The 110,928-nt window shown below is 41.1% G+C and overlaps 4 protein-coding genes and 1 pseudogene across 4 annotated transcripts; 2 read left to right on the top strand and 3 right to left on the bottom strand.

Moving 5' to 3' along the window:
- Positions 1–18,587: 18,587 nt before the first annotated feature.
- LOC140210469 (chymotrypsin B-like) lies at positions 18,588–53,224 on the bottom strand. The gene is made up of 8 exons (XM_072279442.1): positions 53,186–53,224; positions 52,436–52,586; positions 26,297–26,400; positions 21,194–21,273; positions 21,027–21,105; positions 20,139–20,319; positions 18,829–18,962; positions 18,588–18,749 (listed from the first exon to the last, which is right to left on the bottom strand). Exons 1-8 carry the CDS (start codon positions 53,222–53,224, stop codon positions 18,588–18,590), a joined length of 930 nt encoding a protein of 309 aa, XP_072135543.1.
- Positions 52,233–93,771, top strand: LOC140210496 (agouti-related protein-like). The gene is made up of 4 exons (XM_072279488.1): positions 52,233–53,511; positions 88,761–88,922; positions 89,648–89,715; positions 92,991–93,771. The coding sequence occupies exons 1-4, from the start codon at positions 53,484–53,486 to the stop codon at positions 93,177–93,179; spliced, it is 447 nt and encodes a 148-aa protein (XP_072135589.1). The 5' UTR covers positions 52,233–53,483; the 3' UTR covers positions 93,180–93,771.
- On the bottom strand, positions 63,868–75,326 carry LOC140210345 (chymotrypsin B-like). Its single transcript, XM_072279221.1, has 7 exons — positions 75,321–75,326; positions 71,872–71,951; positions 71,473–71,554; positions 66,898–67,001; positions 65,181–65,266; positions 64,116–64,249; positions 63,868–64,029 (listed from the first exon to the last, which is right to left on the bottom strand). The coding sequence occupies exons 1-7, from the start codon at positions 75,324–75,326 to the stop codon at positions 63,868–63,870; spliced, it is 654 nt and encodes a 217-aa protein (XP_072135322.1).
- LOC140210206 (chymotrypsinogen A-like) lies at positions 75,348–85,594 on the top strand. Its single transcript, XM_072279082.1, has 5 exons — positions 75,348–75,353; positions 77,852–77,931; positions 78,248–78,329; positions 79,678–79,866; positions 85,463–85,594. Exons 1-5 carry the CDS (start codon positions 75,348–75,350, stop codon positions 85,592–85,594), a joined length of 489 nt encoding a protein of 162 aa, XP_072135183.1.
- A 524-nt stretch (positions 93,772–94,295) lies between the features above and the next one.
- On the bottom strand, positions 94,296–104,437 carry LOC140210271 (chymotrypsinogen 2-like; annotated as a pseudogene).
- Between the last annotated feature and the right edge of the window lie 6,491 nt (positions 104,438–110,928).

Genomic DNA, 110,928 nt, shown 5'->3' with positions numbered 1-110,928 from the left:
GGCAGGAGTGACCTGTACAAAAAGGACGGGTTGCACTTGAATCCCAGGGGGACCAATATCCTGGCGGAGAGGTTTGCGAAGGCTATTGGGGAAGAGTTTAAACCAGGATTGCTGGGAGGTGGGAACCAAACTGAAGAGATGGAGAAAGGGGTGGTTGGCTGATAAGTAGAGAAAGCTTGGAGACAATACGAGAGGGAGGATAGACAGGTGATAGAGAAGGGACGCGCTCAGACCAATGGTTTGAGATGTGTCTATTTTAATGCAAGGACTATTGTGAACAAAGCGGATGAGCTTAGACCGTGAATCAGTACTTGGAGCTATGATGTTGAGGCCATTACAGAGACTTGGATGGCTCAGGGGCAGGAATGGTTACTTCGAATGCCAGGCTTTAGATGTTTCAGAAAGGAAAGGGAGGGAGGCAAAAGAGGTGGGGGCATGGCACTGCTGATCAGGGATAGTGTCATGGCTGCAGAAAAGGAGGAAGTCAGGGAGGGTTTGTCTACAGAGTCTCTGTGGGTGGAAGTTAGGAACAGGAAGGGGTCAATAACCACTGGGCGTTTTTTATAGACCATCTAATAGTAACAGGGACATCGAGGAACAGATAGGGAGGCAGATTCTGGAAAGGTATAATAACAACAAGATTGTCGTGGTGGGAGATGTTAATTTCCCAGATATTGATTGGTAAGTCCCTAGAACGAGGAGTTTAGATGGGGTGGGGTTTGTTAGGTGTGTTCAGGAAGGTTTCTTGTCACAATATGTAGATAAGCCTACAAGAGGAGAGGCTGTACTTGATCTGGTATTGAGAAATGAACCTGGTCATGTCAGGTCTCTCAGTGGGAGAGCATTTTGGAGATAGTGATCACAATTCTATCTCCTTTACCATGGCATTGGAGAGGGATAAGAACAGACAAGTTAAGAAAGCGTTTAATTGGAGTAAGGGGAAATATGAGGCTGTCAGGCAGGAACTTGGGAGCATAAATTGGAAACAGATATTGTCAGGGAAATGTATGGAAGAAATGTGGCAAATATTTGCATGGAGTTCTGCATAGGTACATTCCAATGAGACAGGGAAAGGGTGGTGGGGTACAGGAACCGTATTGTACAAAGGCTGTTGTAAATCTAGTCAAGAAGAAAAGAAAAGCTTATGAAAGGTTGAAAAAGCTAGGTAATGATAGAGATGGAGAAGATTATAAGGCTAGTGGGAAGGAACTTAAGAAATAAATTAGGAGAGCCAGAAGGAACCATGAGAAGGCCTTGGCGGATGGGATTAAGAAAAACCCCAAGGTGTTCTACAAGTATGTGAAGAGCAAGAGGATAAGACCTGAGAGAATAGGATCAATCAAGTGTGACAGTGGAAAAGTGTGTATGGAACTGAAGGAGGTGCAGAGGTACTTAATGAGTGCTTCAGTATTCACTACAGAAAAGGATCTTGGCAATTGTAGGGATGACTTACAGTGGACTGAAAAGCTTGAGCATATAGATATTAAGAAAGAGGATGTGCAGGAGCTTTTGGACAGCATCAAGTTGGATGTCACCGGGACTGAACGACATGTACCCCAGGCTACTGTGGGAGGTGAGGGAGGAGATTGCTTTGCATCATCAATGGGGACGGGAGATGTTCCAGAGGATTGGAGGGTTGTGGGTGTTGTTCCCTTATTCAAGAAAGGAAGTAGAGATAGCCCAGGAAATTATAGACCAGTGAGTCTTACTTCAGTGGTCAGTAAATTGATGGAGAAGATCCCGAGAGGCAGGATTTATGAACATTTGGAGAGGCATAATATGATTAGGAATGGTCAGCATGGATTTGTGAAAGGTAGGTCGTGCCTTATGAGCCTGACTGAATTTTTTTGAGGATGTGACTAAACACATTGATGAAGTTAGAGCAGTAGATGTAGTGTATATGGATTTCAGCAAGGTATTTGACAAAGTACCCCAGAAGGAGGCATGGGATCCAAGGGGACATTGCTTTGTGCATCCAGAACTGGCTTGCCCATAGAAGGCAAAGAGTGGTTGTAGACGGGTCATATTCTGCAAGGAGGTCAGTCATCAGTGGTGTGCCTCAGGGATCTGTTCTGTGACCCCTACTCTTTGTGATTTTTATAAATGACCTGGATGAAGAAGTGGAGGGATGGGTTAATAAATTTGCTGATGACACAAAGTTGGAGGTGTTGTGGATAGTGTGGAGGGCTGTCAGAGGTTACAGTGGGACATTGATTGGATGCAAAACTGAGAAGTGGCAGACGGAGTTCAACCCAGATAAGTGTGAGGTGGTTCATTTTGGTAGGTCAAATATGTTGGCAGAATATAGTTTTAATGGTAAGACTTGGCAGTGTGGAGTACCAGAGGGATCTTGGAGTCTAAGTCCATAGGACACTCCAAACTGCTGCGCAGGTTGACTCTGTGGTTAAGAAAGCCCATGGTACATTGGCTTTCATCAATCATGGGGTTGAGTTTAGGAGCCGTTTGGTAATGTTGCAGCTATATAGGACCCTGGCCAGACCCCACTTAGAGTACTGTGCTCAGTTCTGGTCGCCTCACTATAGGAAGGATGTGGAAGCCATAGAAAGGCTGCAGAGGAGATTTAGAAGGATATTGCCTGGATTGGGGAGCACGCCCTATGAGAATAGGTTGAGTGAACTTGGCCTTTTCTCCTTGGAGTGACGGAGGATGAGAGGTGACCTGATAGAGGTGTATAAGCTGAGAGGCATTTATCATGTAGATAGTCAGAGGTTTTTTCCCCAGGGCTGAAATGGCTTGCACGAGAGGGCACAGCTTTAAGGTGCTTGGAAGTAGGTACAGAGGAGATGTCAGGGGTTAAGTTTTTTATGCAGAGAATGGTGAGTGCGTGGAATGGGCTGCCAGCGACGGTGGTGGAGATAGATACATTAGGGCCTTTTAAGAGATTCCTAGACAGGTACATGGAGCTCAGAAAAATAGAGGGCTATGGGTAACCCTAGGTAATTTCTCAGGTAAGGACATGTTCAGCACAACTTTGTGGGCCGAAGGGCCTGTATTGCGCTGTAGGTTTTCTATGTTTCTATAAGCAGGTGGAAGAACTGGTAGAGTGCGAATGTAGGCTGCAGAAGGACTAAGATAGATTAGGAGAATGGGCAAAGAGGTGGCAGATATAATACAGTGCTGGGAAGTGCATGGTCATGCACTTTGGTAGAAGGAATAAAAGCATAGACTATTTTCTAAATGGGGAGAAAATTCAATAATCAGAGGTGCAAAGGGACTTTGGAGTCCTAGTGCAGAGTTTCTTAAAGGTTAACTTGCAGATTATGTTGGTGGTGAGGAAGACAAATGTAATGATAGCATTCATTTTGAGAGGATGAGAATATAAAAACAAGGACGTAATGCTGAGGCTTTGTAAGGCACTGGTGCAGCTTCACTTGGAGTCTGTGAGCAGTTTTGACTCCCTTATCTAAGAAAGGATGTGCTGACACTGGACAGGGTTTGAAGGAGTTTGGCAAACGTGATTCTGGGAATGAAATGCTTATTATATGAGGGATGTTACATGGCTCTGCCTGTACTCACTCGAATTTCAAAGAATGGAGGGAGATATCATTGAAGCCTATCAAATGTTGAAAGTCCAAGATAGAGAGGATGTCTCCTATAGTGAGGGAGTCTAGGACCAGAGGGCACAACCTCAGAATAGAGGGACATCCATTTATAATGGAGATGAGGAATTTCTTTCGCCAGAGGGTGATGAATATGTGGAATTCATTGCAACCCGGTGGCTGTGGAGACAAGGGCATTGAATTTATTTAAGATGGCAGTTGATATGTTCTTGATTAGTTATGGTGTGAAAGGTTATGGGGAGAATGTAGGAGAATGGGATTGAGAGGAAGATGGATCAGCCACGATGAAATAGTAGAGCAGACTTGATGGGCTGAATGGCCTAATTCTGTTCTTATGTCCTTTAATTACTGTAGTCATTCAGGTAACAGTACATTTGCCCTTTTGAGTGAGTGGTGGCTCTTTTGGAAATTTATTCTTAACTAAGTTCAAGTTTATTGTCATTCAGCCATATAGATGTTTACTGCCAAACGAAACAATGTACCTCCAGACTAAGGTTCACAACACAGTACATATAACTCACGCACAACACATAAAGTAATATTACCACAAACAAATTAACAAATAATAAAATATTATACAGAAGATTGACATTTAGCATAAGGTGCATTTACAGCAAAAGTTAAAAAGTGAACAGAATAACATTACTGGCACTTCATAGGTGATGAGACCTGAGTGGTGGCAGGGAGTTCAAGAGTGACACAGTCTGGGGTAAGAAGCTGTTTCCCATCATAACAGTCCTTGTCCCAATGACACAGTACTTCCTACTTGATGGTAAGGGGTCAAAAAGATTGTGGGGCGGATTGGAAGAATCCTTGACACTAAGGACCCCAGTGCTTTATTAGAAAACATTATTTTAAAGAAATCTATTTCAAGATCTGCTGTTGCCTCTGAATTCCAACCGAACTCTTGGCGGGGGGTGGGGGGGGGTTAGTTTTTCTGCACATCGTCTCTGAAGGTTTTGCACCTTGTCTAAAACTAGAGGCTTGGGTTTAACTTATCTCTGCCAAGGGGAATGATTCTTATTATTTTTCTGTCATGATTATGAATACCTTAATTAGATTCTCCCCTTCACTTCTCCATGGAAAAATTAACCAGCCTATTCAGTCTGAAATACTCAATGCTTTTCATACTTCCTTGTTATAATATGGAGTCACAGAACCATAGAAAGATCTACTAAGCTCTGCTGAAAGTAAAATCTTAGATTAATGGAAATTAGTCTGTCAGTTTTGGACAGACTCAATAAGAAATAAATCAAGTGCAAAGGGTCTCTCTTTTGAATGTCTTGCTGAGTATATTCATGACATTTTCTTTCGCACAAAATCAACATCACAATTCGTCACAAGCTACCGATCTACCCAGTTTTGGATTTGAAGAAGCTGGGGTCCAAATACCCACTTTTGGTTTGTAAATAAACAAGTGTCAATGATCAGACTGTCAGAGATGTTGACATTTGAATCACTTCAGCACAAATCCCCAAGCTCAGAAACTATGCAGTTCCTAGAATTTTTGACAGCCTGGATTGTGGTTTCCTTTGCAGTGAAAGTCCTGAGAAATGAGCAATAAAATCACATTCATGTTGCTGCTATTTTTACCCTCCGTTGATTTTTGTTCAGATCTATTTTCCTGAACCACAATAATCTCATTAATGTAAATGTCGCACACGAAAGCCAACACCTTGCTATCTAATGGACGATACTAAAATATGTGGTGTTGTTGATCATACAGAAGGTTATGACGATGTGCAGGATGATCAGGATCAGAAGAAGGTGTCTGGCATGTTGACCTTCATCAGCCAGGGCACTGAGAATCGGAGTTGGGAAGTTACCTTGCAGTTATATGAAATATTGGTGAGGCCACATTTGTGTACAGTTTTGGTCACTCTGTGTTTGGAAAGATGTTACTAAACTGGAGAAATTTAGCAGGATTTTGCCTGGACTACAGGGCAAGGAGAAATTGTGTACACCAGGATTTTGTTCCTGGGAGCATAGGAGATTGATGGAGGTATTTAAGATCATGAGGGGTTCAGAAAGAGTGAAAACACATGGTATTTGTCCCAAAGTGGGATGGTTGAAAACAAGAGGGCATAGGTTTAAGATTGGAAATGTTAAAAGATCAGGGCAGCTTCTTCAAGCAAATGGTGGTGTGTATCTGGAGAGAGCTTCCAGATATAGTGGTTTAGGTGTGTGTAGTAATAACATTAAACCTCTTCAATCCGTGGCTTTTAAGAGGGTATGAGCCAAATGTAGGCAGATGGGTCCAGTTTGCTGGGCAACACACCTGGCATGGATGAGTGGGGTCGTAGGGCCTGTTCCCACCCTGTATGACTCCATAATTATATGATAATGAATAATGCTAATTTGCAGTCAAGGCATGAGCATTGCCTGGGCTTTTCCCATCCACACACGGAAAATATTGGTGGCTTGACCACTGTCCTGATTGACATGGAAACAGAATATACCACCACATGTTCTGCTTTAACCTGGGCCAATCCTGCACCTGGAAAAGTCATTCTGTATTAGTCTCAGCCACTCACTTTACCATTGTCTGTAGGAATAAGCTAGCTCAGCTGCAGACTAGACTGTACACACTGAAGATTTAAGATTACTTAATTGAACTAATGTTGAATAGCATATTAGATGACAGCAGAAAAAAACAATTTAATAGAAAGCTATTGGCTTTGTGAATTGGCTCCAAACACTGATCATCCTAGATTGTAGTTATAAAATCAATTATTATTATTGTTATAAAATTGGCTAGTCAGTGTATTTTGCTCCTGAAAACCCTTCTCTGGTCTATCTACATACCATTCCAGTTACGTAGATGGCTTTTGATGTTCTCACGGCAGTGTCACCATTACCCAAATAGAACAGTCCTGTAAGCAATTCAAAAAATTGACTTGAACTAATGTATAAAAATGTGAACATAATTAAGATTTTTCTTTGCTATCTTTTACTGTACCTTTGGGATTTGTTCAATTTGAGCCATTCCTGATGTGAAATCATCTGTAACTAAAGAGAGGCTCACAGAGATTATGTGGCAGGTTAGTTTAGTCAGGCTTGCTAGCTTTAACAATGTAGTGTCATGGTTTAGAATTTCCGGATTTTAATGTGGATGAGCGATTTCCTGTGAAAGTATCAACAGTTTTATTCTAAAACCCAAGAATGTGGTTCTGGTCACTGTATTATGTAAATGTCACAGGCATCAACTAAATCCCTCATGGAGTCATAGAGACATACCTTTCGGCCCACCAAGACCTGCTGACCGTGACGCATCCGTTAAGGCTCATTCTTTTCCCTGCGTTCCCATCAACACCCCTCCCCGATCCTACCAGTCACATGCAAACCAGGAACAATTTATTAGTAACCAGTTAACCTACCAAGTTGTACATTGGGGGAAACATGCACAGTCACAGGAAAAGTATGTATACTCCATGCAGACAATAGCAAAGGTCGTGATTGAACTTGTATCGCTAAAACTGTAAGGCAGCAGCTCTACTGCTGTGTAACTCTATTAATATATTCACAAAAGGACTGGAATATAACAGTTCTGTTTTAATGTCATCACATCAAGATCATTGTATTAAAATCAAATTGATATGCTGCTTTTAACTTTTCATTTTACTGATGCTATTACTTTGTATCACATCTGTCCAATGTTTAATCTGAGTTTAATCTAACTTTTCTTTGGAACACGATGAGGTCATGAAGCCAACTGTTAATGGGAGAATGCCACACTAAGAGAATGAGAGAGCTTTGAAGGGCCAAGTGATATTTTGTTATTCTTATGTTCAGCATTATGCTAAATGATCGAACTGTACAAATAAAAATGTTTACTAGAGGACTTGAGCTTTTTTTTATTTTTTTAAGATTAATCAGGGAAGGACCAGAGATTATTTCAAGGAATTCTGGGATGCTAAGATCAGGGGACAATGAGGTACCTTTCTTATGGACAAGTAAGGACAGGCTGTGATTTTTATTATTTATCTTGTTATCATACAGGAGCTTGTTTCCAAAGTCGGAGAGATGTGGCTGATCATTGCCTCAGAAATCCTAGTTCGTATACTGACCTCAATGGCTGGAGTTTCCTCTGCTTTTGACTTTCTGTTGGATGATCCCAAAGCACACGGCAGAAATTGTCACTGGCTTCTCTGATTCTAGCAGTTCTGTTGTTGTGGCCGTTCCAGAACCCCGCCATCTATATGGGTACCAGGGAACACTGTCACCTCTGAGTTCCCCTAAATGAATTGCTCCTCCTCAAATTAAGGAATAATAATGCTTGTTTGTTGTCTTGGAATTTTTAGTGTGGGTGAAGCCTTCATATGATTGTCAATTATATTATTTGGCATTTTAATAATCAGGTACTGTTGATTTAGATTTTTTCTGAAGTTATAGTTAGTATATTTAATACTGTATTAATACAGGGGGTGCAGCAGTTAGTACTCTGGGGATCCGGCTTTAGATATTGTCTTTGTGTAGTTTCTAGGTTCTGTTTGTAGCCGCGTGGGTTTCATCTCATTCTGAAGAACATACAGGTGGGTTAAAACCTCAGTCCAGAAGCAGTGCCATGACTTGCAACATGATACGCCTGCTGAGTTCCTCCAGCAATTTGTTTTTGCTACTGGTGGATCAACTGGCTACTGTAAGTTTTACCCCTGGCAAAAAGGGTCAAAGGGGAGTTGGTGGGCTTGTGAGTGTGAATAAGCTGCAAGGCGACAGGGAAATAAGGAGATGGGGAATGGAGCTGGTTGACCCTTCTGGACAGGTTATCATTTTTCCATCATACACGTGGAAGGTTGGAACACATGGTGAGCAGTATATTGTCTTCCTTTTCAAATCTTTTTATTGTATATATAGGAAAAATAACATGAGTACATTGAAGTAACAACACTTACAATGCCTCAAAAAAATCCCATCATCTTAAAGATTGAAAACAAAATTTTGTGATAACAAAAAAAAACCTACTGAGCAGGAAAGTGAGAAAAAAAGAGAGAACCCATTAGGTGTACAACCCCGGAGCCATGCGTCATACAAAAAGCTTCTAAAAATAAACATCAATCTGCCAGCAAGAAAAGAAAACATACTAAAAAAACAATTTACAATTAGATCGTGGAAATATTATATCAATTAACTCAAATGATAGTAACGAACAAATGAGCCCCATCTTTTCTCAAAATCAAATGAAGGTTCAAAGGTTCGACTTCTAATTTTCTCCAAACTAAGACGTAGCATCACTTGAGAGAACCATTGTGACAAAGTGGGAGCTGATGCATTCTTCCACTTCAACAAAATGGCCCTTCTAGCTATCAATGTAACAAATGCAATAACATGTTGGTCAGACACAAAAATACCATGAATATTTTGAGGACCTATTCCAAAGGGCACGGTTAATTTATTAGGTTGTAAATTAATTTTAAGTGCTTTAGAAATTGTTGAGAAAACTGACTTCCAGAACTGTTCCAATATAGAACAAGACCAAAACTTATGTGTCAGTGTAGCTATCTCAGTTTTACATCTATCACAATGACTATCAACATTAGGAAAGATTTTAGAAAGTCTCTGCTTTGTCAAATGATAACGATGTACAATTTTAAATTGAATCAATGAATGTCTAGCACAAATTGGAAAATGAGTTGACCAACTTCAATATCCGCATCCAATCCTCCATCATAAAAGTCAAATTAAGTTCCTTTTCCCAATCCTGTTTAATCTTAGATAAAGGACGCTTATCCCATTGTAATAATAAGTTATAAATTCTTCCAATAGAACCCTTAATCAAAGGATTCATACTCATAATAGTATCTAACAGGTCAGCCTCCAATATGTAAGGCAAATTACTTAAATATTTTTGTCAAAAATATCTAACTTGAAGGTATTGCAGAAAGTGTGAGTATCAAAGAGAATATTTATCAATTAATTGTTCAAAAGACATCAATCTATCTTCTTTAAATAAATCCAAAAAAGAATTAATACCTTTATTTTTCCAAAGTAAAAAAATTGGATCACTCAAAGAAGGCTTAAAAAAGTAATTTCGGTAAATTAAACTACAAAATTTAAATTTTTTAAGATTAAAAAAAGTTGTGGAACTGGAGCCAAATTTGTAAAGAATACTTAATCACAGGATATAGGTTTAAATTAACAACTTTACCTAATTGCATAGGTAAAGGAGCCCTCAATAACGAGGTTAAATAAAACTGTTTTACAACTTTCAGTTCCAGGTCTACCCAAATTGGCTGATCACTCTTATCAACCCAGTACAACCAAACAAGCATATATCGCAGATTAACAGCCCAATAGTACACTCTAAAATTAGGCAAGGCAAGACATCCATCCTTTTTCAATTTTTGTAAATGACATTTACTAATTCTTGGTCTTTTATTATTCCAAATAAAAGATAAAATAATAGAATCAATCCGATCAAAAGACTTCCTAGTCAAAAAAACAGGAATATTCTGAAATAAATATAAAAATTTCGGTAAAATCATCATTTTAACTATATGAATACGACCAACAAGTGAAAATGTAAGTGGACTCCATCTACTAAATAAATACTTTATAGAGTCTACTAAGGGAACAAAATTAGCTTTATAAAGATCCTTGTATTTTTTAGTAATTACAATACCTAAATATCTAAAAGAGTCTGAAACTTTAAAAGGAGTATTATCATATATAGAAACAGAATCATTTAAAGGAAACAATTCACTTTTACTAAAATTTATTTTATATCCTGAAAAACCTCCAAATTCATCAAATAATTTTAGCAAGGCAGGAACGGATTTGTCAGGGTTAGATATATAAACCATCAGCATAAAGAGAGACCTTATGCATGGTCTCATTCACAAAGATCCCATGGATATTTTTAGCCTCACGAAGAGCAATAGCAAGGGGTTCTAATATTAAATTAATCAACAAAGGACTTAATGGACAGCCTTGCCTTGTCCACCGTGAAAGCTGAAAAAAAGGAGACCTATGATTGTTAGTGACAACAGTAGCAATAGGGGCTTTATATATCATTTTAATCCAATTATTAAAATTAACAGCAAAGCCAAATTTCTCTAAAACATTGAATAAATATTTCCATTCAACTTGGTCGAACGCTTTTTCAGCATCCAAAGATACAACACATTGTGGAATTTTAGAAGAGGATGAATATATAATGTTAAGTAGTCTCCGAACATTTGAAAAGGAATAGCGACCCTTTATAAAGCCTGTTTGATCTTTACAAATAATTTTACCCAAAATACTCTCCAACCGATTGGCCATTATCTTTGACAAAATCTTAGTGTCAACATTCAGTAATGAAATAGGTCTATATGAAGCACAGTCAGTAGGATCTTTATCTTTTTTAAGAATTAAAGAAATAGAGGCCTCATAAAAAGTAGAGGATAAGTCACCTTTCACAAAAGAATCCTTAAACATTTCCAACATATACGGAGAGAGCAACTTCCCAAATTTTTTATAAAATTCTATGGGATAGCCATCAAGTCCTGGGGACTTACCAGATTGCATTGAAAAAATAGTTTTATGAATTTTGGCTTCAGTATTTTGAGCATCGAGAGTTTTTTGATCCTCAGCCGAGATTTTAGGAAAAACAATCTTTCGTAAAAAAGCATTCATTTTAGAGGAATCTAACGGACATTGAGATCTATATAGCTCAGCATAAAAGTCTTGAAAAATCTTATTAATTTCTTCATATTCCTGAGCTAAGGTACCATCTTTCCTACGAATTATCATGATTTGCCTTTTGGCTGCAGCCATTTTTAATTGAGATGCAAGCAGTTTATTATTTTTATCTCCAGACATATAAAATTGGCTCTTTAACTTATGCAAATAACCTTCAATGGGATGAGTTAATAACAGGTTATATTGTGATTGAAGTTCCACCCTTTGTTTAAATAAATCAGTATTGGGGGAAATTGCATAAATATTATCTAAACCTTTAATTTGTTTTGAAATTCTATCTAATTCTGCTTTAGTTTGTTTTTTAAGCTTAGCTGAATAAGAAATAATCTGACCGTGTGAAAATGCTTTAAATGTATCCCATATAACTAATTTAGACGTACCCCTATATCATTAAAAAGAAAAAAGTTCTTTTATCTGGGTTTCAATGAAACTGACAAAGTCAGAGTTTTGTAATAATGTCTGAGACATGCACCAAGGTGGGCGGGCAAGAATGACATCATCAAATTCAAAAGACAAACTCAGAGGCGCATGATCAGATATAGCAATAGCATCATATTCACAAGTTTTAACACTAGGCAAGAAGCGGGGATCGTCGAATATTTTTTGTAAACATGTGAGAAGAAAGAATATTCTGTATTATCCGGATGAAGATACCTCCACAAGTCAATCAACCCAAAATCAATCAAAAAGGAAATAATAAATGATGCGGATCGATTTGGAAGTCTCTGATTGGTTGAGCTCTTATCAATCATAGGATTTAAACAGCAGTTAAAATCCCCACCCATTATGAGCATATATTCATTTAAGTCAGGCAGTAAAGCAAATACCTTTTTGAAAAAAGAAGGATCATCTAAGTTAGGACCATACAAATTAACCAAGACAACTTTTCTGTTACAGATTGTTCCTTTAACAATTAAAAATCTACCATTAGAATCTGATTCAATATCCTCTTGAATAAATATATTAGGTTTAATGAAAATAGAAACATCTTTTGTTTTACTCTGAGAAGTAGAGTAGAATTGCAAACCATTCCACCATCTAAAAAATCTATTTTGATCTCCCGCCCTGATATGTGTCTCTTGTGCAAAAATTATATCAGGTTGGAATCAGTTAATAATTTTAAAAGTCTTCTTTCGTTTAATAGGATGATTCCAACCACGTACTTTCCAACTTATTATATTAATCCGTTTGAACAGCATACTATAATTTCATTCTACTTTATACATGCACAAAGCACATACCAATGCAGGATGATCAAAGATGGCGGCGATGAAGAATACAACCAAATAAAAAACACACATGCTCCGGAACCACCCAATGGGAAAAAACTAACTCTAAACCCACCATCCACACCCGGAAACCCGAAAAAGGCAAGCGATCTACGATAGAGTTTAAAGCTGCTGCCTGCTCTGTCTGTGTTTTCTTTCCCTCCCCCCAGTTAGTAAAAAGTAGAGTGACCTTGTGAAAAAAACAATAAAGTCTCAGGAAAAATAGGTATTTACATTTCATCGACTGATAAACAAGAAAGAACCAAAATAATGTTATCTCTTAGAGAGAAAAACCAGCGCCGTGTTTAAGTTTAATATTAATTCCCTAAAAAAGCTTTAAATTCAATTATAAAATGTTATAATAAAACAGAAAAAAATATATAAAAAACCTTATTAGTAGGCAAAAACTACCAATTAGCTGATTAAAAACAAGAAACAAACCAAATATTAAATTAAAGGAACAAATCACCTTATCTTCTTCCCTCATTCGTAGAATGTCCAGAGATCATTTAAACAGAGATACTTAAATTATAAATCTTTCCAAAGGAAAACCAACAATATGCAATAAAGAATAACTCTCCGTCTTCTTTAATTAGTCTCTTGATGAAATATACAAGTGACCTTCATAAATCTTCTTTCCAAAATGCGAATAATATACAAATAGCCAAACAGCCTTTCAGATGGATCATTCAACAGCAGCGTCAGTGACAGCGGCAGGCAAAGCCTGAACAAAATCCAGTGCAGCTTTTGGATCAAAAAAAGTACGAGGAGGAGAATTAGCAGGGAAAATTTTAATTCTTGTCGGGTACCTCAGATTCGGAAAAAGTTTTTTATCATATGCTTGTTTCATTACCAGGGCAAATTTTGATCTTTGTTCCATTATCTCTCTTGGATAATCTTCATAGAAGCGGAGCTCAGATTCCATAAATCTAAAAACTCTCTGTTTTCTTGCCTGTCGCATTATTTGATCTTTAATTTTAAAGTGAAGAAAGCAAACCAGAACAGATCTTGGTTTACTAGAATCCTTCAATTTTGAGATAAACGCTTTGTGTGCCCTTTCTATAGCAGGTGGCTTTGATAGAATGGTAGGAAATAAAGTGTGGAAAAGCTTACCAAAGTAAGCCATTAGATCTCCATCTTCAGCTCCTTCCTGCAGCCCAACAATTCTTATATTCCTTTGTCGAGACCTAGTTTCCAGGTCTATAATCTTATTTTGATATCTTTCCAAACGAGTTGTAGCTTCAGACAACTTTTGCTTAGTTATCTTCAATTCCTCTTCGTGTGAAGTATCTTGAGTTTCCAGGTCTTTAAGTTTTCCCAGAAATGACTTCATTTCATTACTATTCTTTTCCAGTTGGTCTTAAATTGATCCATTCTGATCCTCAATTGAATTCAGTGTCGGAACGATATCTTCAGCCCACGATGGCATTTCATCAGATCTTTCCTTTTGCACCTTTCCTTTCCCATTACCTTTATCACCAGGTTCAGGTAATTCTTCCCACTTCTTGTAGACATAGACATATTGATCCCCCTCAAGAGTCAACACGTAAAAATTTTAAATTCAAAGCTTAAACTAGGGGGAGAGAAAGAAAACTAAGAGCAGCACAAAAAATACTGCTACTCCATTTGCAGACGGGGTGGTCCTTGCCACAGCGTCACCTGTTACCGTTACCCAGGGGAGTAGGTGCTGGAGGCAGTAAGGGAGAGAACAGAGGCAGGGTGGGCATGCTTGAATTTATGGTGGGCTGGGGGCTGCCCCTGCAGGCCGTCTCTCCCTTTGGGGCTGCTCACCACTGTTCACTCCCTCGAAGACAAGCTGGATTGCCTTTGACTTCAGCTGACCCAGTGCAAAGCAAGCCGAGTCACCCTTTGTCTATGGCTCACCCAGTGCAAGCTGAGGAACTGCTGTGTGCTTGTTCTTCGAAGACAACACCCCATGCACCACACACAAAATGCTGGAGGAACTCAGCAGGCCAGGCAGCATTCATGGAAAAAGAGTACAGTCAACACTTCGGCAGGATTGCTGAGTTCCTCCAACATTTTGTGTGTGTTGCTTAGATTTCCGACATCTGCAGGTTTTCTCTTGTTTGTGATCCCATACACCATCAATCTTCAGACCATACCACTCATGGGACTTGTGCTAGTATTATTTTGAGACTGTCTGTGCTGTGTGTTGTGTGTGACTGTATGTAGTGTTACACCTTGTCCCCCACTGGTGTGTTTAGCTGGGTGCATGTGTATGGTTGAATGCCAATTAAACTTGAACTTTAACTCTAGCTCTTTGTCCTCTATCCTCTTCAGGATAAACATATCCTTCTATTATTTTCCCTTATGTACTTACCTGGCTTCCACTTAAATATACTTGATGCATCAGTCCCACTGTACTGTGCAGTAGGAATTCTACTTGGACCTGTTCTCTGCATTTTTTCCCCAAACTCCCACTATTATAAATGCTTCCTAAACTTATCCAATTCCTTCAGAAACAGCTGGTGAAATGTAATTTTGGAAATATCTGGATAATTACATGCTGCCTTGTATGAGGGGTGATTGATAATTTCGTGGCCTAAGGTAGAAGGAGTCAATTTTAGAAAACCTAGTACATTTATTTTTCCTACATTTACACACTTAGTCCAGCAGCTGTGGAGCATACGGATCCCTTCTTTGTAGAAGTCGGTGTCTTGGACCTCCAGAAAGTGGTCCACAGCAGGGGTCATTGATAAATTTGTGGCCCAAGGTAGAAGGAGATGAGTTATTAACTTCAAACTTTCTGCATAATCGCTTAAAGAGTTAAACTGCATGTGCATGTAACAAGAGCTGTATAACTCATCTCCTTCTACCTTAGGCCACAACCTTATCAATCACCCCTGCTGTGGACCACTTTCTGGAGGTCCAAGATGCCGACTTCAGTGTGTACATGTAGGAGGGGACTATGTTGAGAAATAAATATGCTAGGTTTTCTAAAATTGAGTCCTTCTACCTTAGGCCACGAGCCTATCAATCACCCCTCGTATGTTTATGGGATATTGCATAATTCTTTGAGCAGTCAGTAAATAGTCAACAAAACAAGCAGTTTTACTGATGGAGATGGAAACATTGTCCTGTCAAATATGCACCCATTAGGAGGATTCCTGAACCAGAAATGAAGGAGATTAGGTGTGCTGAAGATTTTATGTGGATACTCTTTGGAGTTTAGGAGAATGAAAGATATCCTCAATGAAACTTCCAAAAGTCCAATAAACCTTGACAAAGTAAATATTGAGAAGATATTTCCATCAACTAGGGCCAGAGATTACAATCTCAAAATGAGGGGCCAACCTTCCAAAACAGGTGAGAAAAGAATTCTTTATTCAGAGGACAAATGAATTCAGCCACTGAGTATATTCAGAACAGAGATTGATAGATTGTTGAATATTGATAAAATCAAGAACTATATCAGATAGTGTAAGGAGGTGGTGCAGCAGAATCCTGTTGAACAGCTGAGAAGGTGGAAGGGGTAAGTGCTTTATCCGTGTTTCTATTACTTAGATTCACTCAACACAAGCAGCCAGAGAATGACATAGATGATGCAAGGTGTGGAAACTTTTCATTAGGTGAAATCTTCTGCAGTCCAGACAGAGAAGAGGAAATCCCTCATCGTTCTTGAAAGTCCATGTCAGAAACTTGGTGTTGATCATTTTGTTGAAAAACTGCAAAAATAATTGAAAACAGGAAAAATGACAAAGCAGATTCAAAGTAAAGAAAGACCATAAAGTTCATCAGCACTTTGAGTGTTTTCCTTGATTTTATTGCTGTCTATTTTCTAAAGGGAATATGTCAAAAATAATGTTCTACCTGGCACGTTGACAGCGCTAGTCTAGCCGCAGGGAAACCTGCCAAGGCTAGAATCCTGGGAGGAAGTTTCACGATTTACAACCCATGGGTAATTAATGGCAACAGGGCTGATGGCTGAAAGCCCACAGCCTAAGTTTAATGCAGCATATTTCCAAGAAATAGTAATGTTAAGATACACACTCTAAAATTGAATTTATCTGTCCACAGTCTGAGCTGAGAATGACGGAGCAGGTGATGAACAAGAGGAAAGCCTTGGTTACTGATTTGGAAATAGTGGTTTACGTATTCATATAGTCCAACAGGCAGCACCATTCTTGTCTTTTCCTTTCTCTCACATTTGTACTCTGTGCTGTTTGCACAGACTTATTTTAAATTCATTTTGTTGGTGATGGTGATTGCATATTTCATTTGGCAGGCAGTGCAAACCAACGCCTCCCCAGATCTGTGCTGGGATCTCAACCTTTTACCATTTCCATCCAGACTTTTAGAAGAATAAAGTACCCTATATCTGAGTTTAGTTCAGTAAATTCACAACAATAGATAAGGAATGTTGGCAAAACTTCTTAGAAAATAATTTTCTAACACGTACCTTCAAAGATATATGTACAGAAATCTTCAAAACTAATGGACAGTGACAAGAAGTATTCCAAAAAGTGAATTGTAATTTTGTACGATGCTATTGTAGAAATTTGGAGTTGGTTACCCTTGCAAGCAGAACAAGTGCTACACCTGCCCTTACACCTCCTCCCTCACTACCCTTCAGGGCCCCAAACAGCCCTTCTAGGTGAGGCGACACTTCACCAGTGAGTCTGTTGGGTCATCTGCTGTTACCGGTGCTCCTGGTGTGGCCTCTTGTATATTGGTGGGACCCAATGTAGATTGGGAGACCGCTTTGCTGATCATCTACGCTCCGTTCACCAGAAAAAATGGCATATGCCATTGGCCACCCATTTTAACTCCTCTTCCCATTCCTATTCCTCTGCTGTCGTGATGAGGCCACACTCAGGTTCGAGGAGCAGCACCTTATATTCCGCCTGGGTAGCCTCCAACCTGATGGCATGAACATCGATTTCTTGAATTTTTGGTAATGTCCCTCTCCCTTCTCTATTCCCCATCCCCTTTTCCCTCTCTCACCTTATCTCCTTGCCTGTCCATCACTTCCCTCTGGTGCTCCTCCTCCTTTTTCTTTCTTCCATGGCCTTCTGTCCTCTCCTATTAGATTACTCCTTTTCCAGGCCTGTATCTCTTTCACCAATCAACTTCTCAGCTCTTTACTTCACCCCTCTTCCCCCCCTAACCCCGCACCCCCAATTTCACCTATCACCTTGTGTTTCTTCCTCCCCTCCCCCCCCACCTTCTAACTCTGACTTCTCATCTTTTTCTCCAGTCCTGCTGAATGGTCTCGGCCCAAAACATTGACTGTATTCTTTTCCGTTGATGCTGCCTGGCCTGCTGAGTTCCTCCAGCATTTTGTGTGTTGCTTGGATTTCTCTCGTTTGTGATTAGATCTGGAATACTGTGTTTCATTCTGGGCACTTCAAGAAGCAAAATTCACCAGAATGATTTTGGTGCTAAAAGGTTTACTTATAAACACTAGTCTTATAGTCCCTTGAGTACACAAAATTAATGGCTGGTCTGAATCAGATGTTCAGAATATTACAGGATATGATTTAACTGAAACCATTTTGTTTGCTGTTAGAGTCCAAAGCAAGATTTCACAACCTTAATTTGTGTTTTGGGTGATGACAGCCTCTTCAGCTACAGTGTAGGAGAGATCAGTCATTTTTCACCAATACACCTTTGGGACTGGATTAAATGAAGTTTGTGAAAGAGATATTACAAGAAAGAAAAACGGGTGAACTGAACGTGAGATAGAAATCAATTTGGTTTCGTTGGTACAACAGCCTTGAGGAGCTGATGGCTCACTCCCATTCTCATGTTCGTGGTCAAGTCTGCATCTGACCATGTGGAATCTCAGCACTCACTCGTGACGTTGTGAGTTCAGGAACTTTAGGGCTGGGCTTGCTGCAGGAGCCTTTTGATTTCCCTTCCACTGATGAGGTGTTACTGTGCACCTATCATGCCAGTTTATTGAAAAAATGTTTCAGTTCAACGTTATTCCGAATATTCACTGCACGACAAGAATGCAAAGAAAATGTCAGAGACCAAACCGTAAATTGCTGATCATTAATTTTTATTTGAAGTTCACGATGGGACAGATATCCTATTAGTTACTGGCGAGTGTCTGATCGATCCAGCTCCGGAGCTCGGACACTCGGGCGTAGACTCCAGGTATCTGTGGAGAGCACCGGCCACTACCCCAGGAGACAATTCCTGTCAAGTACCAGGTTCCTGCATCCTGGCAGACAAGGGGTCCACCTGAGTCGCCCTGGAAACAAAGAAACGAGATTTAATTGCTGTGCGGAGAGAAGTTGAAGGAAACTTTCCTGAAGGGGATGTTAACCTACCATGCAGGAGGAGGCACCAGCAGCACCAGCACAAATCATCGTATCATCAATCTTGTTGCCCCAAAACTGCTGACACTGAGGGTTGCTCAGGAGAGGGAGAGCGGTCTGCTGCAGGGTGCAAGGTGTAAAGAAAGCTGCATGGGGAAAGGAGGTAAAACATACTGTTAGATTTTCCTGACCCAATAAAAATATTAAAGACTTATTCTTGGGACATATGGATCTTTGCTGCAATATTGACACAAACAAAAATGCCTTGTTCTTACATAGACATCACACATCACAAATGATTGATGCACCGGAAATGACATGGCTAATGGATGGGAGGGATATGGACGGTATGGTCCAAGTGCAGGTTAGTGGGCAGAATAATAGTTTGGCATGGATTTGTTGGGCTGAAGGGCCCATTTCTGTAATGTAGTGCGCGATGACTCTAATACCCCTACTCCACTGCCCCACATCCCTCCCGACGTTTAGAACATGTCTGCAATATATTTCAGGGTAGCGTACGGTATAGGCGACCCAGGTTCGATTCCTACCAGTGCCCGAAAGGAATTTACACGTTCTCCCCGTGACTGCGTGGGTTTCCTCCGGGTGCTCCGGTTTCTTCCCACAGTTGAACAACGTACTGCTTGGTAGGTTAACTGGTCATTGTAAATTGTCCTGTGATTAGGCGAGCATTAAATTGGGGGTTGCTGGGCAGCACGGCTGGAAGGGCCCACTCCACACTGTATCTCAATAAGTAAATAAATAAATTTAACCAATTTAATTCAGTTTTTTCAAGGAAAACCTGCGGTGCCTCCTTCCTACTTTCATTCCCTTTTTACAATTCCTATAATTATGGCCTCCACTAGACAGTTCCATGATCCTACATTTTTAATAGGGTGATTGAAATGGCGTCACTTGCATTGGCCCTGTGCTCTTTTTGCCTGCCTTCCACTAGTCCCTTTCACACCCTGCACAGATGTAGGAAATCAGTTACTCCACAGCAAGACATTAAACTGAAGCACAGAGAGAGAGAACTGTTGGGAGCACTGAGCAACACAGCATTCTCTCAACTAGGTTATGCCATTTGGAAGTAGCTCTTCAATGTAAGGGGGAGTTATATATAAAATTATTCTATGCCATCATCGATACAGTTTTTGTAATTGATACTTCATAGGTTAACATGGAGGTCCAGCTCCACCAATCCAGCACACAAAATGCTGGCAGAACTCAGCGGGTCAGGCAGGAGGGGAATAAACAGTCCAAGTTTTGGGCTGGGACCCTTTCCCACAGCTGTTGGTCTCTCTGAAGCCGTGTTGCTGCCATACCGTTGTAGCGAGTCAGGCCCCATCCGGTAGTGACACACTGCTTGCCAGGACTGAATGTTTTGTATGTTGAAGCAAGGCAGACAGGAGAGACCTCGGCGCTGAATGAAACAGGGCTTGAGAGCTTGACAAGAGTGATGTCGTTTTCAATGGTATTTGGGTTCCACAAGGGGTGAGTAATAGCCTGTGAGACATGAGGTTGCAATCAGTTCTTTCTTCACACTTCTCCACCATTTCCCCATTAACTCATTCCAATTTTTGCTCCTTGATACTGTTTCTAATTCAACAGGTGCTTTGTATTATGGGCTTCAGTCAGTAACCTTCCCTAGCTGATGTTCTGTTTTGTGCTCCTTCTGGTCATGTTCTGCACAATAGCTTTGATCAGCCCCTGATGATATTCCTGCCATATGGCCTCTGTTCATGGCCCTGGGATACTTACTCGATCGTGCTCTGTGTTTTGAGCCTTTCCCCATGTTTCATCTGATGGAAATGATCAACCCTTCCCCAGTGATGGTCAATATCATGGAACTTGACCCTTTGTCTTTTGATGTTCATAGACGTGCTTGCCCTGACAAATGACTGCACGCATAACGTTCACTGCTTTGTGAGGATGTTGTAGGACCCGGTCTTTTGTTGTCGATAGTGAGCATATATTTGAGATTCTCAATAAAAAGTGGTCATGCACTTGTTTCAGCAAGAGAAACCCATGGGCTGCTAGTGTGGAGTGTGGTACTTAGCTAGAAAGTGATGCTATAATACAAGTGTATGGACAAATGATCAAACTCTGCCAGGAGCATTTTTCTACCATCCACAGTTCTTTAAAAATTTATCGGTGATCCACTTTTTAAACTCTTCTCTCAAAATCATCAATTAAAGTCAAAGCATTCTTACCTGAGCAACAGGGATAAACTGAGCTTTGGAATCTGCTGTGCACTTGTTGTATTCTCCGACAACCACAATATGCCTGGTGCTGCAGAAAGAAAATCAGATTCGGTGAGTGTTGTATCTCCTCGTGCTGTAAGTACAAACTTTGTAGGTCTCAAGGTTTTACAACGTACCTCACGGTGCAATGGGCAGCAGTAACAACCCAGTTTTCGTTAATCAGGGAACCACCACAGAAATGGAAGCCATTTTGTTGCTAATGTAGAAAGTGAAACAGTTATTAAGTCCAGAAAGCACAATGTTCAAAACATTATTGTTGAAATAGAAAATGATAATAACAATATAAAGCAGGTCAGGCAGCATTGGTGGAAAAAGAGAAAGAGAAATCCCCTCCTCAGACGGGTGAGAGAGAAAGCACATTGTTGGAGAGGGGATAGGGTTGGGATGGATAGGACAAAGGGAATATCTCTGATAGGCTGAGGCTAAAGATGGCAGGTAGATACGTTTTAAACAAGATCATCCCAATAATGGTTGATGGAAACTGATAGACATAGGTATCCTGATCAACTTAAAAGCTTTGAAATGGCAGCGGTCAGAGAGGGAGAGTGCCAGCAATAGAAAGCGAATACTGTGGAAAGCAGAGCAGTGTTACATGCCCAGCAGGTCAGCCTGTGCTAACAGAAAGGGAAGAACTGAGCCAGTGTTACAGACAGATGGTCGACAGAAGAAATGGCCCGTTCTGATAACGACAGAGAAAGTGAGATACAGTATTTGAAGTTATAGAAATGAAAATGACTTTGGAAGGCTGCAACACTGTCAGGTGCAAGATGAGGTGCTGTTCCTCATTCGAGCAGTGTCTGATCTGCTGAGTGTTTCAGCATTTTCACCATCTGCATATGTTTGATTTTCATTATTAAGGTTATATTGCATGAGAGTATTTACATCAAATACCCAGCTTTGCACCGGGGGGGGGACAGGATTATGAAGAAACAGCAAGTTTTATGGCAATATAAGATATAGGACCAGCTGAATGCCCTTTGAGTCTATCCTGTTATTCGATAAAGTCATTGCTGATCTTATAACCAAACAGCATTTTCCTGCCCATACCCTATACCTCCTGAGTCCAGATATCTATTGCTCAGCTTTGAAATCACTCAGCTGAACATGCCCAGTCCTTTGGAATAGAGAATTTCACAAGGGTTCAAACCCAATAAGTTTCTCCTCATGAAAAACTGGAGTGACAGAAATGATACACCTGCCTATTCACCTCCTCCCCCTCTTTCAATCAGAGCCCCAAACAGTCTTTCTACAATCTTCCAGGGCAGATAATTCCTAAGATTCTCTGTCACCAAAGCTTCAACTCATCGCAGATCCAGATGGTGTGCCTCTTATATCAAAACTATGGAAAGGGAGCTATCCTCACTGGGTCAGTCAAGGGACATATCTCCCTGCATCCACTTCCTGAGCTCTGCAAGAATTTTGTATGTTTCAATGAAATCCTCTAACAATCCTCAAACTCTAGAGCAGCCTTAAACTTTTTACCCTGGAGGAATCCTTGAAATAATCTTCAGGTCTCAGGGAGCCCCCGCATAAAAGTTATTATATCCACAGCTCATGGTATGTTAGCATCACCAGGAAGTGTAGATACAATAATCTAAAAAAAATTGTCAATGCTCTTTCGAGTAGAGAATGAAGTTTTAGCCAACCTTTCTTAAAAAGAACAGTTTAGCTAACCTTTCTGGGAATTAATCGCTCTCTTTTCCTTTCATAAATTTTAAAAACATTAGGAAAACATAACAAATTTCTTTTAAATAACCGGCTTAAGGCAAAATGGAATTTAATTTTTCGAAAGGTAGGCTCGGTAGATATAATTTAAATAAAGGTTGTAAATTGATTTTAATTAATGCTATTTACAACATGAAAATGTATTGACAGTGTTGAATAGTAAAGTTACTAAAAACCATAAGCCAAAGCAATATGAATAAAAATATAGCCTAAGTTATGCAAGATTTTGAAAAAACATTTCTTACTAAGTGACATGATCAGGCTCAAAGATAGGCCTAGCTTTAGAAACCTGTGCTTGTTTTTCTCTAGAGAATACTGGCCTATTCTCCTTACACTCCTCATACTAAGTTATCATATTATATTCATTGGTAATGATATTGGTTTATTATTATCACAGTGAAAAGCTTGCCCGTTCATACAGACTAAACCATTACACGGTGCATTGAAGCAGAATAAAGTACTGTATACAGAATAAAGAATAAAAGATACTGATAAAGTGAAGTGCAGGTCAGCAAAGTGCAAGATCATAATGAGGTTTGATTGTGAGGACATTCTCCATCATTAGGGACCATTATCAATCGGGAACATGTCCTTGTCAGGCAGATGGTGCAGGTGCCTGACAACCCACATGCAACAATTCAGGAAATTGTCTTTCTCTTCCCAATCAGATTTTCGAATGGTCCATTCCTTTCTTTTGCCCTATTTTGTAACTTATAGTAACTACATCTTTACTGCAGCAAAACAATGAGCGTCATGTCATTTCAAGTTTAATTCAGTGATAATAAACCTGATTTTGATTCTGCTGGCAAACCTATCATGCCTGGAAGCAGCCTAGCAAATCTACTCTAGTTCCAGTCTAGCTGCACCCAGTCATATTCCTTTTTAGCTGAGGAATGCCAAAATTTACACAATGTTCCAGTTGCATTGGCACCAATATAAGTGCAGTAAAGTCTCTTCAGTCCTTTGCTTTGATCCTCTTGTGATCCCAGCAGATGCTATTTCACCCATTAGATTCTGTTAGCAGGTTCTTTTTGCCCCACAGTTTAAAACAATAATGTCCCTAATACTACGCTCTCCAGGCAGGTTAAGCAGAATCTACTTAATTCATCCCATTCAGAATCACCTCCTCCTCCTACGGACAGAGTAGTAGGCCCATCCTATTCAAATCCCCTCACTGAAGAATTAGTTTACTCTTCCAGCAAATATGTCCTTCCATACATACATCACCAAAAAATGCATTTAAATATTCAGATGTAATCTCTCTGAAATCCCATACTATTGTGGCAAAACTCTCTTACTAATTCCCCATAAAAAGTACCATTTGCCTTCCTAGTTGCTGTTATACCTCATAGTTATCTTTTCATGTAGAACACTAAATTTCTCTGCATATCAACTTATAATTGTTTCTCATCTCTTCCCCTTTCTTCCTACCTAGCCTCATTTTGTAATTTACACTATCTGCTGCTCTCTTGTCCAGTGAATTGTCTGTTTCTTCTCACTGTCTCTTTACATACTTCTCACAGCCTATGTGTATCATTAGCAAACCTCATTTCATCCACTGTTGCTCTTTTTCTAAGGGAAAATAACTGATTCTTCTGGCATCCAGTCGGTCAAACTTATCCACCTTTTCCTGCATTTTATGCCCTGTCATATTCCAATCACTATTATAAACCTAAAATTTGTTTAGTATCTATATGTGTTGCATTTTATCAAATATCCTTAGTTATCTTTCAAAGACCAAGCACCTCAAGTCTATATCTCCCCCCAATATTACCATGTTATTTATATCCCCAAAATTTTCTTAGACTTACAAAATATGATTTTGTGTGATGCTATGTCTAATTATGTCTAATTTTCCAGGTATCCTGTCATGATGTCTTTGATGATGAACTTCAAGATTTTTCTGACAGGTTAATTGAAACACGTCTTTGTTTTTGCACTGACTTTTCTGTTGAATCGTGATGTTACCTTTGTTCCCAATGGACAAGGGCATGCTTAACCCTCAGTTCAGAGGTGTGACTTTTCAGCAAATACCTACTTTGATAAGATCACACTTATGTAAGTAATGCTAGGAATACTTTACTGTATACTTTATTGTCGCCAAACAATTGGTACTAGAACGTACAATCATCACAGCGATATTTGATTCTGTGCTTCCCACTCCCTGGATTACAAATATTAAATATTAGAAATAGATAAATTAGTAAATATTAAAAATTTAAATTATAAATCATAGATAGAAAATAGAAAAATAGGAAGTAAGGTAGTGCAAAAAAACCAAGAGGCAGGTCTGGATATTTGGAGGGTACGGCCCAGATCCAGGTCAGCTGGAAAGAAGCTGTTCCCAAATCTGGCCGTACGAGTCTTCAAGCTCCTGAGCCATCTCCTGGAGGGAAGAGGGACGAAAGGTGTGTTGGCTGGGTGGGTCGTGTCCTTGATTATCCTGGCAGCAATGCTCTGACTGCGTGCGGTGTAAAGTGAGTCCACGGACGGAAGATTGGTTTGTGTGATGTGCTGCACCGTGTTCACGATCTTCTGCAGCTTCTTCCGGTCTTGGACAGGACAACATCCATACCAGGTTGTGATGCACCCTAGAAGAATGCTTTCTATGGTGCATCTATAAAAATTAGTGAGGGTTTTAGGGGACAGGCTAAATTTATTTAGTTTTCTCAGGAGGTAAAGGCACTGGTGGGCCTTCTTGGCAGTGAACTCTGCTTGGTTGGACCCAGTCAGGTCATTTGTGATATTGACCCTGAGGAACTTAAAGCTTTAGACCTGTTCCACTTGTGCACTACCGATGTAAATTGGGTCGTGCGGTCTGCTACTCCTTCTGAAGTCAACAACCAATTCCTTCGTCTTGCTGACGTTGAAGGATAGTTATTGTCTTCGCACCATGCCACCAGGTTCTTAATTTCCTCTCTGTACTCAAACTCATCATTACCCGAGATACGGCCTACAATTGTTGTGTCATCAGCAAACTTACATTTTGAGTTTGATGGAAACTTGGCTACACAATCATGGGTGTACAGTGAGCACAGCAGGGGGCTGACTACACAGCCTTGTGGGGCACCGGTGCTCAGAGTGATTGTAGAGGAGAGCTTGTCCCCTATTTTTACAGCCTGGATCCTGTCTGTGAGGAAGTTGAAGATCCAGCTGCAGATCTGAGTGCTAAGGCCCAGGTTCTGGAGCTTAGGAATCAGTTTATTTGGAAAGATGGTATTAAAGGCGGAGCTGTAGTCAATGAAAAGGAGCCTTACGTATACGTCTTTATTCTCCAGGTGTTCTAAGGAGGAACGTAGGGCCAGAGAGATGGCATCTACCGTTGACCTGTTGCTCCAGTAGGCGAATTGCAAAGCGTCGAGGTTGACTGGTAGGCTGTGGTTGATGTGTGCCATAACCAATCTCTCGAAGCACTTCATAGCAATTGTGTCAGAGCCACAGGTCAATAGTCATTCATAGAATTACCAAGACTTGGAGCCTTTGCTTCGACCTACCTGCAAGGAGACCTGCCAAGGCCATGATCCAGGAATTGCATCTTCACCATTCACAATTCGTGCGTAGCCTGAGACTGCAGGACTGATGGCTGGGACACCACAAACTAGAATGGAAGACAACAGACAAAGGTTTAGTCTCAGTTAATTAAAATATTCAAAGCTTAAAATACTTGATGCTTATTATAATTTACTCTGTCCATAGGCTGTGCCAATGAAGGCAAGGCAAGCGAGAACCCAAAGGAAAGCCATTGCTGTTGCAGGTGTCTGGGTGTTACACTGGACCCTTTATATAGTCAAGCTTGGCTCTAGAAATCTCGTAGGTCAAAGTTTGAAATTTTCAACCAATCTGCAATTGACAAGATTACTACCAAAATAAACTAATTAATTACAATGTGCTTAACCTAATCAGTGTACATATCTTTAAATAAAGCACCTGTGGGAAATGTCATGCTGTTTCAGGCATGGAATATAGATTATTGGATAAATATCAAAAATTTCTGTAAACGATTTGACATTCAGATGGGTACATGTAACCCCTCGGCCTTGAAAAGTTTCCATGTTATTGGCTGAAAAATCAATTCAGCTGAAGAACCTGTTTATTTCCAACAAGCATTTTGAATATAAGTTGAGAAGCATGCTTTTAATATCTTGAGTGGAAATATTTTAAATAGTAAAGAAATAGCAAAGATGTTTTTTAGATGTGTAGTGGAGAAATAAGGAAAGGGAAGCATGCAAAGGTCTTTATTCTAAGAAAACTTGAAAAAGAAATGTGAGACATATTCTTGATAGACATTAAAGACCTTACTTTTATAAGATGTCTTCCATTTCTTCAGTGAACTAAAGTTTTAAAAAAGGCTAAAATCATAAGAAAAATGAGGTGCCATGTTGCTCATTGATTCTGCGCCACCATTTAATAAGGCCACAGTTTACTTTAAGGAAAGTAAACAAAATAAATTGCGAACAACAAGAACACATCGATAGTAGTGAGTTAAGTCACCAGATCAGCTCTATTTTTATTGTGGTTAAAGGGTTAAATCCTCAACTCCCACAAATAATTCCATAACTTAATTTACCTCCATTCTGAACAGCCAAGAAATTGCATTTCCAGTCACGGTCAAGCGCCCAAAATTGCACTGAAGTGTGCTGAGTCATTAACTCCTAACTTTTTGATTGAAGGATGACTCCCACCCTGAAGGAAATTGCTGCTAAGAAGATAATAGACCAGGGTTTCCAACCTAGGGTCCACAGACCCCTTGGTTAATTCCTTAGCATAAACAAGGTTGGAGGAATGGTTTGATGGCTGTTATTTGTTTGGTGAGTCTAAGTACTTTACATTTTAGGGGGCCCAAGTGCATCTTCTGAGTGTTATCTCTGTCCTGCCAGAAATCTCTTGCTGTAATGGAGTTCTGAGCAAAATGTTTGTTCAATCACTCCTTCATTCAGAGGGCCAAAGCCCACACTGGAGTCAATGGTTGAAATGATCATCAGTGATTGTCTTTGTCATCCTGATATGGGAAGTAACTCATGGCATGAACCTTGATCGTCAGAGGGTGATGTTCTGCATTGGGAACAGGTTGCCGAAGGAATTTTGCGTACCCTACTTCCCTTCCTGTAATGCACCACATTAAATAAAATACCAAAAAAAAAAAGAACACAGCCTCAGAAGAAAGTGTTGGAAGACCTGGCTTCAAAGCCCGGCAACAAGCTCGTAACCACACAGCAATGATTCCATTGTACTGTATAACGAAGAGACATGAAACACCACATCTAGTAGTTGAAGGCACTGGAGTCATCCTCAAATCCAAGAAGAGAATAATTTGAACCACTTTATTATAGAGGGAGAGTGGAATGAGCCTAAACTGTATTGTATTATGACATATGGTCCGTCTATAATGCATAACAAGCCAATATTCTTTACAGTTGTCTTGTTGTGCCTCTCTGTGGTTAGTGTTTATTTTACAACTGCCAATATAATTTTAATATACAATATATCTCATGTAATGACAATCCCAGCACAGTTCCGAAGTTTAGTAATGCACATTGTATCCTATAACCTAATGCTCGGCAGCGTCACCTTTAATTTGATCCACCTTGGTGCCCTTCGTGTAGTAAATGTATCTGGGATTTTGTCTTCACTTTGGATTCGGTTTTTTGGAAGCTGAATTATTGACACACTATCACTTTGGTCCAAATGCTTCTCAATAATTGTCTAAAGTTGTGTCTCTGCTAGTTCAAAGGATAGAATTATGTATTGAGGCTTGGTGTTCCATGGATATATAAATTCAAACTCTGATGGCTCAGTCATCCTGGATATTAAAATTTAGTCTTAGATTCAGTAGATAGCCAAGTCTTGAAATCAAACATTATTTTCGCTGATATCCGCTTGGAATTATCTCTGTACTAATTTCTAATTGATTTATTTTTCTAATTTAATTTGTTTTTTTTTTAAAAAATTGGCTTATATTATAGCAAGTCTCATCTTCCCTTATCCATGATTTCTATGTATAATATATTCAAGTCATCAGCAAGATGGTTGTATTTTGTGACTTGTTCAACCAAACAGTATTGGAGAGGCAGAATATTTCTGGTTGCTTGTTTTCAATGCTACTTATAACCATTAAACAGTCCTTCCCTATGACAGCAAACACCATTTCTCACACAAATAGAAATAAGGCCTGATACTGTAAAACTATCTGTTCCAAGTCTACTCTATTAAAGGTTACATTTCCCCTTTTGAGGGAAAGTTCTGCTCAAATTCTTTCTTTATATGCATGCAATCAGTCGAGAGCAAGTATTAAGCTAATCTTTTCTACATACGGCCATACTTAACAGTTACTGTACATTGGGTTTTATAGGATTGCTTATTGGATCATGAACCTAACTGAATTTCAAAATATATAATGAGAACTAAACTAACAGTTCTTTGCTAATGTGTGTGCTTGAAAGCCTTTTAATTCTGGTATTATGGAACAGCAGGTTATATAGATTGATATATAGGAAACAAACCAAATTACTCTGAAGGCCAATGTACCAGTATTATTCCGGCTGCTAATTTTCACATACTGATTAGTAAAACTCATGAGTGACATATGAGGTTGAAGGAAAACTCCCAAGGGAATTTTGGATAAATATTGCATCTGTATGACAAAACTTTATTGTTGACTTGCATCTCTTTAGGGGGAAGATTTGACAATGTTTAGGTGATAGTGTCTACTTGAGTTCAAGCAAAGATTGTAAATTCCTTGTTTAGAATACTTCAAAGAGTGTTACAGGGAAACACTAAGCAGTATTGCACCTGTATTGTACTGTCTCATTACTTTTATATTTGTGTGCTGTAGCACTTTTTTATTCACAGTTATTTTGTAAATAACACTATTCTTTGCAATTCTGATCAGATGCTAAATGCATTTCATTGGCTTTGTATCTGTACTGGGCACAATGACAATAAAGTTGAATCTAATCTAATCTAATCTAAACATTAGAAGCTCATCACAATTCTCCATCTTTGTGCCAGACTTTCCTGATCTAGACACTTGTTCCACCTTTGTTCTTTCACTGTTTAACAATTGGTATCCATGCATGGCAACATTCTGTCCATGTCAGTTCTGAGCTCTCTAATAATATCTATATTCTCAGGTTGTTATAAGCAAGAATTCAAGGAATGTATTGCCATTTATGTGAAAAGGTACAACTTCCTGAATGGCTAGGTTTTCGTATAAAATCATGGTCCTGAAATATATACACTCAGTGACCACTTTATTGTACACCTGCAAATATCTAATCAGCCAATCATGTGGCAGCAACCCACTGTGTAGGAACATACGGACATGGTCAAGAGGTTCAGTTGTTGTTCAGACCAAACTTAATGAAGTACCCAATGAAGCGGCCACTAAGCATATAAATGTGTGAAAGAAGTATGTGGCACAGAGTTGTCCCAACAGCTGCAGTTAGTTGATTGCCATCATTGAAGGATGATATTTTTCTCCCACTACCTTGTTACTCACTTTAGTGAGAACCAGCACAAACAAGCTTATGGACACCATTTTTGCGGACGAGTATGGGACGGTTACTCTTGAGGAGTTATTGTCATCAGGTATGAAGTTACAGAGAATCATGTCCTGAAAGGAGAGCAGCAGTGACGGCAGGCAGTAGATGTGGTGGGGATTTCCATGAACATACGTGTTACAGGAGCTCTCAGTCATTTGTACTTCGGAATGAGTTCCTGACCTGAGAGCGAATAATATCAACATGGACCCAGGAGTTGGTGCAGAATGGGGAAAACCATTCCCATGCGAGGAAAAGGAGGTGACATTGCTGCTGGCAGTGGGACTGGAGAAGAGTGCAATGTAGGTGAGATTATTAGGCCCACAAAGTATGGAATAGGTTTTTTATGAGGCTATTTTAACCAAGGACGGAGTGAATTTGAAGATTGGCTCATACAGTCGGGGAATGGAAGCTGATTGGTGAAAACATGATCAGCAGATGACAGGCAGGGGGATACAACTTCCCACACAACTTTAGATGTGCAGAACTGTTTGGTGTGTGGGACAGTTGACGAGAGAATTCAGGTGGCACTGCTTGGCACAAAGGGCTGCGGAAGAGATCTGGGTTTAAATAGGCTGCAGGTGATGAGTCGGAGACGAGTGGCAAGTGGTCCCTGTTAGCTGGGTGGAGATTGGGAGGTGCCTGACAGGACCGCCCCACTCCTACAGCCGGCACCCAACTGCCGGTAGGGATCCGGATGGGTCTGCTGGCACACCTTGATGAGCGATAGATCCAAAATGAAACTAGATGGTGTCCAAGACCTCTCGTCCGGCCATACCCTTCCCAGTTGACCAGGTACCTGCACATCTTGTTCACAATGACATGAATCCATAACCAGTGAACCGTGTACACTGGACCACCTTCCACCATCCTAGGCTCAGGTGGGTTGAGTGGTCCATGGACAATGGGCTTGAGGCTGGACACATGGAAGGTAGGTGTGACCCTGAGGGACGGTGGCAGCTGGAGATGGTAAGTGACTGGATTGATGCAATGGGTAATCTGGAAGGGACTGACGGGCTTGCAGAGAGCTCGCAGAATCGGTGCGCAGGGACAGATGTCGGGCGGAAAGCTAGGCATGGCCTCTAGGCTGGAGTAGTCTCGCAGTTGGCCTGGCAGCAGTAAGCGTGGTTGGCAACTAAGATGCCCCCTATGCCCTCTTCTGGCAGTGGTGATTCAGAGCTCTGGTGGGCAGGACCTCCACCGTTGGCTCCTCTGCAGGGAACAACTGGAGTTGGTAGCCATGAAGCACTTCAAAGAGTGACATACCTGTGGCAGAGGAGGTGTGTAAATTGTGGGACAGCTCATCTCAGAGCAGTTACTTCTTCTATGAGGAAGGTTTAGAGGTGGTGAAGCATCTCAGAAACTTCTCCACTTACCGATGGGCTCTTCCTGACTGCCCGGTGGTCTGTGGATGATAGCCAGAGGACAGCTTGCTTCAGTGTGGAGGAGGGAACAGAAGGCTTGTCAGAAATGGGGGGCATATTGTGGGCCCTGGTATGACACAAACCTGTGGGACACCACGAAGGCGAACTACATGCTGGAGAATCAGCAGAATTTTGGGGAGGGCAATGAATGGGGCCACCTTGGAGAACTGATCCACCACAGTCGTGATCTCATTGGCCACATCAGAAGGTGGCATGGCCAGGATGAAATCTATGGCAATGTGGGACCACGGGCGTGGAGGGACCGGTAGGGGCTACAGGAGCCCAGAGGGCCGCTGATTGGAGGAATTGGATTGGGCACATTGAGGGCGGGCAATGACGAACTGAATACGTGGTGAGCCACCAGAACTGGCGTCACAGAAAATCCAGCATCCATTGTGTGCCTGGATGGCTGGAGAGGGCCCACTGGAGCGCACGGCCACCGGCACATACACGTGGTTGTCAGGGGTAACGGCCGAAGCAGGCTTGTGCTGCAGGGTCTGGCGGATCTGGTCATGAAGGAATGCAGTGAGGATCTCGGAGGACGGAATGATGGGCTGAGGTTGATCTCTGTTTCAGCTGGGTTGAACTGTCATGACAGGGCATCCAGTTTAGTGTTCTTGGAGCTGTGTCAGTAGGAGATGGTGAAGTTGAATTGCTTGAAGAAGAGGGGTCAGTGAACCTCACATGGGTTGAGTTGTTGTATGGATATAAGGTTCTGATGCTCAGTTCAGATCAGGAAGGGCTTAGTGTTCCCCATCAGCCAATGTCTCTATTCCTTCAAGGCCCACTTACTGGCAAATAGGTCCCTGCCTGTTACTCCATAACAGCGCTGTGCCGAGTTGAACACGTGCGAGAAGAAGGCACAAGGTTGTGTCTTCAAATCCATTTGTCGCTGGGAGAGAATGGATGCTGCAACCACATCAGAGGTGTCTACCCATACCACAAAAGGCGGAGAAAGGGAGCGGTGGTGAGGTGTCTCTTTGAGCTCCTTGAAAGTGTGGTCTGTAGCAGCAGACCAGGTTATCCGTGAGGGAGGTGACTTGGTAAGGGAGGTGAGAGGAGCAGTGATTTGGCTGGAGTTTCTGATGAACAAAAAGTTGAAGTAGCAGTAGCTCTATAATGAACAGAGAACACATTTATTTAATCTTCTAAGTCTTGGAGGCATTTTAATGAATTTGCTGGGCCCCGTCAAATGTTTGGAAATCCTTCCAAAGATGAGATGCTCAAATTTTTTTTGAATAGCTTGAATATACATGAACTCAAAATCTCTTAGTTTGGCAATTTTTTTTCCAAAATAAAAGTTAAAATGAGAAAACAAAGCTGTGGCAATAAAGCCCAGAACTTCCTTCAAGAATGTTGTTCAGGAGTGAGAGCTACATGCTGAGATTAGGAAGGTGCTTACAAGTCATGAAATAAAAACAGAAAAATGTACACAGCCAGCCAGTGTCTGTGGGATTGGTGCTCAGTGTTTCCAGCATTTTTCTGTTTTTATCTCAGATTTTCAGCACCTGCAGTCTTTCTGGATTTTCATTCCTTGTATTTGAGTTGTGTTTAGTGTTGGAATTTACAATAAATAATAAACTATAAACAAAAGATCTGCACAGAAATCCAGAGCAAAATACACAAAATTCTGGAGGATGCTTTGGGCCAAGACCCTTCATCAGGACCGGTAATGAGTATGACGAAGGGTCTTAGCCCCAAACATCAACTGTTTATGAGTTCCTCCAGCATTTTGCGTGTGTTGCTAAGGAATACACTTGCTGCTTTTCTTCATTCTGTACATATTCTGCTTCGAGCACATTTATGTTCTTGAAATGAATGATAAACCATTTTGCTGTTCCTCTGACTCCAGTTATTCAAACTGTCCAACTTGAGTTCTTTCAAAGGTCTGCTCTCCTGATCCTCCTACCTCAAAGCACCTCTTGTTCACCTGTCACACTTTGGCTCTTTCACTTGTTTTGGTTCCTGCTACAGCTGTGCCTCAAAATTAAGTTTCCCAGCCCTAATTCGGGTCACATTGTGGCCACAGCATTCCCTTTCATTGTGAATTCCTCAAGCTCTACAGCAGAGATGTCTGCATACTCCAATTCTGGCTTTTTGCTTCACTGTTTCTTTCAAGTTCTTTCTTTGTTTTGTGGCTATCTGGAGAAGACACATTTCAGAGTTGTAGTTGGATACATGCTTTGATAATAAATGAACCTTTGAACCTTTCGTTAGCAGGCATAAATTTAGCTGCTTGTGTACAGGGGGTGGCATTCCCTCCTGGTGTCATTCACCACTTTAACCTAGGATCCAGGAGCAGGAATAGGCCGTCTGGCCCATTGAGCCTGCTCTACCGTACAGTGAGATCATGGCTGATCATGCTATGGACTCAACTCCACCTACTCGTCATTTCTCCATCACCTTTAATTCCCCTGAGATGCAAAAATCTATCTATCTGTGTCTTAAGTATATGTAATGAGGTAGTCCCGACTGCTTCCCTGCATAGAGAATTTCACAGATTCACTCCTCTCTGAGAAGTGCTTTTGCATGAATCACACAAGGTGCAACAGGTTATCAAGAAGGCAAATGTAAGGTTGTCCATCATTGCTGGAGGGATAGAATTGTAAGCCCAATTTATACTTCTGTGTCAAATGTACACCATAGGTACCATGTACCCTATGCCATAGGGTGACATGCACTGCCCCCAAAAATTAACTCACACGTCACAGCGATGCAGCCCGCAACAACTGTGATTGGCCCGCTTGGTAGCATCGCATTTCCTCCTACGCATTTCCAGTTGCTGTTCTCCGCCATGTCCGTACACCGGTGTGAAAAAATTGGTTGGAGACGATGAACCAAATTGTCAAATCTACCTGCCGACATCCGAAAATATTTGAAATGCATTTCTTCGTCCATGTCTCTCCCGAAGAAACTCAACACAGTGGCATAGAAACCCCTCTGCCAACTAGCGTTTTGGCGGTGAATTGCAGAACGACGCAGACACAACTACGCATGCTCGCTTAGGCGTAGGGCTACGCAAAAGTATAAATCAGGCCTACGGCGTAGCCCGTACGCACAAGTATAAATCAGGCTTAAGAGTAGGAAGGTTATGTTGCAACTTTTCATTTCAATCTTTCTTTTCATTTTGTGCCCCATTAAATCCTGCCTCTCTTCTCAAGCATTTGGTTACCACATTATGTCTTGTTATGTGACTTATCGTCAATACTTTCTCCCCAAATAGCTCCTGGGACATTTAAAAGTGCTCTAAGGGTCACAGTACAACTTCCCGAAGCCGCCAGATAAGACCAGAAGACCATAAGACATAGGAGCAGTATTAGGCCCTCTGGCTCATCGAGTCTGCTGCACCATTGCCTGATCCTTTGTTTCTACCTCCTCCTCAACCTGTTATGTACATGTACTTCATTTACACAATGGTCCTGACCACATACATGGACCCAGCAAGCTCACCTTTGATGTGAAGATATCATATGTTAATGACATTGAAGCAAATAATGAGATGTGTGAGAACGATGCTGAAACCACACCTGGGCAGAAGGTCACCTTACATTTTGTTAAGTGGAATATTAACCTATTTATCTATAATGAGGGGAAAAGGCTTTAAATTGTGATTTATTAAATTATTAATGTGTGAAAGGAAACCATGTTTCTCAGGGATTTTTTCTTTCCTTTACTGCAACTGAGTGTCTGCACAAGTTTACTTCTGAGTCCAGCTTCAATACTACCTCTAACAATCTAACTGCTCTGGGCTACCGAGCACTGATCACTGTGTCTCTGATACTGGTACTCCCAGCAAATAAATACAAACAAATCAAGTGTTTATAAGATTATCAAGATTGTTTTAGCCAAATTATTTTTCTGATTTGGATCTGAAGATGCTCGAAATCCAAGCAGCACACACAAATTGCTGGAGAAACTCAGCAAGCCAGGAAAGATTTACGTTCTGTTTAGTTGCGTCCCCCTCAATTCATCTCATGCTCCCACCCAGGGGAGATATTTCTCCTTACAGCAGGACTGAGCTCAAACTGAGATCTCAGAGAAAGTAAGAAGCTGTGTTGTTGGTGCTCTTTTCCAGGCCTCTGGGCATCTTACACCACACAAATGTGTCTGCTGAGGTAGTTATGCAGGCGGCCGGAAAAGTGCACTGCGGGTTAAGTTGTTTATGTGGTTGAGTGTTGGATATTTCTCGGCAGATTGGTGATTGCAGGGAGAGATGGTAAAACCATTCCTCAGTCACTTATTAAAAAATTTAAAGATGAACTTTATTCCGATTAAGATGGCGCGACCGAATGTGCGCGACAGCTTTCTGGTAGTCAAAAAGCTAAGAAATTCGACTACAAACATCACTAAAAATACCTTTTCTGATGAAAATTGTGTTAAATTTATCTCTACAAATAGTGAAGGGGCGAGCGATAGCGAGGCAGGTTTGGGGGATGAATGAAGCAGACGGAGATCCGATGACCGTACAGCTAGCCCAGGAGCAAGGTTGAATTGCTCTGGGCGCCGAGCTGATTTGAAGAGCATGAGAGGGGCTTCGGGCTGGGCGACGAAATCTGGGCCCAGAGCGAGTCCCTGGGCATCGTGGTCTAGGCCCGGGGCCTTCCATAGCAACTTGCCTGGGTCCTAGCGCCCGGTGCGGTAAGCTTTTAGACAACTTAAACTCCGGTCCAGATTGGAGGCGAGGGCCAATTTCACTCGCTCTCCACGATGTTCACTCCTCTCTCCAAGGCACCGGTGCCTGTCGCTGTTCCGTTGTTGGGTCAATTTAAACGCTGGCCCAGATAGACTGAAAAGACAAGGTGTTGGTTGGGACGAGAGCTGATTTTGCTCATTCCCTGCAATGGTCATCTCCATGGTGCTGAGGCCATGAAGACTGCCCCAGTTCCTATGCTCCTAATACACTATACACTAATATGATGAACTGATAAGGGAGGCTTTGGGCCTCGGATCTGAGGCTCAACTTTGGTTGGAATTGGGAGTATTGGGAGAAAGAAGACTGAGATTCGGAGCAGGAGTGTGGAGGAAGCCTTTTCTAAATTTTTCGGGGTTTTTTCATCGGCGTCGAGAGAGTCAGGACTGCACAGGCGTGTGATGTCGTGCAGGGAAATGAGGAAGGTTTAAAAGGAACACAATCTTATACAGTGGGCAGCGTAGTTTGCGGGCTGCAGAGTGAGCCGGGAGCAGAGTGAAGGCTTAAAGGCTTTGGCTAAACGGGCGAGGCGAAGAGGGTTTGGTTATTCATTTTTTTCCACTGTTATTTGAAGAGAGGGGGAAGTATGAGTGTGAGGGCAGCTTGTTGTTCTCAGTGCTGGACGTGAGAGGTAGTGGAGTCTCCAAGCCTCCCAGACATCCACATCTGCGCCAGGTGCGTCGAGATGCAGCTTCTAAGAGACCGCGTTAGGAAACTGGAGCTGCAGCTCGATGACCTTCGTCTGGTCAGGGGGAGTGAGGAGTTGATAGAGAGAAGTTACAGGCAGGTGGTCACACCGGAGCCACGGGAGGCAGACAAGTGGGTCAAGGTTAGGAGGGGGACTAGGAAGAATCAGGTAATAGAGAGTACCCCTGTGGCTGTGGCTGTGCCGCTTGACAATAAGTACTCCTGTCTGAGCACTGTTGGGGGGGGGGGGGACAGCATACGTGGGGGAAGCAACACTGGCCGTGCCTCCGGCACAGAGTCCAGCCCTGTAGCTCAGAAGGATAGGGAACGGAAGAGGAGGGCAATAGTGATAGGGGACTCAATAGTTGGGGGGTCAGATAGATGATTCTGAGGACAAAGTCAGGTGACCTGGATGGTAGTTTGCCTCTGTGTTGTCTATATGGACTTCAGTAAGGCCTTTGACAAGGTTCCACACGGAAGGTTAGTTAGGAAGGTTCAATCGTTAGGCATTAATATCGAAGTAGTAAAATGGATTCAGCAGTGGCTGGATGGGAGATGCCAGAGAGTAGTGGTGGATAACTGTGTGTAGCGGTGTGCCTCGGGGATCTGTACTGGGTCCAATGTTGTTTGTCATATATATTAATGATCTGGATGATGGGGTGGTAAATTGGATTAGTAAGTATGTAGATGATACTAAGATAGGTGGAGTTGTGGATGATGAGGTAGGTTTTCAAAGCTTGCAGAGAGATTTAGGGCAGTTAGAAGAGTGGGCTGAAAGATGGCAGTTGGAGTTTAATGCTGAAAAGTGTGAGGTGCTACATTTTGGTAGAACTAATCAAAATAGGACATACATGGTAAATGGTAGGGCATTGAAAAATGCTGTAGAACAGAGGGATCTAGGAATAATGGTGCGTAGTTCCCTGAAGATGGAATCTCATGTGGATAGGGTGGTGAAGAAAGCTTTTGGTTTGCTGGCCTTTATTAATCAGAGCATTGAGTATAGGAGTTGGGATGTAATGTTGAATTTTGTATAAGGCATTAGTAAGGCCAAATCTGGAGTATTGTGTACAGTTCTGGTCACCGAATTATAGGAAAGATGTCAATAAAATTGAGAGAGTACAGAGGAGGTTTACTAAAATGTTGCCTGGGTTTCATCTCCTAAGTTACAGAGAAAGGTTGAACAAGTTAGCTCTTTATTCTTTGGAGCGTAGAAGGTTGAGGGAGGACTTGATGGAGGTGTTTAAAATTATGAGGGGGATTGATAGAGTTGACGTGGTTAGACTTTTTCCATTGAAAGTGGGGAAGATTCAAACAAGAGGACATGGGTTCAGAATTAGAGGGCAAAAGTTTAGGGGTAACATGAGGGGGAACTTCTTTACTCAGCGAGTGGTAGCTGTGTGGAACGAGCTTCCAGCAGAAGTGGTTGAGGCAGGTTTGATGTTGTCATTTAAAGTTAAGTTGGATAGATATATGGACAGGAAAGGAATGGAGGGTTATGGGCTGAGTGCAGGTCGGTGAGACTAGATGAGAGCAGGAGTTCGGCACGGACTAGAAGGGCCGAGATGGCCTGTTTCCGTGCTGTAATTGTTATATGGTTATATGGTTATATGGAATGCTGTTAAGTTCAATTCTTTGCACGACTTGTATTCTGTATCTTCCTTCTCTTGCACATCGAATGTTGGTCTTTTATTTTTATTTCTTTAATTGTGTTGTTTCGGGTTTCTTGCTTTGTGGCTACCAGTGAGCAAACAAGTCTTTAAAAATAATTTATACATTCTTTGATAATAAATGTACCTGAATCTTGAGTGTTGAATATTGCTCATCAGATTGGTGCTGAGAAATGGTAGCGATGGTAAAACAATTCCTCAGTTACTTTTTTTAAGATTTAAAGATTAACGTTATTTGTTATGTACATATATTTCCGGTTTGATCGCCGGCCGCTCGACCATGGTTTTCGGTTGGGCGCCGGACGCTCAGAGAGATTCGGCGGGGGGCGGGTGCTTGGCGCTCGGCCGGGGGCCATGGTTGAGTGGTCAGTGACTTGAGCTGGATCCCCCACCTGACTTAGTCTGGTGAGGAGGGTGTGAGGACACCCAGCGGGATAAAAAAAAAAGACCTGACAAAGGGCGGATGAGCTCCTTGTGAGCCAACGGCCATCTTCCGTGGAAGAAATTAAAGCCTCACCATGTATCTACGAATCGTATGTTATGCACCTGTTAGAAGAGACATGATGAACTTGGGTGCTGCACCGTGTGCCTGGACCTGCCCAAGGCCTCCACCTAAGGAAGGGCTGAGCTCCAAGAAGCGGCCGCGGCTGGAGGCCGACATGGCCTCGGGCTCCAGTTCGGCGGGGGCGGTGGCGGGCGGCGCCAAGGTGGCCAGAGAGAGCAAACTGGAGGAGAGGCGGTACCTGGTGCTGTCGCAAGATCGAAGAAGATGGAGGTGCATAGCCGCCAACCCCAGTTTCAGGATGGCACCCACTGACTGACTGACATATATATCAAAATACACAGTGAAGTGCATCAAATTTTCAGGCTGAAACCTTTCAACTGGACTCATTTCCATAGATGCTGTCTGGCCTGCTGAGTTCCTCCAGCATTTTCCGTGTGTTGCTCGGGTTTCCAGCATCTGCAGGCTTTCTCTTGTTAGTGAAATGCATTGTTTGCATCAAATCAAATCAACAAGGATTGTGCCTGGGAGCCCTCAGATGCCAGCACAGTTCTGGTGCCAACATAGCATGCCCACAACTTACGAACCCCACCCTAAGCATATGTCTTTGTAATGTGGGAAGAAACTGGAGCAGCCAGATGAATCCTACGTGGTCACAGGGAGAATGTACAAACTTCCTGACGGACAGTGGTGGGAATTGAACCCCAAACTTATAGGCTGGTGCCATGAAATGATTTTGCTAACAGCTACACTGCTGTGTCGCCTCACTTGTACTGCAGGGCACTACCACAGTGGCTGCGTACGCACTATATTACTGAACTAGGAGACGAAGGCGGGAGGAGAGATAGCAGCGTGCCGCGCGTGTGCAGCCCTCCGGTGAGAATGATGTCGTATCCGTTAAATAGGGGCCGTGGACAATTCCAATTTGTTGGAGATGGATGTGAAAGCACAGAGGAATGTCTGGAGAAATTTCTGAAACGTAGGTTCGCTGCTGTTGTTACTGCGCAATCGAGAATCTTCCGCGGGAAGGCCTCAAAATCCCCGGCTTTGTCTGCTGTTGGCGACCGAGATTGAGGTTCGAATCGCTCGGATAGAGATGGTGCTCGGTACTCAGTGTTGGAGAGGTGATCGGAGGCTCGAAGTTTTTGGACGACGCAGAGTTGGACCGTGGTCGGGCATGGCAGGGAGAGTTTTTCTTCCTTCTCCCGTCTGTGTGAGATGTGGGACATTTAAGAGACTTTGAACCTTTTACTGTGCTCATGGACTGTTCTTCATCGGGTTATGGTATTGTTGCACTGTTGTAACTGTATGTTATAATTATGTGGTTTTGTTAGTTTTTTCAGTCTTGATCAGTCCTGTGTTTTGTGATATCACCGAAGGAAATATTGTATCAGTTCTTAATGCATGCATTACTAAATGACAAAAAAAAAGAGGACTGCGTGTCTTCATAATCTAAAAAGGGTACTTTACAGAAGCAAAGGGCAAAACAGCCTTCTGCAATATTGGCTATTGAGCTCAATAAAGTGGCAGCTCATAGAGGCGAATTCTCTGCCTGTGGAGCCTATGTCATGGGGTCCATTTTATTTACCATTATACCCATCACTTCTGAAAAATATTTCCTTCAGTAAGTAAGCATCTATTCAGTACAACAGTGGGCTAAGATTCTTGAGAGAGACTACATGGTGAAATCTTCACCATGGACCCAAGGTTCATGGATGTGAAAGTCCTTGGTGCTTACCCGCTGTTGTAGCGGAACAAGCATTTCCTTCCCTCCTGTCATAATAAATGCTCTGAAGATAAATCATGACATAGACGTCATACTTGAATTAATTATTTTGAAACTAAAGTGACAATATTTGTATGCTGGAGTTTCCATTTCTCCCAATAATGCTTTTTCTCCCCCTCCGTGCCTCCTCCTGCTTTGCTTTGCGGAGCAGAGATCTCTGTATCGCTCTAGTGTCATCCTGTGCTCTCATTCCCAACCCCAGCCATTCCATTCTGCTGATCTGTCCGAAATATCATGAACCTATGATAATACAGCCTCTTGCTATTTTTAACAGAGCATCCTCTCGATAGAGCATCCACCTCAAACCCCCGTATTTCTACCCTCAGTGGCCACTTTATTAGGTACACCTGTAAACCTGCTTGATAATACAAGTATCTAATCAGCCAATCGTGTGCAGCAATTCAGTGCATAAAAGCATGTAGACCTGGTCACGAGATTCAGTTGTATTTTCAAGCCAATCATCAGAATGGATATGAAATGTGATCTAAATGACTTTGACTGTGGAAATATTGTTGGTGAGAGACGGGGCAGTCTGAGTATCTCAGAAACTGATCTTCTGGAGTTTTTACACACAACAGTCTCTAGAGTAGTGGTCACCAACCGGTCGATCTTTGAAACTTTCCCAGTAGATCCTGAAAAAAAAGAAAAATAAATACACAAGTACATTATGCCTGATAAACCCTTTGATGCAAAAGCAAATTTTACCCCTAGAGTGCATATGTGAGTCGTTTTTAACCCACACTTAGTTGCTTTCCCTGGTTATTGTGTTTCTCTTTTCCCACTGCCCAGCATTGTGCGTCACATGTGTGCTGACATCATGTGACTATTGCCGCTGTCTGTCAAATTTCCATGGAGTGTGGGAGAGCTGAAAAAGTGCTTAAGATAAACGAACAAATGGGCAAACTGTCCAATGGCGAAAGAAAGCAACATGTGTGGGTAGAAATGACTCACTTATGCATTCATGACTTAACTAGAAAATTTCTCAGTATAGCGCAGACCTCTGCCGAGGGGGCAGTTAACTGAGGAATAACTGTTAAAATTTGTAATACAGATAACGTAACTGCAAAATGCAGTCCTCTTTGGCATAAAAATTTGATCAGCTTTAATCGGTTTAACTCTATTATGCTGCTATTTATATTACATCAGTTATGCAAAAGTTTGATCAGTTGTACTGCTTTTTCTTTCTTTCAAATTTTTTGCCTTTGATAGCGTGAATTCATGTATAGCATTTCAGATAGTGTGCTAGTAATTAGCATTAACTTTAGTTTTTACTGAAAAAGTTAGCGCCCCTCTCTCTCTTTTGATTTGCTGTTGTATTTTTTTCAGCATAGCCTGTGCTGCATCAAAGTGACCAATTAGATTAGATAAGAGTGCAGACTGTCGCAAACATCAATATACGGCACTCGCTGGTGATATCCTGCAAGGTAGCCAGCATGGTGGAGGCTCCACGAAAGAAGGCAAAAATGTACAAATTCCATCCAGAATGGGAAGAGGAATTTCTATTTACCTTGGTGAAAGACAAGTGAGTATGTATGTTTTGCTGCCGAACACAAGCACTGACTAAAAGAGGGATTCTGGAGCAGCACCACTACACCATCCACCAGGAGTTTAAAGACACCTACCCCCCAAAGAGCGCAATCCGTGCCTGGAAAGTTGAGGAGCTGAAATCAGGGTTGAAGACCCAGCAATCGTTTTTCACAAAACATGCTGCTCAAAATAAGGCTGCTATTGAAGCATCATTTCGTGTAAGTCACCTTTTGACTAAACACAAGAAGCCTTTACAGGTGGCGATTTATTCAAGGAAGCAATGGCCATTACCGCAGAGACTGTTTTTAATGAATTTAAAAACAAAAACGACATCACAACCGCAAGACGTAATATACCGCTTGGCCCTGCAACAGTGACAAGGAGGGTGGAGTCACTGTCAGAGGGCAAAGATCGACAAGTGTTAAAGGACTTGTCACTCTGTAAATATTTTTCATGACAGTTCAATGAATCCCTGGGTGTAATGCAAACAGCTCAGCTTGTATTTGTCAGAATGGCTTTCCAGGATTCTACAACAAAGGAGGACTTCCTCACTCTTTTGCAATTAAAGGAGAGAACGAGAGGTGAGGATATTTACAATGAGTTTAAAAAATATGTCCGTGAAAATGACATCCCCATTCATAAACTGGTGACAATTACTCCTGATGGGGGCCGAGCAATGCGCGGTGTGCGCGTTAGTTTTATAGCACTGTGCCGTAGGGACCCTGATTTTCCCGACTTCCTGGATTATCAGCAGGCCTTGGCTGGGAAGGTGGTGGACTTTTCCCATGTAATGACACTGGTGGCCAAACTGATAAACTTGATTCGAGCAAAAGCGCTTCAGCACCGCTTAGTCAAGGCGTTATTGGATGAGCTCGATGCTGCTTCCGGAGACATAATTCTTCATGCTGATGTTCGGTGGTTGAGTCGCGGCAAAGTGCTGCAATGATTTGTTGACTTGCTGCCTGAGATAAAGACTTTTCTGTCGACAAGAAACAAGGAGCACGAGGAGCTGTCAGATGACGCATGGCTACTGGATTTAGGGTTTCTGACAGACTTAATGGCTAAGTTAAACACACTGGACAACAAGCTCATGGGAAAAGACCGACACCTGCCCCACATGATAAGCGCAGTAAATGCGTTTAAGGCCAAGCTAGGTATTTGGATTTCAAATTTAAAGTACGGGAGGCTGACTCACTTTCCCAACTTGGAGAAAATGTTACAGGCCATCAAGGAAAAAAAATGATTTTTGCCCTGAGCAGTTGTGCAAACTGGCAATAGAGTTCGACTGACCTTTTGGGGAGTTAAACGTCATGAAAGATATTGCTGCATTTATTTCAAACCCATTTCTGCCGATCGATATAGAACAGATAGCAGCCAAACTCCAGCAAGTATTTGGTGTGCCAAGTGCTATTGGAATGGAAATAATTGATTTGCAAAATGATATCGAGCTTAAAGCAAGATCAGGGGACAGTGACTTTTGGGGGCTTGTCAGCAGGGAGAAGTTTCCTCGTCTCACCACATGTGCACTAAAAGTCAGTTCTTACTTTGGGTCAACTTATCTGTGTGAAACTGCGTTTTCTCAGATGAAAATTATTAAACCTAAGTACAGGAGCTGTCTTACCGACAGACACCTCACAGACTGTCTCAGACTGGCTGTCTGTAGTTATGAGCCAAATTTCAGGGAACTAGCAGAAAGTATTCCGCCCTAGCCATCACACTGAGTGCAACAGTCAAATTTTATTCATTTATTTTTCATGTTGAAATAAAATTAAATAATGAAACAGAATTAAAGGTGTGAAGTATTGAAATATTCTTAAAGAAAGACAGCTATGGCCTGTTCGATATGCTAGTTACAGCGTTTTCTTTTTTGAATTAATTTGAAAGTTTAACAAAAGTATTTTGTGTAATTCAAATGCAATTCGCCCAAATAAAAGGCCTCAAGTTGGAAGAACAATCTGAGCTGTTTTTTCCTCTGAACGATTTAGTAGGTAGATCTTGCCTTTCACTGAGGCTGAGGTAGGGGACCTTGGGCATAAAAAGGTTGGCGACCACTACTCTAGAGTTTACAGAAAATGATGTGAGGAACAAAAAACATCTAGTTCTGTGGATGAAAACTCCTTATTAATGAAAGAAGTCAGAAGGAATGGCCTGACAGGAAAGAGACAGTAACTCAGACAACCACACGTTCCAACAGAGGTGCGCAGGAGAGCAGCTCTGAATGCACAACATGTCAACCCTTGAAGTGGATGTGCTCCAACAACAGACCGGTTTCTGCTCCTATGGCCACTTCATTAGTCGCTCCTGTGCCTAAAGATGTGTCCACTGAGTGTATTTATGCTACCAATTCAACTATTTTGCTATAAATTCTTCGTGCATTCAGATAGAGGCTTCAATCCTGGTTTATTACTGTTTTTCACTTTGTCTCTGTTTGCTGCTGCACGATTGTTCTACGTCCTTTTCTTTCCTGGCCTGTTCATGTAGCCATACTTTGCCTAATGTTAAATACAAGAGATTCTGCAGATGCTGGAAATGCAGAGTAACAAACACAAAACGCTGCAGGAACTCAGCAGGCCAGGCAGCATCTATGAAGAGGTGTAAATAGCTGATGTTACGGACAGAAGCCCTTCATCAGGACTCTGCATGATCTTTACCTTTCTCTTTACATTTCTAAGTTGCTTTTCATTTGGACCCTCCCACCCCCATCAGCCTCAAACCTGCGATCACTACCACCCAGAAGGGGAAGGACAACAGGAGTGTGGTCATGTCATGTGCTACGGAAACTCCTCCCGAGCACACACTGCGCTGACTTGGAAATATGTCACGTGCGCTTCCTTGTTGGGCTAGAAGCCTGGAAAACTCCATAAAGCCTTCACGAGAGAGGGGATGGCAGGTTAAGAGAGTGGCTTACCACTGGCTTCTCAAGAGCATGAGAGATAGGTATTGCTCACTTCCAATAAAGGCTTCCAGGCTTGAAACAAGTAACGTTGAGTTTTTTCTAGCATTTTATTAAAAAAATTTCCTATTGGAATTTTTACTGTATGATCCAAAGTCAGCCATGACTGAATGGTGGAGCAGACTAGATGGGATGAATGGCCTAATTCTGCTCTGATTTGTTTTGGTCTGATGGTCTCATGAACTATGAAATCCATTCACTCTGCTTACACCTTTCCCTCCTGCAAACTATGCACGTGGATCTTGGTTGCAGAGGGTGAAAGAAAGGTAGAACTTCTCTTAAGTTCATTTGAGGATGAGTTGACTTGTGCCTTCATTAGATTCTTCAACATTTGGAGCCCCCCAACATCTATGTGATGATTTTGTTGGTGGATTTTAGCTTTGCCTTCAACACTATAGTTCTGGAGCTGCTCCACAGCGAGTTGTGCCCTGCAGTGTCTGTGGATTACAAACCTTCTGACAGGAAGGAGGCAGTGTGTAAGGCTTGTCCAATCCAATGTCTGTAAGCACAGGCTGTCCCCAGGGCTGTGTCCTTTCACCCCTCCTGTTCTCACTTTATTCAAGTGACTGTACCTCCACACACAAATCCATTAAAATTCTGAAGTTTGCAGATGACCCGACTGTAGTTGGTCTCATCTCTCGTAATGATATGGCCTTCTATCAAAGAGAGATAGACCAGTTTGCAGCTTGGTGTGCTTGGTGTGCTCAGACCTTAATGTACAAAGACAGAGGAAATGAAGATCGGCAGCGCTGACAACACCCTGCCTGCCCCCTTTGGAAATGAAGGGTCAGACTGTGCCTGTCAAATTCCTGGGGACTACCATTGCCAATACATTGAAGTGGGACAAGCACGTTCCACTCATCACTAGGAAAGCCCAGCAGACATTGCTATTACTACTCCAGCTTAGGACGCTTAACATCTCAGGGCGTATCCTGTTGAATGTCTACTCAACCATCATTGAGACTGCTGTGACCACCTCTATCACTGTTTGGTTTCCGGCCACGTCCTCTCTCTCCAAGTCCAGGTTACAGCAAGTGGTTCACTCAGCGGAGAAGATCATTGGCTGTTAGCTACCGACAGTGGTGGTGCCAGAGATTTTTTCTTGCTGGTGCTACAGTGGGGCTGAATTACTCAGTGATGGTGCTGACGGATGTACTGTATGGTAATATGTATTCGCAAGGCCAGACGCGTGGCGTTGAAAAGTCAGTTTCAAGCTTTATGTGCCTACTATAAATGCCTCTGTTGATTCACAAGCAACAGCAATTGACAGATCTAATATAGGAGTGAACTGTGACAGTGTCAACAGCATCGGAGACAACCCAGGCTACACAGAGCATAAACAAACAAACCAACAGGGCATCCGACCCACAGCGCACAACGTGAATCACGCACCAATCCTGCAATCAGTGTCAAATGCGTGCTTTTCAACTGAGAAACACAACACTAACAAGTCAAGTCAATTTTATTGTCATTTAGACCATAACTGCTGGTACAGTACACAGTAAAAAACAAGACAACGTTTTTCAGGACCATGGTGCTACATGAACAATACAAAAACTACACCGAACTATGTAAAAAAAAACACAAAACTTCACTAGACTACAGACCTACCCAGGACTGCATAAAGTGCACAAAACAGTGCAGGCATTACAATGAATAATAAACAAGACAATAGGCACAGTAGAGGGCAGTAGGTTGGTGTCAGTCCAGGCTCTGGGTATTGAGGAGTCTGATGACTTGGGGGAAGAAACTGATACATAGTCTGGTCGAGAGAGCCTGAGTACTTCAGTGCCTTTTGCCAGATGGCAGGAGAGAGAAGAGTTTATATGGGGGGTGCGTGGGGTCCTTCATAATGCTGTTTGCTTTACGGATGCAGCGTGTGGTGTAAATGTCTCTAATGGCGGGAAGACAGACCCCGATGATCTTCTCAGCTGACCTCACTATCCGCTGCAGGGTCTTGCGATCCGAGATGGTGCAATTTCCCAACCAGGCAGTGATGCAGCTGCTCAGGATGCTCTCAACACAACCTCTGTAGAATGTGGTGAGGATGGGGGGGGTGGGAGATGAACTTTCCTCAGCCTTCGCAGAAAGTAGAGACACTGCTGGGCCTTCTTTGCTATGGAACTGGTGTTGAGGACACCAGGTGAGATTCTCTGCCAGGTGAACACCAAGAAATTTGGTGCTCTTAGCGATCTCTATGGAGGAGTCATCAATGTTCAGCCGAGAGTGGTCGCTCCGTGTCCTTCTGAAGTCAACAGCCATCTCATTTGTTTTGTTCACGTTCCGAGACAGGTTGTTGGCTCTGCACCAGTCCGTTAGCCGCTGCACCTCCTCTCTGTATGCTGACTCATTGTTCTTGCTGATGAGACCCACCACGGTCTCAATGTCCACTGCTATTCGCATTACATAGATAGGCAAGGCCAAAAGATACACCGTTATTAAAGTCAAATAAGGCAAACAACAGATGTAAGGCTTTACCAGGAGTTGAACAAATTGTACTCTGACCATGCAATACGTCAATTAATTCGGCTACTGAATTTAAAACAAAAATCAACAGAATCTCCACTTGGAAGTCTAAGCAAAACCAGTAGGCTTAATAGCAGTAAATGTAATATTTTAGGATTTGCAGGAAACATAAGGACTATGGGGTATCCACCACAAAATAATAATAATCAGCATTAGTCTTGGCCCAAATTAAAAAAAAATCAACTGCACTCACCATTGATGTTTTCAGAGAAGCACAACCCGTCTGTTGTTGTGATTGGTGGCGAAAGCATCAATGATTTCCTGCATGTCAAGTGCTTTGGTCCTCCGGCTGTCTATGGCCAACAGAGCCAAGTTGCTGTTCCGAGCGTCGCCGCTGCTATTCCTTAGGTAGTTTTTGAGGCCTCTGGGGCAAAAGAAACTCCATTTGCATGAGGCAGATGTCACAGATAGAGTCAGTGATATGCATTAGAGCTAGAAATTCCACTGTGTCATTCACTGCCTGTCCTTGCTTTTGTATATTTCCAGCAGACGCCGAACCTGATGTAGCCCTCCAGTCACTCCATAGTATTGGACCACTGGCCAAACACAACTCAGGTCTAGGAATAGCTTGTGTTTGGGACTCAATGCTGAGACTCCAGTCAGAACACCCCCAGTCTCAATTGAGAACCGTCTGTCTATAACCAGATAGAAACAGTGCTTGCAAAGGTCATCAGAGGATGTGACAGGTGTGTGTTTAGCTTGAGGCTTCAACAACAAAATCATGTAGGCGGTGGGGTGGCTGGGCCTGTCTCCTTTCATGTGGTCTGCTCTGTATACTGGCCTTGATGCACAGGTCCCCAATTCTTGCCTGAATTTCACTCCATGATTCCTCTCCCCATTTTGTTGAGAGTGCATCGATAACAGACTAAGCCAAGTGCACAGTGGTTGAAAGCTCCAAACTGGGAGATTGTAGCTGATCTGACATGAACTTGGTGACTCGGAATAAATCCTCAAACAGAGTGAGAAGTAAAGCAAACTGCTCATCAATCAGTCTGTTTACAGCTCCGTGTTTCCCTCCGTGTATTTGGTTGACTCATAATATCCTATAGTGTAGCTAGAATGGCAGGGAGTGATTTCCTTGTAGCCCACAAAGCTGTATACTGCCATGCCCAGCGTGTATCTGACAATTTCTTCAGTGGAGGAGGAGGAGAAGATGGTGGCACGATGCAGCACTTGTGGCCTCTCCGGTGGTGAATATCTGTCAAGTAGGGGACTGTGCACAATTCTGATTTGATGGAGGCAGACGTGAGAGCAGGGAGGAACATCTGGTGAAACTTCTGAAATGCCTGTTTCGTTGCCGCCGCTACTGTGTGATCCGAAATCTCCGAAGGGGAAGGCCCCGAATCCTCAGCTTTGCTTGTTGCTCAGCGGCTGGGGTGGAGTCGAAGTGCTTGGCAGAGATGGTGCTCGGTGCTCGGTGTCGGAGGGCTGGTTGGGGGCTCGAAGTTTTCGGACGGACTCAGAGTCGGACTGTGGTCGGGTGCTCCCAGGGTGTTGCATCGGCAAGTTTGCGGTGCTGGAAGCTCATGGCAGGGAGAGTTTCTCCCTTCTACCATCTGCGTGAGATGTTGGAGCTATCGGGAATTTGAGACTTTTTTTTACCGTGCCCATGGTCAGCTCTTATCAAATTACGGTATTGTTTTGCACTGTTGTAACTATATGTTATAATTATGTTGTTTTTGTCAGTCTTGTGTTTCTGTGATATCATACTGGAGGAACGTATCATTTTTTAATGCATGCATTTCTAAATGACAATAAACGAGGATTGAGTGTCCTCACAATCTAATCTAATCTAAAAAAAACTCCTCGGGCTGTGCAGTTGATTCCAGTTCTCTCTGTTTCTTCATGAAAAGATCGAGGGCAACAGAGTTTGAAAAGAAGTTGTAAAGCAGCTGCACAGTTTCAAAAAACTCACCCGCTTGTGGTACATTGCTCACAACATCCACTAAAACAAGGTTAGGTCTGTGAGCATGGCAGTGTATATATAATGCCAGCGGGACCTCTTTCCTGAACCTCTCTTGTACCCTGTTATTGCACCCGGACATCACTGCCGCCCCGTCATAACACTGACCTATACATGTGTTCTATCAATAACACACTGGGCAAGTGTCTGTTCAATGCTTTTAAGAAGCGACTTTGCATCCAACCCTTCTGCTGGAGTGAAGTGTTAAGAATTCTTCAAGCACTGTTTCGTTATTCAAATACTGCATCACCACTGATACTTGCTCCTTTTTACTCAAGTCTTTACTTTCATCCACCATGATGGCAAAATATCCAGCCTCTTTGATTTCTGCACTTACTTGACGTCTGACCATATCTGCCATAATACCCATAATTTCATTCTGGATATCGTGATGGGTGTTTTTTGCATTTCCAGGATTGTCCTCTTTTTTTTAGCTACAGTCTTATCAAACTGCCCAGTTACACTGAGCAACTCAACAAAGTTTCCCCTATTGCCAGATCCATCATTATCCCAGTGTCCTCGCTGGGCAATGCCTTGGCACGCAGTATAGCGTAGAGACTCAACCACAGCTCTCATATACTCACGATTTTCTTGGACAATCTTTGCATGTCCTTTATCAAGCATATTTCCCAATCTTGAACCGTCTTTTTTTCTCAATCTGAATTCGGCCCATGCCTCCATAGCAAGCTTATGAGCTGCACTTACATGGTGGGTTTTGAAAGCTGTTGTAGTTTTCCGCCAGTTGCGGTAATCGGTGACAGTGAAGGTAGACTCAGAATAGAACCCATGTCCTCCACACAGGAAATGCCTGCATGCAAAGCAGGATGTAGTATCTTTTGTGATCGAATATTCCAGCCAGAAGTACAGGTTAAACCAGTCACAAATAAAACTCCTTTGCTGATTGCCAAACTGTTGTGAAGTGTAATTTTTCCAATGCTGGCCGACAGGGTCCTTCCTCAGGCTGCTGGCTAACATCACTAACAGTATTCCCACTAGAACTAAGAGCAGCTTCATCCATGTTCTCTTCCAAGTCCCGCTCCATTTCTTGTTCCTCTACTTCGCCCTCACACTCCTTTGATGAACTGCTGTCATCCTCATCCCCACTTACTTCTTTCTGCATGTCACTTTCAATTAAGACAGGCTCAGGCTGAGACACCACTGATTCCTCTGGATGAGGTTGTTTTCTCACTAAAAATCGATCTATTTTTCACGCCGGCCAAAATAATGCATGTGCCAGACCCACGCTAGCTTGTAAAAGCACAGTGTGTGTGTGGCATCCGTTAGTCTCGCGAAACCGTGGATCTGTGCCTGGATCCTGCACAATGTATGTATACAATCAATCTCTCGCGTGAGTGAGAGTGAGTGACATCACCACCTTAAGTGATCTTAGATCAGCTTAACTGATCTGAGGACAGCAACAGCAAGACATTGACAGCGAACGAATAAGCAGAAGTGTAGAGTGGATCTGACCTTAGACCAGCACAGAGTTTATAACTTTATTGCGGTGTGGGTGCTATGGTAATTGGGGGCACTGTTTCACTAGATCAACTGGAGAAACCAGCTGTATTCAAAACTATACAGAGAAAGCAGCTGCAATTTGTATGTCAAATTTCAGTTAATTTTTTGGTGGTGCTATGGTGGTGCTATAGCACCAGCTAGCACCACCTCAGCGCCGCCACTGGCTACCAATCATAGAAGACCTGTTCATTGCCAGAGTGAAGAGAAGAGCTAAAAAATTACTGCTAACTTCACCCATCCTAGCAGTCACCTATTCACCAATTTGCCATCACGAAGATGCTACAAGTCCATCACCACCAGGACTACACATCATCTCTGAGGTTTCTATCCTGTAGCTATCCGGCTTCTCAACAAATCTCATTCAGGTGTAATGTCTCTGCACAACATCTGTTAAATGGTCTTTCCTACTTTCCCTGCTCTGTTAATAATTATTTAAGCTGTTCAGATGTTCACACTTATTTAAGTTTAAGAAGAGGAAGTACTGGTGCTTTTAAAGAATATAAATGTGGATAAGTCTCCCGGTCCTGACAGGATATTCCCTAGGACCTTGAAGGAAGTTAGAGTGGAAATAGCAGGGGCTCTGACAGAAATGCTTCAAACGTGATTAGAAACCGGGGGGGGGGGGGGGGAGGGGGAGGGGGGTCGCGTGATGACGTGGGATTGAGACGTATGAATCCAGCTCTCCCGCAAAAAAATCAGCAAAGTGCCATTTAAACAGAGCAAAGTTAATAAGTACTTTCCAAAAACTACTTAAAAACTTCTCAAAACTATTTTACGATATGTCTCGTAAACCACAACAGAAGAAATCTGCTGTTGTGAAGTCGCCGCGAGACAAGAAGAAAAAAGGCCTACTGCAGCGATGGAACCTTGGACTCAGGTTGGATCTCCTTCGGAGGAGACACGTTTTATCTCTGGCGTAGAAGAACAGGGAGCAATGGCAGCGGTAGCGGTCCCTGGGAAGAAGATGCCGGAATTGCGCATGCGCAAATTGATACAACACAAACTACAAGAACCGACAGCCACTGCAAGCGAAAGTGACTCAGAGTCAGAATTGGATTCCGCAGAGAACACAGATGAAGAAGAGGAAGAAGAACTGGAAGAGACTAAAAGTAAAGGATATGATGGAGACATAAAAGAGGCTTTATTGCAAGTAATGATTGAATTAAAAGGATTAAAAATAGAGATTAGAAACATGAAGCTGAGCTATGATAAATCTATGAAAAGACAGGAGAAAATGGAAAAGAAACTTCAAAAGTTGGAAAGAACAATGGAGCATATTAACAATAGAGTGGAAAAAACAGAAAATGATATGCTTGTCTGGAAAACGAAAAGAAATCGACTGTTGGAAAAAGTGGACGTGTTGGAGAATTTTAGTAGACAAAATAATATTAAGATTATTGGTCTTGAAGGTATAGAGGGAGACAATCCAATAGAAGTTTTTCAAATTTGGATCCTGGAAACTTTGCAAATGAAAGAGGGAGACCGATCAATTGAAATTGAACGGGCACATAGAGCTCTAAGACCAAAACCACAAGATGACCAGTATCCATGATCAATTTTTAATAAAATGTTTAAGATTTCAAAACAAAGAAAGGATTCTACAGGCGGCTGCTCAAGCTGCCAGGAATAGAAAAGGGCCATTGATGATAGAAGGGAACAAAATTTTTTTCTACCCTGACATAAGTTATGAACTTTTAAAGAGAAGGAAGAAATTTAATCCAGTGAAAAAAGTCCTGTGGGTTCACGGTTATCAATTTATACTGTGCTATCCTGCAACCTTGAAGATTTTTTTGGCTGGCGGAGAAAAAAGATTTTTTGACCATTACCAGAAAGCGAAGGAGTTTGTGCGAGATTCTTTGAAGATACAAGAACAAACCCAGGGGAGCGAGATGGATTAAAGATGAAGACTGGGTCAAGGAATAGACTTGGTAGGTTTTTAAAGGTGAAAGAATATATAAATATATTATTAATTATATGATAGAGGGGAAGAAAAGTTAAAGTTTGAAGAATATTAGTTGGGAATAGTGACATTAATTTTTCTACATATATATATATATATATATATACATACAATTTTTTTGCTACGGGGGAGCTGGAAGAAATACTGAACAATCACTATGGAATTCATGTGTGCAAGCGTGGCTATAGCCACAACCCGCAAAAAAGAGGGGGGTAGCGTTGTGCTTTTTTTCATTCACAACATTAGTAGGGGAGTATTTTGTTATTTTTCTTTTTGTATCATATCTATCTTTTATTTCTTTCTTTTTGCCTGGATGATTGGGAGGGAAACACATAGCAACATGTTGAAGTTTAAAGAGATTCCCCAAGGAATTATGAGAGTTAAGATGTTAAGTAACGTCTTAGATTGGAGTAACTTTGTTAAGAAAAATGACTAATTTATTGAATTTTTTGAGTTTTAATGTTAGTGGGCTTAATGGACTGGTGAAAAGAAAAAGAATCTTAACACATATTAAGAAAATGAAGGTAGATTTAGCCTTCTTGCAGGAAACGCATCTAAAAATCGGGTGGGTAGCGTTGTTGCAGCTTCATTTAATTCAAAAGCGAGGGGAGTAGCAATTTTGATCAATAAAATGTTACCAATTAGAATACAAAATGTAACAATCGATTCTGTGGGGACATATGTGATTATACACTGTCAACTTTTTTCCAAATTATGGATTCTCATGAATATTTATGCACCAAATGAAAATGATGCAACACTTATACAAGAAGCTTTTTTGAATTTGGCTGATGCACATGAAAAAATATTAATAGGAGGAGATTTTAATTTTTGCCTAGACCCAGTCTTAGATAGATCAACTAAGGCTGTTACAAAATCGAAGGTAGTAAAACTAACTTTATCATTGATGAAATATTTAAATTTGATTGATATATAGAGAAGAATCAATCCCAAAGAAAGAGACTATTTGTTCTATTCTAATAGACACAAAACTTATTCAAGGATAGATTTTTTCCTATTATCAATCAATATTCAACACAGTGAAAAATATGGAATATAAAGCAAGAATATTGTCAGATCACTCTCCTTTATTAATGACAATAATGACTGATAAGGAAGAAGTGACTTATAGATGGAGATTTAATTCAACATTATTAAAATGTCAAGATTTTTGTGATTTTATCCAATTTTTGTGATTTTTGTGTTTGTATCCAATATTTTTTGGATACAAACTCTCATTCAGTGGATGATAAATTTATACTATGGGATGCGATGAAAGCATATTTGAGGAGCCAGATAATAAGTTATATGTCTAAAATTAAGAAAGAATATATGGCAGAACTAGATCAATTGGAAAAAGAGATTACAAAATTAGAAAAAGAATCTCAAAGACAAAGAAAAACGCAGACAACTTGTCAATAAGAAGTTACAATATAATATGCTTCAGACATATAGAATGGAAAAAGCAATCATGAGAACTAAGCAAAGGTATTATGAGTTAGGTGAGAGAGCACACAAAATCCTTGCTTGGCAGTTGAAAACAGAACAGGCTTCCAAAATGATAGATGCAATTAGAACAAGTGCAAATAAAATTACTTATAAACCTTTAGAAATTAATGAAACCTTCAGAAGTTTCTATTCTGAATTATATCAATCGGAATCACAAAATAATGTTAATGAGATAGAAAGGTTTTTATCACAAGTAACTCTTCAAAAATTGAATTCCGAAGAACAGAAGGGATTAGATATGCCTTTTACATTAAAAGAGGTTGAAGAAGCTTTAGGATCACTTCAAAGTAATAAATCTCCAGGAGTGGATGGTTTTCCACCTGAATTTTATAAAAAGTTTAAAGATTTATTATTTCCTCCTTTTATGGAGTTAATACGTCAAGCGGAAAAAATACATAAACTCCCAGAATCTTTTTCAACAGCCATTGTAATAGTATTGCCAAAAAAAGATAGAGATCCTTTAAAACCAGCATCATATAGGCCTATTTCTTTGTTGAACACGGATTATAAAATAATAGCAAAAATTTTATCGAATACATTATCTAAATATTTACCAAAATTAATACATATGGATCAAACAGGATTTATTAAAAATAGACAATTGGCAGATAATGTAACTTGGCTACTCAGTATAATTCATTTGGCACAAAAAAGGGAGGAGATGAGTATAGTAGTAGCCTTGGATGCAGAAAAAGCATTTGATAGATTGGAATGGGATTTTTTATTTAAAGTATTAGAAAAATATGGGTTAGGAACACCTTTTATAAACTGGATTAAAACTTTAAATACTAACCCTAATGCTAAAGTAGTGACAAATAGTCAAATTTTAACACCATTCCAGTTAAAAAGGTCAACTAGACAAAGTTGTCCATTATCACCTGCTTTATTTGTATTGGCGATAGAACCATTAGCAGGACTAATTAGAATTGAGTCAGATATTAAGGGTTTTAGAGTTAATCAGGAGGAATATAAAATTAATCTATTTGCTGATGATGTTTTGATTTACTTGACAAACCCACAGCATTTCTTAGGTAAATTATCTTCTAGATTGGATGAATATGGGGAAGTATCAGGGTATAAAATAAATTGGGATAAAAGTGAAATTTTACCTCTTAGTAAAGGAGACTATAGCCAATGTCGATTAGTAACCCAATTTAGATGGCCGGTAAATGATATAACGTATTTAGATATAAGACTTGATAATGATGTAAAGAATTTATATAAATTTAATTATTTACCACACCACTATTGAAAAAAATTCAAGAAGATCTTGACAAATGGATGATACTACCAATAACATTAGTGGGTAGAGTCAATGTTGTAAAAATGAATATATTTCCTAGATTACAGTATTTGTTTCAAACATTACCAATACAATTGCCACAGAAATTTTTTCAAGAGTTAAATAAATGTGTGAGAAAATTTCTTTGGAAAGGTAAGATGTCAAGAATATCATTGGAAAAATTGACATGGAATTTTGAGTTAGGAGGGTTACAACTTCCAAACTTTAAGAATTATTATAAAGCAAATCAACTTAGATTTATTGCATCTTTCTTTGATGAAGAAAAATCGGCATGGATTAGAATAGAATAGAATTAGATAAGATAGGAGAAAATACACCGGAAGATTTTATATATAAATGGGAATCTAAATAGATATGGGAAAAGAAAGAATCTCCTATATTAAAACATTTGATTGATCTATGGAATAAGATAAACGTTGATAATGAAATAAAGAAATCTTTATTAGCAAGGAGACCTTTGATCAAAACAGACTTATTCCTTTTACAATGGATAATCAACTTTTATATAATGGGTACCAAAAAGGGATTAGACCTATAGGAGACTGTTATGAATGAGGTATATTGATGTCATTTGAGCAATTAATGAATAAATATAAAACATTAAATAACACTTTCTTTCGTTACCTTCAATTAAGGGCTTATTTAAAAGACAAACTGGGTCAAACAATGTTTTTGCCAAAACCCAATGAAATTGAAATTTTAATTCAAAAAGGAAAAAATCAAAAAATTTATTTCTTTTATGTATAATTTGATTCAAAAACAGACAATTAAACAAGGAATCCACAAGTCAAAACAAAAATGGGAAACAGATCTGAATATTAATATTGATGAAACAAATTGGTCAAGACTGTGTCTTGACAGTATGACAAAGACAATAAATGTTCGATTTAGATTAGTACGATGTAATTTTTACACCAATTATATATTACACTGCAAAAAATAAATAGATTAAATTCGAACTTATCTGATCAATGCTTTCAGTGTAATCAAGAAATTGGTACTTTCTTACATTCTATTTGGTCTTGTTCCAAAATTCAACCTTTTTGGATAAATTTAAGAGTTTTATTGGAACAAATTACTGGAACTCAACTTCAACATAACCCTCTATTATTTCTATTAAGTGATATTGAAGGGATAAAACCGAAACTTAAACTGAATAAATATCAGAAAGAATTTATAAAAATTGCATTGGCAGTAGCCAAGAAGGCTATAGCAGTTACTTGGAAATCGGATTCGTATTTAAGTATGGATTGTTGGAATAATGAAATCTCTAGTTGTATTCCACTCGAAAAAATTAACTTATAATTTAAGAGATAAATATGATACATTTTTGAATATTTGGCGCCCATATTTACAGAAGATAGGATGGCATATTTAGTTGCTCCGATGATAAAGATGTTGGTCCCTTGGGGAAAATAATAAATAAATATACTAAATTTATTTTGAATCCCATGGAGCACGTGGAAACTTTCCAATATCCAGGCAGTCTTTCTTCTTTCTTTTTCTTTTTTTTTTCAGGTAGGGGTATATATTGGCGGGAGGGGTTAAGGGGGGGAGGGTAGATATTATCATTCTATGTAATCATTTCGAAAACTCAATAAAAATTATATTTTAAAAAATGTCATTAGAAACGGGGATGGTGTCGGAGGATTGGCGTATTGCTCATGTTGTTCCATTGTTTAAAAAGGGTTACAAGAGTAAACCTAGCAATTATTGGCCTGTGAGTTTGACGTCAGTGGTGGGTAAATTGATGGAAAATATTCTTAGAGATGGTATATATAATCATCTGGATAGACAGTATCTGATTAGGAACAGTCAACATGGACTTGTGTGTGGAATGTCATGTTTGACAAATCTTATTGAATTTTTTGAAGAGGTTACTAGGAAAGTTGACGAGGGTAAAGCGGTGGATGTTGTCTATATGGACTTCAGTAAGGCCTTTGACAAGGTTCCACATGGAAGGTTAGCTAGGAAGGTTCAATTGTTAGGCATTAATATCGAAGTAGTAAAATGGATTCAGCAGTGGCTGGATGGGAGACGCCAGACAGTAGTGATGGATAACTGTGTGTCAGATTGGAGGCCGGTGATTAGTGGTGTGCCTCAGGGATCTGTACTGGGTCCAATGTTGTTCGTCATATATATTAATGATCTGGATGATGGGGTGGTAAATTGGATTAGTAAGTATGCAGATGATACTAAGATAGGTGGAGTGGTGGATAATGAAGTAGGTTTTCAAAGCTTGCGAAGAGATTCAGGCCAGTTAGAAGAGTGGGCTGAAAGATGGCAGATGGAGTTTAATGCTGATAAATGTGAGGTGCTACATTTTGGTAGGACTAATCAAAATAGGACATACATGGTAAATGGTAGGGCATTGAAGAATGCAGTAGAACAGAGGGATCTAGGAATAATGGTGCATAGTTCCCTGAAGGTGGAATCTCATGTGGATAGGGTGATGAAGAAAGCTTTTGGTGTGCTGGCCTTCATAAATTAGAGCATTGAGTATAGGAGTTGGGATGTAATGTTGAAATTGTATAAGGCATTGGTAAGGCCAAATCTGGAGTATCGTGTACAGTTCTGGTCACTGAATTACAGGAAAGATGTCAACAAAATTGAGAGAGTACTGAGAAGATTTACTAGGATGTTACCTGGGTTTCATCACTTAAGTTACAGAGAAAGGTTGAACAAGTTAGGTCTTTATTCTTTGGAACATAAAAGGTTGAGGGGGGACTTGATAGAGGTATTTAAATTATGAGGGGGATAGATAGAGTTGACGTGGATAGGCTTTTTCCATTGAGAGTGGGGGAGAGGGGAGATTCAAACAAGAGGACATGAGTTGAGAGTTAAAGGGCAAAAGTTTAGGGGTAACATGAGGGGGAATTTCTTTACTCGGAGAGTGGTAGCTGCGTGGAATAAGCTTCCAGCAGAAGTGGTTGAGGCAGGTTCGATGTTGTCACTTAAAGTTAAATTGGATAGCTAGATAGACAGGAAAGGAATGAAGGGTTATGGGCTGAGTGCAGGTCGGTGGGACTAGGTGAGAATAAGCGTTCGGCACGGACTAGAAAGGCCGCGGTGGCCTGTTTCCATGCTGTAATTGTTATATGGATATATGGTTATTGACATTTATGCATGTAACCGTTCTGCTAATTGTCGATTGCTCATGGCTGTTTGCACTATTGTCTTGTAAATTGTTGGTTGTTATTCTGTTGTCTGTTATGGCATTGTTCCTGTGTTTTATGCTTGGCACTGAACCACAATCAGTTCTGGTAGGTTTCACATACTGGCAATAAAGTGATTCCGATTAACTGTATCACTAATATATCTTGTGTTTTCCGATAACTTTCCTCTAACATTGGAGATACCTAATGCAGATGACATGAACACCAGCGTTCAGTCCACAGGATGACCCTGAGCCTCTTGGTGCTTTCCACTTTAATTCCCCGTTCCATTCGCAAGCTGACCTCCTGTCCTGCTACACAAGGCCCAACATAGCCATGATGAAAAATACCTCATCCTCTGTTGGTGACGTGGAAGCCTTCTGACCTCAGTGTTCACTTCTACAGCTTCAAGAAACTAGATTTTTCCAGTCGATATCAATCAATCACCGATGAATTTGGCTCAGTTTATTTGTTAATTTCTCCTGTTTTGTTTTTTCCCCTGCTGGAAGTGGAGGACAAGCCCAGCCTGGTTTGCCAGGCATGTCTCCCTGTTCTGCATTGCAGAACTCCTACATTCTTCTGTGCGTGTTCTCACTCTCTAACTGTTTCCACTTACATACTGGCCAGATAGCTGGCAGGCACTCGCTTTTCCCAGCAATCAAACTATCTTCTCTTTCTACCAGAGTGTATCTATCTCCCATGCAACATCATGGGGCAGGGGATGGATGGGTACATATTCATCTGCTGTCCAGTGAGAGCTAAAGTCAGGTTGGCTAATTGTACTTAACAGCACACAATGAAAAAATCGTTTCTGGCTAAGTGCTGCATTAAGTTAGAAATAATAGGAGAAAATTAATCAGCCATGATTGAATGGCAGAGTAGACTCGATGGGCCAAATGACCTAATTCTGCTCCCATGTCTTTTAAAAATTTTTTCTTAAGATGCTGTATGGAATAAGCCCTTCCAGCCCACGAGCTGTGCTGCCCAGCAATCTTCTGATTTAACCCTAGCATAATCACAGGACAATTTACAATGACTAATTAACCTAACAACTGGTACGTATTTGGACTGTGGGAGGAAACCGGAGTACCTGGAGGAAACCCACGCGGCCACGAGGAGAACGTACAAACTCCTTACAGTCCAGGGCAGAAATATAGTCTTTTGGTTTTATAACTTTGTTTACAGTTTATCACAGTTTTACCCTAACCGCAGCATAGGCCGCACCCCAGCCCCCCCACATCTTGACAAGCTTCTTTTCTCTCCTTCCCGGTTGTGACAAGCAATCTTTGGCTTGAAACGTTAACTTCATTTCTCTTCCCACAGATGTAAACAGATCTACTGAGTAGTTCCAGCATTTCCTGTTTTGATTTTATATTCCACTTACTAAATCATCCATTTCCCATTCTTCTTTGCTTTAGATGACAGGAGTAATTTTGGATCGAATTCCCCTCGCCCTGCAGAGATTGATTTTTCTAATATTCCAGCCAGAGCCTGGGAGTTTTGTCAGGCTCTGGTTCCCTTGGCCTCTTGACTTGAAAACACTACATTCACCCTTCATCCTTGACCCTTGCTGGCTCAGATATTGTAGTCACATCACCATTAGATAAACCTGCAATACACGAACTGCAGTACTTCAAGTAGTCACCCAAGGTTTACCCTACCAGAGGCAAACACCCTATCCCACTCTAGTAGAGCCATTGTCTCAGAGTGCCAGAAACCCAGGTTTAATCTAGACCTCGTGTACTTTGCATGTTGTCCCCTTAACTGTGTGGGTTTCCTCCGGGTGCTCACATTTCAAAAATAAGTGGGTTAGGAGGTTAATTGGCCACTGTAAACTTCCCCTAGTTTAATGGAGCTCTAAAGTAGTCCAGTTTTAACCCAAGTTGTCCATGCCAGACAAGAAATTCATCTACACTTTGGCCCTCATCCTGTCCTACACATCAACCTGACCAAATGCTTCAAGAATGCTGGGATTGCATCCATCTCTACCTTCTTTTCCAGAGGCTGTCCACATATTCACCACCCCGTGTGGAAAACATTCTCCTCAGATCTCCTTTAAACCTTTCCTTCCTCGCTTCAATCCATGTCCTGTAGTTTTAGAGTCCCCTAACTCTGGAAAAGTGCTGTGACTGTACCCAACCTCTGCGCCTCATTCTTTTATAAACCCTTCAGATTGCTGCACTCCTGTGAGGACAATCCCAGCCTATCCAATCTTTCCTTATAACTAAAGACCTTCATTCCAGGGAACATCATGATGAACACCTCCTTCCTCCTTTCTGGAGCTGTTGCAATATCTGATAATAATGAGTGTCTATTGTTGATGAGGTTGGGGGTCATTCACGTTCTTGTGCTGATGTCACAAATGATATCAATTTCAGTGCTCCCGCAGCTGATACTTTAGTTAGTAATAGTTTTAACAGTTTTAGAATCAGAATCAGAATCAGGTTTATTATCACCGGCATGTGTCGTGAAATTTGTTAACTTAGCAACAGCAGTTCAATGCAATATATAATATAGAAGAGAATCAATCAATCAATTACTATATATATATTGAATAGGTTAAAAATAATGCAAAAACAGAAATAACATATTTTAAAAAGTGAGGTAGTGTTCACAGGTTCAATGTCCATTTGGCAATTGGATGGCAGAGGGGAAGAAGCTGTTCCTGACTCACTGAGTGTGTGCCTTCAGGCTTCTGTACCTCCTATCTGATGGTAACAGTGAGAAAAGGGCATGCCCTGGGTGCTGGAGGTTAATAATGGACGCTGTCTTTCTGAGACACCACTCCTTGAAGATGTCCTGGGTACTTTGCAGGCTAGTACCCAAGATAAAGCCGACTAAATCTACAACCCTCTGCAGCTTCTTTCGTTCCTGTGCAGTGGCCTCCCCATACCAGACAGTGATGCAGCCTGTCAGAATGCTCTCCATGGTACATTTATAGAGGTTTTTAAGTGTTTTTGTTGACATACCAAATCTCTTCAAACTCCTAATGAAGTATATTTTCTGTATTGTCTTCTTTATAGCTGCATATTGTCTTCCTGAAGTCCACAATCAGCTCTTCCGTCTTACTGACATTGAGTACAAGGTTGTTGCTGCGACACCACTCCACTGGTTGGCATATCTCGCTCCTGTACACCCTCTCGTCTCCATCTGAGATTCTACCAACAATGGTTGTATCATCAGCAAATTCATGGATTGTATTTGAGCTATGCCTAGCCACACAGTCATGTGTATATAGAGAGAGAGCAGTGGGCTAAGCACACACCCCTGAGCTGCACCACTGGGGATAGAATATCTGTCTCCCAGCTTTTATAGGAGGTAGATGTTCCCTTTAGCTGGGATTGATATTGAAGGAATGACAGAGATATATCGATAATTACATTGACTCCATGCCACTAGGTATTCAGATGATGTTATCAGGGATAATGAAGATGGATTCAAACACCGGGGTTCAATAGCGTAGTGATCAGAACTGCACTCATTATTCACGTGTAGCCTAACCAACATCTTGTACATCTGCTTGTCCTCATCTAGGTATAGGTGGGTTGATGGAAATTTGGACAAAATGGGTGATGGTAGGATTGGTGTGGATAGGTGATGGAAACATGATGTGGGGTGATCAGCCAGGCTTGATGAGTTGAAGAGCCTGTGCTGGATCTCTGTAGCCGTATGGAAATCACTGCCTGGGCAACACGGAGTGGAAGCAAGATGTTGGACTTATCAAAGGCAGCATATTCTGAAATCAAACACTTTTTTTCTTAAGGATCTATAATTGACTGTAGATTACAGAGTCATAGTGTACCACAGCTTAGAGACAGGCTCTTCGGCCCATCTAGACCATGACGAGCTAGTAATTTACCTAGTCCCATTGACCTGCACCTGAACCAACGCAATTCGTATCTCCACTATTCATGTACTTATCCAAATTTCTCTTGAATTCTGTTTGTTCCACACTCAGTCCCCTCTCTGATTGAAGAAATTCCCCCTCATTTCCCCACCACTTCCTCTGGCAGCTCATTACACACTCTCACCACTGTGTGTGAAAAACTGCCCCCTTAAATATTTCACCTTTCACCCTCAGCCTATCACCTCCAGTTCTTGTCTCACCCAACCTGAGGGAGAAAAGCCTGCTTGCATTTAACCTATCTATATCTTTCATAATTTTGTACATCTCTAGCAAATCCCCCCACATTCTCCTATGCTGCTAACTTATTCACCCTTTCCCTATAACTCATATATTACTTAGATTTATTAATAACTTATATTTCCAGACAGGCCTTAAAGTACAACACAGGTTCAGAATTCATGTTGAAGAAGTCCATTTATTTTCATTTGTATTTCACATGTTGTTTTGCACTTAGTTGTCAGCAATGGTGCTATCGATCCAGTCCCTCAGCTCCGTCACGCGGGCATAGACACCAGGAGTGCTGGTGGAGCAATAGCCACTGCCCCAGGAAACGATGCCAACCAAGTTCCAGACGTTGTCCTTCTGACAGACAAGTGGGCCGCCAGAGTCACCCTGTAAACGAGTCACAGCCTCAGACTTGGTCTCATTGCCTTTTTGCAACTTGAAAGAGGTTGAAGTACTTTGAAAAGGTTTCATACCATGCAAGACGAGGCACCAGCTGCCCCAGCGCAGATCATGACATCGGTGACACTGCTACCCCAGTAGTTCCTGCAGTTCACGTTGGAGAGGAGAGGAAGAGCAGCTTGCTGAAGTTTGTTAGGTCGCTCAGCAGCTGTGGAAACGTTAGATGATACTTCAATCAGTTTTGCTTTATTTTTTTTTTAAGGGTCATATTCCAATGAAAGTTAAAGGGTATATTTTCAGCTATTAGAAAACTTTTATAAACCTACTGATTGACTATACCTCTTTCCGGCCTGTCTCCCTTTTCTCAGTTCTTGTGCTTCCACTGTATCTATTGCCAGGATAAGGCTTTTCTTTCCAGGACAGGGAGGAGGTGAACGGCGAGGTGTAGCATTTCTGTTGCATGCAGGGATATGTGAGAGAGACTAGTGGGGAGGGCTGAATGGACAAAGGAATCATGGAGGGAGCAATCCCTATGAAACGCGGATAGTGGGGGAGGCGGGGTAAAGATGTGTTTGGTGCTAGGATCCCACTGAAGGTGTGGAGAGTGGAGGGAAGGTAACGATGTGTTGGTGGTAGGATCTCTTTGCAGACGGCGGAATTTGTGGAGAATGATGCGTTGGGTGCAGTGGCTCATGAGGTGACAGGTCAGGACAAGAGGAACTCTATCCCTGTTCAGGTGACAGGAAGATGGGGTGGACGTGGATGTCCGGGAAATGGAGGAGATGCAGGTGAGGAAGAGAAACCGTTCTTTATCCTTATCCCTGGGACAGATGCGACAGAGGTGAAGGAACTGAGCAAAGGGAATGGCGTTTTTACAGGAGATCGGGTGGAAATAGTATCGTCAAGATAGCCGTGGGAATCACCAGGTTCATAAAAGATGTCAGTAGATAGTTGATCTCCAGAGATGGAGACAGAGAGATCGAGAAAGGGGAGGGAGGTGTCAGAAATGGACCAAGTGAATTTAAGGGTAGGGTGGAAGTTAAAGGCAAAGTTTATGATATTGATGAGCTCAGCATGAAGGTGTGAAGCAGCATCTATGCAGTTGTCAATGTAGTGCAGAAAGAGTTGGGGAGTTTTACCAGAGCAGGCTTGGAACGTGGACTGCTCTACGCAGCCACTGAAAAGGTAGGCGTAGCTGGGGCCCATACAGGTAACCACGGCTACTCTGAGGGTTTGGAAAAAGTGAGAGAGACCAAAGGAGGAATTGTTAAGGGTGAGGACCAGTTCTGCCAGACAAGAGGGTATTGGTGGAGGGGAACTGGTTGGGTCTTTTGGAGGGAAAAAATACAGAGAACTTTAAGGCCTTCTTGATGGGGATAGAAATTTATAGGGACTGGACATCTATGGTGAAAATGAGGCGGTCAGGGCAGGGAATTGAACATTATTGAGGAGATCGCAAGCATGAGAAGTGTTGCTGTGTTGATCTGGGAAAGGACTGAACCAAGGGGGATATAATGGAGTTGAGGTATGTGGACATGAGTTCAGTGGGGCAGGAGATGGCAGAGACAATGGTCTTGCTCGTACAGTCATGTTTGTGGATCTTGGGTAGAAGGTAGAAACAAGCATTGCGGGTTAAGGAAACTATGAGTTTGGTGGCAGTGAATGTGAGGTCACAAAGTTGATGAGATCAATGATGGCGACACTGAGGGTCCAGAATATGGTCCTTTTCAAGGAGGTGTCTTGAGAGTTTCCGACTGGCGTCAGCAAGGTCAAAGTCAGTCCGCCACTCAGCAATAGCACCCCCTTTGTCTGCAGGTTTGCTGGTAAGGTTGTGATTGGTGTGGAGAGAGTGGCGGGCAGTGCATTCAGAGGGAGTAAGGCTGGAGGAGGAGGAGAGGAGTGCTGAAATTGTGGCGGTTGATGTTTCGTTGGGAATTGGAGATGAAAGATCTGGAGCTGGCAGTTGCTTAATTTAATTTAATTGCTTATTAAAAATAGAATTCAAAAGCCCTTCATTAGAAAAAATAAAGTCAGCAATTTGAAGAAAAACAGATAGACTTACAAGCTGGAAGTGGAAATAAGTGGCTGCATCCTGTGGTTTACCATTACACTGCTGCTGTCGTCTTGTATAAAACATCTTCAGTTTTTCCTTTCTGAATCTACTAACTTTTTTGAGATAATTGGTTTTTTTTAGTTGCCCAGACAGTTCGATCAAGCCAGCAGTTCATGTGCTCATTTCTAAACTCTATATGAGCAAAACAGCAATCACCTCAGCACAATAGACAACCACTTCTCATTGCATGTACATCTGTCTCAATTGCTAATGAACTTCTTGCAAACCACTCGACACCAGGACCCAACGATGGTCGGAAGACAAAAAGAAGATGCAAAAATCATTCAGAAGTGTCAGCAATCAATCCCAAATCATTGACTCAAAATTGCTCTACTTTGCAACGGATTAAGCAATCGTTGGTAATCTGTTGATACACTAACCTTATCTAGGACAAGGAGACAAAGGATGAATCATGTAGAGAAAAGGGTGCCAGTCCAGCTACCAGGCCAGAGAGGTTTAAATGTTACCAAGTGTGCAGCCATATCAGACACTGACATTCAGGCATACATCTGAAAGACTGGACCTTATACCGACCCACACATTATCAAATTCCTCGATGGGCTTTACAGGCAACCCTTAGTGAGCAGGACACCAGGATCAATGGCCACTCTATGTCATCACGTGGGACAATATATCTTTCCACCATTCATCTGCAGTGACTGGCTGGTTTCAGGCTTATCTATCCATGTCTGTGAAACTCTTTTCACTGCACTCCCCATTCCTCAACCCTACTGGGTTTTTACCTTCCTGCAGGCGTTATTCCGACCAAAGGCCGCTGATGGACAGTATGATTGCGGATCACCATGCAGACGTCCAGGGCTGGATTTGGCATCCCGGGGGTGCATTGCTAGGGAGCACAATCGATGTGATATTGATGAAAACATGAGGCCAAACCGGGGACAAAATAGATCAGAGATGACCATTATTGTACGGCATTTCTGTTATCAGAGATGAATGACTTTGTTCTCCTGAAGGTGTGGGCAACTTTGTCTTTGACTTTCATGTAATGACAGTTGAGATTCCAGACTGTGTGTGTAGGTTTGCATTCTTGCATCTCATCCTGTTGATCCTTCAAAGTTCTTACTGAAGATTGGAGTTGTAATCATTGTATTTACGATGATAGACAAAGTGTCCTGATCTCTGGCGTTATACATAGTATGCACCAAGCATCACACTGTACGACTGACTACACTGATCATCTTATGCCGCTTTGAGAAGGATGGCCTAGAACTTTATAAACAAAGAGCTGAACTTCAAATGGAACATAATCTCTTATTATCATCTTCGATTGAAAGTCAATCAATCAAAACTAAGAGTCAGTTTTATATACATGGTGATAAAACTGGGAAACTTTTAGCTAATCAATTGAAATTGGCATTGGTTAAACGACAGATTCTTAAGATTCGTGAACAAGATGGCACTTTGACAGTTGACCATGATGAGATTAATAAATCCTTTCAAGAATTTTATACCTCCCTATATCAATCAGAATTTCCTGATGACTCCACTATAATGCATGAATTTTTTAAGAAACTGAATATTCCAAAATTATCATCTAATGAACGTTCAAAACTAGATGTACCTATTACAGTAGAGGAAATAAAGAATGCTATTTTTTCAATGAACTCAGGTAAAGCATCTGGCTCAGATGGATTTACTGTAGAATTTTAAAAATTTTCCTCAACTACACTGACTCCTTGGCTATGTAGTGTTTTTAGGGATGCATTGTCAATAGGTAAATTACCACAATCTTTTTATCGAGCTTCTATTTCCCTAATTCTTTAAAAAGATAAGGATCCTACTGAATGTGCATCTTATAGGCATATATCTCTGTTGAATGTTGATTCTAAGATTCTTTCTAAAATATTGGCAACGAGATTGAAGAATGTATTACCCCAAATTATTTCTGCTGATCAGACTGGATTTATTAAAAACCGTTACTCTTTTTTTAATATTAGGAGATTAATGAATATTGTTTATACACTTTCACCCAAAATTCCAGAATGTGTTATTTTATTGGATGCTGAGAAAGCTTTTGATAGAGTTGAATGGATATATTTATTCAATACCCTTGAGAAATTTAATTTTAGTCCGATATTCATTTCCTGGATTAAACTGATATATTTTACTCCTTTGGCCTCGGTATTTACTAACAATCAAAGATCCCCTTTTTTTCATTTATTCTGTGGTACTAGGCAGGGTTGCCCTCTTAGTCCACTACTATTTGATATTGCCTTGGAACCGCTAGCTTTTGGCATTTGTGACTCCCCTAATATATTTGGCATTACCCGTGGAAATGAGACTCATAACTTATCACGAGATGCAGCTGATTAACTATTATATATTTCTAACCAAGGAAAATCTATTCCGGCAGTATTAACTTTGCTTGCTCAGTTTAGTAGTTTTTCTGGTTATAAATTGAACCAAGGTAAGAGTGAACTCTTTGCATTAAATATGCAGGTTCCCATTTATAGAAACTCTCCATTTAGAGTGATTACTGACTATTTTACTTATTTGGGAGTTAAAATTACTAAGAGACATAAGGATCTATTCAATTTCAACCTTTTACCATTAATTAATCAGGTTAAACAACTGATTACTAAATGGTCCCCTTTGTCTCTATCACTGATTGGCCGTATTAATGCTATTAAAATGATTATTTTACCCAAATTTTTCTATTTATTTCAAGTGATACCGATTTTTATTCCTAAATCTTTTTTTGATACTATTGACTCTAAAATTTCCTCTTATATATGGCAAAATTGAAATCCCAGATTAAGTAAAAAATACTTACAGAAACCTAAATACTTACAGAAACCTAAGGTGGTTTGGCATTGCCTATTCTAAGATTTTACTACTGGGCAATTAGTATCGGATATTTAATATTTTGGACACAAGATTGGAATACAACTCCAAGCCCATATTGGGTAAACCTTGAAGGCCATTCTGTACAAGGGTTTTCTTTAGCTTCCATTTTAGGAACTTCACTGCCTTTTGCACTATCTAAATTGAATAAACAAATTTTTAACCCTATAGTTAAACATACATTGTGAATATGGTTTCAATTTCATAAATTTTTTGGCCTGAATGAATTTATGTTATCAAGCCCTATTATATTTAATTTCTTTTTCCAACCCTCAGTAATGGGCCAAGCCTTTCTGATATGGAAAACGAAAGGTATAATATGTTTTCGTGATCTATTTCTGGATAACTGCTTTTGAGCAATTATCTGAGAAATTTGATTTGCCTAGATCCCATTTTTTTAAGATACCTACAAATAAGAAATTTTTTAAATACTAGGTTGCCGACCTTTCGGACTTCAAATCCTTCTGGCATTTTTGATAAAATTTTAGGTTTTAATCCTTTGCAGAAGGGATTAATAGCAGTAATTTATGATATAATTATGAAATTACAGCCAGATATATCTGATAAAATCAAAAATGAATGGGAAAGGGAACTTCAACTTTCCCTACCTATAGAGAAATGGGAAAACAATTTTCAATTAGTTAGTACTTCTTCTATATCTGCTAAACATACATTAATACAATTTAAAGTAGTACACAGAGCTCATATGTCCAAAGATAAACTAGCTCGTTTTTATTCCCATATAAACCCTACTTGTGATAGATGTCACTCTGAAGTGGCTTCTTTAACTCCTATGTTTTGGTCCTGTCCTCTTTTGGAAAAAATATTGGAAAGACATTTTTGATATTATTTCAACAGTTCTATGCTTCGATTTAAAACCTCATCCTATTACGGCAATCTTTGGATTGCCAATGGTAGAACATAGATCTTTGTCTTTTTCAGCCTGTCGAATGATAGCTTTTGTTACTTTAATGGTGAGAAGATCTATTTTGTTGAACTGGAAGGAAACTAATCCTCCAATTACATTCCAATGGTTTTCTCAAACCATATTAAGTTTAAATTTAGAAAAAATTAGTGATATTTTTGACCCTTTGGTTAAATTTGAAGAAACTTGGAAACCTCTTATGCAACGTTTTCATATGATGCAATCTGACCATTCCGAATTTTTTTTCTAAACTTAAATTATATGATGAGAAGAGCAGAGTTAACAACATTATTGAACGTGTCTGATACAAGCTGTTGGTCTAGCCCTGTTTTGTTTTTTTTGGGGTTTTTTTTTCTCTTTTTCTTTTGGGTTTTTTTTGTTTATATATATTTTTTCTTTTTATTTCTTTTTTTTAATGATTAATTTCATTATGAGTTTGGAAGTCTTTTATATCTATGTTACTTAAAATTCATTTTATATATGCTGATGAATATTATTCCAATCTCTTTGTACCAACTTTGTTATTGAGTTTATAATTTTGAAAAATTAATAAAAAGATTTAAAAAGAAAAGAAAGATAAGGATGGCCAGTGTGTTGCCAGTGATTACCCAGTGATCACTGATATATGTTAGTGATGTAATGCTGTGTGCTACTGTTTTAATTGAATTATTCACTTTTGCTGCAAATATTTATTGTTTTGACTTGCTGAGTGTAATTTGCAGTGAGGATGAGGAGTTTCGCACAATGGATTAGTCTTTTGCAGCCTGTGTCAACTGTTTAGAGAATGTGGCTACTGTTTTGAACTGTGTCGTTAAGCGGCTGAGAAAAACTGTAATAGGGCTAATAGTATGTTCTCTTTTAATTTGATCTAAAATGGCCATAATACCAAGCATTAATGACTTAAGTTAGCTCTCACTTGATATAAGTGAGATAGGAATAAGACTTTAGTTTATTTTGTTGGTTCCAAGCTATAAGTATTCAACAGTCTTGAGACTGACCTCATTTTGTTCTGGCTGTGAGCCTAATGATTTGTCAGCATTGACATTTCCAGAGAGTCATGCATTCCAACGTGAAATGTCTAATCTGTTTGCTTCATGTTTGTACTTATGACTGAGTTTGTCTTTTCACTTACTACACTGCAAGTAACATTTATTGCTGGAAGGCCCATGTGTCAGGGTATTGGGGCTAGTGCAGAGGAAAATTAATCTGATTAAAACTGGGGCCCCAATGCCTGAGGGAAGTGACGTGTAATAATCTTTTATCATCTTTGTCAGCACCTGAAATAATTCTTGCCTTGCTTGTTATCAATATCTAGTGATTCTATTATTGGTGCTATGAAGTTTATCATGGCGAGGCATATTCATATTGGAGATTGAAACCACTTTTGGTGTTGGACACCCCTTACTAAGATCCTGTGTCCTGTCTGTATGGCATCCATCTCTGCACATCATTTTGGATCCTAACAGTACTGTAGCCCAAATTTGACCTGAATTTAAACAAATTCCTAGTTTTACAGGGAGCAATGTACCTTAGCAATGGACATGGATTTCTGGCTGGCTTCAGCTTTTGAGCTTTTGTCATGGCCACCAACAATAGCAAAGTCGTTCGTACTGTATGTGACAAAAGAAAAACAAAAGCAGTGACAGAGTTTGCTTGTTGCAAGATACCAGCAACTCCAAGCTTCATCAGTGGTCGGGGTGAGTGGGGGTTGTGGAGGGAAAATTGTACTTTCCAGTCAACGATTTCCCAAACTATTCATGCAAGGATCTTCCCTCGTTAGGTCAATGTTCATGCCCACAAGAGCAATTTTTCTTTGCCTCATATATCACTTTGAACAAAAATATCAGTTAAAGCTACATCATCCCTCAGGAATTAGAGAATGATTCACCGCACATTTCTTTCTCTCTTTGTAGGTGTTAAGACTTACCTCACTTCACAGTGTGCAGCGGCGACAACCCAGTTTTCATTGATCAAGGAACCGCCGCAGAAATGCCGACCAGAGTCAGTCTGTTACACGAGGAAAAAGGATGCTCATAAAAACAGCTTAAGTTTTTCTCCACCATATGGAAGTAGTTTTATTGAAAGTTGACAGTGACTCCATATTGCAAATTGGGTAAAAGGAAACAAGGAAGTTATCAAACGTCAATGGATCATGAGTCCTCTCCTCTGTTATCAAGGTCATATTAAGCTCTCTTTCCCAATCTTGCTTGATCTTAAGTGAAGGATAATTGTCCTGTTGTAATAGTAAATTATAAATTTTCTCAATAAAGCCTTTCACTAAAGGGTTCATTTTTAAAATAATATCTAATAAGTCAGAAACTTGTATATATGGAAAATTATTTAAATATTTTTGTACAAAATGTCTGACCTGATGTTATTGCAAAAAATGTGAATATGAGAGAGAGTATTTAGTTACTAATTTCTCAAAGGCCGTCAATCGACCTTTTTGAAACAAGTCCATAAAGGAAAAAATTCCTTTATTCCTCCAAAGAGAAAAGGTAGGATCATTAAGTGAAGGTTTAAATAAATAGTTTCGATAAATTAAACTAAGAAGGTTAATTTTTTTAAGATTAAAAAACTTACGAAACTGATACCAAATTCGTAATGATTGATTAATCATAGGATTTATATTTAGAATAGAAATTTTGGCTAATTGTACAGGTAAAGGAGCTCCTAATAACGAAGCTAAATGAAACTGTTTCACAGTTTTCAATTCCAAGTCAACCCAAGATGGTCATTCCTCTTTATCGGTCCAATACAACAAAGAACACGCATAACGTATATTAACCGCCCAATAATACATTCTTAAATTAGGCAAATTAAGACCTCCATTCTTTTTTAATTTTTGTAAATGACATTTTCCAATTCTTGGTCTTTTATTATTCCAAACAAAAGATGAAATAATAGAGTCAACTTGATCAAAAAACTTCTTAGTTAGAAAAATAGGAATGTTTTGAAATACATATAAAAATTTTGGAAAAATCATCATTTTAACGTCATGAATTTGACCTACTAAGGAAAGTGTAAGTGGATTCCACCTAAAAAGAAATTGCTTCATAAAATCCACTAAGGGAGCTAAATTAGCTCTATAAAGGTCTCCATAATTTTTAGCAATGGTAATACCTAAATATTTCTCAAGAATCCGTAACTTTTCAAGTAATATTATCATATATAGAAGCAGAATCATTTAAAGGAAATAATTAACTTTTATGCAGGTTTAAATTATATCCTGAAAACAATCCAAATTCATTTAATAATTTCAATAAGCTAGGAATAGATTCTTCCAGAGTCGAAATATAAACCAAAAGATCATCTGCATAAAGGGAGATCTTACGAATAGTCCCATTTATAGAAATACCTTGAATATTTTTAGCTTCACGAAGTGCAATAGCCAAGGGTTCCAACACAAGTTAAATAACAGAGAACTTAACGGACATCCTTGTCTCGTACCCCGAGAAAGTTGGAAAAAGGGGGATCTACAATTATTAGTGATAACAGTGGCAATAGGGCTTTTATATATCAATCTAATCCATTTATTAAAATTAGTACCAAAGCCAAATTTCTCTAAAACTTTAAATAGATCTTTCCATTCAACTCTATCAAATGCCTCTTCAGCATCTAGAGAAACAACACATTGGGGAGTCTTAGAGATGGAAGAGTATATAATATTTAACAATCTCCGAGTATTAGAAAAAGAATAACGGCCTTTTATAAAACCCGTTTGATCCTGAGGAATAATTTTAGCTAGTTTAGTTTCCATCCGATTAGCCATTATTTTTGAAAGAAGTTTGGCATCCGCATTTAATAATGAAATAGGTCTATATGAAGCACAATCAGTAGGATCTTTATTTTTCTTAAGGATTAAGGAAATAGAAGCTTCATAAAATGTAGAAGGTAACTCTCCTGACATAAAAGAATCTTTAAGCATTTCCAACATATAAGGAGTAAGCAAATATTCAAATTTTTTATAAAATCCTGCAGTAAAACCATCTAATCCAGGAGCTTTACCAGATTGCATTGAAAGAATAGCTTTCTGAATTTCTCTTTCAGTAAAAGGAGCATCAAGAATTTGCTGATCTTCAACAGATATTATAGGAAAATCAATCTTTTGTAAAAAGGCATACGTATTAGAAGGGTCAGCTGGAAACAGATTTATAAGGTTCACTGTAATAGTCTAGAAAAAATTTATTAATATCTTCATAATTACAAGCTAAACTACCATCTCTCTTACGAATTTTTAAAATTTGTCTTTTAGCTCTAACTGCTTTAAGTTGAGATGCTAATAGCTTGTTACTTTTATCTCCAGACATATAAAATTGACTTTTTAATTTAAGCCAATTTCTTTTAATTGGATAATTTCATAGTAAATTATATAGAGATTGAAGTTCAAACCTTTGTTTAAATAAATCAACATTAGGAGAAACTGCATAAGTATTACCTAGATCTTTAATTAGTTTGGAAATTCTATCTAATTCTATTTTTGTCTGTTTCTTAAGTTTAGCCAAATAAGATATTATCTGACCTCGCAAATATGCTTTGAGTGTATTCCATATAATCAATTTCGAAACATCTCCCGTATTATTAAAAAGAAAGAAATCTTTTATCTGAATCTCTATAAATTTAACAAAGTCCAAACTTTGTAATAAATTTTCTGGAAAGCGCCAAGGCAAGTTTACATTACTAACATCATTTAACTCAAAAGTTAAACTTAAAGGCGCATGAGACTGCAATAGCATCATATTCACATTTCTGAACTTTGGACAAAAATCGGAAATCAGCTATAAAATAATCAATTCTCGAATATTTATTATGAACATGTGAATAAAAAGAATAATCTCTGTCATTAGGATGTAAATTTCTCCAGATTTCTATCAAACCATAATCAGTTAAAAAGGAACTACGAAGTGTTGCCGAACGACTCAGAGGCTGCTGATTGGTTGAACTTTTGTCAATCAAAGGATTTAAGCAACAGTTGAAGTCACCTCCCATCAGCAGCATATATTCATTTTAGTCTGGTAATAAACCAATTACATTTTTAAAAAAAGGATCATCTACATTAGGTCCATATAGATTAACCAGGACAATTTTTCTATTACAAATAGTTCCTATCTGAAACAATGTCTTCTTGAATAAATAAAATATTAGATTTAATAAAAATAGATACTCCCTTTGTTTTATTATGACAAGTAGCATGATATTGAAGGCCCTTCCATGTTTTAAAAAATCTATTTTGATCGCCCGTTCTGAAATGCGTTTCTTGTGCAAAAATTATATCGGACTGGAATCGATTAATAACTTTAAATGTCTTCCTTCGTTTAATAGGGTGATTCCAACTAATAACGTTTATCTGTTTAAATATTCTGAACCCGACAATACACGCATACCATCGCGGGCTAATCAAAGATGGCGGTGATGAACATAACCAAATAGAAAATGCGCATGCTCCGGAACTCCATAATGGAGAAAAATACAAAGAGTGTGTGTGAATAAAAAATCCCACAATAAACCCCAAAATACAAAAGTACCCCCAAACATCCCACCATCCCCAAGGAAGAAAATCCGGCGAAAGAAAGAAAAAGCCGGAGCGCATCCCCAAGAAAAAGACATAAGAACAGGGTTCCGCGTGCCGCTCAGTTTAAATAATGATTAAAAATTTTTTCTCCTAATTCCCCCCTTCCCCTTACAAAGAAAATACGTAACCTTAAGATAAAAAAAGCCCAGCAAAGAAAAAATGTTTCTACTTAATAAATATAAGCTAAAGGAATGCAAACAGTCTCCAAAGACGCCAAAACAATACTATTAACCCAAACAGTTTAGAGAGAAAAGCAGCGCCATTATTCTTTAACTTACTACCTTATTTAACAAAAGAATTAAAGCTAATTATCTATTACTAAACACTCCAAAAAACAAGAAAAAATCTATATAAACTGCAAGCAACCTATCACTTAATTAATAAAGAAAAAGACAAATAGAAACGGATAGTCAAACCAGTTCACAATCTATCCGCTGTATTAATTCACTCCGTATACTAAAGTCTTCAAAAAAAAGTCATTCTTTAATCAAACCAAGAAGGCCACCTCTTCTTTAAGTAATCCAGCGATCAAAAAATATCTTCAGCATACCGAGATCTTCAAAACCTGTTTTCTTTCGGAGAATTATTCAGCGACTCTAATATCTTTCATACATCAGACCATTCCACAATAGAATTGACAAAATCCAATGCCGCTTGGGGATCCAAGGAGACACGAGGAGTAGAGTCTTTAGGGAATAGCTTAAGTCTCACTGGACATCTCAGGGATGGAAACAGAATTTTTTCGTAAGCAATCTTCATGACCGGTATGAATTTAATCCGTTGTTGCATAACTTCCCGTGGATAATCTTCATAAAAACGGATCTCGGAACTGTTAAATTTAAAAACTTTCTGTTTTCTTGCACATTTTATAATTTGGTCTTTAACTTTAAAGCGAAGAAAGTTGACTAAAATTGGTCGAGCTTTACCTGACGCAGTGAAAAATCTGTGAGCTCTTTCAATATCGGGAGGCTGAGATAGAATATCTGGGAGCAGAGAGTGAAACAGATTGGCAAAATATTCCAATAGATCCTCAAATTCTGAGCCTTCCGAAAGACCTAAAATACGAATGTTGTTTCTTCAAGACTTTGCCTCTAAATCGACAATTTTGCGTTGAGTCTGTTCCAATCGGGTTGAAATTTAGGGGAAGCCTTTTAGGACGGAGATTAGGAAAAACTTCTTCACACAGAGAGTGGTGAATCTGTGGAATTCTCTGCCACAGGAAACAGTTGAGGCCAGTTCAGTGGCTATATTTAAGAGGGAGTTAGATATGGCCCTTGTGGCTACGGGGATCAGGGGGTATGGAGGGAGGGCTGGTGCAGGGTTCTGAGTTGGATGATCAGCCATGATCATAATAAATGGCGGTGCAAGCTCGAAGGGCCGAATGGCCTACTCCTGCACCTATTTTCTATGTTTCTATGTTTCTAAATATCCGCAATCTGACATTTCGATTATTTAAGCTCAGTATTCAGGGAAAGAATATTTTCCTCAATAGTCTGTACACTCTGTCGGAACGACTTCAATTCAGAAGTGTTATTATCCACTTTGTTATCGAGATCCATCAACGCACGTTTCGAACGCTCAGCTCAGACAGGCATGTCTTCTGATTTTTCTTTTGAAGTTTTTCCCTTTCCATTGCTGGGTTCAGAAGGCTGTTTTCCACTTCTTAAAGGATACGACATAATGACCACTATTTCCCTCCAAGATACAGAAAATAAAAGTTGAATAATTCAAGAATTAAACTGGGGAAAAGGAGGAATTAAAGGCAGCCACAGACTTTAGACGTTACTCCGTTGAGCAGTAGGCAGAACTCCATCCAGTGCTTCATATCTTGCTGCCATTTCATCCCGCACAATTCATCTCCGTCTCTCATCTCAGATTGGTTCCAGGCTCTCCTTACTTTAAGTATTCTTCAGGAAAATATCTTATATCCCCATAAACTGCCTTACATTATCTTTTATTCATTTTTCAAACTCCTTTTAAGCAATTCTTATCCAACTTTTCAGATTTCCACATCATTTTCTAAATCCCAGTTAACTGTTCTTGGTATTACAGTATTAGCCCTATTTCTAATCATATGTTTCATTTAAAATTAAAGTTTAGTTTTGCAGTAGTTATTTATTGCATCTTTAGAACTTTTTTCTTCAACAAATTTCTTTGAATTCATGATCCAATGACGTTTGATAACTTCCTTGTTATATTATGAGTCTTGTTTCCTTTTACCCAATTTGCAATCTGGAGTCACTGTCAACTTTCAATAAAACTACTTCTGTATGGTGGAGAAAAACTTAAGATGTTTTTATGGTAATACTGAGCATCCTTTTTCCTCGTGTAACAGAGTGACTCTGGTCGGCATTTCCGCGGCAGTTCCTTGATCAATGAAAACTGGGTTGTCACCGCTGCACATTGTGAAGTGAGGTAAGTCTTAACACCTACAACGAGAGAAAGAAATGTACTGGTGAATCCTTCTCTAATTCCTGAGGGATGATGCAGCTTTAACTGATATTTTTGTTCAAAGTGATGTATGAGGCAAAGAAAAATTGCTCTTGTGGGCATGAACATTGACCTAACGAGGGAAGATCCTTGCATGAATAGTTTGGGAAATCGTTGACTGGAAAGTACAATTTTCTCTCCACACCACCCCCCACCCCACCACTGATGAAGCTTGGAGTTGCTGGTATCTTGCAACAAGCAAACTCTGTCACTGCTTTTGTTTTTCTTTTGCCACATACAGTACGAACGACTTTGCTATTGTTGGTGCCCATGACAAAAGCTCAAAAGCTGAAGCCAGCCAGAAATCCATGTCCATTGCTAAGGTACGTATCTCCCTGTAAAACTAGGAATTTGTTTAAATTCAGGTCAAATTTGGGCGGCAATACTGTTAGGATCCAAGTTGATGTGCAGAGATGGATACCATACAGACAGGACACAGGATCTTAGTAAGGGGTGTCCAACACCAAAAGTGGTTTCAATCTCCAATATGAATATGCCTCACCATGATAAACTTCATAGCACCAAGAGTAGAATCACTAGATATCAATAATAAGCAAAAGCAAGATTATTTCAGGTACTGACGAAGGTGATAAAAAATTATTACACGTCACTTCCCTCAGGCATTGGGGCTCCAGTTTTAATCAGATTAATTTTCCTCTGCACTAGCCCCAATACCCTGACACATGGGCCTTCCAGCAATAAATGTTACTTGCAGTGTAGTAAGTGAAAAGACAAACTCAGTCATAAGTACAAACATGAAGCAAACGGATTAGACATTTCATGTTGGAATGCATGGCATAGAGTGGGCCATTGATCCTGGCGTCCTTTTCACTAAGGGTTGCCTGTAAAGCCCATCAGGGAATTTGATAATGTGTGGGTTGGTATAAGGTCCAGTCTTTGGGATGTATGCCAGAATGCCAGTTTCTATATGACTGCACACACGGTAATGTTTGAACCTCTCTGGCCTGATAGCTGGACTGGCACCCTTTTCGCTACATGATTTGCCCTTTGTCTCCTTGTCCTAGATAAGGTTGGTGTATCAACAGATTACCAACGATTGCTTAATTCGTTGCAAAGCAGAACCATTTTGAATCAATGATTTGGGATTGATTGCTGACACTTCTGAATGATGTTTGCATCTTCTTTTTGTCTTCCGACCATCGTTGTGTCCTGGTGTTGAGTGGTTTGCAAGAAGTTCATTAGCATCTGAGACAGATGTAGATGCAATGAGAAATTGTTGTCTATTGTGCTGAGGTGATTGCTGTTTTGCTCATATAGAGTTTAGAAATGAGCACATGAACTGCTGGCTTGATTGAAGTGTCTAGGCAACTGAAAAAAACTAATTATCCCAAAAAAGTTAATCAAATTCAGAAAGGAAAAACTGAAGATGTTTTATGCAAGACGACAGCACCAGTGTGATGGTAAACCACAGAATGCAGCCACTTATTTCCACTTCCAGCTTGTAGGTCTATCTATTTTTCTTTAAATTGCTGACTTTGTTTTCTAATGAAGGACTTCTTAATTCTATTTTGAATAAGCAATTCCCCATTCATGAGTGCAGCTGCATTGACATGAGATCCAGGAGAGTCTGAAGTTATCGGTTTCAAGCAAGTGCCAACTCTAAAAGATGAGTACTAGGCACAGCCATCATCCATGTTCTCTCTGTTACAGGTCATTACACACCCCAAGTGGAACCCATCCACCATTAATTATGATGTTTCTGTGGTGAAGCTTGCAAACCCCGTTCAGTTCAACAGTCATGTGTCGCCAGTCTGTCTCGCCGCTGTATCTGATAACTACCCTGCTGGCATGATGTGTGTCACAACGGGATGGGGAAGGACTCGTGCTTACCGTACGTCAGTTCAAAACTGTACAAATTACAGTGTTGCAGTTCCGAGCTCTGTGCCTTTGTACCCTTACCCTGACAGGGAGCAGTGGATAGATTCCCAAGATGATTGGCAATCTGGAAGGTTATGCTATGAATAATACTTCATGGCTGCAACAAGTTTCTCTGGTCAAGGAACAGGATAATTCTGTTCATCAGAGGGATATTGTGGGCTTCTACAACTGATCCAGCGATAGGGTGTTCACAGTGTCATATAGATTGGAAGTGGGTCCTTCTGCCCAATTGGTCCAAGCAGACTACGGTACTCCATCCAATTTAGTGCCATTTGCCAATGTTTGGCCCATAACGTTCTAAACCTTTCCAATCCACAGACTCATAGCCTTCCAAATCTTTCAAAACCATAGACCCATAATCTAACTCTTTCCAATCCATGGACCCATAACCTTCTAAACCTTTCTAATTCATAGAACAATAACTTCATAACCAGATCTCTCTGCATTCTATGTAATCTCACCTTCCGGAGCAGCCTACCATGTGGAACCTTATCAAAGGCCTCACTGAAGTCCATAGAAACTAGATCTACCACCCTCCCCTCATAGACTTTCTATGACACATACTCAATCAAGTTCGTAAGACATGATCTCCCATGCACAAAACCATACTGACCTAATCAATCCCTGACTTTCCAGATTGACATATATTTTGTCTCTCAGAATCCTTTCCAGTAACTGACAGATGTTAGACCTACTGCTTTATAGTTCTCAGGTTTTTCTTTGCCCCCTTCTTAAATAAAGGCACAACATTTGCTACTGTCCTGTCTACTGTCTCCTCAGTTGTGGCTAACGATGATGCAAATATCTCAGACAAGGCTCCCACAATTTCTTCTCTAGTTTCCCATAGTCTTCTCTGATAAACCTGGTCAAACCTGTTGATTTGTCTACTTTCCTACCTTTTAAGTCATACAGCACCCTTCTACTGTAATGCAGACTATCCCCAAGACAACTCCATTTAAATTTCTTAGTTGTTAAGGTTTCATGCAACTCTCAATGGTAAAAAAAACAGAGGAGAGATATTCATTAAGAACTTTGCCTGCCTCCTGTGGCTCCACAAAAAGATATGTCTCTGTGATTTTTGAGGGGCCTTATTCTGTTTCTACGTTAATATACTTATACAATCTCTGTAGAATTTTGTTAATATTCTCTGTCAAAGTTCCCTCATGCCCCCTGTTTGCTCTATATCCCTCCAGAGATTTGCTTGAACCCAGCTGCTTGTACCTAACCCATGCCTCCTTTTCTCCAGGGACAGGGCCTCAATATCCTTCATTATCCAATGTTCCGTACTTCTATTGTACTTGTAAATGCCTGCAATCAAAATGAATCTCAATTCGGCAGACGATAACATATATGTACGCACTTTCATGATAAATTTACTGGCATTTTGACTTTATTTTTAATCAGACTGAATCGGTTATATGGAGGAGAGGGGCAAATCCTAGGAGCCTAGATAGAGTGCCGTGGACAGGATGTTTCCTAGAGTGGAGGAGTCTAAGAGCAGAGGGCTCAGGCTTACAATAGAAGAATGCTCCTTTAGAACAGGGATGAGGAGGAAATTCTCTCCAACCCCAGGTCTCTCAAGATCCCCCGTCACTTTTTGGGTCCTCAGAGCCACCATCTTCTTCCCACCTAACCTTCCCAGAACACCCTAACACTCCACCCTGCTCTCCTCCCCTTCCAATCCCAGCTCGAATCCTTGCCATGTCTTCCCTATTTCCTCCAACCTTTCCCTCTCTGAGGTGGAATGTCCTGTCCTCAGCAAAGGTCTCACGTTGCCCTCCTTCGCCTGCATCAGAGTGAGTTCTGTGCCTGGCAGGTTGCTGAAGTCCTCTTTTGTCGCCTCCGTCTCCAAGCCCAGTTCTTTGGCAAGATTCCCCCACCCTGCACCAATGACCCTTCTCCCATATCCAATCCTACACCTTCTCTTGGACATCCCGCTTTAGTTCTCTGCCAGCTCCAGATCTTTCACCTCTAATTCCCAATGAAACATCAACCGCCACAATTTCAGCACTCCTCTCCTCCTGCTCTAGCCTTACTCCCTCTGAATGTACTGCCCTCCACTCTCTCCACACCAATCACAACCTTACCAGCAAACCTGCAGTCAAAGAGGGTGCTATTGCTGTGTGGCGGACTGACCTTGACCTTGCTGATGCCAGTCGGAAACTCTCAAGACACCTCCTTGAAAAGGATCATATTCTGGACCCTCAGTGTTGCCATCACTGATCTCATCAACTTTGTGACCTCACATTCACTGCCACCAAACTCATAGTTCTCTTATCCCACACTGCTTGTTTCTACCTTCTACCCAAGATCCACAAACGTGACTGACTGTAAAAGCTTTTATAGATATGTAAAAAGGAAAAGACTGGTAAAGACAAATGTAGGTCCCCTACAGACAGAAACAAGTGAATTGACTATGGGGAGCAAGGACATGGCAGACCAATTGAATAATTACTTTGGTTCTGTCTTCACTAAGGAGGACATAAATAATCTTCCAGAAATAGTGGGGGACAGAGGGTCCAGTGAGATGGAGGAACTGAGCGAAATACATGTTAGTAGGGAAGTGGTGTTAGGTAAATTGAAGGGATTGAAGGCAGATAAATCCCCAGGGCCAGATGGTCTGCATCCTGGAGTGCTTAAGGAAGTAGCCCAAGAAATAGTGGATGCATTAGTGATAATTTTTCAAAACTCATTAGATTCTGGACTAGTTCCTGAGGATTGGAGGGTGGCTAATGTAACCCCACTTTTTGAAAAAGGAGGGAGAGAGAAACCGGGGAATTATAGACCGGTTAGCCTAACGTCGGTGGTGGGGAAACTGCTGGAGTCAGTTATCAAAGATGTGATAACAGCACATTTGGAAAGTGGTGAAATCATTGGACAAACTCAGCATGGATTTGTGAAAGGAAAATCATGTCTGACGAATCTCATAGAATTTTTTGAGGATGTAACTAGTAGAGTGGATAGGGGAGAACCAGTGGATGTGGTATATTTGGATTTTCAAAAGGCTTTTGACAAGGTCCCACACAGGAGATTAGTGTGCAAACTTAAAGCACACGGTATTGGGGGTAAGATATTGATGTGGATGGAGAATTGGTTAGCAGACAGGAAGCAAAGAGTGGGAATAAACGGGACCTTTTCAGAATGGCAGGCGGTGACTAGTGGGGTACCGCAAGGCTCAGTTCTGGGACCCCAGTTGTTCACAATATATATTAATGACTTGGATGAGGGAATTAAATGCAGCATCTCCAAGTTTGCGGATGACACGAAGCTGGGTGGCAGTGTTAGCTGTGAGGAGGATGCTAAGAGGATGCAGAGTGAATTGGATAGGTTGGGTGAGTGGGCAAACTCATGGCAGATGCAATTTAATGTGGATAAATGTGAAGTTATCCACTTTGGTGGCAAAAATAGGAAAACAGATTATTATCTGAATGGTGGCCGATTAGGAAAAGGGGAGGTGCAACGAGACCTGGGTGTCATTATACACCAGTCATTGAAAGTGGGCATGCAGGTACAGCAGGCGGTGAAAAAGGCGAATGGTATGCTGGCATTTATAGCGAGAGGATTCAAGTACAGGAGCAGGGAGGTACTACTGCAGTTGTACAAGGCCTTGGTGAGACCACACCTGGAGTATTGTGTGCAGTTTTGGTCCCCTAATCTGAGGAAAGACATCCTTGCCATAGAGGGAGTACAAAGAAGGTTCACCAGATTGATTCCTGGGATGGCAGGACTTTCATATGAAGAAAGACTAGATGAACTGGGCTTGTACTCGTTGGAATTTAGAAGATTGAGGGGGGATCTGATTGAAATGTATAAAATCCTAAAGGGATTGGACAGGCTAGATGCAGGAAGATTGTTCCCGATGTTGGGGAAGTCCAGAACAAGGGGTCACAGTTTGAGGATAAAGGGGAAGCCTTTTAGGACCGAGATTAGGAAAAACTTCTTCACACAGAGAGTGGTGAATCTGTGGAATTCTCTGCCACAGGAAACAGTTGAGGCCAGTTCTGTGGCTATATTTAAGAGGGAGTTAGATATGGCCCTTGTGGCTACAGGGATAAGGGGGTATGGAGGGAAGGCTGGGGCGGGGTTCTGAGTTGGATGATCAGCCATGATCATAATAAATGGCGGTGCAGGCTCGAAGGGCCGAATGGCCTACTCCTGCACCTATTTTCTATGTTTCTATATTTCTATGTTAATAAGACCATTGCCTCTGCCAACTCCTGCCCGACTGAACTCATGTCCACATGCCTCAACTCCATTATATCCCCCTTGGTTCAGTCCCTTCCTAGATCAACACAGCAACACTTCTCATGCTCTTGATCTCCTCAATAATGTTCAATTCCCTGCCCTGACCACCTCATTTTCACCATGGATGTCCAGTCCCTATAAATTTCTATCCCCCATCAAGAAGGCCCTAAAGTTCTCTGTATGTTTCCCTCCAAAAGACCCAACCAGTTCCCCTCCACCAATACCCTCCTGTCTGGCAGAACTGGTCCCCACCCTTAACAATTTCTCCTTTGGTCCCTCTCACTTTTTCCAATCTCTAGGGGTAGCCGTGGGTACCTATATGGGCCCCAGCTACGCCTACCTTTTCATTGGCTGCGTAGAGCAGTCCATGTTCCAAGCCTTCTCTGGTCAAACTCCCCAACTCTTTCTGCACTACATTGACAACTGCATAGATGCTGCTTCACACCTTCATGTTGAGCTCATCAATTTCATAAACTTTGCCTTCAACTTCCACCCTACCCTTAAATTCACTTGGTCCATTTCTGACACCTCCCTCCCCTGTCTCGATCTCTCTGTCTCCATTTCTGGAGACCAACTATCCACTGACATCTTTTATAAACCTGCTGATTCCCACGGCCATCTTGACGATACTATTTCCACCCGATCTCCTGTAAAAACGCCATTCCCTTTGCTCAGTTCCTTCACCTCTGTCGCATCTGTCCCAGGGATAAGGATAAAGAACGGGGTTTCTCTTCCTCACCTGCATCTCCTCCATTTCCCAGACATCCACGTCCACCCCATCTTCCTGCCACCTGAACAGGGATAGAGTTCCTCTTGTCCTGACCTGTCACCTCATGAGCCACTGCACCCAACGCATCATTCTCCACAACTTCCGCCGTCTGCAAAGGGATCCTACCACCAACACATCGTTACCTTCCCTCCACTCTCCACATCTTCAGTGGGATCCTAGCACCAAACACATCTTTACCCCGCCTCCCCCACTATCCGCGTTTCATAGGGATTGCTCCCTCCATGATTCCTTTGTCCATTCAGCCCTCCCCACTAGTCTCTCTCACATATCCCTGCATGCAACAGAAATGCTACACCTCGCCATTCACCTCCTCCCTGTCCTGGAAAGAAAAGCCTTATCCTGGCAATAGATACAGTGGAAGCACAAGAACTGAGAAAAGGGAGACAGGCCGGAAAGAGGTATAGTCAATCAGTAGGTTTATAAAAGGTTTCTAATGGCTGAAAATATACCCTTTTACTTTCATTGGAATATGACCCTTAAAAAAAAGAATAACTGATTGAAGTATCATCTAACGTTGCTGAGCGACCTAACAAACTTCAGCAAGCTGCTCTTCCTCTCCTCTCCAACGTGAACTGCAGGAACTACTGGGGTAGCAGTGTTCCTGATATCATGATCTGCGCTGGGGCAGCTGGTGCCTCGTCTTGCATGGTATGAAACCTTTTCAAAGTACTTCAACCTCTTTGAAGTTGCAGAGTGACGTAGGGATGGGGAATGGAGGGGGAGGGAATTACCGCGAGTTGGAAACTTCTATGTTCGTACCAAGGGGCTGGAGACTACCTAGACGGTATTTGAGGTGTTGTTCCTCCAAACTGAGTTTAGCCTCATCATGGCAGTAGAGGAGGCCATGTATGGACATATCTGAATGGGAGTGGGAGGCAGAGTTGAAGTGGGTGGCTCCTGGGATGAAAGGTGAAATATTTAAGGGGACACTTTTTCACACAGAGTGGTGAGAGTGCGTAATGAGCTGCCAGAGGAAGTGGTGGGGAAATGAGGGGGAATTTCTTCAATCAGAGAGGGGACTGAGTGTGGAACAAACAGCATTCAAGAGAAATTTGGATAAGTACATGAATAGTGGAGATACGAATGGCTTTGGCTCAGGTGCAGGTCAATGGAACGAGGTAAATTACTAGCTCGGCATGGTCTAGATGGGCCGAAGAGCCTGTCTCTGTGCTGTGGTACACTATGATTCTGTAATCTACAGTCAGTTATAGATCTTTAAGAAAAAAAGTGTTTGATTTCAGAATGTGCTGCCTTTGATAAGTCCAACATCTTGCTTCCACTCCGTGTTGCCCAGGCAGTGATTTCCATACGGCTACAGAGATCCAGCACAGGCTCTTCAACTCATCAAGCCTGGCTGATCACCCCACATCATGTTTCCATCACCTAACCACCCTAATCCTACCATCACGCATTTTGTCCAAATTTCCATCCATCAACCCACCTACACCTAGATGAGGACAAGCAGATGTACAAGATGTTGGTTAGGCTACACGTGAACAATGAGTGCAGTTCTGATCACTACACTATTGAACCCCGGTGTTTGAATCCATCTTCATTATCCCTGATAACATCATCTAAATACCTAGTGGCATGGAGTCAATGTAATTATCGATATATCTCTGTCATTTCTTCAATATCAATCCCAGCTAAAGGGAACATCTACCTCCTATAAAAGCTGAGAGATAGATATTCTATCGCCACTGGTGCAGCTCAGGGGTGTGTGCTTAGCCCACTGCTCTACTCTCTATATACACATGACTATGTGGCTCGGCATAGCTCAAATACCATCCATGAATTTGCTGATGATACAACCATTGTTGGTAGAATCTCAGATGGAGACGAGAGGATGTACAGGAGCGAGATATGCCAACCAGTGGAGTGGTGTCGCAGCAACAACCTTGTACTCAATGTCGGTAAGATGAAAGAGCTAATTGTGGACTTCAGGAAGGGTAAGATGAAGGAACACATACCAATCCTCATTGAGAGATCAGAAATGGAGAGAGTGAGCAGTTTCAAGTTCCTGGGTGTCAAGATCTCTGAGAACCCCACATGGTCCTAACATATTGATGCAGCTATAAAGAAGGCAAAACAGAAAATATACTTCATTAGGAATTTGAAGGGATTTGGTATGTCAACAAAAACACTTAAAAGCCTCTATAAATGTACCATGGAGAGCATTCTGACAGGCTGCATCACTGTCTGGTATGGGGAGGCTACTGCACAGGATTGAAAGAAGCTGCAGAGGGTTGTAGATTTCGTTGGCTTCATCTTGGGTACTAGCCTGCAAGGTACCCAGGACATCTTCAAGGAGCGGTGTCTCAGAAAGACAGTGTCCATTATTAACCTCCAGCACCCAGGCCATGCCCTTTTCTCACTGTTACCATCAGGTAGGAGGTACAGAAGCCTGAGGGCACACACTCAACGATTCAGGAGCAACTTCTTCCCCTCTGCCATCCAATTGCCAAATGGACATTGAACCTGTGAACACTACCTCACTTTTTAAAATACATATTATTTCTGTTTTTGCATTATTTTTAACCTATTCAATATATATATAGTAATTGATTGATTGATTCTGTTCTATATTATATATTGCATTGAACTGCTGTTGCTAAGTGAACAAATTTCACGACTCATGCCAGTGATAATAAACCTGATTCTGATTCTGATTCTAAAACTGTTAAAACTATTACTAACTAATGTATCAGCTGTGGGAGCACTGAAATTGATAGCATTTGCTACATCAGCACAAGAATGTGAATGACCCCCAACCTCATCAACAATAGACACTCATTATTATCAGATATTGCAACAGCTCCAGAAAGAAGGAAGGAGGTGTTCATCATGATGTTCCCTGGAATGAAGGTCTTTAGTTATAAGGAAAAATTGGATAGGCTGGGATTGTCCTCACAGGAGTGCAGCAATCTGAAGGGTTTATGAAAGAATGAGGGGATGAGGTTGGGTACAGTCACAGCACTTTTCCAGAGGTAGGGGACTCTAAAACTACAGGACATGGATTGAAGCGAGGAAGGAAAGGTTTAAAGGAGATCTGAGGAGAATGTTTTTCACACGGGGTGGTGAATATGTGGATGGGCCTCTGGAAAAGAAGGTAGAGATGGATGCAATCCCAGCATTCTTGAAGCATTTGGACAGGTTGATGTGTAGGACAGGATGAGGGCCAAAGTGTAAATGAATTTCTTGTCTGGCATGGACAACTTGGGTCAACTCAGGAGCCTGGGAAGAACACATCAGATAATACCCTGTGACCTGAAATGGAATTAATGCCTTATGGAAAAAAAAGACTTCTAATAGTTCACTGCTCTTCAGCATTGTACTAAAGTGGCATGTTGGATTTTGTGCTCAGATCTCTGCAGTAGGACTCAAATGTACAGCTTTCTGACTGAGAATGCTATTCATTCAGTCAGGACTAACATGAAACGAAATTAGGTGACTTTAAAGAAACATTGCTAAAGGTGGATCCAAATCCCATTTCAGTGATGGCGTCAGAGTGACGTTGAAGTTAATAAATCCAGTCGATACAAACTAGGAACTGTGAACACAGGAGTTCAAAAAAGAATAGCAGCTCTCAGCAACCACCGACTGGGGAAGGAAAAAGTTCACTTTCACTTCATGAGCTGTTCCTTGTAGGTAAATGGAGATTATTAAATCAAAGCGATTTCTGAGATCCAACTTCAGCAGATGCGTTATACGCTGATGATAGAGAGAGTAGGGTTATTGCTCAGTGTATTAATAGAAACAGATTATTTTTCTTGTGGTGGGGTGTTGCTGCCCTGCTGAGTGTTGTGCCATTATCCTGCAGGTATCATGGTTAATGCCATGCTGCTCTACTGCTGTGCTCTACAGCTCATTCTCTGCTTCGGTGCCATCAGAGCTGAACTGGATTCCAACGCCATTAGAGATGTGACCACAAATGCCGACTTTACATCCCTGAGCAGGGGCAAGACCCTATTTTCTGCTGCAGGTGGGTATTAACCATCTCCATTTAATTCTGCACTCTCTGCATTAATCCTGGTCTGAGGCTCTCAGCGTGACTAATTATCTACTGCTTCAGTCGCAGTTGACTGTTGCATTTTATCCAAGAATATTGAATGGATTTATGACTCCAGTGGGAGAGCATGGTACAGGTTCCGCATAGGAAACCTACAAAAATATATTTCACTGGAAGAAAAATAAGTGACCAGCTCTTGTTTACCGTGAAGCCAATACTCTCATTCAATGTACATAGGCAGTTTGTTAGAGTAGTCTCTAATTAGCAATGTAGAACTCATTTTGGATATCCCTGACATTACACCCAGAACATGCTTTTGTTGTGCTCTGTCACCTTTAGAAATAAATTAATCTTAAACCTCACTTTACCATTGAGTGAGTCTCCTGTATGGCTGAGAGTCTGTTGGAGATTGAGTGCCTTTCTATTGTCTCTTATTCTTTGTTCTTACAGTTCACTCTGTCAGTTTTGTTTGTCACTACTCACTTAATTCTCTTGGTTCTTCTCCTAACTTCTGGGGAATGTTAATGTGGTAGAACACAAATCCATTGAGAAAGGTACAGAATGGTTTGTGTGGCAGCCTTTATTTTAGGTCAATATTATTGCCATCTACCAGGTCACCATTTCATGCACTGAAATTTAATGTTTGCATGAACAACAGGATAGACATTTGATGAATTCTGTTAATGTTGTGAATTCAGGTCCACTGACTAAACCCACATTGGAAAAAGAACATCAAATGTCAGAAAAGATGATGCCCAATCCTGAGGTAAATCCAGTTTTTATATATTATCGTTCCAAAGGCAGAGTGACTGATATCTGGTAAACTGATTAAATTTTAATTACTTTTCAAATTTGACTTTTTATAACAAATATTGTAAAATATAATACAAATCAAAGCTGAAACATCAGCAGTTCAATTAAATTCTGTTATTCACTGTTCTGGCCCAACATTAGTACACAATCATCTGCTATTTAATATTTAGGATTCTTTAATATGAATTGTATTTATTTAATATAAAATTGTTTCTTAGTTAAAATAAAAGAAAATTATGAATGAGGAAATATTCTCACACAATTTTTAATCCCAACGGCACTGTGATATTGGGGTACCTTAGGTGTTTCTGCAATCATGTTCTGTCCTCTCCAGCACCAGCAAGACCTGCATTTTTCAGCCTCAACTAATCTGTTATGAGGTCATTTCTGTTGCCTTGTGTTTCTAAAGCCGAATATTGCCTTGTGTTTCTTAAAGCTGAATAACCTGGACACATCTGCCTATTGGCAGGCTTAGCTCTGCTGAATGCCAAGACACCCTCCTTACCCGGGCTAGCCCAGGTTGGTTTAACCACTCCCTGACTTATGTATGGAAGAGGCAATGCTGGTTTACATAGTCCCAGGTTTACGGCATTATATCTCCTTAAAGAACGAGGAGACCACTTGGTCCACAGGGTATATAGTCGGTAGTCCATGTTTAAATGTTAAATGCGATTAGTTATTCTTGTTGCAAAATTGGAGAAATTGAAAATGGTATGTGACTCATGCAAACAACAGGAATTCTGCAGATGCTGGAAATTCAAGCAACACACATCAAAGTTGCTGGTGAACGCAGCAGGCCAGGCAGCATCTGTAGGAAGAGGTACAGTCGACGTTTCAGGCCGAGACCCTTCGTCAGGACTAACTGAAGGAAGAGTGAGTAAGGGATTTGAAAGTTGGAGGGGGAGGGGGAGATCCAAAATGATAGGAGAAGACAGGAGGGGGAGGGATGGAGCCAAGAGCTGGACAGTTGATTGGCAAAAGGGGATACGAGAGGATCATGGGACAGGAGGTCCGGGAAGAAAGACAAGGGGGGGGGACCCAGAGGATGGGCAAGAGGTATATTCAGAGGGACGGAGGGAGAAAAAGGAGAGTGAGAGAAAGAATGTGTGCATAAAAATGAGTAGCAGATGGGGTATGAGGGGGAGGTGGGGCCTTAGCGGAAGTTAGAGAAGTCGATGTTCATGCAATCAGGTTGGAGGCTACCCAGACGGAATATAAGGTTTTGTTTCTCCAACCTGAGTGTGGCTTCATCTTTACAGTAGAGGAGGCCGTGGATGGACATGTCAGAATGGGAATGGGATGTGGAATTAAAATGTGTGGCCACTGGGAGATCCTGCTTTCTCTGGCGGACAGAGCGTAGATGTTCAGCAAAGCGGTCTCCCAGTCTGCATCGGGTCTCGCCAATATATAAAAAGCCACATCGGGAGCACCGGATGCAGTATATCACTTCAGTCGACTCACAGGTGAAGTGTTGCCTCACCTGGGAGGACTGTTTGGGGCCCTGAATGGTGGTAAGGGAGGAAGTGTAAGGGCATGTGTAGCACTTGTTCCGCTTACACGGATAAGTGCCAGGAGGGAGATCAGTGGGGAGGGATGGGGGGGACGAATTGAGAAGGGAGTTGTGTAGGGAGCGATCCCTGCGGAATGCAGAGAGGGGGGGGAGGGAAAGACGTGCTTAGTGGTGGGATCCCATTGGAGGTGGCGGAAATTACGGAGAATAATATGTTGGACCCGGAGGCTGGTGGGGTGATAGGTGAGGACCAGGGGAACCCTATTCCTAGTGGGGTGGCGAGAGGATGGAGTGAGAGCAGATGTACGTGAAATGGGGGAGATGCGTTTAAGAGCAGAGTTGATAGTGGAGGAAGGGAAGCCCCTTTCTTTAAAAAAGGAAGACATCTCCCTCGTCCTAGAATGAAAAGCCTCATCCTGAGAGCAGATGCGGCGGAGATGGAGGAATTGCGAGAAGGGGATGGCGTTTTTGCAAGAGACAGGGTGAGAAGAGGAATAGTCCAGATAGCTGTGAGAGTCAGTAGTCAAAGTGTGGTCGAAAAGTTGAAGAGCCGAAGAATGGGTCCTAGCTATGCCTGTCTTTTTGTTGGCTTTGTGGAACAATCTATGTTCCGTGCCTATTCTGGTATCTGTCCCCCACTTTTCCTTCGCTACATCGATGACTGCATTGGCGCTGCTTCCTGCGCGCATGCAGAACTCGTTGACTTTATTAACTTTGCCTCCAACTTTCACCCTGCCCTCAAGTTTACCTGGTCCATTTCCGACACCTCCCTCCCCTTTCTAGATCTTTCTGTCTCTGTCTCTGGAGACAGCTTATCCACTGATGTCTACTATAAGCCTACTGACTCTCATAGCTATCTGGACTATTCCTCTTCTCACCCTGTCTCTTGCAAAAACGCCATCCCCTTCTCGCAATTCCTCCGTCTCCGCCGCATCTGCTCTCAGGATGAGGCTTTTCATTCTAGGACGAGGGAGATGTCTTCCTTTTTTAAAGAAAGGGGCTTCCCTTCCTCCCGATGTGGCCTTTTATATATTGGCGAGACCCGATGTAGACTGGGAGACCGCTTTGCTGAACATCTACGCTCTGTCCGCCAGAGAAAGCAGGATCTCCCAGTGGCCACACATTTTAATTCCACATCCCATTCCCATTCTGACATGTCCATCCACGGCCTCCTCTACTGTAAAGATGAAGCCACACTCAGGTTGGAGCAACAACACCTTATATTCCGTCTGGGTAGCCTCCAACCTGATGGCATGAACATCGACTTCTCTAACTTCCGCTAAGGCCCCACCTCCCCCTCGTACCCCATCTGCTACTCATTTTTATGCACACATTCTTTCTCTCACTCTCCTTTTTCTCCCTCTGTCCCTCTGAGTATACCTCTTGCCCATCCTCTGGGTCCCCCCACCCCCCGTCTTTCTTCCCGGACCTCCTGTCCCATGATCCTCTCGTATCCCCTTTTGCCAATCACCTGTCCAGCTCTTGGCTCCATTCCTCCCCCTCCTGTCTTCTCCTATCATTTTGGATCTCCCCCTCCCCCTCCAACTTTCAAATCCCTTACTCACTCTTCCTTCAGTTAGTCCTGACGAAGGGTCTCGGCCTGAAACGTCGACTGCGCCTCTTCCTACAGATGCTGCCTGGCCTGCTGCGTTTACCAGCAACTTTGATGTGTGTTGTGACATTTCATATTCTGTAAACTTTAACATTTTCTCTTACAGGTGATGTTTGATGCAGTGGAGATGGATAGATCAGAGCGTTCGCCCAGGAGATGCGTTCGACACCTGGAGTCCTGCTTTGGCCATGCTCTGCCTTGCTGTGATCCATGCGCCATTTGTTACTGCAGATTCTTTAATTCTATTTGTTACTGCAGGAAAATCGGTAGTGACTGTGACCAGGGCAAGAACTAGCTTTGTAGTTGTCCTCTTGACAACTTTTCTGTTTTAGATATAAACAGATTTATATTATGTTATGTTGCTTTCCATGTGCAACTTGTAAGTTTGCAGTTGAAACAAACGTTTTACTTTGATGAGAAGGACAAACTTGCAGTGGAGTGCAGCCCAGCTCAGCTTGTAATTTAGTGTGAGAGAGTCATAGAGCACTGCAGCCCAGAAATAGGCTCTTCAGCCCATCTAGTCCATGCCAAACTGGTCTTCTGCCTAGTCCCTAAACCATAGCCCTCTATACCCCTCTTATCCTTGTACCTGTGCAAACTTTTCTTAAACTCCTGTTGTGATAGGAAATAATGGATCTACCAGTAATTTGTCACAAATGCCCCAAAATTTCTAATGACAGAGAGAATTTGGTGATTTATTTGGCTAACTTAAAGCTCAATTTTTACCATACGGTTAAAGGGCAATTACAAAATTCCTTAAATTTGCTACCAGTTATTTGGGGGGAGGTGAAGGACTCTGTTACATTTTGTAGAATACAAATGTATTACACAGAAGTGTCTTTCTTTGCACTTTGAACAGAAACTTTAACCATGTCTACTTAAATAAACAGAAGAAAGAAATGTAATTTCAATTCTGCAATATCTTACCAATTAAAAATTTAAATATTGTTCATCTTTAGTTGATAGCGATGACCTAGAGGGCACTCATGTTGCTGAAATATACTTCTGCTTGCGGAAGCTGCTTCTAGAATCTCAGTCTGGTACAAATTTAGAACCTGAGATTGATTATCTCATGGGTTTGGCATTACCAGTTTTCGACCTGCTGAGTTCCTCCAGCCTGTTGTGAGTGGTGTTTTGACCCCAGCATCTGCAGATTATTTTGTGTTCTGAGGGAGAAAAGCCTGCTTGCATTTAACCTATCTATACCTTTCATAATTTTGTACACCTCAAGCAAATCCCCGCTCATTCTCCTATGCTGCTAACTTATTCACCCTTTCCCTATAACTCATATATTACTTAGATTTATTAATAACTTATATTTCCAGACAGGCCTTAAAGTACAACACAGGTTTAGAATTCATGTTGAAGAAGTCCATTTATTTTCATTTGCATTTCACATGTTGATTTGCACTTAGTTGTCAGCAATGGTGCTATCGATCCAGTCCCTGAGCTCCGTCACGCGGGCATAGACACCAGGAGTGCTGGTGGAGCAATAGCCACTGCCCCAGGAAACGATGCCAACCAAGTTCCAGACGTTGTCCTTCTGACAGACAAGTGGGCCGCCAGAGTCACCCTGTAAACGAGTCACAGCCTCAGACTTGGTCTCATTGCCTTTTTGCAACTTGAAAGAGGTTGAAGTACTTTGAAAAGGTTTCATACCATGCAAGACGAGGCACCAGCTGCCCCAGCGCAGATCATGACATCGGTGACACTGCTACCCCAGTAGTTCCTGCAGTTCACGCTGGAGAGGAGAGGAAGAGCAGCTTGCTGAAGTTTGTTAGGTCGCTCAGCAGCTGTGAAAACGTTAGATGATACTTCAATCAGTTTTGCTTTATTTTTTTAAGGGTCATATTCCAATGAAAGTAAAAGGGTATATTTTCAACCATTAGAAACCATTTATAAACCTACTGATTGACTATACCTCTTTCCGGCCTGTCTCCCTTTTCTCAGTTCTTGTGCTTCCACTGTATCTATTGCCAGGATAAGGCTTTTCTTTCCAGGACAGGGAGGAGGTGAACGGCGAGATGTAGCATTTCTGTTGCATGCAGGGATATGTGAGAGAGACTAGTGGGGAGGGCTGAATGGACAAAGGAATCATGGAGGGAGCAATCCCTATGAAACGCGGATAGTGGGGGAGGCGGGGTAAAGATGTGTTTGGTGCTAGGATCCCACTGAAGATGTGGAGAGTGGAGGGAAGGTAACGATGTGTTGGTGGTAGGATCTCTTTGCAGACGGCGGAATTTGTGGAGAATGATGCGTTGGGTGCAGTGGCTCATGAGGTGACAGGTCAGGACAAGAGGAACTCTATCCCTGTTCAGGTGGCAGGAAGATGGGGTGGACGTGGATGTCCGGGAAATGGAGGAGATGCAGGTGAGGAAGAGAAACCCCGTTCTTTATCCTTATCCCTGGGACAGATGTGACAGAGGTGAAGGAACTGAGCAAAGGGAATGGCGTTTTTACAGGAGATCGGGTGGAAATAGTATCGTCAAGATAGCCGTGGGAATCACCAGGTTTATAAAAGATGCCAGTGGATAGTTGGTCTCCAGAGATGGGGACAGAAAGATTGAGAAAGGGGAGGGAGGTGTCAGAAATGGACCAAGTGAATTTAAGGGTAGGGTGGAAGTTGAAGGCAAAGTTTATGAAATTGATGAGCTCAGCATGTAGGTGTGAGGCAGCATCTATGCAGTTGTCAATGTAGTGCAGAAAGAGTTGGGGAGTTGGTGGAGGGTTAGGGTGTTCTGGGAAGGTAGGGTGGGAAGAAGATGGTGGCTCTGAAGTCCCAAAAAGTGACGGGGGATTCTGAGAGGCCTGGGGTTGGAGAGAATTTCCTCCTCATCCTTGTTCTAAAGGAGCATTCTTGTATTGTGAGCCTGAGCCCACTGCTCTTAGACTCCTCCACTCTAGGAAACATCCTGTCCACGGCACTCTATCTAGGCCCCTAGGATTTGCTTCTCTCCTCCATATAACTGATTCAGTCTGATTAAAAGTAAAGTCAACGTGTCAGTAAATTTATCATGAAAGTTCGTACGTATATGTCATCGTGTGCCAAATTGAGATTCATTTTTCTTGCGGGCACTTACAAGTACAATAGAATTTATGAAAAAGCTACATTAACAAATACAAATAGCCACTGTGCATAGGAAAACAACCTGTGCAAAAATAAATAAACAAATAAATAAATACAGAATATATGATTTCAGTGTCCATGAAAGTGAGTGTGGTATCAGTTCAGAGTTGAGGTGAGTGAAGTTATCCTATGATGCAATAATATTATGTTAAAACAAATAAAGCAAGAAGCTAACTCAGGAATTCTTTCCACAATCTGTTAAAAACTATGTTTTCCAATGTCAGCACAAATTGATTGATGACCATATATCTCTAAGTTGCTGTTTCTTTGAAAATTTACCTTTGCTGATGTTCAAGTCGAGTACCCGACAAATGACTCTGGAATGGACAGACTGCATCAGGTTTGTGGTTTATTGAAGGATCGTCCAGTGAGGCTTTGTGGGTGGAGCCGAGAAATAATGTTGGGATTGTACTATAGGCCTCCCAATTGTGAACGGGAAGTAGAGGAATAAACATGCAGGGAGATTGTCGAGAGATGCAAGAATAATAGGAGTATTCTTGAAGGAGATTTAAACTTTCCTAAAATACTGAGGAACATACATACAGTTAAGGGCTTAAGGTGATTTCAAGGAAGATACCTTGGACAGTATACTGAGGGTCCGACAATGGAGAGGCCAAAACTCGACCTAGACTTAGGAAGGAGACACTGAGGGAGCAATTAGGGACCAGTGACTATAGTTCTATTAGTTATTAAAGGGTTATGGAAAGGGACAGAACTGGTCCACAGGTTCAAGTTCTAAGCTGGGGCAAGGATAATTTTAACAGTATGAGACAGGAGGATACAGCGATTGTTTGGAGTAGGTAGTTTATTGGCACAGAGCCCACAGGTAAGTGGGAGTCTTTTAAATGTGATCTAGTGAGAGCTCAAAGCCTGCATGTTCCTGTTGGAGCATAGGGCAAGGCAGGCAGGAGTACGGAACATTGGATAATGAGGGATATTGAGGCCCTGACCCTGGAGAAAAGGAGGCATGGGTTAGGTACAAGCAGCTGGGATCAAGTAAATCTCTGGAGGGATATTGGGCAAACAGGGGGCATGAGGGAACTTTGACAGAGAGTATTAACAAAATTCTACAGTGATTGTATAAGTATATTAACATAGAAACAGAATAAGGCCCCTCAAAGATCACAGGGACATATCTTTGTGTGGAGCCACAGGAGGCAGGCAAAGTCCTTAATGAATATCTCTCCTCTGTTTTTTTTTCCCATAGAGAGTTGCATGAAGACTTAACAACTAAGAAATTTAAATGGAGTTGTCTTGGGGATAGTCTGCATTACAGTAGAAGGGTGCTGTATGACTTAAAAGGTAGGAAAGTAGACAAATCAACAGGTTTGACCAGGTTTATCAGAGAAGACTATGGGAAACTAGAGAAGAAATTGTGGGAGCCTTGTCTGAGATATTTGCATCATCGTTAGCCACAACTGAGGAGACAGTAGACAGGAGAGTAGCAAATGTTGTGCCTTTATTTAAGAAGAGGGCAAAGAAAAACCTGGGAACTATAAAGCAGTAGGCCTAACATCTGTCAGTTACTGGAAAGGATTCTGAGAGACAAAATATATGTCAATCTGGAAAGTCAGGAATTGATTAGATCAGTATGGTTTTGTGCATGGGAGATCATGTCTTACGAACTTGATTGAGTATGTGTCATAGAAAGTCTATGAGGGGAGGGTGGTAGATCTAGTTTCTATGGACTTCAGTGAGGCCTTTGATTAAGTTCCACATGGTAGGCTGCTCCGGAAGGTGAGATTACATAGAATGCAGAGAGAGCTGGCTAATTGGATACATGATTGTCTTGATGGTAGAAAGCAAAGGGTGATGGTAGAAGGTTGCTTATTGGACTAGAAACACATGACAAATAGTGTGCCTCAGGGGCTGTGCTGAGCCCATTGTTTATTAATGATTTGGATAATAATCTGGGCAAGGCACGGTTAATAAGTCTGCATTCAACATTAAAGCAGGTGGTATAGTGGACAATGGAAAAGGGTTATCAAAAATTACAGGCAGATCTTGATCAACTGGGTAAATGGGGCAAAAAGTGGAAAATTGGATTGAATTCAGATAAATATGAAGTGCTATATTTTGGAAAGTCAAATCCAGGTAGGATTTTCACAGTGAATGGCAGGGCACTGGGGAGTGGTGTAGAGCAGAGTGCAAGTCACAGGTAGGTGAGGAGGTGAAGAAGGCTTTTGACACACTGGCCTTTATCTCTCAGACCAATGAGTAGGGAAGTTGGGAAGTCATGTCATGTTGTGGTTGTATTGGATGCTGGTAAGACTGCTCTTGGAATTTGTATTCATTTTTGGTCGCTTTGCTGTAGTAAAGGTGTTGTTAGACTGGAAGAGGTATAAAAAAGATTTATAAGGATGTTGCCAGGATTTGAATAACTGAATTATAGGGAGAGGTTGAAGAGGCTAGGACTTTATTCCTTACAGCATAGAGGACTGAAGATGATCTTATGGAGAGGTATAAAATCATGAGTGGCAAAGATAGGGTGAATGTATTCCATCTTTTTCCCCAGAGTTGGGACATCAAGACCAAGAGGGCATAGGTTTAAGGTGAGAGTGGAAAGATTTCAAAGAAACTTGAGAGACAACCTTTTTCGTTCCACAAAGGGTGGTATCTATGCAGAATCAGCTACCAGAAGAAGTGGTAAGGCAAATAAAATGACAACTTTTAAAAGACAGTTGGACAGGTACCTGGATTGGAAAGGATTAGAAAGTTATGATGCATGCATTAAAGAGGTTTTGAAGGTTATGGGACCATGGATTGGAAAGGATTAGAAGGATATGGGTCCATGGATCAGAAAGGTTTAGAAGGTTATGGGTCCATGGATTGGAAAGAGTTAGATTATGGGTCTATGGTTTTGAAAGATTTGGAAGGCTATGAGTCTGTGGATTGGAAAGGTTTAGAAAGTTATGGGCCAAACATTGGCAAATGGCACTAAATTGGATGGGGTATCTTAGTCTGCTTGGACCAATTGGGCAGAAGGACCCATTTCCAATCTATATGACACTGTGAACACCCTATCACTGGATCAGTTGTAGAAGCCCACAATATCCCTCTGATGAACAGAATTATCCTGTTCCTTGACCATGCAGCCATGAAGTATTATTCATAGCATAACCTTCCAGATTGCCAATCATCTTGGGAATCTATCCACTGCTCCCTGTCAGGGTAAGGGTACAAAGGCACAGAGCTCGGAACTGCAACACTGTAATTTGTAAAGTTTTGAACTGACGTACGGTAAGCACGAGTCCTTCCCCATCCCGTTGTGACACACATCATGCCAGCAGGGTAGTTATCAGATACAGCGGCGAGACAGACTGGCGACACATGACTGTTGAACTGAACGGGGGTTGCAAGCTTCACCACAGAAACATCATAATTAATGGTGGAGGGGTTCCACTTGGGGTGTGTAATGACCTGTAACAGAGAGAACATGGATGATGGCTGTGCCTAGTACTCATCTTTTAGAGTTGGCACTTGCTTGAGACCGATAACTTCAGACTCTCCTGGATTTCATGTCAATGCAGCTGCACTCATGAATGGGGAATTGCTTATTCAAAATAGAATTCAAAAGCCCTTCATTAGAAAACAAAGTCAGCAATTTAAAGAAAAATAAATAGACTTACAAGCTGGAAGTGGAAATAAGTGGCTGTATTCTGTGGTTTACCATTACACTGGTGCTGTCATCTTGTATAAAACTTCTTCAGTTTTTCCTTTCTGAATTTGATTAACTTTTTTGGGATAATTAGTTTTTTTTCAGTTGCCTAGACACTTCAATCAAGCCAGCAGTTCATGTACTCATTTCTAAACTCTATATGAGCAAAACAGCAATCACCTCAGCACAATAGACAACAATTTCTCATTGCATGTACATCTGTCTCAAATGCTAATGAACTTCTTGCAAACCACTCGACACCAGGACACAACGGTGGTCGGAAGACAAAAAGAAGATGCAAAAATCATTCAGAAGTGTCAGCAATCAATCCCAAATCATTGACTCAAAATGCAATGAATTAAGCAATCGTTGGTAATCTGTTGATACCCCAACCTTATCTAAGACAAGGAGACAAAGGACAAATCATGTAGAGAAAAGGGTGCCAGTCCTGCTACCAATCTATAGAGGTTCAAACGTTACCATGTGTGCGGCCATATCAGACACTGGCATTCTGGCATACATCCCAAAGACTGGACCTTATACCAACCCACACATTATCAAATTCCTTGATGGGCTTTACAGGCAACCCTTAGTGAACAGGACGCCAGGATCAATGGCCACTCTATGCCATGCATTCCAACATGAAATGTCTAATCTGTTTGCTTCATGTCTGTCCTTATGACTGAGTTTGTCTTTTCACTTACTACACTGCAAGTAACATTTATTGCTGGAAGGCCCATGTGTCAGGGTATTGGGGCTAGTGCAGAGGAAAATTAATCTGATTAGAACTGGGGCCCCAACGCCTGAGGGAGGTGATGTGTAACAATCTTTTATCATCTTCAGCAGCACCTGAAATAATTCTTGCTTTTGCTTGTTATCAATATCTAGTGATTCTATTCTTGGTGCTATGAAGTTTATCATGGCGAGGCATATTCATATTGGAGATTGAAACCACTTTCGGTAATGGACACCCCTTACTAAGATCCTGTGTTCTGTCTGTATGGCATCCATCTCTGCACATCATTTTGGATCCTAACAGTACTGTAGCCCAAATTTGACCTGAATTCAAACAAATTCCTAGTTTTACAGGGAGATACGTACCTTAGCAATGGACATGGATTTCTGGCTGGCTTCAGTTTTTGAGCTTTTGTGATGGGCACCAACAATAGCAAAGTCGTTCGTACTGTATGTGACAAAAGAAAAACAAAAGCAGTGACAGAGTTTGCTTGTTGCAAGATACCAGCAACTCCAAACTTCATCAGGGGTGGGGGTGGGGGTGGAGTGAAAATTGTACTTTCCAGTCAACGATTTCCCAAACTATTCATGCAAGGATCTTCCCTCGTTAAGTCAATGTTCATGCCCACAAGAGCAATTTTTCTTTGCCTCATATATCACTTTGAACAAAAATATCAGTTAAAGCTGCATCATCCCTCAGGAATTAGAGAAGGATTCACCAGCACATTTCTTTCTCTCTTTGTAGGTGTTAAGACTTACCTCATGCCACAATGTGCAGCGGTGACAACCCAGTTTTCATTGATCAAGGAACTGCCGCGGAAATGCCGACCAGAGTCACTCTGTTACACGAGGAAAAAGAATGCTCAGTATTACCATAAAAACATCTTAAGTTTTCCTCCACCATACAGAAGTAGTTTTATTGAAAGTTGACAGTGACTCCAGATTGCAAATTGGATAAAAGGAAACAAGACTCATAATATAACAAGGAAGTTATCGAACGTCATTGGATCATGAATTCAAAGAAATTCGTTGAAGAGCAAAGTTCTAAAGTTGCAATAAATAACTACTGTAAAACTAAACTTTAATTTTAAATGAAACATATGATTAGAAATAGGGCTAATACTGTAATACCAAGAACAGTTAAGTGGGATTTAGAAAATGATGTGGAAATCTGAAAAGTTGGATAAGAATTGCTTAAAGGGAGTTTGAAAAATGAATAAAAGATAATGTAAGGAAGTTTATGGGGATATAAGCTATTTTCCTGAAGAATATTTAAAGTAAAGAGAGCCTGGAACCAATCTGAGAGGAGAGATGGAGATGAATTGTGCAAGATGAAATGGCAGCAAGATATTAAGCACTGGATTATATGATGCAAGTACTAATGGAATGAGAATCTGGATGCTACACAGAGGGATATGTCACTGCAGGAAGGGAGCAGTTCTAAAATGAAGGAATCAGGAAGCTCCATGCAGTCGAAATAATTTGTAAAGGAGGATGATGTAATCTTAGTATTCAAATTGCCATTTAGCACTGGAGAATTACTAATCAAAGGATAGAGAAAGATAGGCCAAGTAATCATAAACCAACTGGTATGAGGACATTTAAGGATCAACTCTGAGAATTTATAATTTCCCACAATTAGTAAGAATTCAGAAATACATTAATTGAGAATAGCCAGCTTGGATTTGTTGAAGATAAATAGTGATTTAGTAGCATATTGTAGAAAGTCTATATTACATCAAGGTTTTAAGAAAGTAATTCACGTGAAGCTTGTTAAATAAAAACAGACAAACATATATTAGGACAGATAAAAAATTAATTGACAGAAACAAGAGAGACAGAGAGAGAGGGTGAGAAAGAGAGTGCGAGAGAGTGAGAGTGAGACAGAGAGAGAGAGGGTGAGAAAGAGAGAGAGTGTGAGAGAGAGAGAGAGAGAGAGAGAGAGAGAGAAAGAGAGTAGACTGGGTGGGACAGAGAGGGAAACTGTGCACCCCAAACAATGGCATTGAGTTCACTTTCCGACAAATGAAAGACACTTCAGGAAAACCTCTGTAATATTCAAAATTAGGAAAATAGATAATTTTTTCGAGAGTTGTGGTGACTGAAGGCAAAACAGGATTATTTAAAGAAAATAATCCTGTTGTTTTAAAACTGGAATGCAAACATATTTACTTTTTAATCTGTCAAACAGGAATGAGCAGAGACAGCTCTTCATATAACTTCACCTTTTGGGCAAAGAGCAGCAAGTATTGCCCATTACTGTGTCTATTAACCAAACAGGATGCAATATAAATACAGAATTATTTGGCCTTTTGTAGCAATTTCAACAGTTCTAAGGCTTTCGTATTTTTACAAAGCCAAGTTGCTAGCTGGACGTTCAACCCAGCATGGATGGAAAGCGTGCAAGGGAGCCGGCTGGATTCGAACTTGGGAGCCTTTGCGCTGAAGTCCAGCACTGATGCCACTATGCCACCAGCTGGTGAGTCTAGTGATTAGGTTAGGGTTAAATCGAGTGTTGCTGGGCAATGTGGTTCGAAGGGCTGGAAGGGCCTATTCTAAATACAGTGGTATGCAAAAGTTTGGGCACCCCTGGTCAAAATTTCTGTTACTGTGAATAGCTAAGCGAGTAAAAGATGACCTGATTTCCAAAAGGCATGAAGTTAAAGATGACACATTTCTTTAATATTTTAAGTAAGATTACTTTTTTATTTCCATCTTTAACAGTTTCAAAATAACAAAAAAGGAAAAGGGCCTGAAGCAAAGGTTTGGGCACCCTGCATGGTCAGTACTTAGTAACACCCCCTTTGGCAAGTATCACAACTTGTAAACGCTTTCTGTAGCCAGCTAAGAGTCTTTCAATTCTTGTTTGGGGGATTTTCACCCATTCTTCCTTGCAAAAGGCTTCTAGTTCTGTGAGATTCTTGGGCCGTCTTACATGCACTGCTCTTTTGAGGTCTACCTACAGTTTTTCGAAGATGTTTAGGTCGGGGGACTGTGAGGGGCATGGCAAAACCTTCAGCTTGTGCCTCTTGAGGTAGTCCATTGTGGATTCTGAGGTGTGTTTAGAATCATTATCCTGTTATAGAAACCATCCTCTTTTCATCTTCAGCTTTTTTACAGATGGTGTGACGTTTACTTCCAGAATTTGCTGGTATTTAATTGAATTCATTCTTTCCTCTACCAGTGAAATGTTCCCCGTGCCACTGGCTGCAACACAAGCCCAAAGCATGATCGATCTACCCCCGTGCTTAACTGTTGGAGAGGTGTTCTTTTCATGAAATTCTGCACCCTTTTTTCTCCAAACATACCTTTGCTCATTGCGGCCAAAAAGTTCTATTTTAACTTAATCAGTCCACAGGACTTGTTTCCAAAATGCATCAGGCTTGTTTAGATGTTCCTTTGCAAGCTTCTGATGCTGAATTTTGTGGTGAGGACGCAGGAAAGTTTTTCTTCCTTGAAGGTCATATTTGTGCAGGTGTCGCTGCACAGTAGAACAGTGCACCACCACTCCAGAGTCTGCTAAATCTTCCTGAAGATCTTTTGCTGTCAAACAGGGGTTTTGATTTGCCTTTCTAGCAATCCTACAAGCAGTTCTCTTGGAAAGTTTTCTTGGTCTTCCAGACCTCAACTTGACCTCCACCGTTCCTGTTAAATGCCATTTCTTAATTACATTACGAACTGAGGGAACGGCTACCTGAAAACGCTTTGCTATCTTCTTATAGCCTTTTCCTGCTTTGTGGGCATCATTTATTTTAATTTTCAGAGTTCTAGGCAGCTGCTTAGAAGAGCCCATGGCTGCTGATTGTTCACCATTGACAATTCGACTGTAGCCTGACAGAACCGGGGTGATGGCTGGAGATCCGCAGCCTGCACCTGGGTGGAGAGAAGCAGTTGCTCTATGTAAATGTTGCTAATTGCATTCAACACGGCACCCTCTGTTCCAATGGTTAAAACTAGAATTCTAATTTCAAGTGATATTACCATAGGTGACCCCAATGAAAGCGGAGCAGGAGAGAAGCCAGAGAAACGCCATGGTGAACTTAGGGGGGAACGTCGACTCAGACCTTGAGAGGCCTGCGTCGGGCATTCTCATGCCTTACAAGGCGCAGATTGGAAGCCTGTGTGGGGCGCCACTCCTCGCACAGACTAGAGCAATGTGTGATTAAGTGCCTTGCTCAAAGGCACAAACCACGCTGCCACAGCTGAGGCTCAAATTTGTGACCTTGAGTCCACGTGCCCAGCAAGCTTATAACATTCTTTAAGAGACTGATGATTGGTTTTATAGGGTCTAGTTGCCATGAACTTTATAATTCAAAGTCATGAATAAAAAATGCTCTGTGTGCAAATGTTAATGACAGCATATGTTGCTTATTCCTTTTCCAAGTAAACAAACATTATACAAAGTTGTGCAGACTCTGGAAAAATGGCAATTATCCTAAACAAATGCAAATAAGGCACATATGGTCTTTGACGCATAACTTCTCAGCTCTCTGCATTCTAGCACTTGATCACAATGAGTTGCCGGTAAACACTTGCACAGGTCAATGCAATTCAGTGGCTGCTTTCCGAGCATCAGTGTCTTCACATTCAGTTGCTCCGATCCACCCCCATTTGTTGATCCAGTAAGAAAAATACAAAGATTGTTCTGGAAGACCAAATCAGCTGGCCTCAGCCCTAGTAAGTGCTAAACTCTCCGGAGACATACAGTATACAGTCACCTTGCAACACACACAAAATGCTGGAGCATCTCAGTAGGTCAGGCAGCATCTATGGAGGGGAATAAAGAGTCGATCTTTCAGGCTGAGACTCTTCATCAGGATTGAAAAGGGAGGGGGAAGAAGCCAAATGAGAAGGTGGGGAAGGAGTACAAGCTAAAAGGTGAAGCCAGGGTGAGGGGGAAGGTGGGTGGCGGAGGGGCGGAATGAAGTGAGGAGTTTGTAGGTGGATAAGGCAAAGGGCAGTAGGAGAAGATATCGGATTGAAGAGGACATGGGGAAATGCGAAGGAGGAGGGGCACCAGGAGGAGGTGACAGGCAGATTAAGAGAAGAGGGGATTCAGAATGGGGAATGCGAAAAAGGGAAAAAGTGGAGGGGGGAAAATTACTGGAAGCGACTGGGTGCAAACTTAATGAAGTGCAGGTGTCTTTGAGAATCAGAATTAAACGTACTGTTGCCATACAGGCCTAAGATGATCAGCCTCAACAATCTCACTGAAGTCTCATATTAACCTACTGGTGACACTTTCTTCAAAGCACTTTCAACGTCTTTTCCCAAACCTTTAATGTACCTCACTCGTGGCCCTCTGAGTTCTCTCTTTCTCCCGGTCAGGGAACTGAGCTGGAGGCTTGCTCTACTCTCACATGCAGTGTGAAGCTGGAGAGATCTAGATGACTGCCTTGGATTGAATTACATTTTTTGGAGATTATTTTTGGGTGCTGTATGTTTCTGATAACATGAACCCCTGGGTTTCACACAGTGGGAGTGTCATAAATAACAAAGAATGATATTTATAAGGAAAGCTAGTTTTCTTGCATAAAATTCATGCATAATATTTATCATACCCTGTACGTGTGAGAAAATGTCCTTACAGTTCTGATTTTCATTTGACTTCCATTTTAATAGGTGTTTAGATTCACCTAATATAGTACCAAGAATACTTACATGTAAACAAATCAGGAGCACTTGTAAGCCACTTGGCCTTTTGATATTGTCTACTGTTCCTTATGATTATGGCTAATCTGAATGACCCTACCTGCAGTAACCTTTTAGACTTTGGCTTACCAACAATCTATCTAACACTGCCTTAAAAATATTACAAAACTCTGTTTCCAACGCTGTTTAAGGCGTTGGAAACAGAGGTCCTGGAAACTTATGACCTTCTGAAAGAGAAAAAAAAATCTTATTTTAACATTTGTAACACTCATGCTATATATTAGTTTGTAAAGTGCTGAAAGATAAGACTGTATATATTGTGTACGTTGTAAATTTTATACCTTTGTATTTTTTTGTGTAAATTGTTAATTGTTAAAATTTTGCTCCTTAAGAGACCAAATTTTTTTTGGAGGGAAGTGTTACATGCCTCAAGGTGATCTTGTGAGAATGATGTAGTGGTCTTTTGGAGGTCACCTGATGTAATTTTCCCGCCGATATGAGGTCACGCGATGACATGTGCACCACGTGTATAAAAGGGAAGATCTCTGGTGACGCAGTTAGTTATTAGTTTTCCAACTAGAATGTTTGTCAATGTCTCCGTTCTGTTGTGTGTTTGTTTTTATGATGCAGTTTCATTTTTAAAATGGAGTGTTACGTTCTGTTGCAAGGTACAATAGTGCTGAATTGGCAGTTTACCCTTTTTGCCAGATTTGTTAATGTACCTTTTCAGTAGTATTGGAGAGCGAAGACTTCATCGAAGTACAGGATTGAAGGATTAAGAGAAGATGGTATCGTTCGTCAGAATTTGCTCTCTAGAAATTAAGGTCAGTTGTTTTAAGCTGTTTATTTCCTTCAGTATGAATCCTTTGGACAGAACCAGCAGGAAAGTCGCGTATATGAAGAAATCCTTCTCCAGAGAAGTCTCTCCCGTTGAATGTATAAATCTGTTGGGCTTTCGAATTTACCATTTTAAGAATTGTGTTTGACTTTACCGCTTTAAGAACTGTTTTCGCATTTATCGCTTTAAGAACCAGGCTTGTTTATAAAACAGAAATGCACAGTACACAAGGGAGCACAAAGGATGGGTAAGACATTGGTTAAAGGGCAGAAAACAAAGATGTTGATTTTTGTGTTTGAATTATTGTGTTGTCCCCTTTGCTGTCTCTTTCTCGGTCCTTTATGCCTGCAGGCATTCTGTTAAAAAGCACTAAACAGAAACTGTAGTTCCTTTCTTTTTATCCATGCTTTTAACCGGAGTACCAAGTGAGATTCAGAAACTGAAGGAAACATATTTACTTTCACAAGTTTTGTTGTGGACCAGAAATTCTATAGAACTTTCTCAGGGGCGTGACCATAAACCCATAAGACACAGGAGCAGAATTAGGCTAATTCATTCCAAATGGTCAGCTCCACCAGTCCATCATGGCTGATTTCATATCGCTTTCAACCCAGGAATTCTGCCAGTTTTCCACAGCAGACCTAAGGAAAACTCACATATGTACTGCATCAACTAATGTACACTATGGAAGTGTAAAAATAATGTCTCATTATTTGTCTTCAAATAATCAAAATATATAAGAAAAGAAGCAGATTAGCAACTTTCTGTTTGGAAAGGAACGACACTGTTCGTTAACAGCACAAGAGATTCAGTATCGTAGGTTATCAAATAACTGCAGAGAGAAAGCTTCCAACAGGTAACTGGATACACGTGACCTTGTCTTATGTAAATAACCGGTTTCTTGCACAACACTTTAGCAAAGTGGAAAATAGGAAACTCTATTCTATTTGCTTCAGCAGAGCCCAACTCAGGTTTTCCTCTAATTATTAGAAGTTTTAAACAGCAACTTCCCTTCGACCATTCAGTTCTGGAACCAACCCATACAACCCTAATCACTACCACAGCAGAGAAATGCTAGCTATGACCACTTTGACCTGCAATTGCATTTTTGTTGTAGTTGTGATCTTTCCTATATCATTTACGTTTTTCTTGTGAATGTTGTGTATGTCTCGCCTTGTCCCTTTGATACTGTTGCAACCAAGTTTTCCATTGCACCTGTGTTTGGTTTTTATTGAGAGACACAGCACGGTAACAGGTCCTTCTTGCGCTGCCCAACTGCACCCATGTGACCTGTTGAGCTAATGAACTGAATGTTGGAACGTGGGAGGAAATCAGAGCACCCAGAGGAAAGCCAAGCGGTGACGGGAAGAACATGCGAACTCCTTACAGACAGTGAGAGGAACATGCCCCTTATACATGCACTTGGGCATAAACTTAACTTCGACTTAGACCCACATTAACTTACTTCAAGCAACACACATCAAAGTTGCTGGTGATCATAGCAGGCCAGGCAGCATCTCTAGGAAGAGGGACAGTCTACGTTTCAGGCTGAGACCCTTCGTCAGGAACTTACTTCATGTCATGAAGTTATCTCTGGACTGGAGAAGGATTTGAATAAAAACCGAACATGCTGGAAACTTGGGAAGTCAGGCCCCTTCCATGGAAAGGAGAACAGCTCACTCTTCATGGGTTTTTCCAACATTTTCCGCTATGATTTCACCTTTCCATCTTCTGCAGTTCTTTTGATTTTCATCAAACATTGGAATATATGCCTGTTTAAATTTTACTTTAAGTGCTGATGATAAACCTACCAATAAGTCGGGTTGCTACTTAATGATTTTAATCAAATAGTGCATGAAGTAGAAATTCTGCTCTGTCAATAGCAGAAGGCAAACTGATTCACACACCCATTGCTCTGGAATTCTGCAGCCCTTTTCAGATACCCACTCCACTGTTCAGCTGTGTGACGGCAGCATATGAAATAAGACAGTGGCTTCATTTCTAGTCTGCTTTTATTGACATTAGCCCAGGATTTTAGTTGGGCCTACATTCATTACACCCTGCATTGGGGAGCTTTGCTGTTTTCGACTGCAGGAATTTGGAAGCTCTGTTGCTAATCCCATGCCCTGTAGGCAGTAGAATAAAGTAAACTTCAAATCATTCAGTTGCTCTGAACTGAAATATTGCTTCCATCCGTTGGAGATAGAAGCAGGCATGGGTACTGTAGGCACTTATTTTGGGAATTGCTCATGAAGCAATGGAGGGGAGGAGAGGTGTTACAGCCAGGATCAGAAATGTTTGGGATTTTCCAGTGCCTCTTTCAGTGCCTCGCTTCCCCAGAGCAGGACAAACCAGCAGGCTTGTTTATCAAAGTTTATTTCTTTCAATATTCAAGATTGTTTATCGCCATTCTTTGGTACAAGTGTAAAGAAGAGCAAAATGATCTGGATCCAATACAACTTTAAAAAGTACAGGAATGGGGATTGGTATTGAAATGGGTGGCCACCGAGAAATCCTGTCTGTTGTAGTGCTCGACAAAGCGGCCCCCCCCAATCTCCACCAGGTCTCACTTGGTGGGTTGAAGGGATGGAGTCCAAGCTGGAAAGTGATAGGTGAAACCAGGTGAGGGAGAGGGGATGAAATGAGAAGTAGGGAGAAGGTAGGTGCATGATGTAAATAATTGAAGAAGAAGGAATCTAATCGGAGAGGACAGTAGACCATGGGAGAGAGAGAAGAAGGAGGGGCACTGGGGAGAGAGGTGATGACAGGTGAGGAGAAGAGAAGGGTAAGAGAGGAGGCCATGGACTGAAATGTTGGAATGGGAATGGGGATTGGTATTAAAATGGGTGGCCACCAAGAAATCCTGTCTGTTGTAGTGTTCGATGAATCGGCCCCCCCAATCTCCACCAGGTCTCACCAGCATAGTGGGGCTTCGATGTGTTTGAAACACAATTGACTCTGAGGGGACTTGATAAAGTGAATGTGAAGAGGATGCTTCCTCATAGGAGAACCTATAACTGGGGATCGCTGTTTAAAAATACTCTTTGCTCAATTGAGAAAGAAATGAGGGGAGATTGTCTTCTCTTTCAGAAGGTCATGAGTTTCCAGGACCTTCTACCTTAAACAGTGTTGGAAACAGAGTTTTGTAATATTTTTAAGGCAGTGTTAGATAGATTGTTGGTAAGCCGAAGTCTAAAAGGTTACTGCAGGTAGGGTCATTCAGATTAGCCATAATCATAAGGAACGGTAGACGATATCAAAGGGCTGAGTGGACTACTAGTGCTCCTGATTTGTTTACGTGTAAGTATTCTTGGTACTATATTAGGTGAATCTAAACACCTATTAAAATGGAAGTTAAATGAAAATCAGAACTGTAAGGACATTTTCTCATACGTACAAGGTATGATAAATATTATGCATGAATTTTATGCAAGAAAACTAGCTTTCCTTATAAATATCATTCTTTGTTATTTATGACACTCCCACTGTGTGAAACCCAGGGGTTCATGTTATCAGAAACATACAGCACCCAAAATTAATCTCCAAAAAATGTAATTCAATCCAAGGCAGTCATCTAGATCTCTCCAGCTTCACACTGCATGTGAGAGTAGAGCAAGCTTCCAGCTCAGTTCCCTGACCGGGAGAAAGAGAGAACTCAGAGGGCCACGAGTGAGGTACATTAAAGGTTTGGGAAAAGACGTTGAAAGTGTTTTGAAGAAAGTGTCACCAATAAGTTAATGTGAGACTTCAGTGAGATTGTTGAGGCTGATCATCTTAGGCCTGTATGGCAACAGTACATTTAATTCTGATTCTCAAAGACACCTGCACTTCATTAAGTTTGCACCCAGTCACTTCCAGTAATTTCCCCCCCCCCCACTTTCTCCCTTTTTCGCATTCCCCATTTTGACTCCCCTCTTCTCTTAATCTGCCTGTCACCTCCTCTTGGTGCCTCTCCTCCTTCGCATTTCCCCATGTCCTCTTCAATCCGATATCTTCTCCTACTGCCCTTTGCCTTATCCACCTACAAACTCCTC

This window comes from Mobula birostris, chromosome 15 (genome assembly GCF_030028105.1).
Source record: "Mobula birostris isolate sMobBir1 chromosome 15, sMobBir1.hap1, whole genome shotgun sequence".
NCBI classification, from domain to species: Eukaryota; Metazoa; Chordata; class Chondrichthyes; order Myliobatiformes; family Myliobatidae; genus Mobula; species Mobula birostris.
Note: the sequence above shows the minus strand (reverse complement) of the source record. Positions and strands in the feature narration are given on the sequence as shown.

Coding starts and splice junctions, on each gene's coding strand:
- LOC140210496 (XM_072279488.1), top strand. CDS start 53,484: ATGAAGACTGGGTCAAGGAATAGACTTG. Junction 53,512..88,760: donor TGGGTCAAGGAATAGACTTG/GTAGGTTTTTAA, acceptor ATTATCCTGCAG/GTATCATGGTTAATGCCATG. Junction 88,923..89,647: donor GACCCTATTTTCTGCTGCAG/GTGGGTATTAAC, acceptor TTGTGAATTCAG/GTCCACTGACTAAACCCACA.
- LOC140210206 (XM_072279082.1), top strand. Junction 77,932..78,247: donor GCTGCACATTGTGAAGTGAG/GTAAGTCTTAAC, acceptor TGCCACATACAG/TACGAACGACTTTGCTATTG. Junction 78,330..79,677: donor AATCCATGTCCATTGCTAAG/GTACGTATCTCC, acceptor TCTCTGTTACAG/GTCATTACACACCCCAAGTG.
- LOC140210469 (XM_072279442.1), bottom strand. CDS start 53,224: ATGGCCCTTTTCTATTCCTGGCAGCTTGAGCAGCCGCCT. Junction 18,963..20,138: donor GGGCCTGACTCGCTACAACG/GTATGGCAGCAA, acceptor TTCCCCATGCAG/CTTTCTTTACACCTTGCACC. Junction 18,750..18,828: donor CTGGTGCCTCCTCCTGCATG/GTAGGTTAACAT, acceptor CTTTGTTTCCAG/GGCGACTCAGGTGGACCCCT.
- LOC140210345 (XM_072279221.1), bottom strand. Junction 67,002..71,472: donor AATCCATGTCCATTGCTAAG/GTACATTGCTCC, acceptor TGTGCTCCCTAG/CAATGCACCCCCGGGATGCC. Junction 65,267..66,897: donor GGAATAACGCCTGCAGGAAG/GTAAAAACCCAG, acceptor CCAAACCCTCAG/AGTAGCCGTGGTTACCTGTA.